General features: G+C 32.1%; 4 protein-coding genes and 2 long non-coding RNA genes across 12 annotated transcripts; 3 read left to right on the top strand and 3 right to left on the bottom strand.

Annotated features, from left to right (window-relative positions):
* Positions 1-10238: 10238 nt before the first annotated feature.
* LOC143069452 (putative lipid scramblase CLPTM1) lies at positions 10239-24694 on the bottom strand. Its single transcript, XM_076244094.1, has 14 exons — positions 24549-24694; positions 22753-22914; positions 21813-21971; positions 20708-20825; positions 18413-18498; positions 17789-17906; positions 17221-17323; positions 16607-16751; positions 16037-16130; positions 14771-14961; positions 13930-14025; positions 13029-13164; positions 11223-11390; positions 10239-10645 (listed from the first exon to the last, which is right to left on the bottom strand). The coding sequence occupies exons 1-14, from the start codon at positions 24639-24641 to the stop codon at positions 10368-10370; spliced, it is 1947 nt and encodes a 648-aa protein (XP_076100209.1). The 5' UTR covers positions 24642-24694; the 3' UTR covers positions 10239-10367.
* A 123-nt stretch (positions 24695-24817) lies between these two features.
* LOC143069451 (menin-like) lies at positions 24818-35249 on the top strand. Its single transcript, XM_076244093.1, has 6 exons — positions 24818-25250; positions 29474-29626; positions 30052-30236; positions 32167-32207; positions 33276-33500; positions 34021-35249. The coding sequence occupies exons 1-6, from the start codon at positions 24842-24844 to the stop codon at positions 35111-35113; spliced, it is 2106 nt and encodes a 701-aa protein (XP_076100208.1). The 5' UTR covers positions 24818-24841; the 3' UTR covers positions 35114-35249.
* Positions 35250-44963: 9714 nt separating this feature from the next.
* On the top strand, positions 44964-61083 carry LOC143069453 (protein angel homolog 2-like). 2 transcript variants are annotated; one of them, XM_076244096.1, is made up of 4 exons: positions 44964-45102; positions 53607-53833; positions 55597-55666; positions 59925-61083. In XM_076244096.1, exons 1-4 carry the CDS (start codon positions 45000-45002, stop codon positions 60854-60856), a joined length of 1332 nt encoding a protein of 443 aa, XP_076100211.1. In that variant the 5' UTR covers positions 44964-44999; the 3' UTR covers positions 60857-61083. The 2 variants fall into 2 exon arrangements, with proteins under 2 accessions (XP_076100211.1, XP_076100210.1); XM_076244095.1 differs by lacking the exon at positions 44964-45102 and adding an exon at positions 49152-49832.
* A 998-nt stretch (positions 61084-62081) lies between these two features.
* On the bottom strand, positions 62082-62548 carry LOC143069454 (uncharacterized). Its single transcript, XR_012976405.1, has 2 exons — positions 62286-62548; positions 62082-62157 (listed from the first exon to the last, which is right to left on the bottom strand). It is a non-coding gene; the product is annotated as an uncharacterized LOC143069454 (long non-coding RNA).
* A 4450-nt stretch (positions 62549-66998) lies between these two features.
* Positions 66999-81093, bottom strand: LOC143069450 (tubulinyl-Tyr carboxypeptidase 2-like). Of its 3 annotated transcripts, none has more exons than XM_076244089.1 (11): positions 80540-81093; positions 79466-79557; positions 78861-78917; positions 77444-77518; positions 75976-76147; positions 75189-75234; positions 73969-74048; positions 73030-73113; positions 72241-72291; positions 68792-68913; positions 66999-67392 (listed from the first exon to the last, which is right to left on the bottom strand). In XM_076244089.1, exons 1-11 carry the CDS (start codon positions 80819-80821, stop codon positions 67314-67316), a joined length of 1140 nt encoding a protein of 379 aa, XP_076100204.1. In that variant the 5' UTR covers positions 80822-81093; the 3' UTR covers positions 66999-67313. The 3 variants fall into 3 exon arrangements, with proteins under 3 accessions (XP_076100204.1, XP_076100207.1, XP_076100205.1); XM_076244092.1 differs by having other exon boundaries at positions 80666-81093; XM_076244090.1 differs by lacking the exon at positions 72241-72291.
* Positions 81094-89617: 8524 nt separating this feature from the next.
* Positions 89618-100939, top strand: LOC143069449 (uncharacterized). Of its 4 annotated transcripts, none has more exons than XR_012976402.1 (5): positions 89618-89755; positions 94061-94169; positions 95696-95759; positions 96635-96835; positions 100470-100939. It is a non-coding gene; the product is annotated as an uncharacterized LOC143069449 (long non-coding RNA). The 4 variants fall into 4 exon arrangements; XR_012976404.1 differs by having other exon boundaries at positions 96635-96839; XR_012976401.1 differs by lacking the exon at positions 100470-100939 and adding an exon at positions 98982-99191.
* The last annotated feature ends 43240 nt before the right edge of the window (positions 100940-144179 follow it).

Genomic DNA, 144179 nt, shown 5'->3' with positions numbered 1-144179 from the left:
GTTTTTTTAACGGTTCCCAAAAACTGATGTTAGAGTAATCATTTTTCTATAGATATTAATTGATTGTCAGTTTACATAAGCAACACGACGGGTACACATGTGGAGCAGGATCTGCTTAACCTTCCGGAGCACCTGAGATCACCCCTAGTTTTTTGGTGGGGTTCGTGTTGTTTATTCTTTAGTTTTCTATGTTGTGTCATGCGTACTGTTGTTTGTCTGTTTGTCTTTTTCATTTTTAGCCATGGCGTTGTCAGTTTATTTTAGATTTATGAGTTTGACTGTCCCTTTGGTATCTTTCGTCCCTCTTTTACATAATTAGTACATTGAGTAAATAGGTTATTAATTATAATATAAAATTTCTTGGACTATTATCTAGTCCTAGGTAATAATGTTGAGGGCTTTAAATTCATAAGACAACGACCATCAATACATAAAATGGGAAAAATTCTGTGCTTCCATTTAATCAATGTTTCACCGAGCGAGTATTTCCAGATGTCAAATCATTTGAAAGTATCAATATCAATACCACTGCTTCTACTCCACAAATAAAGCCTGGAAGAAAAGATCAAGCACAGCACTTTGTTATAAAGGTTTTTGGAATAGTATAAATTACAATTCCCGAAAATATGAGGTCTTTTGGTATATGGGTCTTTTTCTGTATTGAAAAAGGAAAGTATGCTAGATACACTTTATGGAAATGCGAAGAAATGATTGAAGCTTTACTTTATCTCCTGGACAACAAATGTGTACGTTTAGTCGATAAAGTGTATCCACAAGTAGAAATATTCCTTAGGGCATTTGCTACACCCCTGCAATTATAGCAGATTTATCACTGTATTGTCATGAATCTCGGTTTATGACCAAACTCAGTAAAGACACATCATTGTTACATTTGGTTGATACATTCAACAATACCTACCATTATCTTGATGATGTTTTTTTCATTGTTCAGAAATTTACCCAAAGGATTAACTTTAACTAAATCTAACATAAACAGCAGTAGTAGTCATTTTTTAGTTTTAGACATTTTAATTTCTAAAGGGAAAATCTTAACTAAGATTTAAGACAAAAGAGAAGATTTTTCGTTCGCTATTGTTAATTTTTTTAGACAGTGATGTTCCTTTGGTTCCATCAAACGGTTCGTTATGCCCGTGTGTGTAGTGATGTCATTAATTTTAACGAATGTAATCAATGCATCACTGGTAAATTATTATGTCAGGGATTTCGAAACAATAAATTACTTAAAACTTTTACAAAATTCTTTTATAGCTACACTCCTGTATTGCTGGTTATTTAGTCTGTTTAGATGCAACTAATAAACCATGTTCTCTCTGTCATCTTCATTTTGCATATACTTATAGAATTTGTCTTTTTTCAATAGAAAATTATGCCATTCTTCAAAGATCTTAATTCATTTCACCGGTTGAAGTTAGTCTATGTATCTACAATCATGTTTAACGCCGCCACGGTCTATATGTGTCTGTCCAAAGTCAGGAACCTGTTCGGTGGTTAGCGTTGGTTCATGTCTGTCATATTCGTGTTCGTAAATTATTTGTTATTTATTAGACGTTATTTTTCTGATTTACTTTGTTTTGTTTTTGTTTTGTTTTAGTTCGGGACCTTTTATAGCCGTATTCAGTAAAGGTGTTGCTTTCATCGTTGAAGACCGTACGGTTGCCTGTTGTTGATATATTTGACTTATTGGCAATCGCACCAACTGTACTTATTTCTATATAGATCTACATTAATCTCCTTGAGTTTACGCTAAGTTAACGTGACGCTTCGGAAATTTTTGTCAACAGTTAAAACTAGGCATTTAAATTTTAATCAATAACTCCAGGTAAAGTATACACAGATATATTGATATTTGACTTCCATATGCAAATTCCTTCCTGTCAAAATGGCTAGGTAAGAATGTTGAAGTAATTTATTTTATTTACCCCATTCAATTCTGATCAAATATTACCTTGGCGACAATACCATGAAATTATAAACCTTCGTTCTTAACTTTAAACAAGAAATCAGAAAAATGATTAAATTCACAGTTGTTGCAAAAAAACACATTTGTGTAATCAGTACGAATTACACATTGAGATATAACATTAACACAGAGTTTAAAATACGTCCAAAAATATACACTGACAAAATAAAAATATATACACACGAGAGAAAAAAACAAAAAAACAAAAAAATGATTATTAAAAAACAGATTTGTGCACACCAGTTAAGTGGATATACCTTCTGATCATACTTAGGTGCGTTTCTGTATGTATCTAATGTTAACTTGGTTAAGCGTAGATATATTAAGATATTAGAGAACAGTCATTATTTATCAGCTGAGGGCTCGGTGCATTTTAGGGGGGGGGAGGGTCATTGCCAAAAATATCATACCACTGGGGGTTACCATAAAAAACTATTTTAACTAGGGGGGGGTCACACAATAAAGGTTTTTATGTCTGACTTGTATATAAATTGTTGACAAAATTGAAGTGAGTGTGCGATCTGTGAAATAATGTCTGTTTATTAAATCTTTGATAGTGTAAACTGTAAAGCACCATGCAGCAGGATATGCCTAATTTCTCAAGGGCAGTGAATCTGATCACTCCTTATCACAGTTGTGTAAATTTACAATCAATAGATTAACAACTGTATGAAACATTTCTCCCTAGTTTTGACCACAGGAAACAGTGAGTTGGAAAGGTTTCTGGACATGCATAACTAACTTTCTATAGTCATGATAGTGTTTAAATCATTTTCATGTGATTTTTTAGATGAAATGGGTGTGTATATATATAATTATTTTGATGAAAGCAAGGATGCATGTTAGTTATATGTCCGTCACGTGGTAATAGGTATACTTATTTTATGAAATTATTACAAAGATATCGAATAAGAATAAAAGATGATCTTGATATTATAGGTATTTCCCTTCTGTATTCTTTAATTTTTAAGGTAATATTTTTATATTCGTTAGTATTTTTTGCCCTTTTCTCCTTTTATTCATATTTGAACACCAGTGTTCTCTGTTCTTAAAAAAAAAAAAAAATTGGGTCCATTTTTCTGTAAATTTTACCCATTCTCCGTTATTCTTTCCTATCCAGATTTCAGACCTTAATAAAAAAAAAATACTTGATGGGCACCATGGTATTCACAGTGACACTAAACAATACACTATATGATTTGGAAAAAGAACAAATATATTCAGCTGGGGCCCCTAAACAAAAATGTGTACTTGTTCAGAGAAAATTGATAACACACTAAACTCTTAAAACATACATCTGTACATACCAAAGAAAGGCCAGAGGTTCCTAGCTTGGTTGTATATTTCTTTATTTCAAATAAATAATGTACATATTTAATTAAGAAAGGACAAGAACCATTTAATCGGTGTTATTTTATTTCGGCACTTCCTAAATCATTTGTACATTGGAATCCTGACCCCCCCCCCCCCGCCCCCATTCATAACTAGATATTTTAAGGTTCAAAGGTTAAATAAAAATAAGATACAAGGGCCTGTGATTGGGATTAAAATAACAGTCATTATTGAAAGTTTATCTAACAGTATATTGATAACATTTGTAGAATTATAGGTTGCAGAAAAATAAATTAATAAATTGGAACATACAATTTTCTGTATATTTTTTTCTATTTTTCTACATACACGTGTCAGATATTCCTTTTTTGAGAAAAAAAACAAGAAGAAAAGCTGTTTGTTATACTCAGAGTTTCTCAAAGCCGGTTACTATGTAGCTGGTCATCATCTCCTCAACACAACTGGGTTTTTGTTGGGGGGGGGGTCAAACTTTTGAAATTATGTTTTATGGGGGGGGGGGTCATTATGTGATTTTATAAAATAATGGAGGGGGGTTCCCAACATAAAATTTTATATCAAAAAATTGAACCGACCCCCTCAGCTGATAAATAATGACCATTCCCTAAAGATCGTGGACAATTGGGGAAAGAAAATCTGAATTGGTAACATTTTGCTACCATAGTTAATAGCGTTGCTATTTATTCAATGTCTACATCCACATGTATAAATTCAAATCCATGCTCAACTTTTTAACCTGGATGTGTTTTTGGTAGGGGTGTGCCATTTTTGCCTTAAAAACGTGCCCATTTGATATAACAGTCACTGAAATTAAGTACTTATAGTTATATAAATATTTAAGAAAGAATGACCAATACTTATATATAAATCAGGAGTCAAATTCCGAGGGGTTCATTTGATTTTGAAACTTATTTGAAACGTGAACTTTCAAATGATATGGTTTAATTTGACATAACGTAGATGCAGTGTGCACCACATTTTTAATGTTATTTCGAATAGACAGAAAAAATATTACAGACATTTCTTATAATTTAATTCTAAATTCCATTTTAAACCGTAAAAAAACATGCAAAAAAGTTGATGCCGTCTCGGTCACATGACTCAATTGTGTCTATGGGCTGATAACAAAATAACGTCAGCCAATCAGAAGACACGTTACATCAAAAATTAAATTATTACAGAATGTTATAAAAAGGAAGATAATTTCTAAATAAAATCTCACAAATTATGACCGAATTTGTTTGGCACATCCCCATGCACCTATAAATCAATGGAAGTCATCCTCCATGCTTTTGAAAACTATAACTGATTGATAGTAATGTATCGTTGGCATTGTATTATACATGGACATACTTAACAAGGCTATTAACGTTGAAATGTTCACCAAAAGGAAACCATCACAGAGATATGTTCAAAAGCTAAAAAATATTTAGTTAAATCTATCTGTTCATAAGCGTCAATTTTAAAAAATGTCGTTATCATTCACATTTGTCAATTTTTATGCAAATAGAACGCACACGGTTACATATTTATTTGCATGATTGAAAAGTAAATATACAAAAATACCAAACTAGGAAAATTCTAAATGGAAAGTCCCTAAGCAAATGGCAAAATCAGAAGCTCAAACACATCAAAAGAATGTATAACAACTGTAATGTACCTGATTTTGGTAAAAGCATTTTCAAAAGTAGAAAATGCTGAATTACACCGGATTTATAGTTCGCTAAACCTCTCACTTGTATGACAGTCGAACACAATTCCATTATATTAACAACGATATATGAAAAAAACTAACATACATATTATAGGTAAAATTGTCAAAAATAGGGTTACAGCAGTCAACATTGCTTTAAAATTGTAATCAAATTGATACGGAATATGTATCAAAATTGTATTGGTACCCTACTTATGTTATGCGACAAACCCCTGGTTCATCAACTTTCTGCTCAGACACCGGTTACATTTACAAAGTCTGAGTAGCATCTGCAAGCTCTTATTGGTACAGTTATAATTGAGGGCTAACCATTTTATATTACTGAAAATTGATTTATTTTAGATTGTGAAAAAACTCAAGGGAATTCCATATGTGAAAGAACCATAAACCCATTAGCTCAATATCACTAAAAGATACATATATCATGGAAGAAATATGCAGTCCACCCAATGACCAGCAATGTGTTCCAAATGTTTGTGAAATTGAACAGATTAAGCCATCATTATTGAGACGACTTACTATTCCAAAAGATATCAAGTCTTTAGGAATAATATGGTCCTGTCTGGTATTACCCGATGGTAAATTTATAATAATTCATCACGACAAAAAACGTCTGCATCTGTTCAGTAATGAGGGAACATATATCAGAAAGATTATAACATTCAAAGAATATCCAAATACTGCTTGCTTTGTCAGCAATAATACAGTTGCTGTCACATTAGAAGCTAACCAGATAGTACTTGTTGATGTAGACAAAAACAAAATAATGAATACAACAAAACTTTCTCATCGATGTTATGGAGTAGCGAGCGATGGTAAAACTTTGGTCATCAGCAGTGATGACAAGTGCACTAGAGTCAATCTGATTGACATGTCTCAAACAAATTTAGAAGGCGTGGTTAAACTGAAAAGTATTTCATTATTCCAAGGAAATATATATGGTAGCGTTTTCTATGAAGACCAAGTGAGGTGCTATAAAAGCACCGGAGAACTACTCTGGACATTTCAGAGCCATGATATAGACTATTCAGGGGGACTTGCAATAGACCAAAATGGCTTTGTCTTTATATCTTCTTATGAAAAGAACAAAATAGTGGTAGTATCACCAGATGGTAAAACCAGTAAGACAGTCATATCAGAAGCTGATGGAATTAAATCTCCTGTAGCAATAGACATTAACAGAGAAACAGGATTGATGCTAGTGTCAAGTGATATAAGTGATGACAATTGTGATCAAACCGGTTTCGTTTATAAAATCTAAACAATGCAATGTTTTACCCTTTTATAAAAAAAAAGTATAGCTGTCTATTTTAATTTTATCAAATATGCACTATGTTTCTTATTAGACATATTCGTCCTACTATCCGAATAAACATTTGTTCATTTTGTACATGATATAAAAAATTCCAAAATTACTTTACACCAATTTAAAAATAGAATAAAAGTAGTTTAAAATTGAAATAACGCTTTATTACGTTTACGAATCTGAAACACTTCCCTGGATTACAAGGTAATATGAATGCTCCAACAATTTGAAGGTCAATGATGTATGAAAATTTGAGCAGAATTATACAGTGTTCTCCCTAGATATTTCATTAAGCATCCTGGTAAACAGGGAAAATTGAAATACCATCTTGTTTCTAAAAAATATAGCATCACATTCATAACATAATCTATAAGAAAACCACTTCAGACAGCATCACATTTAACATTATAGCATCAAATTAGCATGATGCTAAAAGGCCCTGCGGAGAACACTGATGAATAGATTAATGAACAAAAATAAACAGATTATGATGAAGTCAAATGATAACCGGTATGTCAATGCTGTTATTGTGTGTTTCTGTCTGAAAAGAAGAAATTGGTTATATCAAAATGACTGTAAAATAAAGAGGGTTGATACATTTTACTAATATTTCTGCAAATTTGCATGAAACAATTTTCATCGTTGGTTTATGTTTCAATGTTTTGAGAACTCTTACATTTATGAATTTTCGCAATGCTAATGTTAAAACGTCACAGTTAAGAGTTGATTGTTCAACGATGTCTTTTAAAAGTTGGTTATCAGTTTACATACACTAAATTCTTATTTTAACACAGTTGTATAGTTACAGCATATTAAGAATGTCATGTTAGAATCAAATTTTAACAATTTTTTTTAACAAATTATCTGAAAATTGTTTTCATTATGTTTGCATGCGTTCACGGAACTAAGAAATGTGGCAAAACTCTATGTTTAATAAAGCAATATGGAGGCATCAGGAGGAAAGCTCATAAAAAAGAAAACATGTTATTAATTTTATGCGTCCGAAGAGCTTTTCTGGATTTACCTCATCAGTCACGCTCAAAGTCCAATATTTGAAAGTCAAGGATGTATAATAACCTAAACAGTAGAAGGGCTATATGACCATAATAGTTATCAAAGGTACCAGGCTTATAATTTGATGTGCCAGAGGCGCGTTTCGTCTGCTTAAGGCTCATCAGTGACGCTCAGATCAAAATTGTTAGAAAGTCAAACATGTAAAAGTTGAAGAGCATTGAGAACCCAAAATTCCAAAAAGTTGTGCCAAATACAGCTAAGGTAATCTATGCCTGGGATAAGAAAATCCTTAGTATTTCGATTAATTCACACTTTTGCAAACAGTAAATTTATACAAATGACCATATAATTGATATTCATGTCAACACAAAAGTGCTGACTACTGGGCTGGTGATACCCTACAGGTCGAAACGTCCACCAGCAGTGGCATCGACCCAGTGGTGTAAATAGTTATCAAAGGTACCAGGTTAATAATTTGATACGCCAGACACGCCACCAGCAGTGGCATCGACCAATTAAAATTGATGGACAACTGAATACAATAATATGTGGGTAATTTATCATCTATGCACAGTCATATACGTTTTAGAATCAGGACCAAAATAACAGCACTGTGGCCACTGACAGTATCATATAATGAATCAATCATTTTGATTTATAAAGTTTCACGATATCAGATATCAATATAAGGGAGATGTGGTTTGATTTATCGACCAGAGTTCAGGACATGGGTATAGGCATCTTTGTTAAAAGATCAGACAAAACTTAACCAAATTTTCATACGGACACCCTAAGGAAAACTTGTCAATGGTTTCTGAGGAATTGTGAGTTATTTAAGTTAAACAGATGGAAGATACTCAGCTTTAACAAACAGTATATATATATGTATGACTCCAATTTATGGTGCGTTCAAGATATATGGCAAATATTTCGTCACAAACACCATATAAATCATAAATCTATGGCAGGTTTTGTTTTCTCCAAATCTATGGCAAATTTTGATTATGGAGTTATTTTTCAGGGAAAATTTTGGAAACTATAACGTCGCAAATAACTAAAGTCAAATTACATCATTGCCGTCCCTAAAGACCTGCCATAGATTAAGAAACTAGAAATATGCCATTGATTTGGATTCTAATAAATAAAGGCAACAGTAGTATCTGCTGTTCAAAAGTCATAAATCGATTGAGACAAAAACAAATCCGGGGTTACAAACTAAAACCGAGTAAACACATCAACTATCAAGAGCAAAACAACGAAACAACAGAAACACTGAAGTGAACAAAAAAAAAACAATGCAACACACACAGAAACGAAAAATTTACCTTCGATTAGGGATGGCAGGTCTATATATATACCATAGATTTGGAATCTGCCATAGATTTGGAACCCACCATGGATGCCAGTCCTACATATATACAGGTACCTTATTTATAAATTAACTGTTTACAAAATTTAGAATTTTTTGAAAGACTAAGGTTTTTCTACCTCAGGCATAGATTACCTTAGCTGTATTTGGCAACACTTTTAGGAATTTTGGATCTCAATGCTCTTCAACTTCGTACTTTATTTGGCCCTTTATTTTTAACTTTTTTTGATTCGAGCGTCATTGATGAGTCGTTTGTAGACGAAACGCACCTCGGTATATGTATAAAATTTAGTCCTGGTATCTGTGATGAGTTTATTTTCATGATGTGTTCTATAATCATGATAATTAATAGCATGAAAAAGTATTTGCAGCATCTAAACATGATGACCAAATCTTTCAACCAAATATGAAAAGTACCAGTCAGAGCATCTTGAAGGAATGTGTTCACATAAAATTAAGTTCAGAATTCTTTAAAAAAAATGTGCCCTTACTTATTGATCATCTGACAATTATATTGTATCACCATATATAATCAGGGTTTTCCCTAAGTCAATTATTTTTTTTGCCACCTCTTTCGCCAAAACAATATATTTTTCGCCACTTTATTATTTTTTTCGACAAGTAACATAAATATATTTTTCCTTTAAATTTTACTTTTTTTCTACCCACCCCTCCCCCCTTTAATGAGATGATTTTGCCCCATTGTGTCTGATTATTCTCTCAAACTTATTTTAGAGTCTACATTTTAATGAATAAACACTAATCATTTACTTTAAAACAACAGATTTTTTTTTAACTTAAAAGGGAAAAATATTCATTGTATTTTAAACAACTTTTCTAAATGATGGGACCACTATACTTTTAATAATAAAGAAGATATAAGTCCTGGAATATAACAAAATTAATGGACATGTTTTGATCATATAATACCAGTATAGTTCGTAGGGAAAGTTTCTTTAAAAGAAAAATACTGATGTCATGATAAAACTATATACATGTACCAATTATCAAAACAATATCTTCAAGAATGACAATGACAAAAAAAAAAGTGTGGAAAATCATTATTTTAGTGAATTTTCTAGGTCAAAGGACCATAACTCTGCACAAGATCATCAGACCTAAACAAAATTTTAAATTGATCTGTAACTTGTCATGATAAAACAATACACCAAACATCAAATCAATATCATCAGGCATGAAGAAAAAAGTGTGGAAAACTGACGGATGGACAGACGGACGGATTGCAAACCTAAAGACCCCTTTCGACTTCGTTGATAGGGAACTAATAATGCCAGTACAAATTCAGGAATATAACAGTTGTTTTCAATTCGTTCTGTGTAGTTGATTGAGTTGAGCATTTAATTTTATAAGATTTTATAGACCTTCCCCTTTTTTGTATCTATCTTGGATTTCTGTATTTTTGCTGATTCTTTGATTTCTATGTTTTTGAACCAATGAAAGAGACAATAAGAATTCTTATGTAATGCAACAAATAAGACCCAAATATTTAAAGCATCTTTACTCTACAAAAGGTATAATATCACAACATCACATATTGCAACAATCCATTCTTGTGTCCTTTTGTTCTGAGGATTTCTGACTACAGTATTTAAATGTTAAAATATAAAATTATTCAATCATTTTTCTTATCGTCTGCTGATTTTGGAGGGTGTGCTTCCCCATTACTGTCCTTCTGTTCTGTTTTCTCTTCTTCTGTTTGGCTTGGCTCTTTGACTTCTGATTGGCTGGATTCTATGGCTTCTGATGGACTTGATTCTATGGCTTCTGATTGTTCAGGCATGATGTCACCGTTCGGGTCTAACATGTCCTGACTGGTACCAAATTCGTTCACTCTTTTAGGGTCTATACGATAAATGTAACGCTGATACAGGAAAATGAAAAATACAATGTCTGAAAAAGATAAATACTTATACTGAAGGTTTTGTCCAACTACATGTAGAGCATAAACCTGAACTAGAAAACTCACAAGCCAGCAAGGATCTTCAGGCATAGAAACAAATAACTAATAATGTTACAAACAAAGCATTGCATTTTCATATAGTGTAAATGTTTGTTAACTTAAAGAATCAATTTGAAATAGCATAGTACACCTCTTTTAAATCCTAGAACTAAAAGATATTACATATTACTAAATTTACTATCCCAAAGCCTTCTCAGAAGGCCAATAACCATGAATTTCTGCTCATTATATGTTAGGAATATTTAAAAGCCGTCAAAACCAAGATACCAGTGATATATGTTAAAGATTCAAAGGTACCAGAAGAAAGCAAGATGGAGCAATTTATAGAAAATGAAACTCAAAAACTATTTTTGGTACATAAAATACAGATTTGAGGAAAGACTGCATTCATAATACATGTAATAACTACCCTAATTTTTTATATGTGAGATCTAATTCATACAATACTTGGAAAAAACCATTAAAAAAATCAGAAACTTCAGTATGAAATATAAGAAACAAACTTACCATCTCTAAAACAACCTATACGATAAAGCATTGGCATCTTTATCACAAAAGCAAATATATCATCTATAAATGTGTTGAGAGCTTTGTATGTCATCATTCTCCATGGAAGATGGGCTACTGATTTCAACTTGTAGTTTATAAATAACTGTGGAGTCATCATTATAAAACCTGAAGAAAAACAATCACCAATGTGAAAATATATATATCTGTTATCATATTTTGGTCAGATTACATATTTTCATAAAGCCAATATCAACATTCTGGACCCCTAAATATCATTGACATAGTCTGAGGAACAGTTTTATAGCCAAGTAACTTGAGCGTGTAGGTCAAACAAAATCTCAGGTTACCTTTCTTAATACATGTAGTTGAACCATGAAGTCATCATTGGTTCTCTGTCAGACTAATCTACTCTTAAAGGAGGGTGGTATACCTAACCTTATAATGACTTCATGGTTCAACAAGGCTAACCAAAATTTGAACCTACACACTCAAGTTTTTTGGCTGCAGCATAATTTCTCATTATAAGTTCATACACCAAGTTAGTATCTGTATTAGCATTGAAAATTAAAGCATCATGATAGCATGAGCAGAGTTGCAATATATTAGTAGAAGAAATTTTGTATTTGTGTATGGCACTGTTGTTTTCTGTTTTCGATAAAAAGAATAATAATATATATGTTTATTATATGTAAATTGAACATATATATGTGAACTTTATTTTGTCTATTCTTAATATGTTTATTTATTGGAATTAGGAAGTAACATATGAATATCTCAATGTGTATGTAGAACAACAATGATGATGTTATAGGATTAAACACCTTTTTAAAGGAATTTATTGGTGTATTAACTGGACCAAGTCACTCACAAACAAATCATAAAAGTCCCAAGGACTTTTATTTGTTTGTGAGTGAATTGGTCGAGTTTATACACCAATAAATTCCTATAAAAAGGCGTATAATCCTTATAATTCTTTAAAATTTGAAATATAGCATGTATTTTTCCACACTTGCTACCTTTATCACACGTAAATTGTATATTTATGTCATTGAACAGGCCTGGCGCATAAGTCATGTAAATGTATTTGTTGGTTAACGCAAAAATATGTAATCAATGAAATTTGCTATCTCATAATTTGAAGATAAACTGCAAAAACTCTTATTATAATTCAAATGAATGTTTTTGTGTTTACTATTTCATTTAACGATTACGTGCACTGAAAATTCATTTTGTTTACATCGGTATTATCAACGCCGTCATCTTGTTTACATTAGTTATGAAAAGAAGTTTGGTCGTCTATCAAAAAATACCAGAAGTCTTCTCGACCAATCATATCAACATATTCCATAATATGCATGTCATATAAGAATTATTTCTTAATACTTATTATCTAGTGGCAAATAATTAATGCATAATCAGCTTAAGGCATTTAAGAATCAGGGTATCCTGACAGATGATGCAAATTTTAAATTTCTATCCTACCAGCAAGGAATAGTGGTAGTGAATTTCAGCATGCAGATGCTTTATTTTTTAGTAATAACAATCTAATTTGAAAATGTTCTTTTATCATAGCATGCCGTTTTAATTGTCTAGAGAGAACACTGCATTGTAAGAACTAAGTTTTAAATAACACCAATCCCGTGATAACTATTAGATTTAAAATAAAACTTAAAAAATATAAAATCTATATAAATTACTGACTTGTTTTATCTGAGCTCCATTTGTTTAAACAAAACAGATAACAAACTTTCTTATTGTTTAGAATAGACCAATTTCATGTTCTTAATATATATATGTACTTACCAAATGTTAATAAAAATCCATATAACATATTGAGTACCCACGAGTACCAGCCTTTATGCTCTAAATATAATAAGGAATACACAGCATAACCACCTAACAATGGGAACAGGGCCCATGATAAGTATTTAAATGCCATCTGAAACAGAAATATAACCCATTAACTCAAAACATATGGCATTAATGGTGATAATGATAGATGCCTAACTGCAATTTGAATGCATATTCAAGATGAAAACATGTTACTATATTATGAAAATAAACCCTGCTTTGTACTAGATGGTCACGCTGAGTTGGATTTTTTAAATGCTAGTTCAGAAGATAGCAGTTAGATTAAAGACATTTCACCTGAAGCAGACAAATTATTTTATGACTTTGAATTAGCCAGTCTTTGCTAATGCTCCTTAATTCAGGATACTTCGCTGATAAGCAGTAAATATTAATTTTAAACATTGAAATTTGTAACATAACAAGTTGTTCTAGTGTGTAAACAAAACAGTTCTCTTCTAGCACAAAACGTGTTGCACTTATAGTTAAGGTTCATATGTACTTCATTTTTTCCTACTTCCTAGCCCTATAATTGTTTACTTTTCATAAATTGTGACTTGGATGGATGGTTGTCTCATTTTTTTTATTTACTGTTACCTTGAATGCATGCTTGAAACCAAAAATTTGCAATCCAAAATTGTCTGAATACTTTAGGATCTATATGACCAAAATTCATAAACAGATCATAAGGAAATGCTGTACTATACAAACAAAGGTCCACTTCGCCTGAAGAAGTTGAAACCGTAGTTATTTAATAATTTCTAAATTCATTATGGGAAAGCCGATCAGAAAATAGGGACTACCAATAATCTGAAATGATCTTAGGAATAATCTATAGTTATGACAGTTATCTTACCATATCATATTCTTTTGTATGAGATTGTGTATATGTAGATTTATCTTCAAAAGTGGGCCTTGGTATTATTCCAAATAATGGATTTTCACGATCAAGCTGAAAATAAAAAAAAACAATAAAAATACAGAATTTTTTTAAATGTTTATTAAGATGTTTAAACAGGAGACCATTTATCTTTTGGATCATAATGCACCTTATTGCTATTTGTCAGCCATTACTGGATATCACACAAGTTCCCGTAAAATTTTGACGTCATAAAATAAAATATCTGACGCCATAATGGAAAAGTGATTGTTGTATGCGCCAAAAGTTCAAGCGGCCAGGTCAGCGGGGATTAGCAATAAGGTGTATAGGAAAGAGAAAGTCGGTTTAAATAAGGAATGGGAACTATCCTACATAATTTGAAAGATTAAAAACAGCAAAATTGATCAAACACTATAATCACGTTAAATTAACATTAGAAGTAAAAGAGACAAAAATAGTTACGAAATTTATATAATCAAAGTATAAAGGAAATATCTTCGATTCATGATAGCTCTTTACTCAATCTTGAAATTCTGACTTTCAGGAAAAGTTGATGTGATTTCAAAAGAAGATTTTATATGTATCTTCTATACTTTCTAGTTTCTGGAAACACAAATTTTACAATGCTGAAATTGGTGCCAGGGATCAAACAGTTCTAATCTTTTACCCCAATAAATGACAGGCAGTTAGTTACTGAGAAAGAAGAATTGAATTTCATCAGCCTGATCAATAGTGGCATTGACTGTCCCTTTGCCCACCACGATTGACATATGAAAACAAAATGGAGACCTTCATGTTTGTTTCCATAGTAACATACCTTTATTGTTATAACTTTCTGTATTTTCCAGATTTCTATAATTAGACCTATGAAGATACTAATGCGAACCATCATATTGGTTTCATTATCCTGGACATATAATACAACAATGATTGATTGGAAGACATTGAAAAAGACAGATCTGACCGATAGACCCTCTAATGACTTTCTGTTCCTCCAAAACTGGATATCTGAAAAGGAAGAAAGATGTCTTTAAATTTTCAACCTTTTTTTGTTACAGTTCATTAAAAATAATTGCCCACATTCATTATTTCCATTTTTGGAAAATTGACAAAAATTTGAGACAAATTTTTAAGATTCAGGAAAATCTGTATACAAATTATGTTTCAGATACCTGATGTGAGTCACATTATCAAAACCTCACCATGCTCACAATAATTTCTAAATTTACAGTACTTTTCTTTTTGTTTTTGTAATTATATCTTAATATTAAGAAAAATTTGAAATGAAATTTTACAATAGGATTTTTAAAAATTATAAATGTATAGATGTTAAATAAAGGCCATATAAATCATATAATAACATTTAACATGCCAGCCATTCATAATCAATAACAACTATCAATACATTGTGCTAATCATTTTTTGTACATTGTGTTAATTTTTGTGTTGTTGATCACACCAACTTAACTGGTATTTATCACTTTTATTTTCAGTTTCACTGTTTAACATGTTTTCTGTTGTGATGAAAATGTTTTTAAATACTATTGTTCTAAGCTTTTGTGCTTGTAAATAATGGAAATATTTGACAGCAGACACAGATAGCAATGTACTCTCCTTGTTTTTATTTGTTTTCTCTTCCTTGTAACTATAATTTGTCAGCTCACCTTCTAGGTCAAAAATCCTCATGTTTTTTTTATTATGTGATTATTTTGCTGTTTTAATAGTAATTATTTGATTATCAGACCAAATTTTTGCATAAATATATGATAAATTAGGACTGTATTTTTTATATTTTGATTATCTTGTTTAAAAAATAATAAATGATTTATACCAGGTATGTGATTATATTAACAATTTCTGATTATGTGACACACCCTGAGAGGCTTCAAAGCAGACCTTGTTTCTATCCATCTAGAGCTAATTATCAATCGATTATTTGTCTTTGGTTATTATATTATTTTGTTTTCAATGACTATATCCTTGACAAGTTTTTTTATTGCCTATTGTTGACATAGCAACTTAACATGCAAAGTACCTTTCTAAATTCAAAGTACATTTAAAAAAGTAACAAATTGTTTCTTACCATTCTTAAAAGCCAGGAATTCAAACACACTGTGAACAATTGACACAATGATTGTCATAGCTAACAAATAAGGATTAGTCTCTATAATGGCAGTCTGGAAGAAAAAGTTAAATAATTATCCTCTGAAATCTAATAAGTAAAGCTGATAAAATAAGACAACATAAAATAGGTGTGTTTCCTGGCGAACTGTCCAAAAATTACAGTTGGGTAGGTTCCGATTTTTTATAAATATCTTTTTTTGCCCCATTGATTTTATCATAAAGTTCTTTGAACCTTTGTTCAAAAGTTTTCGAAAGTGAAAGCACCATTTAAGTTTGTATATAGGGTTTATGGTTGCATTACATCTACCCAAATGCCTCAAAACCATAGGTAAATAGCGTGCAATTTGTTTATTATAATTCCACTCACAAAAACAGCTATACAAATAGTAATTAGACACAGACAATATTTGCTATAGGAAGAATTTTTCTAGATTAACATTAAATTCAAATTAGTAGCATCAGAAAAACAGTACCAATGTTACTATGTTAAGTATCAAATAAAATCTATCCATTGATAGCTAACTCTCACCTTTAAGGAGTCTTGATCATTATCAGAGTCTTCCATGAAATCTGCTCCTAACATGGAGTACCACTTACTCCTCATATTCTGTGCAGCATACATCTGCCATCTTAGCAGAGAGATTGGAGAATAAGTCAAGGTCAAATTCAACTTTCTAAAATGACAAAAAAATACTTACAATAAATAATTGAACTCTCAAAAATGTTCATCAACATTTGATAATAGATTCATGCCTGTTCCATAAAATCATGTATTAAACAAGAGAAATATATTTTGGGTGGGTGTCAAACACTTTTTTTGAACAGTGAAAAAAGTATAGAAGAATTCAAAAATTATTGCTAAAGGTGGTTTAGGTATTCCATTTTCAAGATTTCTTCCCTGGGTACAATCAATGCATGTATAAATGGTAAACAAATTCAATTTCTAATCAATTATTCATTTCAAACTCCTTTTTTAATATATCTTTCTGCACAACAGGAGACCTGGAAAGAATACTATCATTCAAAATGAATTGTATTTGCTATGCCACATATTAATCAGTCAATCTGTGGTTTAATTTCAATGATGATAGAAATGGATGACAAGATAAATTAAAGAGGGGGATAACTCATTCAATGACTTACTTGACTGTATCATTCAATGGTTGGTACTCTGTGTTTAAATTCCAGTAGTCATTGAAATATATGACAGGATAATAGAATTCTCCACCGGGAACAAATTCAACGTCTGTTAAATAAAAATAAAAACAATAATGAATAAGCAATGAATAACTATTCCTTGATTCAATAATTTTAAATTTGTTTATTAACTGAATTTTAATACTTTTTGACAAGTGTTACAATGTTAAATTGCAATTTATAACAAAGATTAGCATAGATTTTGAACAATCGTTTGTGTTTAAAATAAGGAGCCTGTAATTCAGTGGTCATCATTTGTTGCTGTATATCATATTTGTTTTTGGTACATTGTTCTGTATATAAAACCAGCTGTTAGTTTTCTTGTTTGTATTGTTTTAAATTTGTCATTTTAACCCTTAAATAGCTGACTATGCAGTGTGTGCTTTGCTTGTTTTTGAAGGCTGGATGGTGATCATTATTAGTTTAAAATTCTTTTCATTTTGTCACTGGTGGAGAGTTGTCTCATTGGTAAAAAAGACTTCCTTTAGTTGAGGGTCTTGTGGAGACAACTTACATTCATCCAGAGGTGCTGGTAGACTTCCTCTTGCCCACGGTGTGTGATCATCCATCATGTTTATAGTTAAGTTAGGGTGCCAGTGGGATAAAATCTCAAAGGAAGACATATTCTCTTTCTAAAATGCAAAGAAAAAGAATGAACACTTTTGGTGGCCTTTGGCTGTTTTTTGCTCTTTGGTTGGGTTGTTGTCTATTTTACACATACCCCATTTCCATTCTAAATTTTAGTTGAAACATATATAATATGCCAATGATGATGATGATGATGATGGATGGATGTTCAGTACCCACCCAATGAAAATACTGCAAACATAAAAAGACTATAAATTATGAATGTAATATGTGTACACCTTGCTTTACGCTATACCTGCATTCGGAGCTCAATTTTTAGTGTGCTAGTAAACAAGAAAATCTCATTACACATACTTTCCAACCACAATACAATCAGTTCTGGAACATTCCTTCAAAGAAATCTATTTTGCCATGAAAAAAAAAACAAAAAAACTTTCCAATCTCAATATGTCTGAAACAAATCTTAAAAAAAGTGCTGTCAAATTCAAACATCATTGTCAAAGTTTTTTTTATTTCTTGGATAAATTTATAAACTGCAGTTTGTGTTTACCTTTATAAGATCAGGGTGAACATCTGTTTCACCTGTCAACAGGTTTACAGTATTCTGAAATTTTCTCTTTTTGAACTTGTTTAATCCTAAAATAATAAATATAAACATATTATTTGGGAAACATATACTTTTGCTGTGACATACATGTATCTACAAATTATATGGGGACAAAGTCCCCTATTACAGTAACAAAATCAATAAAAAAAAACCGGGAAAATTTCCTGAATTTTTCATTGTACTAATGAACTCAAAATCATTCAAAATTTTTTTGTCACGTTTTTTTAATTACCAGATCAGCGCAGAAATCTACTTCCCTTTCCGGTCTTGTTTGCATGAGACTTTGAATTAGAGGTATATTTAGGCCAGATTTTTTTTATTATCTGTTTAACGAGATCCGCCAACTCCACATTTTCCGATTTCAGAATAAAAATAAAAGTAGTGCTTCCTACTTTTATTTTTATTTTTTCCGTCGACTGTTACGAAATCCTCAAAAAAAAAAAAAAAAGTATAAGTACGGGTCTGCGATTTCTAATTTATCTCTTGTCGCATGGTCAAACAAAATAGCGACTTCCGGGAAGGGACCGTTTTTTTCATTAAACTTGAAGTGCGATCACTAGAGAAAAGTTCGTGTTCACTCAAATTTGTTAAGTGTAATAGAGATGAGACAATCAGGGTCATGTTGTCCAAGGAGTTACCGGAAGATGTTGGCATCAGCCGCATTATAACCAACGAGGCAGATGTGGAACTCGACATGCCGGTCAACGTTTTGGAAGAGTTTGGGTTTGTATTTTTCCTTTGAAGTAGTATCGTAGTATGCATATTAAAATAGTATCAAGGATATCAATTAAAATCAATAATGCTTTTTGAATTTTGTGTATGGATGGGACCAAATCATTTGAAAAACCACTTTTTTGATTCACGTTCACCCCCTTTCACTGTCGCACCCTACAGTACACGTTTGCACCCTACACAGGGATAAAACTTGGGAAACTCAAGCTGGTAGCCCAGACCAAATTATTCCTATTATGAATAATAAAATCCATCTCTTGATATTTTGTTAATTTTACATTTATAAATAATAAGAAAAAATAATGTTGTATGATTGCCAATGTCACAACTCTCCATCCAAGACTGTTTTGTTGTCTTAAGCAATTATTGTTATTGTATGGCCTTCAACATAGAACTTGGCTCTCACCATATTAAAAGTAGGCTATAAAGGGCACCAAAGTTGACCAGTGTAAAACAATTCAGACTTTATTCATACAAACAGCCTGATTAATATATATAAAACAAATATCATATACAGTATAAACATTTATTAAACATACACTAAGAGGTTCCTGACTGGGTGACAGGTATATACATGTATATAGTGTATACGCAGCCAAGTTGATATATTTGCCTGGTGCCATGGATCTATATTAGAGTAAATACATAAAAAAAACATAGTTTTTTTATGTTCAAATTAATAGAAGGGTTAATATACTGGTCTGTTTTCATTCCATTGTACTTGTATTTTGATAAATTCTTAAAAAAAAAAAAAAAAAAAAAAAAAAAAAAAAAAAAAGGTCACTTAGATTGGTTTTATTTTTATTTTTAGTGTCGACTGGACCAATTTTGCACTTTTTTTTTTTATTTCGTCCCCTCGACCCTTTTTTTTTACAAATTTTCTCGTTAAACAGATAATAAAAAAAGTCTGGCCTTATCAGTCAAAAAAAGGAACTTAAAACTAATTCATTTTTAAAAATTGTTTGTTATAAAAAAAAAAACGTTACCTGATGACAGCGGTTCTTTGTTTACATTGAATATGACATCATAACTTAAATAACGTCACAACTAAAATCCCTAACAACAGAACCAAAATCGGAAACTTTACAGTATTTCCGTTCTCTTTTGAACATATTTGATTTAAAAAAACAAAAAACCATACAGACTTTGTCCCCATTCACAGATAATGCCTGCCTCATGTTATGGAATTTCTGGTAGAATGATGTGTGTGTAAATTGACTATGTGGAAAAAAATATGAAATGAAAGAAAAATCTCAATAATTTTGACGAATATTTAGTAAAACATTGACTATCTTTCAGTATTATGTACTGCAAATGATTTACTGTCAGATCTTTACTGTTTTGTTTTTGTATTTCCTTTGACTCAAGAGTTCTCAAAACCTTTTTTCCTTAGTGGTCCTTCCTTGCAAAAAGTAGTTCAAAACCTTCTGCCCACCATTTTCACCAACTCTGTTGACTTACTTTCTGTATTATTTTGACTAAATTTTTAGTATTTCATTGACTTACTTTTTGTATTATACACTGTATACCTCTTCAGATATTTTAATTTATCTTTAGGATTTGGAGATTTCCCTTCTTTTACAAAATATACATGAAGGTATATAGAACCATTGTTCTGGACGCTCTGAAATAAAATAATTCAGTCAAAAGATAAAATTTCCATAAGTATTACAACATTGTTAAAATGCATCTTCAAATCGGCTCATCAATATGTTTTCTTCAAAGTTAGGTCTGCAAGTACACTGTGTGTCCATTATCCTTTTAAGTATAGATTGGAGTACATGGAGTATTTTCACGGAACTTTGATGTGGTTTTGTAAATTGTAACTTATTTGTCTGTGTTTGGTCTTGTTGGTTTGTTGGTTGGAACCCTGTCAACAAAACACCACTAAAATAGTTGACACAGATCAATATGTTGCCTGTCAGCAAAACTTTATTTTAAAGTCACTCATCACCTAGGAAATAGAGCCTTAAAATAGGTGTCAAACTGTAAGGTATTGATCTATCATATAAGCTCTTATCAAACTGACTTAAGCAGAGAACTTAACAATTGTTAACCATTTACAATAGCTAGAAAAGCAACACCAATGTCTTAGGCCAAATAAAAATATATGTGTGGTTCCAGTTACATACTTTTAAAAAATAGGGTCGGTAGGTCGGCAAATTTTTTTTTTTTTTTTAATTTTTATTTTTGAATGTCAAAATCCGGAAAAAAATCGTGTGTTTACCGAAATTGTTTCCGGTATTATACATGCCCCAACCGGAAGTCCACCATTTTTACATGTGTTTGGTTGTAAATTAAACAGTCATGATACGTTTTTAGTTAATTTTGTTGCATTCTGTTATGAATTGCTGCATTTTAGCCATAACAGATAACAGATACTTGTGATGGAAATTCAGATGACAGAAATCTATGAATTTAATTATTTTAATTCACAATCCTCAAAATTTGATCGTTTGAAAATTAATTTTTCAGAAATGAAAAAAAAAGTTCTAGGGTCGGGGGGTTTTAACTAGGGTCGGTCGGGTTACTGGAACCACACATATATTTTTATTTGGCCTTACTTTCTGCAACTTTCGCCCCAGGCCTCACAAAAGTTATCTTTGTTTACCTCTGGTGTATCTATCTCCATAGATTTTTCATAAGATCCATCTCCATTTGGTCCACTGGTCCAATCACCATACATCAGACCTGTTTTTTTCCAAACTAGTGCATTTTCATTGTCAAAGTCTGAGAAGGCTTCTTGTTCAGATAAGTACATATATAAGTCCTGGAATGATTAGATATCTAATTATATGTTTGTGTCTTTTAAATTATTATTAATATAGAATGCTAACAAAGAGACAACATGGGTACCTGTTCATTGTAACGGTTTTAATTTGTCAAAATGATAAAGGACGATGCTTGTACAATTTTTTAATATATATATATATATATATATATATATATATATCTTTTTTTTTATTCCAAAGTTTTCAGTTTAAATGTATTAATGTAGTGTTTCATTTCTTTCCATTACTGTAAAGCCAATAAGAACACATCATTGTCAATATAATACATTGTAATGGCAGTTTATGTGACTGTCATACAAGTGAGGGGTTTAGCTAGCTAGAAACAAGGTTTAATTCACCATTTTCTACATAAGAAAATGCTTGTACCAAGTCAGGAATATGACAGAACTTTTTGTTATCCATTCGTTTGATGTGCTTGAGCTTTAGATTTTACCATTTTCTTAGGGACTTTCTGTTTAGATTTTTTTTTTAGATATTTGTTATTTTACTTTTGATTGATCTTTTTGGCAACTTACTTTTTCAAAGTTGAATTAAGTGAATTTTATTGCATTTTATGTACATGTAAAGCCTGTACATGTGCAAGCTAGTTACATTGCATTACTGATTTGCTCAAGATCTGTTTCCCAGAGTATTTTCTGGACAAGAATATTTTGAGATTTATATATAAAAATATTTTGTGATTTATATATATATATAAACACTTCAATGTGTATTTTTACATGTTTTTACATTATTTATGATATCAATACTTATATTTACCATCTGCAAGTTCTTTGGAAATAGATTCTGTGAGTATTGTTTCTCAGGTTGTCCTTCTGTTCCTGTTGTAGGGGTTGATGACCTTCGGAAAAAACTACTTATCATATAAATAAATAGCATTCGCACTACTAATGTCTTCAAGGTCCCAAAGAAACCAGGTCTCTGTTGAAAATATATAAAGATAATTAATCATCATTATTTTCATTTTATTATACACTTAACATAAAATCCAAATTTACAACAAATTAGAATGACTTGAAGTTTTAAGTATGACTAGCTTATAATTACATGAATTTTTAGCAAACATTTACTATTAACATAAATTTGCAAAAAGTAAATAAAAGTACATTTTCGTGCCATTCCAAGTCAGGAGCCTCTGGCCTTTGTAAGTCTTGTATTATTTTAATTTTAGTTTCTTATGTACAATTTGAGTTAAGTATAGCGTTCATTATCACTGAACTAGTATATATTTGTTTAGGGCCAGCTGAAGGACGCCTCCGGGTGCGGGAATTTCTTGCTACATTAAAGACCTGTTGCTGACCTTCTGCTGTTGTTTTTTCTATGGTCAGGTTATTGTCTCTTTGAAACATTCCCCATTTTAATATGTAGCCCTCACCTCATAAACTTTGGGAGTTTTATATGGATTGAATATTATTTTTTAATTTGAATCTGTTAGTACCAGTGCTTATTTTTTTTGCTTTGCCATACATGTTTATCTACCTCTGTACATAATTGTTTCTTGCATTTTGAGAGTAGTATATTCATTTTCATCCTATCTTAAAGTTCATCACCACAAATGGACAAAATTGATGTTTGTACACATCAACTCATACTCTTTTGAGTACAGAAAAACATGTGCAGTTGGAAAAGTTGTAAGGTCACACTAGATAGTAGATACATAAATGCATTTTGTTTTTCATAAAAGTTAAATCCCTTTCGGATTATAAAGGGTAATTTTTATCATACAAATGTAACTGAAGATGATGCTAAAATCAACAAACACCCGACACATACCTGAGTAGATATCTATATAGATATAAATCCATAAAATACAACAATTATAACTAATACCTTTAACCTAGATATCTTCATGTAATGTTCTTCTATTCACAACTATTATATATATAGATCATATATCAATAATTGACAGTACAATATTGTCAATAATAATAAATCTGAAAAACTTAATTTGACTTATTTAATTTTTACACCAACCACCTTCTGCAGAAACAAAAAAATCGCCCTTCAAATTAAATAAAAATTGATCTTTAAAGACTTTAAGAAACACAAAATGTAATGTATAAACTGCATGTGTATATAATTTTCTGTAATCAAAAGAAAGTTTGGGGGTGTAATAACAAAACTGTACTTCAATTTGTTGTGATACACTTTTAACAAGAGTATTTCTTTTCAGCTCTTGTAAGGTCAGTATATCTTTCTCAGACCCGCCCCCCTTTTTTCACCAAAAAATGAAAAACTACAGTTTTTTTAAATCTTTAATCTAGTATGCTGACCATCCTGTCTTTAAAAAAGAAATTATGCTATCCCTTCAGAAAAAAAGAAGGACCAATCAACTAGTTAGAAAAAATACTTAGTTCAAGTAAAAATAAATAATTTCTGGAAAGGTCGAAAGGGAAGCTTGACGAATCAGACGTCGACATTATTATTATCAGATTTCTCAACTGTGTGTTCTTGTGTCTTTCGATCAGAATCATCGTTATTTACACAAATTCAAAACATAAAGTAATATTGGGGGGAAATAAATTAACATATAGATTTATTTCAAAGTTAATTACCGCCTGGTCAGCCCCTGGTGCGGCATTTTGGACTTCATTGCTGTTGGCTGCTGATGCGACAGGCACGTTGTCGGCCATTTTCTCTAAAAACATAATAAATAATCTCTAAACCTATTACGAAACAGAAAATTTCTTTAAAAACAAAGCAATGACAACCTAAAATACAATTAAATTAAGATAATAAAAATATTAAAGCATGAATATTTTCGTCAATGTTTTAATAAAACTCCTTAAATATGTAATTATGTAAAAATGCAGATTTAAAGGCTAAAATATTATTTTCCTAATGCAAGATGGCGGGATTACGAGAAATCGAAAAACAATTCTTTCCCCTTCAAAAAATACAAGATGTCATTGACTTATTTAAACATGAACTGAAAGATGATGAACCTAACTTAACATTAATGTCAATTGTGCTTGGAGTAATTGAAAATATTCTGACTGTCAACCGAGCGGTATCTAGTGATGCTGACAAATCCAACACGCTGGAGCCCATTTTCCCCGTTATTGAATTATCGACCATTGAAGCACTGTACACTAAATTTGTGACGCATATTAAAAGATCCGTTGACAAAACAAAATTTCCTGACAAATTTGCTACCAGAGAACTTGTGAAAATTGTCTCTGATGTTGTTTGGTGTTGTTTATCAAAGAGTTTCAAAGACCGAGCACATCTCCAATCACTTTACAGTTTCTTAACTGGTATACTTATTAACAAGTTTACACATCTCTACATGAGGTTTTATTTATCTAAGTCCAAAGAAATTTGAAATAGGACTGTCAGTGACTAATCCTTTTGTTATGGTCATAATTTACAGCTTCTATATTAAAACATCCCTGTCGTCAATCTTCAATCACAAATACAGAATAAATCCAACTATATATTCTGTTCATATATATGACATCCTTTATAAAATATTTGATATTGTTGTTTAATACCCATATTTCTAAGAATCAGATTCTAATGAGGAAGTAAAACATTTAAATATGGAGACATGGTATGATTGCCAATGACAAAATGAATGAGTCAACTATCCACCAAAAACCGAAGGAAGAGGTAGTTTATATCAGTTATACAATGCCATCGACTTATGTGACCAGCCTAAGACTTTTAAGTAATCTGTATGGAGTAACATAGAATCCCAAGACTCCTAATGTTTTCAGTGTAAAATCAGAACATGTTTATATAAATAAATCTACTTATTATAAAAAAATTAATCTTGAACATGTTAAAGGCTGCTTGTACCCCTCATTATTCTAGGTCATGCTCAATTTAGGTACACATTCCACTAACATCAACCAGTAACCAATTAATTGTACCAGATGTGCATTTTGCCAATTATGTTTCAATCAACGTATGCATTTACTCAGTGCAATTAACACACACATGTACACACATGTGGCATTAATTCATTATCACTGAACTAGTATATGTGTAGGACTCTAAAGTGCGATGGGGACGCTAAAGTACGATGGTCACGCTAAAGTGCGATGGTCTACGCTAAAGTACGATGCCTACACACGCTAAAGTGCGATGGTCCGCGAAAGTATAGACGTAATAAACGTACTATGGATTATGACGTGAACAGTCTTTTATACAAACAAAAAATGAACATGCCGAAAGATTAATGTAGAATATTTGATTAACAACTTTAAAGCAAATGTCCATGACTTACTCAGTTTAAACATGATAACTGTGTTTTGTCGGCTGAAGCAAATGTGGGTTTTTTCGGTGCTAGAAGACGGACTTTTGTCCTGCAGTCGACCATCTTACTATACAGATACAAAAGTATATGCATTAGTTATAAATATCCTTTATCCTGTTTCTATTTGAAGCTAACGGATACATTGAAATCATTGTTTATGTTGCAGTTTACTTTGCCGTCCCCGTTCAAATATTGATTTTAATAAAAAAGTAAAGTCGGTAAAATAAAGGTACGTCATGTTTCCATGCGTAAATCATAAATTGTCTGCTAAAAAAATAGAAAGAATTTTGTATTAATAATTTACAATGACGACTTTGAGAGGAGATGTTCACATTAGTGATAGACTGTGTGAACGGCAAGCTACACCAATTATCCAAATATGTGATACCGGCCTGAATTAAAAAAAACATATACAGGATACATGTATATATATTTTGTCACACCTAAAATTGAAAATGGAAATGGGGAATGTGCCAAAGAGACAACAGCCTGACCATAGAAAAAAACAACAGCAAAAGGTCACCAACAGGTCTTCAATGTAGCGAGAAATTCCCGCACCCTAAATTACCATTTTAGCAATTATTACGTGGTCATTTTTCTTAATTTAAAACAATGATCACTTAAGACTACTGGTTATCATAAAGCCTATCAAATATGTCATAAAACCTTGTACTAGCTTTCGCAAGAAGACTATTTTTTAAATCTGTGTTTTTTAATACTTTAAGCCCTTTTTTAACATTACACTTTTAGTCCATCGCACTTTAGCGTGATTAACCATCGTATTTTAGCGAACAAACAGCCATCGCACTTTAGCGTGATACACCATCGTACTTTAGCGTAGACCATCGCACTTTAGAGTACCATCGCACTTTAGAGTCCTACATATATATATTTGTTTAGGGGCCAGCTGAAGGACACCTCCGTGTGCATGAATTTCTCGCTGCAAATCGGCTGCATTGAAGACCTGTTGGTGACCTGCTGTTGTCTGTTCTATGGTCGGGTTGTTGTCTCTTTGACACATTCCCCATTTCCATTCTCAATTTTATGGTATATATAGAGTAGAATAATAATAGAATGTATATATGTAGTCTCCTTTTCTTATGATTAAGGTGATCAATCTCTTTCAGTGTTCTCCCCAGGCCGTTTTAGCGCCGCGATTTTCAGCGCTATTTCAATTTCCCGCTGTCCTATTGCACTGACCGCGTCGCTATCCCGTTCAACCGCGTCGCGATATTTTTTTCGTATTTTTTAAAATTTCCCGCTTATTTTTCTTTTCGGATCACGTGATTGACTGGTTAACGATTTTTTAAAGAATTATTTCCGTTGTATTAAAGTAACTCCGCGGGACCAGTCTAATAAATTTTACAAAATGGCGTCGTTGAGAGATCAAAATAAACAAAGATTTCAAAATTGACATCTATTTAATGAATATATAGAGGCATATATGAATGAAATGAGAAGAAAGAAATTGACCGCATTTCCCAACGACAATCACAAACTTGTTTAGCGAACTTTGAACAAACAGATTTTAACAACGATCAAATTGGCTTCAATGAGCTAGTCTTTGAAGTATTAATTATCACCCAATCGAACTAATACCTGTTTAATCAGCAATTCTACAGTAATGAATTTTACCCTTTGAAAACAATTAAGAGGATATGATTAGAAAAACAAACCCCAAGCTGATACTAGACTTGAGAAATTCACTTTCTCGATGTCCAGCTTGGGTGAAGCCAAGTTAAACGTCGTAAGGTTAACAGAACACTGCTACATTTCTTCGCTTTATAAAGATGCCAAAACGTTTGAAAGGAATGGACAGTGCTAACAGAGACATATAATACATGTCTCGGGTGCTGAAAAGTTCATTTCTAAATTATATAAGGGAAGTTTTACCCCCTTCTCTGACAACGTTGTCTCGACCATTTTTTGAACCATCTACGATTATATCATTACTTTTTTTGCGTTTACAACCGAACTGTCGAACCTGTATTGCTTGAAAGAAGCACCCCTGTTATCAAGGGATTCATTATAAGCCCGTATTTTACGATTACTTGACCATACATGGCTCTTTTTCAAATGGATAAGGGAATAAAACAAAACGAAAATTTTGTATAAATATATATAAAATATCGATATTTGTCAACCAATCATCAATATATCTTAATTAAATATTGCTTTAAATTTAATGTAAACAGAGGATGGCTTGGATAAGGAATCAACTAAGTATTTAATGCTAAAAAAAGTCACAGGTGTAAACAGGAAATTATGTCAGCCAGTAAGGGAGATAATTTGGGAGGGGAAGACCTAAAAGAAGTATTGTCAAATCTTGACAAACTTATCTGGTGGCATGTATTCAAATGTTTATAAAATTATCAAACAAAACCTTTAAAGGTGGTAGTTGTTTCAATTGGCATACATAATGTATTTGATTGGTAATTCACCTTTGAAATAAAAAAATCTCTTTAAAATATTTTTTAAGGATTTCTTACATATTCATAATTGGAATATTTTAGCCTTTTTTTTAAGCAAGTCTTTGATAAGATTTGAATATTATTAAAAGGGCAATTTCATTTCTTCCTTTGAAATACTATACTCATTTTTATTGAAAAGTTGTACTTTGCTAGAAAGGTTAATAAAAGTAAATGTAAAAAATACCAATCTTGTCATTGAAAACTTTCTCACAGAAGCTGACAATGACTTTATTGTTGGTCCTACATGTTCTGCAACATCACCTGTTAGTGATAAGAAATCTTCACATCTAGGCAGTCTGGTATAGACCCACCATGGAAAAGACTTCTCCTTGGGTTTTATAGACAGATGATATGAGGATTATATGTATTTACAATGGAGACAAAAAGACTTTTCTTCTATCATGTCTATATCCAGACAATAACATTAGCAAACAAAGGGGTAACTTCCATGAGCATGATGAGGACATCATTACAAGAGAAAACATCAATAGCATTATATAAGAAAAACACATAACAAATCAATTACAAACCAACCGCGCGCCGCAACAAAGTTACTGAGAATTGTCGAAAATCACGCGCTTACAACAGCGCTATCCAAAAATCCTGGGGAGAACACTGTCTTTATAGGTAGTGATGCAAATATATAAAACATTAAAACAGGTTATTAATAAAATATATTTTTTTTTAAGAATGGTTGACATTTGGTGTCTGAATGTTTTATAAACTGTATGCACTTTTTCTCTTTCAGGGAACAAGCTTGACTGTTTTGGTGTGGCTTTTGCAGTAGTTGCTGCCTTCCAGATATTAGAATACAATGACGTACATTTATCTTTATCAGAAGACCATGCTTGGGTTGTGTTTGGTGAAGATTTAAAGGAAACTGCTGAAGTCACATGGCATGGTAATAGGTCAAGTTTTAACTCATGATTTTGCTGCATCTTTTGCAAAATTTGATATGAATTCTTTGTTGAGCCTGCTCTCAAAAGGATTGACAACTCCACTAGCAAAATACCATGGTATTATAGATTTATCAATATATTTAAGATTAACCTTGTTACTTGTATATGGTGTTTCTAACAACATAAATAAACTGCCCCTTTCGAAAACATACATGTAGATAATAGAAATACCTGATCCTATTCTGTATTAACTAGAAAAGGCTTTAACCAACATTATTTTAGTTTGCAGGTTTGTCAATAAAAACTTTAGCACAGCAACTTCTTTTACTTTTCAACCTGTCATTGAATTGTATTTTTCATTGGTTCATTGTGCTGGAATCATGTGCTGATGTGGAATGATAAATTATTAAGACATTTCTATTTTAAGGGAAAGGAAATGAAGACAAAAGAGGCCAGCCAATCACAGCTAGTGTTGTAGAAAAGAGTTGGTTGTATTTAAATGGACAGCCAGTTATATGTAACAGACACATGGAAGTGGCAGCCATTGTTAGTGGAATTAATCCATCCATAAATTTGACTGTGGATAGTGTTGAGATGGGATCATTACAACAGGTACTGTGGATTCATCATTAGATACCATATTAAAGTGGATTTCATGTGTATATAAACTCATCATAGATACTAGGACTAAATTTTGTATATACGCCATACACGCGTTTCGTCTACAAAAGACTCATCAGTGACGCTGGAATCCAAAAAAGTTAAAAAAGCCAAATAAAGTACAAAGTTAAAGAGCATTAAGGACCAAAATTCCTAAAAGTTATGCCAAATACAGCTAAGATAATCTTTGCCTGAGGTAGAAAAGCCTTAGTTTTTCAAAAATTCAATATTTTGTTAACAGTTAATGTATAAATATAGCCGTATCAATGATAATTCATGTCAGCACAAAAAGTGCCGACTACTGGACTGGTGATACCCTCTGGGAATTAAAACTCCACCAGCAGTAGCATCGACCCAGTGGTTGTAAAAAAACTCATCATAGATACCAGGACAAAATTTTGTATATAAGCGAGACGCGGGTTTCGTCTTCAAAAGACTCATCAGTGACGCTTGAATCCAAAAAAGTTAAAAGGCCAAATAAAGTACGAAGTTGATGTGAACCACAAAATGAAATATTCAACAAGTGACAAATTTTCTATATGCTTGAATTCAGACTTCAGCAAAACAATGAGTTTCAAATATCCAAGTTTTCCATAATTCACAAAAATTGGTACACACGCCAAATAAATAATCCACAGTATAACAGATAGCAATTTAAACAACAACAAATAACTTATGCCTGTGGATTCATTTATTCTCATGGGTAAAAATTTTCTGGACTAACGAAAACTTGCATTTTCATGCATGTTTAATTTCATGGTTTTATACAAGTTTGCATAAAATCTTATTCATAATTTATAATTCTTTGAACATTTCAATTTGAGGTTCACCACAACCAACAAAATTAATGAAACCCACGAAAATTGGTATCAAATAATAATGAAATGGGGGATATGTCCAAAAGCCAACACCCGACCAAAGAGCAGAAAACAGCAGAAGGCCACCATCAAACAAATAATAATGAAATGGGGGATATGTCTAAAAGCCAACAACCTAATCAAAGAACAGAAAACAGCAGAAGGCCACCATCAAACAAATAATAATGAAATGTAGAATATGTCCAAAAGACAACAACCCGACCAAAGAACAGAAAACAGCAGAAGGCCACCATCAAACAAATTATAATGAAATGGGGAATATGTCCAAAAGACAACAACCCGACCAAAGAACAGAAAACAGCAGAAGGCCACCATCGAACAAATTATAATGAAATGGGGAATATGTCCAAAAGACAACAACCCAACCAAGGAACAGAAAACAGCAGAAGGCCACCATCAAACAAATTATAATGAAATGGGGAATATGTCCAAAAGACAACAACCCGACCAAAGAACAGAAAACAGCAGAAGGCCACCATCAAAAAAATTATAATGAAATGGGGAATATGTCCAAAAGACAACAACCCGACCAAAGAACAGAAAACAGCAGAAGGCCATCATCAAACAAATTATAATGAAATGGGGAATATGTCCAAAAGCCAACAACCCGACCAAAGAGCAGAAAACAGCATAAGGCCACCATCAAACAAATAATAATGAGTGTATAGTTTCATATCTGAATATATATTATCTTTTACCAACTGGGCTGAATTCTCTTTATCTTTATTGGAAAATGAAAGCATTAAAACTTTATATGCTTGTCCCTTTTATTACACAGGACAGAAAAATTATTGATTTCCTTTGATTTAAAAGGGGGATATTTGCCAATACCATTGTTATTTTAACCGAAGTATGACAAAGTCGTGCAATAACTGTGAACACACAATTTTTTTTGCCCCTATATAATTCCTGGATAGAACCAACTTTTATAACCAGGACTATTGCTGAACTTTACTGTACTTCATTAATATTTAATAAAAAAAAAAATGGTTGTATCATTCCAGGAACTTCTGTGGCTGTTGTATGATTTGGGCCATTTATCAAAGTAAGTTTACTCTTCAATATGTGTCGTAAAATGATACTTCAAATAAAAAATGGAATAAGGGTGATCATCAGTGGAACAGCAACCAAACAAGAGATAAAAATCTATGATTCTTGAACAATGAGTAAACTCTTCTTCAAAAAAATAAACTCTTCATTTCCAAAGAAAGGAAAAGAGGAATATAACAACTTGATGAAAGACCAAAAATCTAAAAGCAAAAAGGAAACATTTTAATATCAGAATGAAAATCAAGCACACATTCAATTTTTCTTTAATGTAACTTTTGTAAATAATGTGTATTTTTTTTTTTGGAAAAACCATTTCATTATGAACATGCCAAATCAAATAGAAGGCAAAAATTGACATTTTCATTATAAAAGGAAACTGAAATCTGATCTGTTGTTACATGGATTTTGCAAAAGATTATAGATATTAAATTAGATGTAAAAAAAATACCCTAAAAAAAGACATTAACCTTTGGTACTAAGTACTTTTATTCATGTAAAAAATACTGTCAATTTTTTGAATTATTTTCACTATATTCTATTCAATTTTATTCTAAATGTAGATAGAATGAAACCAAAAAGAACTTGCCTACAAGTTTTATCGTAAAATTCATGAGAAAATTAAATGTTTCAAAAAATTATGAAAAAACAACTTTGAATGTCTGTAACCATCTTTCATGCTTCTGAAGGACTATAGATAGCAACAGATATTGCAACAATTTTTATGAAAAGAAGAAGATCTGGTAGGATTGCCTATGAGACACCAGTGACCAAATAAGGAAGAAGTTAACAACTATAGGGCACTGTATATTATTCAACAGTCAGTGAAACTCATACTGCATAGCAAGCTATAAAAGGACCCAAAATGACAAATTTGGAAAAAAAATAACCATCAACTACCTTCCACAGGTACCAAGTGGCTTTTATACATGTAATTTTGGAGACTTAAAAAAATATTTGCAACTATAGGTCACTGTACAATATTCAACAATGAAGAAACCCATTCTGCACACCAATAAAAAATAAAAATGTAAAGCAATTCAAACCTGTCAATTTTTTTGCACAGATACCCAATGGCTTTAGGTAATCTGGGCGACTTAGAAGAGATCTCACCAACACCTGGGAGGCCGCCTCCTGTGGACATTTTTGAGGAATCAATCCAGTCATCTAAAGTTCATTACCATAATCAACACGTTTATCCATATACCTATCTTGGTGGCTACCATTACAGAAATCACAATTATAAAAAAGCATTAAAAGCATGGGCAGAAGCAACTAATGCAGTGAAAAAGTAAGTATTTTGTTAAGAAGCAGGTGACTCACTGTGGATATTGTTGTTTACTCAGTGTTATGCTCAGGGCGGAATATTATTGTAGATGTTTTTATTACTGCAAAAATTATGGCAGGACAGGTTTTGCAAAAATGAAAAGTCGCATTTTAAATTTTGATATCATTTTTTGTATTCACAATACCTTAACTCGCATTTTTGTTGATCGTTTAACAATCTCGATATTGAGTGCACACAAAAAAAAAACTATAATCCTGAATATGCATGAAATAATTAACATTTAGAATAATATATGGATTGTTATTGTGGTATTGCATGTATTATTAAAAACAAATATGGGGCAAATTTTTACGAGTTTTCAATTCAATTTCACAAGTTTATAAAAAAAATAACATCTACATATGTAGTTGTTTACATCCCAAGTTTTTATTCTAGGGTAATGGATGTCTCATAAGTCGTCATACCTCATCTCCTTATTGCTATATCTTATGGTCACCCTATTAATATATAATATTTTTTACAGTTTTAATTACAATAGAGAAGATGAAGAAATTTACAAAGAATTTCTAGAAGTTGGCAATGATTTAATACCAACAATGATGAAGCATGTAGCCAGTGAAAATGCTTCCCGTATTCACCAAACATCAATATCGTATGATCCTGATTGCTACGCAGACTTTCTTAGATTCTACGATGGAATATGTGAATGGGAAGAGGACAGCAAAACACCTGTTCTTCACATAACATGGGCCAAACAGCTGGTGAATTCGCTAGCTAAATTTGATCCAACAGTTAGAAAACTGATTCATCTGATAAGTGAGGATGGGGAGGAATCATCCTCTTCATCTGAATCGGACGAGGAATCGGAAGAAGAGAGAGAAATCATCCAAGATGAAAATAGAAATCAAAAGAAAAAAGTTAAAGCAAAGAAAGGTAAAACTCATGACAAAGACAAATCAGACAAAATAAATGGGCAAGCAGAAGATTCTCAAATCAAATCTATGTCTGACATTGAAGCCATGGTCTCTAAGGTTGATGATGATTTGCACACAGAACCTAATCCTAATATCGAGGCATTAGCTCAAGCATGCGGTGATTCAATACTTAATCCTGAGTATCTCCTGGGAAATGGTGAACCTTTTACAGCTGTTAGTACAACATCTGTTGTAACAGCGTCGTCAGACACAAGGGTCGATTTACAGGAATTCTTGAGCACCAAGTCCAACGGATCTCCTTTCATGGGTATGTCAGTTGATGCCATGCTTAAGGCAGAAAGTCCATCAGATATGATGATGTATAAAAAAGAACAGCAGTTTACTAACGGAGTTATTACCCCTGTCTCACCGAATAGTCCCATACCTGTCAGTTCTCATGAAAGTCCCATTCCTGAGCCTGAACCAGAGCCCATGGAAGAAAAAGTTATTTTTGAACCAGTAACTTTATGTCTGAAAAGTCATAAAATGTTGGCATTGCGTAAAATTTTCTCCTCGGAAAAGTGTAACTACAGTGCAATACAACTTCAACTTACAGCACAATCACAAGTACATTTCAAAAATCATAAAAGGAGCACAGAAGGTGACCTAGCAATGGCAAGGAAACGTCAACGACGAGAATAAATGGTCCAATTAGTTATTATTGTTAATGTTTATTTTGTTTTGAGATTGTAGCTTTAGTTAGTTAGGAACCATTTCAAAATATGACAGTTTTTTTCAAAATGGACATAAGGGTGTTTTCGCTAACCATGTCTACTCTTTCCAATGGAAAGTGTATAAATGCAAAGATGTTGATGTAAACATCATGAACATATTAAATATCTGAATTTTCTCTAAACTAAACAACTGAAAATTAGAAATATCCCTACTTCATGATAATAAGAAAAACTGTCAGTTTTTGAAATGATCCCTGAGATTATTTTTTGTTGTAAATATTTTTAATTTAAATTCCATGGCCGTCTTTCTTTATTTTTTACTGCCTGTTTAAGTTGATGTATAGATTGCATTCCAAGATAATTTATTTATGACTGAATCAAATTTGATCAAACGATATTTTTTTACACAAAATAGCTATTGTAGCCATTTTTAATTGCTTTTTTTTTAAGTTATTTGTTTGTTTTTTTATAGTAATAATTCTTGTTTTTCTAAAATTTCTTAGAATTTTCCTGTTTGTTGTAAACTTTATTAACTTAACCTTTTTCACGTTTCTAATTTACTATTTACAGGTAGTGATAAGATCAAAGTTATGTTTTCGTATGTTTTTCGTCTGTTCACTGTTAGGTATTTGATGGTCCAAGGTCAAACACAAGAATTATTTCAGAAAAATCTCATGAAAATCAAGATAATAGGAGTTTTAAGAGGGACTTGAACGAGAGTCATTGTATCACTAAAAAAAAAATATTTGCAATGAAATAAAGTTTTTGAACAACAAAAAAATGGATTTGGATCTTGAAAATAAAATAAATGACTTATTTAAGTTTATATAGGATTTTTTACATTTTTCTGCAGAGGCCTCAGTGGCATGCAAGTTGTTCATCTACTTTATAACTACCTTGTCAATACTGTGATTGTGAATTTGAGCCCTGCATGTTAAAGGTGTGTTCAACTCCAACCTTTCTCACCTTTGCTAAGAAAGGTTGGTGGTTATCTTCAGACACACTAGCTTTATCATCCAAAAAAAAAACTGGCTGCCATGAAATAGCCAATATTCCTCAAAGTGGCATTAAACAAGAAAAATCAATCCATCAATATATTTTGTGCATCTTTTTTTTACCTGGTCTGTCTGGTAATTTTTAAGAATTTAACTTGCAATACAAATAAAATCATAGACTGTTAAATAGAATGATTTCAATACTTAAAGTAACATAAATAGGGCATTTGATACTTGAGTGACAGTTTATTACTCGATTTATTTCACTTGACTGGGCGGAGTTTAATAAACCAGTCCATCTATAGATAGGTGTTTTAGGATAAACTCATCAATGAAGTGTCCAGTCATTGTTTTGTAAATTCCTTTGATGACACTGATAGGTAATTATAAATCAGTAATAATTATAACGGCAATCGTCCTTATCACACACATCTTCAAATAGGCTGTCCTTATGCAAATTAAAACATAAGATCCGCCCGATCAGTTGAAATAACATTGGTAATACCTTAGATGATTGTATATCTTTGTGACAGGCAAAAGTTTTTCCTTACAAGATAGTATTCTGAATATTTAGGGCAAATATCATTTTATTGTTTTGAGTGGCCAATAAAAACAAATGAATGTGTTTCAACAATGTTTAAGAAATTTGTTTTGAAAAAATAAAAAATGTGAGGATTTTTTTCCCCCTGAGTTCACAATAAAAGAAAAAATAGAATGAGGATAAAATTTCAGATCTTCAAACCACATAGTTTTGAGGCTGAAAGGAGGAAGATCACACTTCTAATTTTTTGGGATAAAAAAAACAAACATATACCTTCATCAGTTATTAGATAATCAAATTTAAAAGGAAATCATAGTTAATTTTGAAATCAGAATCATATGAGTGGCAACAATTAGTAAGTGACCTTATGCAAGTGCACATATACATATACATGTATAAGCCTATGATTGAAAATACAAAATAATAGATGAATTATGGTCAGCTTTGTAGGATTTTTATAACAAGTCAGTTTTCAAACAGTTACATGATTTTTTCAACACGAAATAGGTTAACTGATATTCATTTGCCTCTATCACAGAACCAACCTTTTGTAATTAATGACAAATTGTTCTCGTCCAGAATGTGCATGAAATATTTGCATCTGGGTGTTAGGCAACCAACTATCAATCAATCAATCATCTTTCATTATATGAATACATTTAGAAAATAAGAAAATTGGGGAAAAGAAATTGGTGTAAAGTTGTCTAGAAAGGGCTTAACGTGAAATAAAGTTGCGGTAAAATTCAGTTTACAGTATTATTTGATAGTCACGTTGAGCTTCTCCAGATTTCTGTTATCCTTTTATAGAAGTATTAAATTTAAAATAGGAATGCATAAGTTGAACAAGTATAAAAATAAAAAAATGTGATATAATTGCTTATGAGACAACACCCCACCAAAAGAGTTGTTTCGGAAATGGTTTTTATGGGAACTGGGAGATACTTATGATTAATAAGTATGCTGTTGTATTTTAAGGAGTTTTAAGAATCATCAAATTTTTATATTGTGCTTGGTTGGGGTTATAAACCCCCCATTAATTAATGGAAGAGCCCTATTAAGAATTTAGAATTTTTATGATGTACATTTTTATTGAAGAACAAAAGTGTTATTTATATTTAATTTAGCATAACTTCAAGTTGTAATTTTAATCCTTGAAAGCATCGTATAGTGCTATATTTTTGTTTTAATGAAATTTTTAATGGCAATGTGTTTATATCTATGTTTTATAGTCATCCACAATGTGTTCTTACTTAAATGCAATTGTGTTAGATCTCTTTTGTGTAAAAGTTAACATTGTATATAAAATCACTCATAATTGTACATATGTAAATATTATTGTGACATCATTGAATAGTGTTTTGAATAAGTGATTTATCTGGAATGAAAGCGGTTTCTTTTTTGTATGAAAGTTTCTTTCGGAACCTTCCACTGTGTCAATGAAGTAGAAAAATCATACTCATTTTATCATCTAACTGTTATCGATACCGGTATTGTCACACTTTATCATACTGTATTTTACATGTAAATTCAGAAATTTCTCTGAATTTATTATTGCTATTGTTAAACAATAACAAAAATGTATTGATCATTACAATTTGCTGCGTAGAAATAGCACTTTCAAAATTTTAAATGTAAATTTTAGTTTTGAAAAATCTAACCCATTTCAATTTTTTCGCAAATATTTCATAATTTTTAGTAGGTATACATATATTTTCGGTTTTATCTGTTACTTAAAATTGAGAAATTAATGCAACATTTTTATTCATGCAATGAATGTGATTGAGTAACAATCACTGTAATAAAAACTTGTATTCTGATATCTAATACATTTCCTGTAATCTCAATAATTAATCACATATTTGTCCATTCTTCAAAATCGTAATAATAAATGTAGACAATAATTTCTAAATTTACAGTATTGTATTGTATGTCCTGCCTATGTGTGTGTGGCATTTAAGTTTATCTTGTGTGTACATTCTGAATTCGTTTAAGTTTTACATTACTATAAAAGTCTCGTTTCCCTGTTATTGGTAAACATTAGACTCAGTCTCCTCTTACAGAACAATAACAATAAAATAAAATGTGTGTGACTGTTACCTATATTTAGAAGTGACTTGTGAATTTTTCTCTAAGGCCAATTAACAGAAGAATAAAGCAAAAAAATGTGTATTTATTAATGTTAATACTTTACTTCAATCAAGACTGTTATTAAAACTTGGCTTTTTCTTACAGTGGAACTCGTCTTTAGAGACCCCCCTTTCTGTCATGAAAAAAGAGGTCTTTATTAACAAGTTTTCTTAGGCCACGGGTTTTTAATTTGTTGGTTTACGGATTTTCCCCATGAAAAAGTCTGGTCGGTCGGTCGGGAAAAAAAAGAAAAAAAATCATCTTTGATGACAGAAAAATATGCAAAATCAATATATATTTCACCTTTCTAACAATATGTTTGTTAGGCTATTTTATCATCATTTCTTAAATTTTAGTTCGATGAAATATTATTGCTCAGCTGTTATAAACATCGCATGACATTGTCTAATAATTTACAGTAAAAAAAAGGGGGGTGCACGGACAAAGACGAAATTAAATTGTCATTTCAGAAACAAGAAAAATAGATTCGCGTAGCTCTTAATTCCAGAAAACTTGGTGAATAATGATCTTCAAGCACGAAAACTGATAAAGAAAAAAACGTAAAAACGTCGTACGAAAATAAGTTTTAACACACGTGTCAAAAACCTAATAGACTCGTCCACTGGAAAAACGAGATTATTGGGTTAATCTGTTGTCTCGCATTCCCGTTTTTTATCCAAATGGACGATATAATTTTTTTTATTATCTATGAAACAAGAAAATTCGTAATGATTTGTTAATATCAGTACTTCAACTTGATGCCTTCACCCTGTCCACATTTGGAAAAGTCTATTTCTATGAGATGATGCATCTTACGGACTGATGACAAATAAAGGAAACAAACTTATTGTGTAAGTTTTAAACACAAGTTTCGTTCCGCAAAATTATTTGCGCAAACGACATTTCAAGGTCAGTTATGATTGATTTGTCTATTTTTAGAAACGTTAACTGGAAGTTTTTTTTTCACAACAGAAAGTGTTATCAATTTTGTTAGTGATTAAAGCATTTCATTTCATAAAAAAAATTATTTTAATTATAATTAGGGTCGGCGGGAATAAAAAAGCATGAAAAGTCAATTTTATTTTTATTCTGGAAGTCCGCAAAATCGGGTCGGCGGATCCGTAAACCAACAAATTAAAAAATCCTGGCCTTACAAATGATGTTAAGTTTATAAAATGAAAATGAAATGTGACAGAAGAATGGTGTTCTTTACCTATATTTTCTGTCACAAGCACAGATGTCATTTAAATGATACAAAATATTACATTTAGCAGTGATTCTCTCGTTTCCCTTAGGAGGCAGATAACAGTGTTCTATTTTAAGATTTTGGGGCATAAATATTTTAATTTGATCCCATTTCATGTTACTGACTACAAATGTGTTTCCAGTAAACTCCATTTGGGAAAAATTGTCAATTTATGCCTGTAAATCTTCAAAAACAAAACTTAACTCCAAATCTATAATTTTCTCCAAATCTATAATTTTCTCCAAATCTATAATTTTCTCAAAAACAATGTTCTGTATTCTGTTTTGGATTTGATTGAAGCTTGGGCATCTGACAGACCCGTCATCTTCACATTTACTTTTTATAGTTAAGAAAATATAGGTTAAAGGTTATTCAGATTTTCAGATTTGACTCTATATTGTAAATATGATATGGTCATTTTATTTTTCCCAAGCAAAACAAATTTGTGCTTGTTCTACTGTATATTACTTTTTAGGAAAATTATTTTAATAAAAAAAATGTTATTATGTACTTGTAAAAATAAGTGTGTGTTAAATCATGTTCTTTTTAATAATAATTGTATTTTAGCTGTTAATGTTCTTGTTCTGTTATTGGATTGTACATTTTCTTTGTTAGCTTATTCTTAAATAATTGTTATCATTGGTGCATCATTGTTTGTTTTTTAAACTGATTGTACATGTTCATCCCTTAGATGCACATTTTATATTCATATCTTTTTTGCATATATCCACAGGCTAGTGAATTTTTATCCACATTAAATGTTTTAAAAGAAATGTACATAGTATACCATTACAAAAATCCTTTATGGATAGAAATTAAAGTGACTGATATATCTGATTTGAAATCAAAGCTTGGACAGAGGGTTTGTATTTTAATTGGATTGGAAAAAAAAGTGGTTTAATCGAACATTGTAATCATTTGGTTTTTGCCACTAAAACAACTGTGTGGTGCATCTGTTAATTTTAGGGATAGATTGAGAGTAAATTTATTGCTTTGGGGGGAGGGGGGGTATTTGAGGTGTTCAATAAAAAAAATACTTGAATAAAAAGAAGATTCCGGGTAAATTACCAATTGCCATTTAATTTTTTTTTTATTTTTTAGATAAAAAAGGGAAAATTATTGTGGCAAAGTTTCTAATTGATAAAAAAAACTCGTATAACAACAAAAGAAAAATTTCAAAGTTTGTTTAATTGCAGAGAGATAAGAATCATTGAAATTTCTTTAAAAAAAATATCAGAGTAAACAGAGAGATACTATAAATTGAGATACACACCTGATAATGATAAAATATTTTCCTTGTTATGTTTCTGAAAATTGTAAATTCTTTTCATTGTCTGTTATATAATTATGAATCTTATTTTAGGTACACACCTTAAAATGATAAATTTCTTTGTTATGTATGAAATTTAAGTAAACAGTTGAAAATGATAAATTTTTTTCTTTGTGATGTATATTATTTAGGTACACACCTGAAAAATTATAAATTCTTTTTCTTTGTTATCTGTGTAATTTTTGGTACACAGCTAAAATAATAAATTCTTTTCTTTTTCAGTTATGTATGTAATTTAAGTTACACATCTGAAAATGGTTTATTTCTTTGTGATGTCTATTATGTATGTAAATTTAGGTACACACCTGAACTGCACTTCCGTCAGGCTTGATGCACGTCTGATAAAGTTTTTTATATAAATTCTGTGATTTAGATGATATTTTCTTACTTTCATTCAGTAACAAGTGCTAAGAATTGTAAATATTTGTGCATTGTTATTTTATTGTTAATTCGCACATGTTGGTGCCGTCCCAATTGTTGTTATTGTTACGACATGCAATAGCTTTGATGAGTGATTAAAGGGGAGGTAACTTCTTCAGGCAGCTAGTACAAGCAGTTGTATGTAAATATTGTTATTAGCCATTTTGTTGTCATGTGATTTTTGTCTTAGTGCAAGATAAAGTGTGATGGTATCAACTTAATATTTTGTTATTTATTTGCCTTATATTTCACCAGAACCACCTCAGTGGTCTTGTTGTAATGTGTCTGTTTCCTGTTCAAGAGATTGTGGTTTCTAAACCAGGCCAGATGAAAAGAAATACTTAAATAAGTATTTCTGCTCCCTTTACGCAGGTGTCATTCTGGAGTAAGAGCAGACACTGGTCAGATCTGTGTCAGAGTGTACCAATAGGTTGTTATTTCTTCCTGTAAACTGTTTCTAAATGAAGAAGCTTGTTTAAAATCTGGTACAAAGCATTATCATGTTCTCATCCTGGATATTCATTTGATTTGCCACTGGACATCAAACAGCCATCCATCAATCATATCCACCATTGGTTAACATACTAGAAAATGTAGGAAGACCTAGGTTATAATTTACCTTATTTATTGTCTGATCAGTGATGATCTAAGCAAAGTTCATAAACTGTTGTAAATGAGAAGGGAAAAAAAATATAACAAAATGATTTATGAAAACAAATATGACAGACATGAACCAAAAACAAAACATGTTTTCTAAACATAGAAGCTGCTGAGAAACATAGGATTACTGCTGTCTCCTTGCATGGTCATCTTTGTCACCTACATCTAGTATGCAATTACCTCAGATTACAAAGTTTCCATCTGTCAAATGTCCATTGTCCTTGACTTCATTTTCATGGTTTAGCCATTGCTTGAAAAAAGATTTAGTTTATTTGTCATGTGAATTTCTCACATATAAATATTACGAGTGAGAGGATAACCATATTTGGTATATGGTTTATTTGTGATACCTGCATGTCTGTCAGACAGAGTTCACCTGACCTTGACCTCATTTCATGGATCAATGATAAAGGTTCAGGTTACATGATTAGGTCTGTTTCTTGAATGCTATATATACTAGTAAGCAGTAAGCCAACAAGTTATATATGTGGTCTATGGAATGACATGTCAGTCTGAAAGGTTTCATATGACCTTGGAACTCTTATTTCATGGTTAGCCAAGTTTTTGTGGTTGAGTCTGTTTTAGTCTAGTTCTATAAGCAATAGGGCAACTATATTTGGTATATGGAATAGTTGAAAGGAGTACATGTCTGTCTTGCAGGTCTATTCTGACATTTACCTAATTTTCATGGTTCATTTGTCAAGGTCAAGTTTTTTGTGGTTTAGTTTGTATTTCAAGTACTTTAAGCAATAGGTCAATTATATAATGGAACCATTGTAAGGTGTACATGTCTGTCTGGCATGTATCAACTGACCTTGACATAATTGTCATGGTTCATTGGTAAAGTTGGTTAAGATTTTCTTGTTCTTGTCTTTTTTTCAATAACCAGAAGCTATAGCTCTACTATATTTTGTGTATACAAAATTTTTTAAGATCTAAATGTCTGCCTGACAGCATTTATCATACCTTAGTTTCTTTTATGCTTTTAGATAAACCATTATCTTTAAGACTTTCAACAGTAAACAAGTGAGACATTCAGTGTGTGCACTCTTGTTTAATTTATTATCTGAATGAATTTTAGGGTTTGCCATAATAAACCATGGACAATTTCTGCTTGCAATATTTGGAGACAAGTCTTCTTGGAAGACTCACAGTGGGTTTTTACACGCCCACAAACATTTAAAATGTTTTTGGTCGTATATTGGTAATACTTCGTCGTCAGCATTGTCTGAAATGGATGGTTTCTGCATAATAACTTTAGTATCAGTGAATAGAAATCAATAAAATTTTAACACAAGGTTGAGAACCACTACAGGATGGTTGGGATTGATTTTTGTTTAGGAATTACGGGCCAAAAAAGAGGCCCAAATAAGCATTTTTGTAGTTTTCAGACAATAACTTGTGTTAAAGTGTATGAATCTCTGAAATTATTCCAGTTTCCATACAACAGAGGGATGGTAAGGATTGACTATGGGGGTTATGGTTCCAACCATTTAGGAATTAGAGGCAAAAAAGGGGGCAAAACGAATTTTTTTCTGGTTAAAGGACAATTACTACAATTTAAAAGCAGTCTAAGGGAGGTAATCCGATCCCAATTGAAAACAACAATGTTTAATTACCTCCCGTACAATGCTTGTAAATTATGTATTTAGAATTAATGATTGTCTGGACTACAGGAGGTGATTAGCTGTCAATTTATTTTTAATTTCTCTCGGTTTGGAGTTTCTTTTTTTCTTCTGTTTCTTTCTAATGATATATCAGTCAACATGCACTTTATCAATGGATACAATTCATCAAGAACTATTCAACATTGCATGATGAGCCGATGGGTATTTCGATTTCATGAAAAGATAGGCGAAAGATACCAAATGGACATTCAAACTCATAAGTCAAAAATAAACTGACAAAGCTGAGAAAAGGACCAACAAATAAACAACCGATAGTACGCAAAAAAAATCATAAATACTAAAGACTGAACAACACGAGCCCCCATTGGCTTTGTAAACTGGGGGTGATGTCCAGCCAGGTCACAGCTCTGGAAGGATAAGCAGAATCTGCTCCATATACATTATTGGGGCGCCTGTCGCGTTGCTCATTTCGTCAGTACAAACTCGGTTTTAATTTAATATGGTTATGTTACATTTGGGGAAAGGGAACATATTTGCTATATCATCTGTGAAACGGAGAAATATGCCATACCGGTCAACCAACTCGTGATGGTGATTGTAACATTGTCACCCGCGGTTAACAGTGATTCTGTTGGCTGAGTAGACTGGTTCGCCTGCCTAGATACATGTGCATATTACATATTTCATATATCAATATTTATAGAACAAGATGATTATGTATAGCGGGATCACAGTCTATTGGCTGGGACCATGTTCAAAGATTCTCTTGGAAAACTTTAGCTAAACCATCACATGCTGTTCCGTGCCCTTATGGCGCATCGAACGTAAATATGTATACACGTCACAGGCGTTGTTAAGGTATTAGCAACGAAAGGGGATGGGGGGTCTTCTATAAATGAAATGATTAATGTTACGATTCCTTTATAAACGATGTACACAGAATATATTGACCAATAAGATATACATAAGGTATATATTCATGTCTGGGAGACAAAGACACATGTATACAGGTAAGTTAGTACATATGTCGTTTGACCTTTTTTATGTAAAATTATTTGTATTTTTGAGTTGCTATCTCGTAAAGGGACATAAAAAAGTTCACTGTTCCTGTAATATAGCACATAATCGGCATAGTAGGTCCGCGGGGACTAGTAATAAAACTGAAATAAATAAAATACCCATGCAGTGGCCATAGGATCCCCCAAAAAATACAAGGGGGAGGGGTTGACTGTCCTGTAAGGGTGGCTCGATACAGTCATGCTTCAACGATTGCCTATATTATCAATATTTTATATGTCAATGTCCCCTTTATAACTTTTTAAGAAAAGCCTTTTATGATCATATTCTAATATGTTGTAAAATTTGAAAGTTAAGCACAAGTGCCAAATTTAATTGGCTTTTTATTCAAGAAAACCTAGCGGGACTGAAAAGTATTGCAATTTATATTAATATATGTTTTGAACTGAGAAAGCTATCAATATAGTACAGATATTATTTTTGTGAACATTTGCCTGTTAATATTAGATATAATTGTTATGCCTTTTTTTCTTTTAATATGTGTGTGACTCTGATCTGGCTGTGGTTTAACATCTTAGAATTGATATGATTATATCCATATCTGTTTATGATGTGAATTCAGTCGATGCACTAGGAGTTGGTTATACCAAAAAAAAAAACACTTACAACTAAGATTGGTCATAAGTACATTGAATTATTCGTGACTTACGATCAGTCTAAGTCGTAAGATTTTTTTTGTGACACCAAATACAGGACTGATGTGCCTTCGATCGAAAATCGGAGTTTTTTGTAATAACTGGTGATCGTTGAATCAAGGTTTCTGTCTAATAAATGAAAGATTTGTAGAAACTATTTATTTAGAAGTTATTTGACCACGTGGATTTGACATTTTAGTAGTGTCTATTGTTGAAGACAGTATGTTACTCTATATATATATTATGTGTGACTGTTTATTATCTCTTTTAGTTTATTGTGTCATTAGATTAATGTCTCATTGATGTACATTCAACACATTTCTTTAGTGGTGAACCGAAATTCTAGCCATGGTCACTTTATAGTCTACACGCACAGGCACTTGTCTCAAAAAAAAAAATCCTATATACCTTAATATAACACAAGGTACTTAACTAATTTTTTTGAAAAATGACACCCAGTCCCGAATTCCCGTTATTTTTTTATTTCTCGGTTGTCAAACCTACTTAAACTTAATATGCCGTAAATCTAAATTGATTTATCTACACAATGGTATATGACACGACTATCATTATTGTCGGGATCATTAGTAGCAGGCCTCAGAAGTCGGTCAACGGTATGTTTTTTTGCATTCGTCTCAAACTTTGGCAACACCCAGTCCGCATGTAATTTTATACTTGTTTCTCATTGGTCAATCGTCTGGCTAAAAATAAATGTGGGAAATTTTGGTCAATTTATAACTCTACATTAGTGTCGTTGTGTACACGTGGGTTTCATAACAAACTTATTTGGGTTTGTTTCATATAATCTGTAAAGAATTTACAATAAAGATAATAATTCATAGTCAGAGGGAAGCTGACAGTTTTTATTTTAATAATATTTTATAATAATTCAATCACTGCGGGCTGGGTGTTGCCAAAGTTTGAGACGAATGCAAAAAAACATCCCGTTGACCGACTTCTGAGGCCTGCTGCTAATGATCCCGACAACAATGATAATCGTGTCATATACCAATATGTAGATAAATCAATTTAGATTTACGGCATATTAAGTTTAAGTAGGTTTGACAACCGAGAAATAAAAAAATAACGGGAATTCGGGACAGGGTGTCATTTTTCAAAAAATTTAGTTAAGTACCTTGTGTTATATTAAGGTATAAAGGAATTTTTTTTGAGACAAGTGCCTGTGTCTACACGTTATTAAAATAATGATAGATAGTCATACAATGGCTTTGGCTTTGGCAAATTGTGCAATGCAAGACATAACAGAATTACAATACATCCATCAAAAAAATAAATCTGCTGGTTTTAAAAGGGGAAAACCGTTCAGAAAAAAAAGTGGGATTATATATATAACACCAGGCCTTTTCCTTGTATGCAATGTACCTCCCAAGAATACACGACTTGTTAATTTTTTGATACATTTCAATAAATATGCGCCTGGAATATATTAAAAATAGTTATAAACCAGAGTTAGATTACGTGTCCGGGTAGCGTAATATTTGTTTTCGCTTTATCCTGCTTTATGACTCTTTACGCAAGATATCTCACTTAAATTAAGGGAAAATTTTGCAAAGACTAAAAATTTAAGCCCCCTGAAGTTGGTCATTTTTTGCGGTTTATCCGGCTTATTTGGCTGTCCAAATCGAATTAATTTTGACTTCGTTTCAAAGACACAATTTTCAAACCTTAAAATAAAAATGCATACTCAATAACTCATAATTTTATCTATCAAGTTCAAATTATTAAAACGTAACAATGTTTGTATACACCAAAAAGTTTTATTCTGGTTTTGTCAAATGCTAAGGTGATTTTTTCTGACTGGACAAATCCCATCTTTTTAGCACTTCTATGCATTCAATATTGCCAACATTGTTACTTCTATGTATGCAGATCTACATGCAATAGTATTTGGTGGGAAAATTTTATGTGTGCGAAGGAGTTGAGTTGGGTACCGAACATTCAGATCCAAATATTGAACACACCTGCATGAAATTATGATTTAACCACCTTGTTGTTTTAACTAACAGCCAGTGCTATAAAAATTATGCATGATCTTAACCATTTTCCATTCTTAAATAGCGTTTTTTTCTCCATTTATTATTTTTTTTGTTGTCAGTGAGTCCGCAATAGGAGGCAACTGCCTACATGCATCTATGTAGTTTACGGCCCTGACATCATAGTATATATGATGATATATCTGATTTTTCCAAATAGGCCGCTAGCTAGGAAATAATTGTGCAAAGATGTTGGAACCATAGCGGCATATAAAGTTAACCAGAGATATAAATAAAGTAGCATATGTCTCTGCTATATAATTATAAACCCTTTTCCATTCAATATAACTATAGAACCTTCTTTCCCCCCCACAACGGGTAGATGTAAAACATCGCTCCTGTTTACAAGTGGATATAGAATCTTTCACTTTGTACAAACAGCATATACGTACAAAATATTTAATTGGTGTTCTTATTCTTGTTACAAATCCTTGTGTGTTTATGATTGAAATTTAAGCCGGTGGTTCTATGCTGAGGTTAATGACATCAGGGGCGGATGCAGGAATTTTCGAAAGGGGGGGTGCTAACCCAGGGCACCCAGGGCAAAAAGGGGGGGGGGTGCAAAACATATGTCCCGATACAAATGCATTGATCGGCAAAAATAAAGGGGGGTGCGCACCCCCGGAACCCCCCCCCCCCCTGGATCCGCCACTGGACATTATTCGGTAATAAAATTAACGGTACCAATTGTCTTGCACCAGATGCGCATTTCCACAATACATGTCTCTTCAGTGATGCTCGTGGCCAAAATATTTTAAATCCTTTAAATAGCTTATATAAAAAATGAAGAGCTATAATCCAAAAGTTCCAAAACGTATACCCAAATCCGTGTAATGAATCGGAGCTTTGCATTCATGAGGGAGATACATTCCTTAATTTATAATAATTTATTAAACACGGAATTTAAGACCCGTAGTCGACTCGTGTGTTATTATAATCAAGGACGAAAACCCAGTACATGCATGACAAAGGAGTGATTGATAAGTGGTTGCTTTGTTTATAAAACTTTTCGGCACACTGCCAATGTTTTCAAAATAAGAACATTTTAGATTGAATGTGAAAGAAAACTAAAAAAAACATGACAAAGGGCCGAAGTCTACGAAAATATATAACCATGCGATAAAACTTGTTTTAAAGTGAAACTAACATTTGAACAAGTTACATTTATTCATTTTTTTTCGGAACAAAACATTTTTTTTAAATAAGCACGTGTCAAAGAATTTTGCAATATAAGGCAGCCCAATAGTGAAACACTACATGTACATGTATGATGTAATATTGCCAGTATTGGTGAAGTTATCCTATTTTTAATCTTAAAGGTCAAGGTTAAAGCTTATTGGGTTTTTTAAACCTTAGTAGTATCATGATAAGTATTTTTAGAATGGATGTCAAGCTTAAGTCACAAGTGGTATTGACTTTGTATGAGAAAGATGTTTTCGAAAATGCAGTGCAGGCTTTGTATATTGGGGAGACTTGTGAATCAAAGAACTGTTAGTACCATATCATTAAATACATGTACTAGTTCAAGTGTAAGTAATTCCTGTGAAATGGAAAAAGATAATTTGTTAGATAAACACAAATGTTATAATCAAAGACAAACAGTGGAAGGCAGAAAATCTAACATTGAAAATTTGGACTTGTGTGGATCAGAGGAAAAAGGAATGCAGAAAAAGTGTAGCCAAAAAAACGTTAATGTATTAGACGACCCAGCTGTTATTCAAGTTGGATGTACTATGAAACCTTGTACAAATGAAGTACAAGAGGAAATATTTCAGTATAAAAAGGATCGTTATAATCGAAGATCAATTCCATTTTCCTCAGGGTTATTGGAAAACAGCTTTCATGAAACTGTAACTCAAAAAAGAAAAGTACATTTGTCTGGAGAATCTAATTATAAAGTAGCTCGAACCAAAACTGAAGAAACTCTTGAACTTGCTGAGGAGATAAAATGTCCAAACAAGGTTAAACAAATAGGTACATGTTTATTTTCATTTTATTACATGTGGAGAGTGTGAATGCATTTTATTTAACATGTTTAACTGTAAAATGAAAAGGTTTTTCTATTAAAAGACATGAATATTATATTTAAAAAAATGTATTTCGTTAGGTTAATTATGCAAAGTCACAGGCATTCATACATGTCAATGTACCATTTTCTTTAAACAGAAATTTTAAACGAATTCCATGTAAATCATGATCATCATGATATCAGACGTTAAAACACCTTTAACCCTTTCACCGATTGCTGCCCAGACAGAAGCTACTCTGAGACGATGGCGTCCCTGGCTACTATTACTCGAGTTGGAAATATTCATAATAAATGTCAATAAAAACTTGTTTATAGTTATTTGTGTATTTATTTTATTCACTAAGACCCTGTTCACAGTTTTGTTCATGTTTTGACAATTTTTTCTTCATAAAATATCAAAATTTTCAAATTTTCGTCATTATCAAGGTGAAATTCTCAAAATTCGACTCTTTCACCCCAAATCGTAATTTTTTAACCCAAAACGGCAAAATTTTGAAAAATTTTATGAGGCTGTACAAATTCCTCACACTGATCGATGTCCATTCCAACTGTTTTGTACATAAAACGACATTTTATGTCAAAAAAGTATACTAGTTTGGCTTCAATTCTTCCATATTCTTTCAAAAAAAAATGTTCCCTCATTTCAAATTCTCGCAAATTCCGTAAATTTCCTCTGATTTTGACACGGTTTTCAACAAAAGGAACCGGCATGTTTACACTTTCATCCGGGTTATCCATCAAAGAAAGATAACCCACGTTTGCACTGTTTGAGCGGGAAACATAAAAGAGGTATTCCGATCCCGGTAAAACGGGACTCATCGTCAGCTGTCTGAAGCGTGAATCCCGGTAAACCGGGACTCGTCGGCGAAAGGGTTAAGGTGGCTCGGGACTATTCGACTGCGCATAATTTCACGCATGAATTACAAAAGTATTTGTCGTAAATTCGATATAATTTTTTTTAATATTTTGATTGATTAGAAATGTCAAATCATTGTAGTTATGTAACTAATAGAATATTTTCGTTATTATCGGTATTTTTTAAAGGGTCAAAATGACAATTCACCCATTTTCACCATTTTCCCGCCAAAATTTGGGTTTTAAGGTAAAATATTTTTTTTTCCTTATCGGTGACCTATGTTTTTTATTGGCTCATTCTTTGAAGCTATATTCCAGCTTTTCATATAACAGTTTTGGACCAATTGTCATAGAACGTTTTTTGATATTCCGAAAAAAATATGTCAACAACTCTATTTCCCCTATCATTTCATTGAAAAATGGTCCCTTTTACATACCTGTTTAAAAGTAAAATTTTGAGCTTAAATGGTCCGTGACCCCCTATTTTTTTTTGACCAATTTGAATCATTTTCTTTAAAGAATAAAATAACCAAAAATACGGCACTTCTGATAGAAACTTCGAATACGCCCGAGCCACCTTAAGATGTAAAACCACCAAACAGTGCATGTACATCACATCCAGTTTCACCTGGTCCGAGACCACAATTATTTCGTAGTGCATTTCTTTTAGAACATAAATGAAAATAAGAAAATCCCACCTGCGTTTTTTCAAAGAACATTTTACAGTGTGTTGTACTACTTTTGGGACAAATTATATCAAAATTATAGAAAACTTCATCGTCTCTAACTCAAAATATGGACAATTTTATGTTTAGGGCGTCTTGAAATCTTTTGACAGCTTCCGAAGTGCTAATTTTAAACCTTTTTCAGCTGGACCAAATCACTACTTTCCTTTAAAATTCTGGACCCAAATTTTTTTACAGTGTAATTTCACCCCCTACTTGCAATTTGAGGCATTAAATATGGAGAAATAAATTTGGAAGGGGTATAAAAATTAATGGCAAGTGACCCACTGTCAACACTAGGGACTATATTTGTGAACAACGAAAATCAAGGGATGACAATGGTGGTCTCGGACCACCTTTTAAAAATAGGAGAAAAAAATGAAAAAGACAACTCAGAAGTATTTATTAAAAGCAATTCTCTCAGTTACAAATTTAAATGTAATGGGTTTGAGTGCTAATGAGACAACTCTCCATCCAAGTCACAATTTATAAAAGTAAACCATTAAAGGTTAAGGTACGACCTTCAACATGTCAACATGGAGCCTTGGCTAACACAGAACAGCAAGCTATAAAGGGCTCCAAAAACTACTAGTGTAAAACCATTCAAATGGGAAGACCAATGGTCTGTATGCCAAGCAATACAAATTTCGATATATCATGTGTATATCATTTATATGAATTTTATCCTTCTCTGTGAGTATAACTTTATCAGGATACTGATCCAGTAATGGCACAAAAGCTTTAAATCTCTGCTTAAAGCTTTATATATTTCAAAAGGTGAAACAATTTTGTGTTCCTTGTAAACAAATTGTTTTCATTTTTATGTTTCAGCAAATGTTTATATTTGATAATTAAAATCTATGTTTTTAAAATTGTGTACCATCTATTGTGTTTATCTCACTTGACTCTTTAACTTTGGGCTCCATTCAAGGTTAACAGTCTGTCAGACAGGGTTCACCTGACCATGACCCCATTCCATGGACCAGTGATCAGCATTTAGATTTCCTGGTCAAGTCTATATTTCCAATACACTACATGCCATTAGATTTGCATTTTGCACTCAGTCATTATGCCCATAGTAGGGTAAGGCAAAACTTTTTTATGTCCCCTATAGATTCATGTTATTTGTCAACATGAAAGTAACCCAACAACTATAATAATCAAAAGATATTCAAATGGCAACACACAGCCTGAAACAACAGACTGGCGTCCACACAAGCCCAAAAGAGCACTAGTCTACAAAAGCTTGAAATAATTATAGAGTAAAATAAAAAAATATACAGAAATAAGAACAAATGTGAATAACATGTACAGTCAGAGCTCAGACATAAACAAGTCGATTTTTGTTTTTGACTTACAGAAGTCAAAACATGTATTTATTATAAAAATGTGTTTTCAATTTTAGACTTATCTAAGTCAGAAAATGACAGACTTGTTTAGGTCTATTTATGTTGATGAAAAAACTTAATTTGACTTGGTGGCCAAAGTGCACCTCCTATGACAGCAAAAACCTATCTGAGAGTTCACAAGGACTTGAGCTATCTATATTTAATTACCTAATTGAACATCCTTACTAAACACAGAGGTTTTATCTCATTAACTGTGGCTCCAGGTGGTTGCATTGTAAGGTTAATTAACATTATCTCCGATTTTTTAGACTCTCATTCATATTTTTCTCTAGAAGACAAAGCATTGTTTTTCAATGTTGTCATTATTTGATTTAGATGCGTGACCTTTTTATAAATATGCGTGGGTCTTGAAGTTTACCAATTTTGGTAACTTATCGACTTGTAGGAGTCGATATTTGCAACTTTTTGATTCTGGTCAATTATTTCTTGCTTAACAATATTTGACTTATTAAAGTCGTAGTTTGTCTTGCATTAAAGGGAGACAAATCCTAAAACTTACAAATTTAGACCTCTATGAGTCAAAAGCAGATTCAGACCTATTTATGTCTGAGCTCTGACTGATGTACACAATAAGCTACACATTTTCTGTACTTCTTGTGAAACTGAATGTATAAATATATATATATACATGTAGCTATCACTATCAGATACACATATAGGTGTTAGAGGTACATGTAAGTCTTATTGAAATAACCCACGTGACCCATGTCTTTTACATTGTATATTACAGATAAAGAGTATGGTGTGAATAGACAGTGGGAACTGACCAGATTAGGTATAGAACAGCTACAAAGACCCAGACCTGGATTTGAATTTACCATAATGTCATACAATATCCTGGCTCAGAACTTATTGGAGGACAATAAATATCTATACAGAGAATCCCCACAACAGGTTCTAGACTGGAAGTACAGATCTGAAAAATTGCTGCAAGAGATTCAAGCTCTAAATGCTGAGGTATTGATGATAAATCTTATGGTGCGAAATGAGTACAGATACATGTATCATATCCAGAAATCAACGCCACTTTGCTCATTTGAATATTATACTAATGAAATCGGATACGGGTCACGGAAATTATATTGAAATGATAGGGATTTTTGAAAAAATGTCTATTTTAACTTTAATTTAAGTGATAGACAGGTTGCCGGGGCAGAAAATAAATATACACAACAATATACACCATTTAAACGAAACATTATGACTGTCGTTGCAAAAACCAAGGTTCCTGAGCTATTTTGAAAATCGAAGCGAGAGGCTTTTAACATTGCAGTATAAAATACAGGCTAAAATGGCTGAAACGTCAAATTTGCAAACTTCGTGCTGAAAAATGGCTAACAAGGTCATTAGAAAAACAAGTTGCCGGGGTGTAACTTGAAACTTGGATGTCCAAAGAATAAGCAAGTCCAAACCTTGTATGTGTAGTCGTTGAACTCTAGGTCCCCACGTAAAGTTAAAATGCCAATATTTCAAGAAGAATAAACTCACGAGAACACGAAAAATTCACTTAATTCGCGATCATTGTTTTGATTTTGACCGCCTGACAACTTTACGGAAATATCAGAGTGATTATAAACAAGGACTCTGTGAAGGGCGACTTATAATATCCGTGTTTTAAAGATTTTAATGTATCAATCTAGTCTAGTTCAAACTATAATCACGTGATACAATTCTCATTTACATATTATGAATATTAATTAGCAAAAGCACTACTAATTTCTGGATATGTATCAATGCATGAGTTGGAATCCTGGCCTGGGAAAAACAAAAACTTGCTTCCACAAATTTACAGATCTAACATTGTTGGGCTATTAGTAAGACAATGTAAGAGGAACTAAAACATGTATAAAACATATATATGCCTTGTCAAGTAAAATATTTAAATATATTATAGGGACACCAGGCACTGTTCATTATGTGTATTGGCATACTATAATTTGACTCTTTCATATTTCCCCCCACTGCTACATATTGCTATTTTTTTTTTATAAGTTCAGTTATTGTCACAATGAATGACAGTCATTAAAGCAAAATCAAATGCAATAGAATTCTAGAAGTATTATGGACTAGATAGATATAAATGTGTACCACTTAAGTAAATTTCCTTAATATTATAACAAAAGGAAGACCTTGCTCTATTTTTTGGCTCATTGAACTAAAGACAAGTATTTGTCTGAAGACTTCCTCATTTGAACAAAAGAGTTATTTTGTTTAAGGATGACAACTTTTTACTAGTCTATTCATTTATCTTAAATTAAATATATCCTGTAATTTTAAAGTAATTATATCATTAGATAAAAGAAAAGAAGAAATTTCTGATAATATTATACGTGTTATTATACATGAATGTATGAGCATTTGTAAAATAACAATTACCGGTATATCCTATTTACAACTTTAATAATCTGTTTTAATTTTGCTAAATAAGAGTTTTTATATATTATGTGTAGGATACATAAAGCATATTACAAATCAAATAATCCTCTTATATATACATTGTATGATTACATGACATGTACAACAATTATTTTAAGTATCGGGGATGGGGCGGGGGGTTAGGGAGTTCTAAAGACTGGAAAGTCATTTAAAAATTTGTAGAAAGAATTAAAAAAAAGTGCTATCTACTTCATTTAACTAGATTTTATACATGTACATTATATGGATAAAAGGGTATTTGGGGTACTGAAGTATACAATACTTTACTTTTAATTTACTTTCAGATATTATGTTTACAAGAAGTAAACAAACAGCATTACACAGTATTCCTGGAACCTAAACTGAAACAGCTGGGTAAGACATTGAGATAGACATGAAATTCAGGGGCGGATCCAGCCATTTTAAAAAGGGGGGGTTCCCAACACAGGATAAAGGAGGGGGTTCCAACTATGTCCCCATTCAAATGCCTTGATCGGCCAAAAAAAAACAAGGAGTTCAAACCCCACCCCTGTATCCACCAATGAAATTATTGCTTGGAGACAATAAATACCTTAAATAAATTGAGGTCCCTTGGCTGTCATATTCTTATTAAAACGGAACAAGTGGTTTGAATAGTAAAATATACTGATAGTTGTAAGACTTTTTTTTAGTGCAACTAGCATTACTAGGTAAGAAAGAAATGTTTTGGATTCATTATTATTTACTGGATACCAATTTTTGTGGGTTTCATGGATATAGGCTGGGTGGACCCTATTCAAATTGTCGACAAATTACAATTTTTCTCTAGGCTTTGTATGCAGTGATTGGCAAATATCCACAAAAATACTAGAGTTCCTCAATCCACCAACAACAACAACATCAATACTTTATTTTAAGAGGGTTACACAGTTAGCTATATAACTAATCTTCCCTGAGGCCCTCATCATGAGAAATCAAACAAAATGCAAACATATACATTGCATACAGTCATGACAGTAGTATAAAAAGTCAAGTATGATAATAATGTCTGGCGTACTAAATTATAATCCTGGTACCTTACGGCCTAGCCAAGATCAGATGTGCATTTTGTGTTTCACATGAAGTCAAAAATGAGTATCACCTCAGGGAAAAACTCTTTTGATATTTTGGTTCAAAAATGGTTTAAATTATGAAAAATTGCTATCGTTAGGCTAACACTGGAAGCATTTATATAATTACATGCAGTTTTTGGAAGAAATATTTAATATTTTTATTAAATAAATGGTGTTTAAAAACTGTATAATTTTCTTTAATGGTTGGCTTCAAGACATGGTCACCAGTGTCAGATTTTTGGTCAATGACAAAGACAACAAAATATGTTTAGAATTATTGAATATCAAACATTTTAATTGAAAAAAAAATTACAAGAACACGTTTAACTCACAGTTATTTCAAACAACAGTAGCTTTCTTTGATCATTAATCTTATCTGATAAAACTGTATCTAAAATTATCTATAAATAACAAAACTTCCAAAAAAACCCTTTCTTTTGGTGTATAGAACATTAAAATAACTTGATGCATATTCTTACAATAAACAATCAAACTTAGCAATACAATTTATATGTTTTGTCTACGGACAAGACATTGTATTCATATTTAATGAAATGCATTATTAAAACCTAATTTTGATACAGCTGAAAGTGTTCTCTTAAAAAAAAACCATACATTTTATCAGGTTTATCTATCAAATGATGCTTAACTTCGAGGAAAATGGAAACAAATACATTTTGATAATGTCTACGGACAAGACATTTTATTGATATTCAATTAAATGCTTTCAAAGATGATTGTTAAAGTTAAGATTAAAAGTTACTATTTAAATTTTAAGCTGTGTTTTTTAAATTTTGGAAAATACAAAAATGTACCCATAATTCTTTACATATCTCAATAATTTATTGATTAAGCCAAACTGAAGACACATTCTTTTAACTGAAATACATATATCTGTCTGTTTAAAACAATCAAACTATTATTAAAACTCAATTTTGACATAGTTGAATGTGTTCTCTTAAAAGAATAACATACATTTTACCTATCAAATTAGGCTGAAATCAAGGAAATTGGATACAAATATATTGTGGTAATGTCTACGGACAAGACAATTTCAGTTAAAAAAAAAATCTGTTAGAATTAATTGTGACTATATTCATGTTGAAAATACTGAGTTTTAATTTGAATAGATAACTTTCATCACCTATAAATAAGATTTAAGTTCCATAGCAGACAAATAATTGAATTTAATACTTGTTATGTACAAGTGTCTTGTCCGTAGACACTTCCTCATCTGCTGTTAATACTGAAATGCAAAAGATAAAGTTAGAGAGAGAGAAATACTTTTTCTTCATTTGATTTAGTTAATCTTTTAAGGTATGCATCAACTGGAATAAACAATATTGAAGTAAAATAAGGTATGCTTTTTATGACTGATAATCTGACACTTTTTAAAATCCACTCCCGTAAAGTCATTTTACAAAAATTGAGAACACTTAAATTACCATTCATTTATAAAAAATAAGATATTTCTAAGTTTAAACAACACATAGGACTAATTAAGACCCATAAAGCCAAGCAATATTGATAAAAAGACATGTCTACGGACAAGACATGTGTCTACGGACAAGACATTCTGACATATTTTTGAATTTTTTCCTCTATTAATAGATGGAAGAAAAAAATGTTAGTAGTGTTTTCATATCTACAAAAGAACAGGAACTTAGCAATGCAACATAAATGTAATTATGCTTCCAGTTTACTAGGGAATGCATGTCTACGGACAAGACATTTTTTCACTTTATTTGTATATCCAACTTTGATGGCATATATCTCCAGCTAGGGTACTGCAATTTTGATAAATGAGGTAGTTTCTGATAATGTATATACTAGAAGAGAAAATAAAAGACATAATAGCATAAATTTAATTTATTTTTCTCTTTTATCACTACACTGAGCAAGCTAAAAACAAAAGTACAAAATTGCATAACGAGCGCATAGTATTCAACTTTTTATCATAACTTTGTAACCACTGAAGATTTTTTGTTGCAACAACCAGTAAAAGAAAGAAGAATAAATTGTCTATAACAGTGAACCAATAATGTAGTTCAAATTAAGTTCAATTATTAACTATCAATTGATAAAAAAAGGTAAATTTTAAATGAAACAACATAACGTGTAATTTTGCCCATTTTCAGCGTGTATTTTAGTGTTTTTTTTCAAAACGGTAACACCTATACATGATATTTGATATTCATTGTGAAACCCTACATCCTCTTCTTCAGTTCAAAGATGTATTACTTATGTAAAGTTTATCTTCTTGTCTTTACAAGCCTATAACATAGACCCAATATGAAATGCACATCTGATCTTGGCTAGGCCGTTTGATAACTATTTACACCACTGGGTCGATGCCACTGCTGGTGGACGTTTCGTCCCCGAGGGTATCACCAGCTCAGTAGTCAGCACTTCGGTGTTGACATGAATATCAATTATGTGGTCATTTTTATAAATTTCCTGTATACAAAACTTTGAATTTATCGTAAAACTAAGGATTTTCTTATCCCAGGAATAGATTACCTTAGCCGTATTTGGCACAACTTTTTGGAATTTTGGATCCTCAATGCTCTTCAACTTTGTACCTGTTTGGCTTTATAACTATTTTGATATGAGCGTCACTGATGAGTCTTATGTAGACGAAACGCGCGTCTGGCGTACTAAATTATAATCCTGGTACCTTTGATAACTATTCAATACAACTTGATAAAATGTGATGAAAAAAGAAACATGCTGACAGTTTTCAATATTATTGATACAGCTAGGTTGATTTCAATAAATGATCTGTTATTTTGTATTTGAAAGAATTAACATTTGTAATATATTTCTTAATGGTATTGACAAATTATTCCACAAGAATGGTCCAGAATACATAAAAGATTTTTTGAACAATTCTTTTTTTGGTTTAGGGAGTATGAGGTTTCCTTGAACAGCATTTCTCAAGGGGTATGGATTTCTGTCTGAAACATAATGAAACTTGTTAGTAAGATATGATGGGGCATCATTTTTAATGCACTTAAATGTCATCACTAACTTATGATATTTTATTCTCTGTTCAACTGTCATCCAGTTTAAGTGTTTGAATAAAGGTGCAGAAGGATTAATCTAGCAGTCCTCACCAAAAAATGATAACCACAAAAATTAATGAATCCACAGTAATAAGCAGAAAGGAATTGATCAGAGCAAAATACAAGCAGAATCTATACATGTACAAGGCATCAGAGGACCAGATTATCCAGTTTTAAAGCATGTTAAATTTGAAAATGAACTTTTTGGTTTTTAGTACTTTCTTTGAGAAAGGATACACCAAAGTAGAAAACATGAAATCATAAAACATATGCTGAACATAATGCAATTCTTTCAATTTAGTACATGCCTAAATCATGGTGGACAGGAATAGAGACATAATACGTTTCGTTGTAATTTTTCTGTTTTTGTTAACATTTGTAAATTTAGTAATGTTTGAATTTTTGCCGAGATTCAATATTTTCACTACATGCACTATAATAAAAATCCATGGATTAAAATAACCTTTTTTTTTTCAGGTTACAATGGTGTGTACGTCAAGAGAACTGGTGACAAATTAGACGGTTGTGCAACATTTTACAAAAGAGAAAAATTTACGCTGGAACAGAGTGTTTCTGTGCCTTACTATAAATCTAACTATAGTCTGTTGGACAGAGACAATGTTGGTCTTGTTGTTAAGCTTCGACCCCATAAACATCCATATTCTGAAGAAGATTCTATTTGTGTAGCTAATACTCATTTATTATTTAATCCAAGGAGAGGGGACATTAAACTAGGTCAGGCCATGTGTCTTCTGGCAGAAATAGATAAAGTAGCGAAAACCAATAGAAATCATCGTTGCCAGGTTCTCATGTGTGGGGATTTCAATGCCACACCATTTAGTGACTTATATAAGTTCATGGTTCAAGGGTTCTTGAGGTATGAAGGATTACTAACGAGGACTATATCTGGCCAGAGAGAAGGGCAATATGGCAAAGACAATTATTTATCAAGAGATTTTTTCCCGTCAGATGTAAACATTTCAGACCAGTGTCAACATATAGAAAGTGAAAATAAACATGCTGCTAGGAGATCTCATCATCAGGAGAACTATGAACATAGGAGCAATCCAGCTGTGTCACAGTCTTCAGGGTGTATATGGCACAAGTTGAATTTAGTATCAACATATCGCCACACTATAGAAAGACTGGGACATTATGAACGTGAAGTCACCACACAACACAGTGCTGATGCTTGCACAGTGGACTATATATTTTACAGCGTCCAACACAGGAACGTGCATACCCGACGAAACAAGCACACTACTAGCAATGTTATGGAAGATAAACTCAGATTATTAGGTCGCTGGGGCCTCATGTCATCCAGAGAAATTCAAGAACTTGGAAATTTGCCAAATCAATATAATCCTTCTGACCATTTACCTTTATTGGTTAAAATGATGCTGATTTGATTATGAAAAGGGTGCTTGTGATTTCATTTAGATTTGAATCTTTGATATTCCTTATTGGAGAATCCTGCTTCTACTTTCATTTAGTGCTAATTAACAGTGCATTTTCTTACTATTTTGACTTAGAAGTTTTTTATACTTTCAAAATATGTGGTGCTGTGTACATGTATGCAGTGTATGTAAATTTAGATTTATCATGGTCAATAAAGATGTATAACTGTACAAATGTATACTGTAAGTAATTTTGTAAGTGGGACGATAAGAAGAGTGAAAATTTTAATGCATTTTCAATTTTCATTGATGCCTAACAAACATCAAAATCAGGGGCGGATCCAGGCTTTTTAAGGGGGGGGGGGGGGGGGGGGGTCCCAACCCAGGACAAAAGGGGGGGGGGGTTCCAGCTATATGTCCCCATTCAAATGCATTGATCGGCCAAAAAAAAAGGAGGGGTTCCAACCCCCGGAAACCCCCCCCTGGATCCGCCAATGAAAATTGCAAATAAATCAGCTATATAATCATGATAATTGTTTTCTTATCTGGATACACATAAATCATGTACATGTATATATAGGTATTCATTAATTTAAAGACACATATTATTTCTCAAATATGTCATGTGTAGTATTATTTTAGGGCAGCATTAATACTCCATAAACATACATTTTTTTTTATTTCTCAATACATGCATGCAGTATTATCCATATAAAAAGCAGTATTAAAGGAGAATTTAAATGCTTATATAATTATAAATCCTAAGTATGTTGCAGTTAAAAATGCATTTAAACTCTTATTACATGTCTGAAGTTAATAATGATGAAATAATAACAGTCACTTATAATCATGCTGTTTACCATGTTTACAAATTAGGAATATTTAGATACATGCAATATATGTATTTTCTAATTTTGGTATTGAATCTAAAGGTTATATATTTTTGTACTTTAAATAATCAAAATCCTTTCACAACTAGTCTAGACTAAATGGATTAAAACTCAGCTTAGAAAAAGATGGTGATCACAGGATTAAGGTGGTACCTAACACTACAGGGAGATTTATATAACTCTGTAAAATCAGCTAAACCTTTTAATTACGTTATGTTGTTAGGGAAATCTTAAGCTTCTAAATGATCAAAATTAGTATTTGTCAAACTGCTATATAACCAGTGTATTTTTTCTGAAAAAACGGTTGGTTCAAATTATTTGAAATTTTTATATTTTTGCCAAAGGGACAAAGTATATACTTTGTCAAAATTTTATGAAATTTAAACGAGCCAAATTAATTTCAGTGAAAGTGTTGGGTACCACCTTGTCAAAATTTTATGAAATTTAAACGAGCCAAATTAATTTCAGTGAAAGTGTTGGGTACCACCTTGTCAAAATTTTATGAAATTTAAACGAGCCAAATTAATTTCAGTGAAAGTGTTGGGTACCACCTTAAGACCGTAGTGTGACCATCAATGTTATGTTTGTGTATGTGTTTGTTAGTGTGATTGATTTGTACCAGAATTGACTTTTATTTGTTTTTCAAAATGAATAGGTACCAACAAACAATAAGGTGAAAGACCTTTACTGAATATCTTTTTACTTTCTGATATATGGTAATGAATTATCTCCCCTTTTAAAGGAAACAGCAGTGCTTTTAAGCGTTTAGTTGAATTGTCTCTAACTGTCTTGGAATAGACTTATGACATCATGCATTGTACAATAATCAACTTTCAAATACATTATATTGCTGATGTGTAAATATATATCTATTTTGCAGTCTTTAGTACTTCTACAAAGAGTGGTAGCAGAACCAATGTTTTGAAATGGTGTTTTTTTAACATCAACCAACTGCCGAAAGAGAGATTTTCTTTTCTGTTGTTTTGAAATTGTTTTCTTTCAACCTTGATTCTTTTTTATGCCCCATTTATGTGCATTATGTTTTCTGGTCTGTGCGTCCCTTCGTTTGTTCGTCCTTCAGTCTGTCCTGCTTCAGGTTAAAGTTTTTGGTTGAGGTAGTTTTTGATAAGTTGAAGTCCATTCAACCTTAAACTTGGTACACATGTTCCCTATGATATAATCTTTCCAATTTTAATGCCAAATTAGAGATTCCCCCTATTTTCACGGTCCACTGAACATAGAAATGGTAGTGCAGAACGGGCATCCATGTACTTGGGACACATTCTTGTTTTAATCATTCTTTTGTTTTTGAAATTTTTTTTTTTCAAATATGATTCTTTTTATGCCCCACCTACGATAGTAGAGGTGCATTATGTTTTCTGGTCTGTGTGTCCGTCCGTCTGTGTTCATTAGTCTGTCCTTCTGTCTGTCCGTTCGTCTGTCTGTTGTTCCACTTCAGGTTAAAGTTTTTGGTCAAGGTAGTTTTTGATGAAGCTGAAGTCCAGTCAACTTGAAACTTAGTACACTTGTTGCTTATGATAAGATCTTTCTAATTTTAAAGCCAAATTAGACTTTTGACCCCAATTTCATGGTCCACTGAACATAGAAAATGAAAGTGGGAGTTTCAAATTCAAGTTTTTGATGAAGTTGAAGTCCAATCAACTTGAAACTTGGTACATATGTTCCCTATGATATGATCTTTCAAATTTTAATGCCAAATTATTTTTTTTTTTACCCAACATGGAAAATGATAGTGCGAGTGGGGCATCCATGTACTTTGGACACATTCTTGTTTTAGAAATATATTATCATGTATGTCATGCATACGTAAATGGTATGAAAATTCCAATATTATAGAAAATTATTTTTGTAAGAACTTTTGAGAAAATGATGTACAGATTATATTTTTTTAAGGGATGTATATTGATATATATCAGTCATGTTAGTATTACTGAAAACAAATCATGGGCATTATAGACTGACTTCATTTTTACACCCAAATCATGTTTTTAAAGTATTATTTAATTTTCTTGCAAATGGTTATTCAATTTATTTTTAAGTTAAATTACATTTTTGAGGTATTAAAACCAATATTGACAACATGAAACAGCTGACTTTGTGTGATTTTTACTTTAATACCGTAAATTCAGAGGTATATTTCTTTGAATAATGCAACTAGGTGATTATCTAAATTATAAAAAAACTTGGATTCTGAAATCTGATAAATACAGCTGTACATATACAGATTTTTTCTAAGGGCTATTCCAGTAAAAAATGTATGGGGGTGTTGGAAGGCAGTTTTTGTCAGCACCCGCCACCCAGACAATTGTATTTGATAATTATAGTGCATTATAGTGTGAAAAGTTGCTCTGATACCCATCACCCATGTATTATTAATATGTGCCTTCCAACCCCCCCATACATTTTTTTCTGGAATAGCCCTAATAACAAATCTCACATTTTTGACAATTCTTCAAAACTGTCAATAATGAATGCACACAATACTTTCTGAATTTACAGTATATGGGTTGATTAAAAAATGAAAGAATTCATGGTACGTTTATTAGGTTATCAATATAATAAATTCTTTTTTTTGTTCCATTATTAATCATGTTAATTGTTATTTTCAATGTAAATAACATATTTTTCAATTCATGCAATTGTTGGCAGCAGTTTGAATAAATTTTCATGTTTAATTTTGGTGTTTTTTTTTTATATAAGAGTCAGCAAAATAGTAGCCATTTACATAGCCTTCCAAAGGCATGAAAGTGATACAGAATATATGTTCCAGTCAGGAATTTCTGAGGGAAATGCAGTGATTGTCCATGTTTGTTGGTGGACCCTGCCATATATGTCCATTTTTTTTTATCAAAAAATCAAGTAGCTGAATTTTTCTTTGGAGTTGTTTAAAATTTTATCATGTTAGAGCCTTTGGAAGCTCACTATAAACTTAATTGTTGCTCGAATGTTGAAGGCTGTAAAGGGATAAATATATGTTAACATGCTTGTCCTGTTGTAGAGGCAGATTTAGAGGGAGCCCATGGGGCAAAAATTTGGTTAATTATATAATCACTGAAGCATGACAAGAGCCGCCCCTTCTTAGGTTGTCAATGGGCCCCCACTTATGAAAATTTCTGGTTCTGCCACTGTGTTGTCTTTAGGGTAGCTGTCTCCTTGGAAATAATTTTAGATCTGCTTATATCATAAAATTGAGAGTGGAAATGGAGAGTGTGTCAAAGAGACAACCTGACCATAGAGTAGAAAACAGCTGAAGGCCACCAATGGGTCTTCAACATGTATGTTTAAAACTAAGGGTGATAAAAAATTATCAAGATAATCGCTATGATTTATGATTACATAAAGAACGTTGTGGATAAACAAGTTTGTGAGCACTTAAACCTCGCCTCACCTCGGATATTGGTACTTTGGGTGTTTTGTATTTATCTTGTTTTTTATGTCCCACCTAATATAGTAGAGGTGCATTATGTTTTCTGGTCTGTGTGTACTTTCATTCGTTCATCTGTCATGCATCAGGTTAAAGTTTTTGGTCAAGATAGTTTTTGATGTAGTTGGAAGTCCAAACAACTTGTAACTTAGTACACATGTTCCCTATGTTATGATTTTACTAATTTTAATGCCAAATTAGAGTTATTACCACAATTTCACAGTCCACAGAACACAGAAAAGTTATAGTGTGAGTGGGGCATCTGTGTACTATGGACACATTCTTGTTTATTAAGTTTTATGGCAACATGAAGAATCAATCCATTTCAAACTGATTTTTACAGTTTGTTCATATGTTAATAAATATTTTCATCATAGATACCAGGATTGAAATTTTATATTTACGCCAGACACATGCTTTATCTACAAAAGACTCATCAGTGACGCTCAAAAAATGTTAAAAAGACCAAATAAAGTTGAAGAGCATTGAGGACCAAAAATTCCTAACAGTTTTGCCAAATACAGCTAAGGTAATCTATTCCTGCAGTAGAAACCTTGGTATTTCAAAAATTCAAAGTTTTGTTAACAGTTAATTTTTAATTATGAACTCAAGTCAAATTTTTACACCTCTGTCCAAGGTGAGGTTGAGGTTTCAGTGCTCACAAAATTGTTTATCCACCACATTCTTTATGTACATATGTCTGTACAAAGTCAGGAGCTTGTAATTAAGTGGTTGTCATTGGTTGTTGTCTATACAAAGTCAGGAGCTTGTAACTAATCGGTTGTCATTGGTTGTTGTCTGTACAAAGTCAGGAGCTTGTAACTAAGTGGTTGTCATTGGTTGTTGTCTGTACAAAGTCTGGAGCTTGTAACTAAGCAGTTGTCATTGGTTGTTGTCTGTACAAAGTCAGGAGCTTGTAACTAAGTGGTTGTCATTGGTTGTTGTCTGTACAAAGGCAGGAGCTTGTAACTAAGTGGTTGTCATTGGTTGTTGTCTGTACAAAGTCAGGAGCTTGTAACTAAGTGGTTGTCATTGGTTGTTGTCTGTACAAAGTCAGGAGCTTGTAACTAAGTGGTTGTCATTGGTTGTTGTCTGTACAAAGGCAGGAGCTTGTAACTAAGTGGTTGTCATTGGTTGTTGTCTGTTATACTTGTAATTTAGTTTACTGCTTTGTCATAAATCAGGTCCTTGGTTTTCTCATTTGAACTGTTTCATATTTTGTTTTGTAATAATTAGGATAATAGTTCCCTTATATGAATTGTTTCACATTTTCTATGAAAGGCCTTTGCAGCTGACTACATAGTTTCATTGGTATGGGTTTTGCTCATTGTTTAAGAACAGTTAGTTGCTTACATCAACATTATTTGGACTCAAGTGGTCATCTTGAGTGGTCATCTTGAGTGGTCATCTTAGTTTCCTCCTTGACAATCATAACACATGTCCTTATGCTTACAAAAGATAACGAATTTGTTGGCTTTGTGGTGCACATAGTAATATAAAGGTGGTACGAAACACCTTCAATAAAATTAATTTGGTTCGTTTAATTTTCATAAAATTTTAACAAAGTACATGTATTACTTTGACCATATGACAAAAATAAATATAAAAATTTCCAAAAAACTTGAACCACACACTCGTAACATTTCGTTGGACAAATAACAGTTTGACTAACACCAATTTTAATCATTGAGAAGCTCAAAATATTTCTTGAACAGTAGAACGTAATTAAAATGTTCAGTTTTAGAGTTATCTCCCTGTAGTGTTATGTACCAACTTAATAGCACAACAAAAAAACAAAGTCAACAAATATTCATTCAAATAAACTGCTAAAAATCAAACAATTTAATTGTATTAAAAAAAAAAATCAAAAAATATACAAGATAAATAAATAAATAAATGGTTTTGACAATACACATGTATGTGAAAAGTACAAAAAAAATATCACTGATCTGATACATTTTATGAATTATTAAAAATAAAATACAAATTAAATACAAATATCACAGTTTTAGCCTTTTGACATGTACAAATTTGACAAACAGTCTTTACTTATTAATAAAAAGTTTTGAAGATAAAAATGTCTGATATCTTGGCAAGAATTTAAAACATTAACAATCTTTTTCTTCATCTAATGTTAAATCCTAAGCTGGTAGTCAGCTGATTCATTTGTACTGGTAAACTTCTTTAGAGATTCTGCATTGATTGAAGTTTGGCTGAAAAATAAATACATCTATGTATGTATAATGAATCAAAACAAAATGGTTCAGTTCAATTACTATTTATTGATATGACAACTTTTTTGCTGGAAGATCAGACAAAGTTTTACGTAAAAATCATTATGCAGAGATAAGCAATTTGGAATTATCCTGGAACTTTCCATCGATCTTTTTCTATAATTTTTCATAACAAACTGCATCATTCACCTGAGAAATGTTTTTTACTTAGATAAGAATAATATGAGGACCTTATTAATGTTGCCTAGGTAAATAGGCATGAATAGGTTATATGAAGGCGTACTTTAACCTTTAATGGTTTACTTTTATAAATTGTGACTTGGATCGAGAGTTGTCTCATTGGCACTCATACCACATCTTCTATATCTATTTTAACTGGAGAAAGGTTCTTGGCTACATGTCATCTCAAAGTTTTTGCCCTTCAATTTGTTATTAACCATAAATATGTGATAACAAGGTCAAATGCCAATGTAACAGCCCCAACTATAAATAGACTGGAATTTTATACGCTAAACAATTGTTTAATTAGTTATCATCTTTCAAGACTTGAACAAAACTGTCATTCATTTTAGAGTCACCTCGTTTATAAAAAATAAATTCTGGACAGGATATTTCTCTAATTTTTGTGCTATTTTCACATTTCCTGACCGGTGTGAGAAAAATATTTCTCCTCACTAGTGAAAAATCTGTTCTCGGCAAATGATTAGTCGAAATTTGATTATGACGTCTAAATGTTTTGTTTTCTTCTGAATTTTCCTATTGTGACGTCATGAAAAAAGGCGACCATGCCTGATGACGTCGCATATAAAGAACACAAGTTTCTGAAAATCTTTGAAAAAGAAGGATAAAAATCATTAGAGAAACAGATTCCTACACTATAACTCGTGTATTACGATATTTCTCCACTCTCGACAGTTAAATTTTAGTTATTTAAAGAGCTCGGCAAGCCTCGCGCTTTAAATAATAAAATTTAACTGTCTCGAGTGGAGAAATATCGTAATACACTTGTTGCAGTGTAGGAATCTATATATAATAAATATGCAGCTATCTAAAATTTCTGATAAGGACTTTTCCCTTCATAGCTATACATTATAAGTTAACCATGTGATGGCAATTTCAAAATTGGACACAACGTATAGAGGTATGATTTTCACGTTTCTTGACTCCCACCCATAGTTCAGTTTTCAAGGTACCTTCCCTGGATCCCATTTAGGTGTTTATAAAACATTCCCTTAATCCAAAAATGGAATTTAATTGCAAAAACTTAATACTACCATTATATGTTGTACTAATAATAAAATTATGATACATGTATACATTGATTTTGTTTGGAAATTTTTTATTATAAAAAATAACATTTGTTACTGAAAATACTTACGACCTATAGACCTTGGTTGCCTCCCTTATACTTCTCTGAGTATTGCTTTCATGATATGGAAATTCTGCTGTAGAATAGGTTTTTCTTGGAGACTGGCACTGGTGGGTACTGTACGATTTTGCCTAATTAGATACAATAGTAATTTTAAATAATGTCTCATTCAATCAATGCAAGTTTATATCAATTATGACCATGGTTTTTTAAAGTTTTTAAATTCAAATGTGAAAATTAGTGATATAATTCATGTTACATGTAGTACAAATTTTGCATTAAAAAAAATCAATGTTATCAATTTTCTTTTGTACTTTGCATGGCATGAGATCATGTGCTATATATTATTTCATATTAATATACAATATAGGTTGCACTTTTGTAAATATAGACAATGCAATTTCCCATAGAAACTCCCTTTGTGGCTAAAACAGTGCCATTTTAAATTTCTGTTAAAAATGATATCCTTGTCTTTTCTAGAACAGAAAGTTGATATGCAATACTTTTTTTATTTCACAAACATCTCACAGTTTAAACTTATAATAAAATTCTGAGCTACCCCTACCTTTAATTTGGACCTTCCTCAGATTTCAATATTCGCTGGTACCATATATTGTTATACTGGTAATATTCCCAAGTTATGTCTCTATTAGATGAATTATAGAGATCATATCTGGGAACCAGTAGGTAAACAAAGCAAAATAAATATCTATGCATCTTATATATCTCCCCAAGAAAAGGTGTGGCTTGTGAAACATTTGTATTTACAAAGTGCAACCATGTGTTGATGGACATTAAATGTATTATTATTTGAAAAAGAAATAAAAAATTAGCATTAAACCATGTATGGTAAACAAAAATACTTAGAGAAAACTATAAAGTTTCAAACAAGGACTAACATTCTTTGCAACTGTGATCCATACAACTTCACAAACATGTCAGATGTCATTAATGTTTTACATGAGATTAAAATCTTTTTTTCTATGTTAAAATTATATTTTTTTTTCATTAATATGTTTATATTTTTCATAAGATTATGTATGAGAATGGAGCAACCATTAAAAGCTAATCTTAGTTAAACAAAGACTCGACAATTTTACTATGGGATTACCACATTTCAAACATACATAATATAACAACATGCAGTTCAGACAGGGTGTGGCTTGCTTGGGCCTCCACTAAAAGATGCAAAGCATGGGCTGTCTTCAGCTTATAAAGAATATTTTGATAATTTTACCAAAGGCAATATTTAAATTTGCACCCCTCACCTGAAATCCTGGATCCACCCCTGGGAATGATATGCCTGGTAACAGTAGAACACAATCCAACAGACCATTAAATTGTAAGCTAGTACTAGCATAGACATTCGATTATTTCATTACCTATCATTTCAAATTAATATTACAACATCTTTGACCCAATAAAAACATTTAAAAAGAATAATACAATTCAACATTATTATCTTATCTCAACTGTCATTTGACCTATATCTGAAACAACTCAACAGAAACAAGTTTTCTCAATGACAGCAAAGTTTTAGTATAAAACCCTGCATAAACGGTTCTTTTTGAGCTTTAATAACAAAGGCAATCATTGACTAATAAATCCATACAAGAAACTATAAGGTGATTTCAATGCTATTGCATTAATTAAGGAATTTTCTAAAATAAGGAGAACAATGACTTGAACATTTTACATATTTGTTATGACAAAAGAGCATATTATTAAAAACTTCTATGTACAGAGATTTAAACAAACATTCTACCTTACGAGAAGAATACAGTATGATGCCAGGTGTAGGTTCTGAATTATGGTAAGCCTAAGATAGATATATGCAAATTCAATACTTTAGTCCATCAATCAGCTTACATTTTGAATACAATATGTTTTTCTTATAAATATTTAAGGTGGTACCCAACACCGTGACTAAAATTAATTTGGCTCGTTTAATTTTCATAAAATTTTGACAAAGTACTTACTTTGACCCTATGACAAACATATAAAAATTTCAAAACATTTGAACCAATCATTTAATCAGAAAAATTACACTGGTTATATAGCAGTTTGACAGACAATACTTTTGATCATTGAGAAGTTTAATATTCCCTTAACAGCACAAGGTGATTAAAACGTCTAGCTGATTTTTAAAGAGTTATCTCCCTGTAGTGTTAGGTACCGCCTTAAAATACATTCAAAAAGGTCATTCAAATTTAAAGATTAAAAAGATCAACTACTTAGATTAATTTATTTTCATGGCTATCAGGGTCAGAGTTGGGCTTCATTAATTTTGAAAAGTTGAATTTTTTATTTTCATTATGAAAAGTTACCTATTTTAGGATTGAGGTTGATACTTGATTTCTACTTTGAACAAACTTCATATAATTCTACAAGTATTATGTTCTTTTGGTTTTAAAACACTTTAAGTCATTTGTCACCTCTATACATTGAAATGAGAAACCTTTGTTATTACAAATATGCGGTAGAATATGGTCATGAAAAAACTTTCTGCTGATTGTTTCTGGTGAAGCACATTAAAATTCTGTTACAGCATGTAGGCTGGGTTCATATTCAAAGCAAAGACTTAAAAGTTGGTATTTTCATCCAGCACGTGACAAAGAGTGAAGGACTGATGGTCTCAAAATTAAATTAAGATGTCTGGAGAGGGTGAAAAGTCAACCTTAAGGAAAAGGGTTGTACTTAGGCCTTACTTTTTCAATGGATTAAAAATACATAAATGAGAAAAAACAAACATCATTTTACAAAAAAAAAATCATAATAAATAATGACCAATACCTTATTTAGAAGTGTATAGTATGCAGTTGTGTATTACAAGGCCTTTTCAGTCTCAAAAACTGGTGATTTTTTTTTCTTTCAAATACTGAAAACCATCTACTTTTTGGGGATTGAAAAATGTGTACTGTATACACACTTAAAGACGGTAATTCATAATAAATAAATGAATATTAATTCATATGCACCAGAATTTATTTAATGACTTTTTACAATGACAAATAAATATTGACTGCAAATTAAAACAAGTTTTGCAATGTGATGCTTCCTTTATTTCCAGTTACAGCAATACTCATACATGTCTCATCCAACTTTTTGAAAATTAGTTTAATTTCAATTTTATCATGCACTGTTTTAAAAATTGATATTGCTCTGGTGAAATGCTTTACAAGTCTAATGATTTAGGTCATATTACCACAGCACCATTTACAGAGATAGATTTCCATTTATTTAGCAATTTCAGTTTAACAGATACATTGTCTTTTTATAAACAGCTCTTAATAAATTAAAACAGAACTTGCAAAAAAATGTGGTCAACATGAGTATGGTTTTTGTTGTAATTCATATTCTTAGCCTCATCCAGTGTATCTGATGACATAAACTCAAGTGCAAGTAATTTTCTGCTTTTATCAATAGTGTATCAATTTGTGTTCCCTGTACCATAATACCTTCATTGACGGGAAGAACATCTCTGTCTGACATATTACATTCAATCTAGCCTAAAATATAGCTTTTTGTAAGTACACATCTTTATACATGTCTAAGTCTGATTCCCTCCCTTGTACCATTTTCACCCCCAGGGATGGGAAGAACATCTCTGTCTAACAAAGAACATTCAATCTAGCCTACAATGCAACTTTGTGTTAATGAACTCTTCATATATTTAGTCTGGTTCCCATCTGTCATTTCTGGTAACTTTAGGCCACAATTAAAAATAATTTGGTTTGCCCAAACCCTACCCAAAAGTTGAGACAGTGGGTAGGTAGGTAGGCATTTTCTTTTTTTTTTTTTTCAAAATGAGAAATTGAAGTATCGGGTGTTTATTAGTCTTCATGCCTATCTGATTAAAAAAAAAACTTCTTCAAATCAGGATAATAAAAGAATTTGAGTAGGCAGCTTTTTTCTGGGTAGGTAGCGTTTGGGCAAACAAACCTATTTTTTTTATGGCCTTACTACCCATGATGACCAAGATTTGGTTTTTAGTGCCTTCTGAAACAGCCCATTTGGTCATCCATTCAGTACATGTATTTCCTAGAAGGTTATATCACCCTAAACTTTGCTGAACAGCAAATATTTTTAAGTGGTTAAATTTCATTGTTATATTACAGAAGACATCATTGGTATTTATTGTCATAGGTCTCTGAAAAAAATGGAACTATATATAAAAAAAAATAAGGACGGATTACCTATTTTTATTCCAGCATTGTATATTAAATTTTGGTTAAAAGACTAAATACCTTGAGTCTTATTTCTTTAGCCATATGTTCTAGGTCTTTAGTCATTTCCTTTTTATTCTGTTTACCAGGTGTTAATGTTAAGGTCTGAAAACAAAATGTATAGAAAATAGTATAAAGGGAGATAATTTAATTTTTTTGTCATGGGAATAATATAGGAAAACAAAGACAGAAAAATGCAGAAAAATGATGATGCTTGAAAGTCTTTTTAAATATTAACTGACTTTTTGAAGTTCAGGGGTCTCTGTGGCTAAGTGGTCTAAGTAGTTCAACTACTGAGAGAGGTGTTAAACACCAATTAATTTTGAAGTGTATCTGGTAATAGAATTTTCCAAGTTTTTTTTTCGCAAGGAACGAGGAAGCTACACATTATTTTTTTTTTACCTGATCAGTTATTCTTATTTCTTTTTCAATTTAACATAACTTAAAAGCTTAGGTCAGTTTGCTGTGGTTTTCAGTATGACCTTATATACAGGCAACTTTGATTGAATAATGTGAACTATACCTTCTAGTTGGTAAATTCATGTGAACTATACCTTCTAGTTGGTAAATTCATGTGAACTATACCTTCTAGTTGGTAAATTCATGTTAACTATACCTTCTAGTTGGTAAATTCATGTGAACTATACCTTCTAGTTGGTAAATTCATGTGAACTATACCTTCTAGTTGGTAAATTCATAACTATGATTGATTGATTGCTAGTTGGTGTTTTAACGTAGAACTACTTAGACCACTTGGCCACAGGCATTGGCGGATCCAGGGGGGGGGGGGGGGGGGGTCAGGGGGTTGGAACCCCCCTTTTTTTGGCCGATCAATGCATTTGAATGGGGACATATAATTGGACCCCCCCCCCCCTTTTTAAAATGGCTGGATCCGCCACTGACAGGGACCCTCATAACTATGAGGATTTTGTGGGGCTGTATATATAATGTAAACTATACCTTCCAGTTGATAAATTCATAACTATGAGGATCATGTGGAGCTGGTAGTCCTATTTTCATTTTCTTTACTTCATGATAAACTGTAATTAAAAAATAACCAACTAGTGCAAATGTTCATATCCATCATGTCCATATTTAAAAAAAACTCAGAACTGCTAGCTTTATTTCTATTACAAAAAAAAATAGATAAAATTATGACAACAGTGTTCTCTAATGTTTGTGCTATTTTCACATTTCCTGACCGGTGTGAGAAAAATATTTCTCCTCACTAGTGAAAAATCTGTTCTCGGCAAATGATTAGTCGAAATTTGATTATGACGTCTAAATGTTTTGTTTTCTTCTGTATTTTCCTATTGTGACGTCATGAAAAAAGGCAACAATGCCTGATGACGTCGCATATAAAGAACACAAGTTTCTGAAAATCTTTGAAAAAGAAGGATAAAAATCATTAGAGAAACAGATTCCTACACTATAACTCGTGTATTACGATATTTCTCCACTCTCGACAGTTAAATTTTAGTTATTTAAAGAGCTCGGCAACCTCACGCTTTAAATAATAAAATTTAACCGTCTCGAGTGGAGAAATATCGTAATACACTTGTTGCAGTGTAGGAATCTATATATATCATATGACAGTACATGTAGTATATCTAGGTAAAAAGACAGAAAGAAACAAATTTGATAGAACAAAAAGTCAATGAATAAAACTCACAAATAATTTGTTTATTATTGTTTGGATATATGATATACATGATAAAAAAAAAAGTTCTTGAAGTAATTTATTTTTACATATATTCATTTTAAGGTTGAGGAAATTGTTTATAAGCCTTTAATGATGTCAACTTTTAACATGCATAAGATATATTTTGTGGCACCATTGAGCCAATTATGAACCAAGTCACTTTGACAAGTTGTTTTCAATTATTGAATTTTTTTTATCATTATTGATTTTTAATTAGAATACATTTTGATTACAAATTTGCTTTTTATATTATAGTCAAGAAAAACACAAAATTTGTGTTGAAAATAAGAGTTTCTGTACATCACAGAAAATCATCTCAAAACTAAATTGTGACTTTTTGTCTAGATATTTGTCCTGTAATTTGCTGTCATACATTCTTAATCTATAGTTAAAATAAATATGAATAGAAAGGAGATATGAGGAATATAAGTTTGTTTTTATTAGCACACTCATATATATTAAATATACATATACTTACAGAGGTTGTAGGACTTTTCATAATCAAACATCAAATCTGCCAAACTCTGAAATTATAATTCTTACAGAGATGTAGAGGGTGTGGTGTGTTTGATTGTGTGGTAAAGTGGTATTTTAAGATATTTTGTATTTGATATTCCCATATTTTAAATTTAACTTTATTATTTCAGAAGATATGATTGTCACTCCTGTAGTATGCATGCAATTGTAAAAAAAAATCCCCTTGCTCTGCTTGAACAAAAATTAATTTATCAGCAATTACACCCCCTTCAAAAAATCCTGGATATGCCTGTGTATATCATAATAGATCCTGGTCAACATTTCAACTTACTGTGGATTCATTATTATTCGTTGGATACCAATTTTCGTGGGTACAAGTGAACCACGAATTCAAATGTTCAACGAATTACAAATTTTCTATGGCTTTGTGTGCACAGATTGACAAAACCAAGAAGCTAGTTTTCCTTAATCCACGAAAATTGATACCCATGAAAATAAATGAATCCACAGTATTTTCTACAGTACATTATTCATTCTCCCTGACAATGGGTGTATCTTTTGAGTCAACTCTCTTAACAATAAGAGGTCAAAGGGAAATAACTTAAATTATGTCAAAGCAAAACTATCTGTCAAAATCAGTAAACTCAATGAAGATGGCCAGCAATCGTCTTTTATAGCTATGTAAAATAAACATTTAAATACAAAATTATGAAATAAAGTGTGTAGATGAAAAAAAACGCTATTAATGTCTAAAGCTTGTAGGTTTATTATTAACTGTTTAGATTTACCTTGAAAACTAGTGGTTTGTACATAAGTTCCTCTCGTCGACTCATCCCTATGGTACCCCATCTCCCACTGTAATATATTCCTAATACAACATGACGGTGAACATTTCCATTAAATACACTTTTGAAACTGATAGGAAATCTCTCAACTCCCAGCATACCATTGGTAAGAAAACTAGTACAGATAAGGAATCTATTATAATATCAGAGATTGTTTTAAAATACTGAGGCTTGTAAAGGTTCTATAAACTATTTTTTAAGTGGTGGAATCATGAAGAAACACTCATGGTACAATCATTCAACCAGTGAAAGCTACATCATAAATGTGTCACTGCCAATTTATATAATAATAATAATAAAAATCTTCCTTTGTTAACAAAAGCTTTAGTATTTTCTATTTTCAAAACAAAAATAAGAATACCGGTATGTGGTATGACAGATTTCTCGCTAAGGATTTTTGAAGGCAAGTCCAGGGACTCGTCATTTTTGGCCATGATGAGTCCAACAGCTAGAAGAAAATAATTTATTGCAATATAATGTAATATTATCATTGATTATAGTCTCCATATCCCAATAGAGTAATGAAATGACATTAAATTCACATCACTTTTAAACTTTTGCTATAAAATGATGATATTTGTGTTTAACTGTGTTCAGTTTATATACAATATTTCAATCTTGATGCATCTGTGGACTCATCAGTTTTGAAAATGGTGAGTCCAGACAGATTTTGATGAGTTCAGGACTCATGGACTCACCTTAGTGAGAACCCTGGTACGATTGCCAATAAAGCAACTATCAAAAGACCATGCAAAAGCCAAAGATGTGAACAAGTCTTAAATTATCAATTTAATGTTCATCACATGAGTATTTAGCTTTCCAGTACATATTTTTTGTAATTATAGTATTCAAATTAAATAAGTTATTTGATTTGGTATTTATTCTTTCCCCAGACATGTCAAAATTACTGGGTATGGTTTTTTTTCATCTTGATCAGGTTTTATTGATAAAGACATTTCTGTGTAATTTAAATTTCATCATCCACTTTTCTTTTTTCAGCTAACAAATCATCTGCAAATCCAGATTGGTTTACAGAACCCAAGTTATTATTTTTTTAAACAGTTACTGTTAATTCATGCAGGTTTTGATATGTGACTACATGTATTATTAACTCAATTTATATTTCATGTTTTTTGTCAAACATTTTTCTATTTTTATTTTTGTTTATTGTCTATTGCAATTGGGTGATAAAAAAATCAATGTACTGATTATGCCCATAACGGGTCCACTATTGGAAATAAAATATATCTTATCTTAAATGCATGCATTAAGTGATGTCTGAATTTCTAAATTTTGAATGTAATAAAAAATACTTCTATCATGTCTATAGAATTTAAATTTGTCATCCCAATTTTCTTGAACAATGTGTGGTCTTCATTCCAATATAAAGAGATATTTTAAATAAGGATACATTCCAAGAATAATTGCTTCCAAACATTTAATTGGTAAGGATTCTTTAATCATTTCTCTGGCTAAATCCATTAATCTACAAATAAAAATTAAGATTTTGTGTGCAATTACACTAATCCATAAATTAATAATATAATATTAAAAGTATTTTAGTCTCAATTTTTTTTGGAATTGTTAATTTTTTCCCCATTATTTTTATCTGTACTGAAGCAGTTTTAAAATTTGTAATTATTGCATCATTCAAAAACACAATAGCTTTGTTCAGCTGACTTTACCTCAATAATTTTGGTTCCAACTTCAACATTTTATTTTAGTTTTTCAGTATGGTGTTTTGTTTTGTGTTTTTTTTTGTGTTTTTTTTTTGGCATGGTTGATCTCTCTTCATTTATGTATCTTCTATCTTTTTAAGTTTGCTTTTTATTAAATAACTAGAGGCTCTAAAGAGCCTGTGTCGCTCACCTTGGTCTATGTGCATATAAACAAAGGATACCGATCACCATGGATTCTTGACAAAAAAAAATTGTGTTTTGGTAATGGTTATGTGTTTGCAGATCTTACTTTACTGAACATTCTTGCTGCTCACAATTATCTCTATCTACAATGAACTTGCCCCAGTAGTTACAGTGGAAAATATTTTATAAAAATTTACAAAAAATTGTTAAAAATTGACTATAAAGGGCAATAACTCCTTAAGGATCAATTGACCATTTTGGTCATGTTGACTTATTTGTAGATCTTACTTTGCTGAACATTATTGCTGTTTACAGTTTATCTCTATCTATAATAATATTAAAGATAATAACCAAAAATGGCAAAATTTCCTTGAAATTACCAATTCAGGGGCAGCAACCAAACAACGGGTTGTCAGAATCATCTAAAAATTTCAGGACAGATAGATCTAGACCCCCCTGGTCAGATTTGCTCTAAATGCTTTGGTTTCAGAGATATAAGCCAAATCTACATTTTACCCAATATGTTCTATTTTTAGCCATAGCGGCCATCTTAATTGGTTGGTCAGGTCACCGGACACATTTTTTGAACTAGATACTCCAATGATGATTGTGGTCAAGTTTGCTTAAATTTGGCCCAATAGTTTCAGAGGAGAAGATTTTTGTAAAAGTTAACGACGACGGACGACAAGTGATGAGAAAAGCTCACTTGGCCCTATGGGACAGGTGAGCTAAAACTAGAATTAAATACTTACAATAAAAGCAGTTAACACTTGTGCAGATAGGCAATGTCTCTTACGTTTATTTGGTTGCTATATGTAAGTAAGGAGTTTGAGGTTCTGCTCTGGATTATTTTCTAGTTGTAGAAAGTTTTCTAACGAATATTTTTTGTGCCTATTTGAATAAATCATAATTCATTTAATATCGATTCAGTGCTCATTTGAATAAAGTTTTCTGTTGCTTACTTACCCAGATATTGGTCTGTTTTTTCTGACTTCATAAAACTGAGTTCCAGTGTGATTATACCTTTTAGTTAAGAAAAAACAATAACATTTATTGATTGTTAAAGGATCGAGGTATGTGAATATGAGGGCTATCACAGGAGACAAAAATGAGTGACAATTTAGGTTCTTGATGGAAACAGGGGGCTATGTTTTAGCTCATTTTTCTCTTCACTTAATTTTTTGGCCCTTTTATCTCTACATGTATCCCCCCGGCCATTATTCTCTATTACACACATTATTAATGTGTGTAAAACTCTATACAGAAGGTAGCTAGTGACCTGCATAATTGGTTTATCCATTAAACACAAACGAATCTACAAACTCTTCTCTTAAATAAATATTTTATAGAATAAAGCCAGATTAATATATGACTTAAAGAAAATACCCCTCTTTCCATCATTTTCAAATATAACTGGGAAGTTGTTGTCAAACCAGCAAATTTTACTGTCGTTACTTTTACTATTCAATATTGATATTTCTCATGGTTAAATTGCCTTTCTTTCTTAAAATATATAACTGAACATATTAGATCATAATTAATTATATAAGAATAATTTGATCAAAAGATACTGTAGATTCCTCATGTAATTCTGTACTTTTTCAATTCTCTCTGACACTGGTGTTGAAGATTGAAAATTAATTGGCGGTGCTTGAAATGGAACCTAAAATATACGCATATAAAGTTATAAACACTATAATATACCTGAAATACAATGTAGATCCAAGAGTATCACAATCATTGAATGACAAAGAGAACAAACGTACATGTATATTAAGAAGCTGTCACTTGTACATGTTGTATTTACAGCAAGAAAAAATGTGACAAGACAAACGATCAAAGATTATATTTTTTTTAACAATATATTTAATTTGTTTATTTTTTAAACTATATATACACAATGATACATGTATTAAACTACTGTTGCTAACAAAAAAATAACATGGCAATACTCAAAAAATATGAGTGCAAGTTAAACTACATTTGTATTTCAGATGTGAAATGTCAGTTTGCAATCTTTTTCTTTGGACGCATGACATTTACAAAGTGTTGTTTTAATTTTTTTAGCACTGGGTCAACATGTGTGAGCAAAAGAATCACATAAAAAACAGATATTATTCTCGGTCAGTGTCAAGGGAACTACATGTATTCTAATAGAAATCTGGTCCTAGCAAGGAAGACCAAGAAGATGTGCATACATTTCTAAAATTTCTAGTCTACAAAAAAAAGTTCTTGATAAATTCATCTACATATTACATGTGCATACATGTATATATATTTGGGTACACAAAAATTATTTACAGAATTCCAGAAAGCAGATAAGTTCATAAAGCTCATTTTAAATTTAGTTTGTACATGTACATGAACATTGTGATTTCCGTGGTCACCATATTGGATGTTCACACTAAATTTAAAAAAGTTTTTTATGAACTTATCAATATCTGCTTTCTGCAAATCATTTATAAGTTATAAAATACATCAATAATATACCATTATTTAATAATCAATGTTTAAAAGTCACCAATATGTGTAATAGTAAAATTTCAAGTGTTATTTGATCATTACAAGTGTTATTCAGATATTAAGTGTTATTCGGTCATTAGAGGTACAAATTAAATGTATCGTATTATATATTTAACACATACTTGTGGTAAATCTCCGCTGTTTCTGACCTTTCGTACCATGTCAAAACTATCTGGGTGGATTTTGGCAACATGGTCCCACATGCGTTCCCATGTTTTATTGTCAATTGGAAATCCACTCTTATTTACCCAAAACAAAACTCCATTTTCTTCTTGAACATCCTCTTCTCCATTTCGTGACTTTGAACTTTTCACTGTTTTTACCCTTATACATTCATCATCATCCTTGTCTTTTTTAACTGTCGAATCTGAATGAGACATTCTCTCTTTACTCTTAGTTGACATGAGATTAAAACCCCTTTTTCTTCACACAAGATCTAAATGTTTGCTCCATAAAGATACAAATAACAGACAGATGCAAGGGTGAACAATATCTTACTCTCTCCGCCTGTCATAATTTAGTACGGTTAAAAAACATGTAATACATCTTTTTCTAATACAAATCTTGCAATTTTTATGTGTATTTTCTATTTTGTCCAAGTTATTAAGACTGAAGGAACTCAAAAACTGAAATGCTGCCGACTTTTTGTTTACATTGTTGTCAATGGTCAACGTCAATAAACTCTTAAATTAATATTTTAAAAATAAGTAATGTAAAGCGTTTTTGTGACCTACAAGATAAAATAAAATTTTACTAAATACACGTGAAACAGTTATTAATGACAACGCACCAAGATGTTCTCATAAAGTCTTAACAACTCGTAGCATATTTACCTGACGATATCGGGATATAGGTATTAAGTCGGATCTTAACATGTACTTGGGATTTCTTTAAACCGGTTTTGATAAAAATAAACAAATATGTCTCGAAATGTTCAGGACTTAATTAAATCTGTATTTGGTTAAGATGATGCAAGCATACTATTTGTATTGCGTCTTACACTTTGAGAATAATCTTTAACTACTTTATTAAAATATTGTGTAAAAACGTTAATTATGAGCTATGAAAGCCAAGTGTCTCGAGCATTATTCTGAGTAAGTTTAAAAAAATTTCAAAGAAATATTTTTTACAGTGGGTTAGCTTTCATTAGTCTTCACTATCCTATAGATTAACAACTTTTGGTTATATTTATAATCGAGAATCTTCATTGAAGGTGGAGCACGAATACACAGTTAATTAATTATATTGATGTGCCATTTGTATGCAAGAGTGACATTCCTTTGTATTATGTGCCAATTCGAAAAAAGGTTATGCGAGTATTGTCTCCCTTTAACAGGTTCATTATTTTATAATTAAGTATAGGTTTCTGGTTTAATTTTGAATAATTACAAAATGTATCAATTCAATATATTTCAGTTTTTGTTATTGGTGTATCAAAGACATTGGTGTACGAATATAATTTCATAAATTTGAAACGATTAAAATAATTACATAGCAATATAAAGAATCATTGTTATCTAATATTAATCACAGAGCGGGACTACTAAGGCTTAATTTTTTTTTATTTTTTTTTATATAAACAAAATTATTTTTATATTATTTTATTATATTTATTTTTATATTCTTTTCTTTTATTTAATTATTTACTTATTCATAATTTTTTTTTTATCCATTTATTTATTAAAATTTTTGCTCTTTTATTTTTTTTTTTTATTAAACTTTATTTACCATTCTAAATTATGTCAATTACCACATGGTAAAAATTAAATTATTTAATACACAAAAAGGCGCAAACCAGGGCCGACCGTGCAAGGGCTGTATAGCCAGTCAAGGTCGTTAAAAACTTCCATTTGTTTGCAGGGCTGTATAGCCAGTCAATGTCGTTAAATACTTCCATTTGTTGTAGCAAGGAATATTTAATTGTAGCTTATTTAACCTTAAAACAATCTACTATAAACGAATGTTACTTTATACAAATATAAGGACTTTGTTAGATAAATCTACACATTTTATTAGATATATTATATATCCATATCCAAACTCTTACAAAATTATGTTATGGTGATACCATCGAGGGAGGAAACCTCCAACAGCAGTACGTGGCATAAACCTATAGTTGAACCGTTGTAAAACAACTCATTAAAGACCCCCTGCCCGGAATAAAATTGTGTACTCCAAAAGCGCGTTTCGTCTACAAAATAATTCATCGGTGAGACTTGAATAAAAAAAGTTAAACTGAAGGCCATAGAAAATACGAAGATAAAGCCAGAGACATGTAATACAATGATAAAGCTAAGGTTATCTTTCCTATGGTGCCGGGAAAGCCTTTAATTAGTACTCTGAAAAAAATCAAAGTTCAGTAAACATTTGATTAATAATTATGACCATATCAATGATTATTTATATCAACACAGAAGTTCTGAGTCATTGACTCGTGATAGTTATATCCATGGGAAGCAAACTTGTCAAAGCATTTGCATCGACCCAATGAAGGGAATAAACTCATCATAGATATATAACAGGATAAAAGCTTAGTACACCGGTCATGCGTGTTTGTCTACATAATACCAATCAGCTGGAACTATTATACTAAGTTAGTATAATAGTCCCATCAAAAGGTAAAAATAAAAAAAAGATAAAAAGGCAATATAAAAAAACCAACTCAAATTTTGAATAAGACGATATTAAACACTTTCCATTGCTATGTTATCATCTTATATATCTTTTGACGCATGAAATTATTAAACGTGTTATTTAATTTTTTTTATCAGCGTCCCCCCCCCTTGTTTATGCCATGTTACATAAAAAAATGACGGTTTATGGTAAATAATGATCATAGAGGAATACAAAAAAAAAGGATATTTGGAACATAAGGAGTGTTTTATATATCTATTCTAAACTGCACTTCAACTAATTTTGCTGCATCGATTGCTCTATCTCTTTGTCGCTCTGTTGCACGCGGTTTCGTCGCGATAATTTAATATTTTGATGCACAGAAAGACACCCGTTTGAATAAGAGATTCATTACACTTCATGATGATCATAGATAACCAGGTTTTTCCCCAAAAAATCCCATGAATTTCGAATAAAAGAGGGACGAAAGATACCAGAGGGACAGTCAAACTCATAAATCGAAAATAAACTGACAACGCCATGGCTAAAAACGAAAAGGACAAACAGACAAACAATATTATTTTATTGTATAGTGTGATGATATGTTTTGCATCTAGTAGGAACAAAGTAAGGAAGTTTTGTAGAATGCACACGTACCGCACAACATTAATGCTAAGTTGCTAATAAATAAACTTATCATAGATACCAGGATAAAATTTTGTATTTCCGCCAGACGCACGTTTCGTCCTTCGGGTCTCGAGGCCAATACAGCTAACCTGGAATCTATACAAGTGCCAATACAGAAACAGTCAGTTTTAAAATAACACTATATTACAATGGATTTACATACATGAGGCAAATACGGATATTATTGAAAAGTATGTGTTCATAAACACACTGTCATTTTTTCATTTTTCATTTGTCTCTTTTGATTTTCGACTGAGTAGTACCTGATCCGTATTTAAATTAAAAAGTAGAAATTACATGTGCTTTCATCATTACAGATGGTTTTGAATTTTTATAAATCATGCAGATTGTATGAATGACCAAATATTGCATCTCAGTCACATTGAAGAAAAATAAAGATTTGAGAGGGATTCAGTAACTTGTTTGAGTGTAAATTCACATTGCGATAAGACGTGTCACGGTACTTGTCTATCCCTAATTCATGTATTTGATTTTGATGTTATATTTGTTATTCTCGTGGGATTTTGTCTGATGCTTGGTCCGTTTCTGTGTGTGTTACATTGTAGTGTTGTGTCGTTGTTCTCCTCTTATATTTATGCGTTTCCCTCAGTTTTAGTTTGTTACCCCGATTTTGTTTTTTGTCCATGGATTTATGAGTTTGAACAGCGGTATACTACTGTTGCCTTTATTTAGCACAATAAACCCTAATGTTACTATCAATATGTGTTTAATAAAGGCAACAGTAGCTAGTATACCGCTGTTCAAAAGTCATAAATCAATTGAAAGAAAACAAATCCGGGTTCAACTATAAGAGGAAAACAACAAAACATCAGACAGAAACACTGAAGTGCAACAAAAACAAGCGACAATGCAACATACATTAAGCGAAAATAAATCATCCGGGCTACAAACTTAAAACGAGGAAAACACATCAACTACAAGAAGAAAAAAAGCGAACAAAATGATACCCATAAAATTTTAAAAGTTTATTCAGATACAAAGAAAATGTTCTCCCCATGATGACATTACAATGTACATCGATCTACAGGATAAAAAAAATCAGTTTGGATTTTAAAAGCACAAGAAATATTCATCAAAGTTATTTTACATTCTCGGAAAAAAAAATTCACAAATTTCCAGGAATGCATTTATACGTCAGTTGGTGCACTGCAAATGGTAGCTTTGTATAGTATTTTACTTACATATACATTCGCGGATGTAAATAATGATTTACCGTGACATTAACATGCAAACGACCTTAAATACATATTTCATGTATCATCAAAACATGTCAAGTATGCGGTGTATTAAACAAAAGGACATGAAGTATGATGTTCATTATTCATTGGTCAATATAGAATAAAAAACCAAATAAACAATTTACACGTTTAAAGTTTCAATCTGCATTGAAGATAAGGAAGCACAGAGTTGAAAAATGAACAAAGAAATTGAAGAAAAGGATGTAATGTCTGTCGACAGTGGTAAGTATAGTTAAATAATAGGTATAAAAACGAATTATGATATATATTAACGATCGATATTGTTAGTAAAGAGACGAAGTATATTTCACATTCGCAATACCCTTACTAAAGTATCTGTTAGTACGAACGTCATGACTTTTTGTCCGTAAATAGTATATGGATTTCAACGAAACTTTCAGGGAATCTTTTAGAGTATCTTAATTACCTAATTGAAATTGATATTTTCAACCTCAAATGATGGTTAGTCATTAAAGGGGCACTACGAGATATATGAAAAATATAAGATATGATTTTTTTTTGTTCAATCATTAATGAAAGTGAAATAATAATTCGCTTTTAGCAGCCAGTATGCTCAATTTTGTCAAAATAAGCTAAAAACCATTGAAGATGAATTATTCACTTGCAAGTGAATAATTCGACCTCATTGAAGCCGTTTTCATATGAACTTCAATTTAACTAAAGATGGATAACGCACGAATTGTGTGCGTGTTGATTATGTTAAGGTAAAGAATGTCAACATTGAAAGTAAAACAAAGATAAATCATTTGATTGACTGATTCGATCCTTCAAAACAGCATTCTTATACAGGTAAAAACGATGATTTACATATGTTTTTGATCTTTTGATTTAGTCAAATAGACCTAGAAGAATCCAATTGCACGATTTCCGCTATCTATTTATATCTATATTTATGTTTATATCATTTATATAGGCATCGGTGGTCTTCGTGAGGTCAACTCGATAGTTAATTATATGTCGTCTAGACAAAAATACACACGAAAGAAGCTACATTTTATCGAGCCTATGACCAGTTAATTGCTTATTTTAAGACTTTTTTTCTAATTTGAATAACTGTTTTACATTACTATAGATATGAGAATTTGAGTCAAATCGGTGAACATGAATTTGACAGCTAGTGCCCATTTAAACAATAGCACCAGGACTTTGCAATATCACAAAAAGGACTTACAATAATTAAACATTTTTAACAAAACAAAATGACTGCATTACAAAGGGAAATTCACAAAAACGGATATTTGTGGACTATGAGCATGAAAAATATTTGTTGTAACATGTTGGTTGGTTTTTATCTTAGAAAATGGCTGCCTTTTAGTTTCCTCAAACAGTTAGTTACAAAAGTAATATTGTTAATAGCTTACCTCGACATAGCGACTTCTTGAAAAGAGAATGGACTTTAATGGTGTCAAGAGGCATTTCTACATGTCTGATAATTATTGATTTGCTTCATGTTTTCGTATTTTCTCGTTATATTATAAAAACTTTAAAATCAAATTGTCATTATTATTGATCTTACGATTTTCCAGCCGCAAAGAAGTTGCACATTCATATTTCCCAAATAACTTTTGTAGACCTAGTCCCGATGATATCACCAATAGCTAGTAGTTCGGTACTAATATAACCAAACTTTTTGATGATATTTGCATAAAATGTTGATATTTGTTCAATAAAAGAGTTGATCTCCACAATTTTGACGCTTTTTCCTTAGCTTGGACCTTTTCATTTTGTAATTTTATGTTTCACAATCTTGTAACAGTTTGTGTTAATGTTATTGATCTTCAAATATTTTGAATTTGAGCATCATTTAGGAGATATTAATAGTCAAAATGCGCATCTGGTGCAGTATTATTAGTACAGTAACTCGCCATTTCACAATTAAATTAATTTAACAGATCATGGGTATTTCATTGTTCGTATTCTTAAATGAAAACACCCCTGTGTCTTTTGACCTTGACACTATTAAGTTCATTTGGCCAAAAAGAAAAAAAAATGACACAAATATGTATAACTTTAATTCAGGCAAACACAAGTGCACGTCTAGTTCTACAGAGAGTGAAACATTCAAATGTATGCAGGATACGGACCACGCTGTAAAGCATACTTCGAGTTCAATGAATAAAACAACACAAGGCCCATTTGACGAGGTATTTTAAATCTAACATAGGTAAAACAAAAGAAACATTCCTTGTTGCATTTGATTTGTATGACAATATTATAATACAGGTTAAGCATTTAGTGTAAATTTTGTATCCGTTCTATACGTAAAACGTTTCCCCCTTTTTTATCGACGTTTGTCGAAAAGGGATTTCAGAGTTGAAGACAGAAACTGAAATAAGATTTTGAATGTTCCCTCCCCCCTTTTCTGCTGAATGTATAGCCAGTAAATAATCACATTTAATTCGTATGGCACAAACGAGATAACAGTTTATTGATGTTCAATTATATTAAATCAAATTTGATTATAAGACTAAAGCCTGATTATAAATGCCGACATGGTACTTTTTCCAAAGAACACTCCGCAGTAAGTTCTCGAATTCATCTCGGCAAAAAAAAAATGCTCGGTCTTCTTTAAAAAAATTTTGGATGGTCCATAATTATTAAATTGTCTCTTTATCTGAGAGAACCATTACTATCTAGTGTGAGAAATAGATTTATAAATGAATTTACTTATACTTTTTAGGTCTCATTTGGTCATATTAACCTCTAACCTGTTTTTATATTTATCATCATTCTTTTTGGTAGAAAGTACTTGATAAAGAGAAATCCATTGTTCAGATGTGAGGTTGCTCTCAGTTAAATTTTACCTACATGTTATACATTTAGGAGTTCCACCCTAAAAGAGGTAGGGACAATTTGTCGGCAATTTGTTTCATTCGATAAGATAGGTAAATAATGTTTTAAATAGCCCGATAGATGCTATTTATAGTACATAAAAATACGTCACATCATTTATTTTCATACCTTGAACAGGTATTCCTACAAAAACAAGGCCATGACTATTGATATTTTAATATTGATTTTATTTTATTATTAACATCCTTTATGCAAGGTGCCATACCATGTAACTTCTCAAGGAGCCAAATGATATCGAACTAATTCAAATCGTGATTTTCTCATTCTGAATATGTATATCTGTTACACAGTATTTGTCCTGGTCTTTTAAGGTTTTATCGTCTATAAGATTAGACAAGAAAATACATGTGCATGTATATATTTTAACCGCAGAACATCTTACATCAGTTGGTCATAGATCACCCTGTGTTACTACTTCATGTTGTATTGCCTTTTCTGTAATTTTAACAAATCGGCCCTTCGTTGTGATACAGATGCAACAGCTTCTTGATGTTTTACCTACAATCACGATTTGTAGTGTAATTGATTTGTTCTGTTATGTTGTTTTATTTTTCTGATGAGTTATGTACCCGTGTATAGACGGTGGTAAAAATTTCAGTACTAGTATCTTTACAGTTTGTGATTTGGCGACAAAATTGTTGTTGACTGCATTTGTTACATATAATACCATGTTCAAAAAAGGTTTCGACGAAATGTGTTTTGTTGTTATGAAAATTGTATACAATGGCCTTATTTTAAGTTATGTGTATATTACACCCGCAACATGTAGGCTTAATTTCTATAGAATTAATTCTCGTGTTATTGGTTATGTACAGGCACCTACATCAGTTTGACGGCAGTTGTCCCTTGGATATATGTAATAACGTAAACACATGAATAGAAAGTAATTCAAGAGTATGGACAGTCATAGGATTGCACACAATAAGCGATACATTGTTTTTTCTTTGATACACGTAAAATTATTTACTAGTACACAAACTGAATAGTCAAAATGAACCAAAATGACTCTATGAATCAAGCAAACAACCGAAAAAATATGATAGAAACTTTAAAATTTAATATAACAACACAAAAAAAATGCAAAAGTTCTGAGCGAGGTTCGAACCCTTTCTTCAAAACCGTCATTTATTAGTAGTTCTGTGCTCTACTGGTGGAGCTACGGCGATTCTTATCATTATAACTCTTATTTAGAAAGTATATTGGTACAATTTATCGATGTTACAATTTTTTCTTTAAAAAGTTGTTTTTTTATGTAATAAGGACACACTAAACCAATTTCATTTTTGAAGTAAAAAATAGTATGAATAACAAGTCATAAAAAGCATAACTTTTCTTTGGTTTGAAATGTCCTTCTTGGGGGATTCCCTGTTTTTTCCACATAAAAACACCCGAAAATCCGGATATTGGACTTTCATCCTTTTTTTAGGGTTAAATTAACTATTGATCACACATATCATACTATATGTAAATCGAGATATTGATCAAAAAGCATTTTTATTTTTGGTTTTTATAGGAAATTTTACTCTGTTGGCACTTTTTGAAATTGGCCCTTCTGTGAAAAAAATCCTCGGCATATTGGCCCTACCTCAAATTTTAGATTTAGGAATGCATAGGCGGATTTAGGGGGGGGCCCGGGGGGCCCGGGCCCCCCCTTTTTGGGAAAAAATTTGGTTGCTTATATAGGGAATCACTGAAGCGTGACTGGAGCGGGCCCCCTCTTAGGTCAGTCAGTGGGCCCCCACTTATGAAAATTTCTGGATCCGCAACTGGAATGGAACAATCAGAAGTGAAGACAGTTCAGTGGCTTCATGGACAAATAGAAACCAGGTACATAGTAAATCAAGGCTTCCAACACACATTTGTACCAGATTCTACAAGGACAACTCCTTCGACACTGAAACTAAGGTATTGTGTTTACGAATAATTGCATTATGTTTAGTTAGGAATGGTAATTCTGAATAAGATTATTTAAACAACGAATATTTTACCTAATATCAGGTAAAAAATACCGTGTCGCGTACATTAGGGATGATCGCTGCTCAGTTTCAAAATAAATAACTTTCCATAAAAAGAGTATAGATTGATAGAGAATTGATTGAGGAATCAAAAAAGCAAAAAAAAAAAAAAAAAAAAAAAAAAAATATAGGGGTCAATGTGCTTGTTTTCGAGATATTAGCCATTGGAATTTTGGCGGGAAAATGTTCTCTCTTGATTTTTCATAGCTTTATCATTTAACAGTTAAAGTTCTCAAAAACTATTAAAATATAAATAAGATTTTATAAGACTTTTACAAATGACTTATAATTATACATGTAAAAGATTTATAAAAAGAAAAATGGGGGTTCATGGGCATTTTTTAAAGGCATTCAAATGGATAAAACCAGAGGATTTCGAAAATCTGACAAACATTCCAAAACATGACAAGCCGCCAACATCCTTAAACGTTTATTGTTTCAAGCTATGATTAACGTACACGAAGGATACAAATAAATATAAAAACCCAAGGTAGCTGTGCAGTAAAAAAAAAAAGACGCATACAGTCATAATAAGGGTAGTAAGACTTGTTTAAGATCAGAATGGAAACAGATGCAGTTTGCATCAACTATTCATGCACCAATCGCCTGCGAAACCTCTCTGTCAAATACTAAATATCATCATACATCATAGAAAAAGCACTATCATCAAGTTTACAGATCATGAAAACATGTATCTTGTGATTAGAGTAAAATAAATGTGTTGACTGTAAAATTTTTCCAGTCTCTATTTCAATCGTACTTATTTTACTAACACATTGAAGTCTTAACGTTAGATCAATTATAAATGTGATCTGGTCTGATTATGCACGGGCGGAGCGAATGAGTTGAAATACACGAAACGCCGTACGATGGAACAGTGCTGCTTAGAAATGGCCCAACTGAAATCATCACTTCTGTTATACAGATCAAATCCAAGTCGGCTCCAGCAGGAAATTTTTTTTTTATACAGCAACTGTTTATATATATATACTCTCTATTTAATAACATTAAAATAAACTATGATCTTCAATACCGCTGTCAAAAGTTTTGCAATAAGCTTTTGAAAATCCTTTGCCTATCCATCGGTTTATCGTTTCTTAATGGAAATATATTTTACCGTTTCACACGAAAACCTTAATATAGGTACTAAATAAGCAGCTGTACAAATTTCGGGATGAAAATATCCCAAACAAATGAAGATTCTGTTTCTAGGTTAACATTATAAGAGACTTTTGGGTACTGTTGCGGATGTCCTGAGGAGTACTTTCTATAAATTTCGTTCATTATTAACAGTTTGTTTTCTTCATTTCATCCTCTTAAAATCTTGTTATGTTGGAATTATTCGAAACTCTAAGTTTTTTTTAACACTATGTATAAATGGATATAGTTTAATACGTCAGTCGCGCGTTTCGTCTACAGAAGACTAACCTTTTCTTGTTTTTAAATATGATAACTGCCTCTCTACGGCTTATTATTTTATAAATTTTGTATCGTTTACATAAATATGATCAAAAGCGAAATTCTGCCAAATTTATATTCTTGTCAAACTATTTAAATTAGATATAAAAAAGTTCTTATGTATCCAATGATGGTTTGAAATCTGATTGAGTGATTGCTTTTAATTTTTAGAGTGGAATTCCTAAGGCAAAAGGTCATCAGAGCAATAGTTTAGGTGGTATTATTATATTTTACTTGATGGAATGTGAATGACAATTTCTTAATTCTAATGCAATTCGTTTGGAACGACAATATTGAACGTTGACAAATATTTTGAAGGGGTAGATTCCATGTTCTACCAGTCCGTAACATTTTGAATTCCGAATTTGTTTTGGTATGCAATTTCTAAACTAGAGGCTCTAAAGAGCCTGTGTCGCTCACCTTGGTCTATGTGAATATTAAAGGAAGCAGATGGATTCATGACAAAATTGTGTTTTGGTGATGGTGATGTGTTTGTACATCTTACTTTACTAAACATTCTTGCTGCTTAAAATTATCTCTATCTATAATGAACTTGGCCCATTAGTTTCAGTGGAAAATGTTAGTAAAAATTTACAAATTTTATGAAAATTGTTAAAAATTGACTATAAAGAACAATAACTCCTAAGGGGGTCAATTGACCATTTCGGTCATGTTGACTTATTTGTAAATCTTACTTTGCTGAACATTATTGTTGTTTACAGTTTATCTTTATCAATAATAATATTCAAGATAATGACCAAAAACAGCAAAATTTCCTTAAAACTAACAATTCAGGGTCAGCAACCCAACAACGGGTCGTCCGATTCATCTAAAAATTTCAGAGCAGATAAATGTTGACCTGATAAACAATTTTACCCCATGTCAGATTTGCTCTAAATGCTTTGGGTTTTGAGTTATAAGCCAAAAACTGCATTTTACCCCATGTTCTATTTTTAGCCATGGCGGCCATCTTGGTTGGATGGCCGGGTCACCGGACACATTTTTCAAACTACTAACCCAAAAGATAATTGTGGCCAAGTTTGGATTAATTTGGCCAAGTAGTTTCAGAGGAGAAGATTTTTGTAAAAGATTACTAAGATTTACGAAAAATGGTTAAAAATTGACTATAAAGGGCAATAACTCCTAAAGGGGTCAACTGACCATTTCAGTCATGTTGACTTATTTGTAAATCTTACTTTGGTGAACATTATTGCTGTTTATAGTTTATCTCTATCTATAATAATATTCAAGACAATAACCAAAAAGAGCAAAATTTCCTAAAAATTACTAATTCAGGGCCAGCAACCCAACAACGGGTTGTCCGATTCATCTGAAAATTTCAGGGCAGATAGATCTTGAACTGATAAACAATTTTACACCGTCAGATTTGCTCTAAATGCTTTGGGTTTTGAGTTATAAGCCAAAAACTGCATTTTACCCCATGTTCTATTTTTAGCCATGGCGGCCATCTTGGTTTGATGGCCGGGTCACCGGACACATTTTTCAAACTACTAACCCAAAAGATGATTGTGGCCAAGTTTGGATTAATTTGGCCAAGTAGTTTCAGAGGAGAAGATTTTTGTAAAATATTACTAAGATTTACGAAAAATGGTTAAAAATTGACTATAAAGGGCAATAACTCCTAAAGGGGTCAACTGACCATTTCAGTTATGTTGGCTTATTTGTAAATATTACTTTGCTGAACATTATTGCTGTTTATAATTTATCTCTATCTATAATAATATTCAAGATAATAACCAAAAACAGCAAAATTTCCTTAAAATTACTAATTCAGGGGCAGCAACCCAACAACGGGTTGTCCGATTCATCTGAAAATTTCAGGGCAGATAGATCTTCACCTGTTTAACAATTCTACCTCTGTCAGATTTACTCTTAATGCTTTGGTTTTTGAGTTATAAGCCAAAAACTGCATTTTACCCCTATGTTCTATTTTTAGCCATGGCGGCCATCTTGTATGGTTGGCCGGGTCGGCCAAGTTTGGTTTAATTTGGCCCAGTAGTAGTTTCAGAGGAGAAGATTTTTGTAAAAGTTAACGACGACGACGGACGACGGACGATGGACGACGACGGACGCCGGACGCCAAGTGATGAGAAAAGCTCACTTGGCCTTTTAGGCCAGGTGAGCTAAAAAATAAACAAAAAGTCACACTTTGTAACTATTCACAAGCGAACGAACATTATACAGACGCCTAGAGTCGTTATGTTAACACAACTTGCGACAGTAAAATCTACGTTTTATGAAGGTTAATCCTCTTGCTGTCGACCGTTTTTCAAGGTTGCATTTCATATGCCGCAAAATACGACAGCTGGACGTCTGTGACGTAACATGCAAAATAAAACGACGTCATTCGATATATGACGTCAAGACAAAATGACCGTTACATTTTGGACCCATTTGAGAAAAACATAACACTGTTTAATCTTCGGTCTTTTATTTGAAAAAGATACAGCATTGATGAAAAGCTTTCATAAATATAACCATGGACATATGTGACCCTCCGGCACTGCCGGTGTGGGCATATGTGTCCCTCCGGCAGCAAAAGGTTGTAAGCTTAAAATATTGTGCAATTATCTCATGAGTTTGATCATCGCAAAAAAAAGATTTATGTCTGTAATTCATCATGTCTGCATGTAATATAAAAATAATTAAAACAACTCATGCTCGTACAAGTTCTTTCAATAACCGAGGAAATTAGTGTTAATATTTTCTATTGCAGAAACGGTGATCAGTTTCTTTATATATACAATGAAGATGTTACACTAATGCCTCATAATGAAGTCATGGAGCTCTTAGAAAAAATACCTTTAAATGAAAATATACCGATGGTATGTATATTGTTTTTACTATTATATACAAGTTACATAACAAACATTTATTTTTGTGTGTTATAAATCTGTTACTGAAGCCAATAAATCAACTCTTCACTAGAGAACAAATGACATAGACGTTAAAAACTATACGGCACTGTACGACCTTCAACAATCAGCAAAACCCATACGGAATAGTCAGCTATAATGACAATGCAAACAATTCAATCGACAAAACTAACTTCCTGATTTATGAAAAAACAATGACCGAAAAACAAATATAATATACAGCAACAAACGACAACCACTGAATTACAATTTGAGTAGCTCTTTTGTATCTTTCGCTATTATTGCTTAACAGTAGTTCATCGGATGGAATTTGCTGAATACAATCATGCATCTTTTAAAGAGTGTTTCATACGTTTATCTGTACTGTATTTGTGACGGATGGGTTAACTAAAAGTAATAGATAGGCAGTAATACAACGTCTGTTTCGTTTGATCGTATAATATTAACTCATCATAGATACCAGGACTATACGCCAGACGCGCGTTTCGTCTACAAAAGACTCATCAGTGACGCTCAAATCCAAGAAAGTTAAAAAGGCCAAAAAAAGTACGAAGTTGAAGAGCATTGAGGACCAAAATTCTTAAAAGTTTTGCCAAATACAGCTAAGATAATCTCAATTCAATATAGTAACATGATACATACTATTCTAATGCAACAACGTTTGTAACGTTCATTTTGATTGGATAACGTCACTTTCTTACGTGGCATCAATTAACAACTGATGCTATGGGACGTACGCGCAAGCGCAGACGGCATATGACAGATTTTAAATACATGTTTTAACGTTGTTTTCTGTCAGTTTCATTAGAATGGAGATAACAATATTGTATTTTAAGCTCCGACGGCATCAATTTCGGATTTGATGGTCGCAAATACCCGTTAACTGTCTCCGCTAACGCGTCGCCAGTAAACTTAATTTGCGACCATCAAATCCCCAACTGATGACTTCGGAGCTTAAAATACAATACAGTTATCTCTTAAACAGAACAACGTTAACAAAGGATATGATGACGTTAAAAATGTAAAAAGTAAAATAACGTTAAAAGTAGTGTTAATGTTTGACGCGTAAGTTATACTGTCTCTAAATCACCGACATACTCGGTTTCACATAGGCTTTCTATTTCGTCGCGTTGTGTTGTTTTTTTTCTCTAATTCCTCTTCAATCTTTGAAATTAATGTCCTTGCGGCTCCTCGATGGCCCACTCTAATGACTTTCTTGTCAAAACGTCATGTACCAAGTCAGGAATATGGTAGTTGTTATCAAAACCCGTTTCGATGTATGTTGGCGTATGTTTTTGTTGCAGTTTGTGTTTCTGATGCTCCGTTGTTCCCTCTAATAGTTGATGTGATTCCCTCGGTTTTTGGTTTGTTATTCGGTTTGTTTTCGCTTAAATGATTATTGAACAGCAGTATACTACTGTTGCCTTTATTGAATATTATTGACTACCATTTATATATATTTGTGTTATGTATAGATTTACTGGAGACCCTCGTCAAACACTGTTACAGATGTGCTCTTTTATTTGTGTTTATCTGAAGGTGAGTTTCAACAAAAACATATAACATTCGTTTAGTTATCAATAGAAATTACAATTAAACTAATGCAAATAAGAATATTTGTCTTGAAATAACATTTTAATTAACTTTTTTTAATTAGAATGCTTTCAAAATATACTACAAGTATCATCGAACGACGTCACATTTATTCTCATCCACGTATACGTCATCTTTGTATACATTATGAATGATAGTATTTTAACGATGTTTAAATCTCATCAATAAATTAAGAAGATACATTTCAAAGTGAAAAAAAAAATAAATAACTAGGGATCGCATGAACTCAAAGAGGAGCAAATTCGGGTGTAAAAATAGGTTAGTCTTTTCTTCCCTACATGCATAACTCTCCATTTGAATTTATACTCAGGCACACATTTTTTCAATGGAGAATTGGACACAATTATTTGCAGAAAACAATCATTTGAGGTGTAAATCAATAAGGAAACCACTTCTTGTCAATATCAATAATTTCAAAAAATGATCGCCGCGATATAGCCTTTTTGTGCTCATGCGGCGTAAAGCAATCAACAATCAATCAATCAAAAAATGAAGTGTTATGTGCAGGTATATATAAAAAGTAAAATACCAAAAATATTGAACTCCGACGAAAGTTCATAAAGGAAAGTCCCTAATCAAACGACAAAATCAAAATCCAAAACACAATCAAACGAATTTTTAACAAATGTCATATTCCTGACTTGGTACAGGCATTTTCTTATGTAGAAAATGGTGGATTAAAACTGTTTAAACAAAAAACTCACACGAAAAGAAGAATATATTACTTTGAGTAAACCATAAAATAGAGCAATACCTATGAAGACTCATTAGATGCATCTTTCAATTAATTTCAATTTCAGAAACTCGTGCTGTACGTTTAGTAAGTGACTCTTCATATTTGGCGGGAACTGATTGGACCAGGAATTTGGAGCGCACGGTTGTTTTAAATAAATCTGGGACAGATAAGTTTATGCAGTACTTGATGAAACCTAGTAATACAATCGTTTTTGCAAGACTCGAATCCGGTCAACCACACAAAAAGGCCTGCGAATTTCTAAAATGTAGGTAAATACCAATAAAAATCAGATAACAAATGCGTGCATCAGTGACTTAATCATTTCAACTTAAACATTCAGGTTATATAATTTACGTATAAAATATTGCGAGTGTACATCTATGGTAAAATAGCGCGTTTGCACATATGGTCAAACGTTGCGTATCGCTTACATATGCGACCTAGAAATGATTACAATTTTCTATCTTAAAGATACACTTAAAATATTAAGGATGAACAAAACGACTACGTCTCATAATTTTAGAATAAAAAAATTAATCTGAATGATTACTTTTAAATGTAATAATAGTTGCTACGGTTAAGTATTCTATTGTTTCAACTTTTATTTTCTTAATGTATATACTAGTAATCATTATTTTAGTGGTAAGTAAAATATCAAAAATACCCAACTCCAAGGAGAATTTAAAACAGAAAGTCCCTTATCAAATGGAAAAATCAAAAGCTCAAACACTTCACATGAATGAAAAACAACTGTCATATTCCTGAAAGTGGGGGAATTGGTGCAAATAATCTTCATACATAATCAAACTAAATGTCATTTTAAAAAAGTGGGATACATGTACTCCTTTCTATGCTAATGATTAAAATCAGTCGATTAATACATCTGCTCCCGATATGTCACAGATTGACGTCGCGAAACTGAATAACATTTTACTTTGGAACGTCATAATCTCCCCTGTAACAAGGGTATACGATACAGTTTCGATCCCATGGTGATTTGGTTACGAAAATTTGCATACAAGCTATTTTTCACCTGGTCAATTCAAATATGTAATAAAAAGTATACATTCATGTGCTTAATTTAGAAATAAATGGGGACGAAATTTTAGACATTTACCTAAACTTTCGGTTTCTTGTAATTTCTATCCTTTGAATAGACATATTAAGCTTTTTTGTTTCAAAAGTTAAACACATGCGGATTTTTGTAAATCGATTTCAATATCGTATTTACAAAAGTATTTTCTTAATTTGTGAAACAATTCTTTGAAAATAATTCTTTTTTATTACATTTTCAAAATTAAAAAAAAAAGCATTTTTTGTTGTTTATTTATCTAATTTAAAAAACAATCATCGGTGATTTCTTCATAAACCTTAGAATAAATAATCTTCATACAGTATCAAGTCAAATATCATTTTAAAAAGGAGGGCTCCATGCACTCGTTATTTCATTCTAATGATTAAAATCAGTCGAAAAATGCGGTTGTTCCCAATAAGTCATAGTTTGACGTTGCTAAACTGAATAACATTTTACGTTAGTAACGTCATTATTTCCCCTGTTACTGTGTCGTATGCCCTTTAGATATTCCTCTGATCCATATATAAATGCCTGTCCTAGGTCAGAACCCTCGTCATTGGTTATCTTATTGTTTTTGTTATTTGGATAACTTGTTGTTGATAGCAGAACTTTGACATTTTGTTTATATTTTATTCACAATGTTTGTATACTAGGGACGGTTTTGGGCGTAATTTATCATATAACATATTTGCACTTGTCTGTTAATGATTTCTAGATTTCCTTTGTTTACTTTGATTGTTGGATTGCATCCCATAAACGAATTCGAATACATTTGCAGTAAATTTGAAAATTGAAATGAATTAAGTATATATTTTTTTATTATTCTGACAAAAATTGCAGTCGTTTATAGTCAGTCGAAGAGATATGAATAATTCATTACATGATTGGCCGTTATGGAATATCTGTTTCACATGTTTTTCTCTTGTCGTACCGCAAGCTCATCCTTTCACCTTCTATAGTGAAATCGTCGTATTTAACTTACCACGAGGCCGCTAGTAGGAAACGTCCAATTTATTTTCTGTAGTGTCTTCTTTAATGTTGTTTTTTGCGTCGTTTTTGTATAGTTTTTGTAATTTTTTTGGGGGGAGAGGAGGTTGTCATAGTGTTATCCGTTTTTACTTAACCCAATATATAGATTGTTTTTCTCCAGTTTGTTTGTAAAAGTGCCAAATACAAAAGGTTTTGCCCTAACAACCATGTGAAATGTGCACCAATTGTATATATTTCAAAATAACGAAACTATTATGAAATAGAACTAAACCACCATTCACGGAAAATTACGTTCAACTTTGTGTCTTGAAATCGATTTAATAAACTTCTCTATTAATTGTTTTAGGTCGTTTCCTGGAGAACAGAAGAATTGAAAGTACGAAAACGTTCGCCTTTATCATCAGGCGATATTTAACAGCATCTAAAAACGGCGAAAAGAAATATCTTCACGTCACAGATGACGGCGACCTTAACCTTCTTAATTTAATTATATATGGGTTCCACTCAGATGGAGCTTTCTATAATAAATGTTCCTGATTTCTATTCTTTTAATGTTTAGGTGTTCGTTGTCGTTGTTTGTCTTTCCTGTAGATCCATTGAGTTTATAGACCATTTGATAAAAAACATAATTAGAGACATTATTTGGTCCGTGACATTAAAAATTTACCATGGACACTTCATCGCAGAACAGTTCGTAATATTTTGGCAGCTTAGAATTCAATACAAGTATTTAAAGCCCAAATTATAATACCGATATCAGACCAGACTAATATCTTGTGAACATCTGAAACACGTTTTTTTTTACAAATTTAAGAACGTTTTTTTGACTTTTCAGGCGTTGAAAATTATCTATTTATACCGTTTGCTTTAAAACATTCATCGTCGCTGGGACAAGTAAGGGAAATGTAAATACAGTTTTCTTCAATGTATGGTATATTTGACACTTTTATCATGCTTTCAGCGCTGAAGTGTACATATAGTAAAACTGTGTTTCATGTTTGGATCAGCACTTTCTGATAAATATTAAACTTTCCACATATAACTATCGTAAATTGTAAGTCGCGAGTAACAATATCAAGTTTTCTAATCCAAAACATGTTTGTGTTCTTTTTTTGTAAGGCTTTCTATGATTACAAACCGTTAAACTTGATATCGTAGCGTCAAAACGTTTTGTATGTCGTCGTTAATAGATAGTTCCAGATCGAACTAGATATTCTGCATTTAATGAAATAGTATGTCGTGGATAGCGTGTTCAAACTTGGCATAGTAGGATCGAATCGTTTACAAAGTCCAAGAAAGGGATTTTGCAAAATGTTGAACAGAAATTTATACTTAATGATTAAATCTTATAAAACTTCCGGCAAGTGTTACCTCTGATGCAGTAGATGCTACCCTGAATTATTTTCTTTCTCTGTTTGATGTTCTTGCTATTTCTATTGCGTTCAATTGCATGTCAATTCAGTTTATACCTGGGCTCAAAATATTTGTAGATTTTCTATCTCTCAATCTTAATGTAACCCCTGTCAAGCCTTAAATATCATCCGAAAGCATGCAGCTCAATCCAAAATCTATCAACAAAGCAGAATAAACGTATGTTTCTATGTATGTTGGCTTGATTTTTATTTGAGTTCTGTGTTTCTGTTGTTCTGTTGTTTTCCTCTTATAGTTTCCCTCGGTTTAAGTTTGTAGCCCGGCTTTGTTTTCGCTTAATCGATTTATGACTATTGGACAGCGGTACTCTACTGTTGCCTGTATTTTAGCAGTTACACTGATTTAAACAATATTTAGATATTAAGCTATAATTGCCGATAAACATACATATATTTTCTTTCAGGAATTCAGCAAATCATCAGACTTCAAATTGATTCCTGATAGCCACTACGCATTTATTGTTCTGAATGAAAATTTAACGAATCGATGTTTGAAAGGGAGGAGACAAAGGTCAATTTGTAGGTGTAAACTACGAATCTATTGACAAAGTTGGGGATGATTTTAGATTTCAATTATCTAAATGTGGAAACAAATGCAACTTCAAACGTTCGTGTAAACATTGTGTGATTATCTGAAATTAAATATGCAGAAAGTTCATTCATCTCTGGTTCCCGTACGTGCGTTTATTACGGTCACAGATTCTGATATTTTAACAACCGACAGGAGTTATAAAGAGTAACCTGCTCTAACTTATAATGTTCATTAAACTTTTAAATCTTTAAAGTATTATTAAGTTTATTTGCATTTCAAATATATCTTTATTTACACAACTTCAATAAACATGTAGAGTTCCAATAAAAATGCGTAAAAGTGCGTTGACTGGAATTTACTTTTGTTTTATGAAAGTCATTTCCCCTGGCACTTATTAATACATTTTCAGAAAATTATAGAAGAGGGGCGAAAGATACCAGAGGGACAGTCAAACTCATAGATCGAAAATAAACTGACAACGCCATGGCTAACAAAGAAAAAACAAACAGACAAATAATAGTACACAAGAAACAACATAGAAGACTAAAGACTAAGCAACACGAACCCCACCAAAAACTGGGGGTGATCTCAGGTGCTCCGGAAGGGTAAGCAGATCCTGCTCCAAATGACTACATAGATTTCAACTAAAATTATTCAAGGGAAAATAAAGTTACTTTTTGTCAAGAGAGAAATGGTCAGAAATTGACAAAAAAGGGTGGTTAAGGACAAACCAGCCGACAAATTCAACATTGCAACAACTTTAACACTTGAAACTTGCATTTTATAAACTTCTTTTCACAAATGCAACTTCACTTGACGAAATCTGGTTAGGAAATCACTGATTCCCATTGTCAGAAATAATGTATATAGTTTTAATGTATGAGGATAGGAAGCACTGCTAATTGAATTTTATTAGCGAAGTGTCATAATGTTTCAATAACGTAGATAATTGAACATTTAGACACCAAAGACTTTTATTAGGCCGGTGACCAAAGTAGGAATTATGAAATTTTAATCGTCAAAAAAACAGCTATATCATATATCATTGGATTTGGAAATATGTGTACCTTGAGATTCTTCTGGTCGTCAACGAAAACATGGTGCAGTTTTTCAGAAATCTAGGTCAAAGGTCACATGTCGTTTTCAATGAAAAACAAAATTGAATATCTGACCCCAATTTAAATTCCCTTTTCATAGTAGAATGATAAAAAACTTGAATCTATTTTCTTCCTTATTCAATTTTTCATCTAAAAAGTGGAACCCCATCATTAAATGAGATTTCCGAACACACGTATGCGATTTTACAAAAAGTGGGGTAGTTTTCAGTTTTAAATGATGTATTTTTTTTTTCAAGTTATAAGAACAACGTCCGTCAAAACTTAAATCTTTTTTATAAAAATTATGAAAAAATATGTATTTATTAATATAATCATCTATTATGAATTTTTCGAAAACTAAGGATTTTCTTATCCCAGGCATAGATTACCTTATCCGTATTTGGCACAACTTTTGGTAATTTTGGATCCTCAATGCTCTTCAACTTTGTACTTGTTTGGCTTTATAAATAATTTGAAATAAGCGTCACTGATGAGTCTTATGTAGACGAAACGCGCGTCTGGCGTACTTAATTATAATCCTGGTACTTTTGATAACTATATAGCTCAATGAAAGTTAATACTTAAGTTTTGGCCATATACGTTGAATTCGGTACATGAAAAACAGACAACGAAAATTAGTTCATAACATACTTATAATTGCGTATTTACATTGTCATGACGATTTCTATGAAATCAATTTGTACTAATAGGAATATTAATCATTTTAAGATAAACTAACAACTTAAAAAAAAGTTTTATGATAGAAAAGCCTTTTATTCGTTTGAAAATTGAGTCAGTTTCGGTTATTTCATCCCAAACCTATAGGTGACGCAAGATAATATTTTTTTTTCAATGTAGGATAGTTTAACATAACACTAAATAAACGTAATTTCAATCAGTAGTTCACACCTCAAATGACTTTTGTAATGTGGGAACGTTATTACGATATTATGGCCCTTGGCTGGAATGGATATGTTCGTAAGTGGAAAGTTTAGCAAATCTAGAATGTCAGTATTGGTCCATAGTGTTTAAAGAACACCACAAAATTCTTACGCCACGAATCCTATAATAATATTGTGAATATGAATGTTGAACGTCGTATATTTAACGTGTTGTGCATTGCAATAGAGTGGTGGTCAAATGCTTGTGTACCACATAAAGCGAGCTTTTATCTATAGCTACATTAAAGATCAATTTCAAAACATTACGTCATTGCAAAATACACTTTGCCATATCAATCTATAAATGAGGGACATAAAACAAGTAAAACATCAGTGACCTCTATGACAAAGTCAAAAGAACCCTGTATTAAAAGAAACGTCTTGTCCTGCTGCTTGCAACTCAAAATATCTCTAAAACGAAAGTTAAGAAAAAAACCCATCTCTGATCGACAGTATACACTTGCAATGATCACATGACTGTAGTCTGCGGTATGTTTCCGATTGTCGTGGTCGTTATGCCCTAAAGTCTGGTCTGTATAATTGATATGACATCTGAATCAGGGTAAGCATTTATATCGCACCGCTGATGGTAAATAACTTTCATCTGTGAAATTCAGAATACAGTTTAACACCAAGATTTGGTTTATAGTGGCTGTATGACAAGTTAGCATTAAACAGCCTTTACTTAAATGTTCTGATTTAGAGAATGAAACTCTTTGTCCTGGTTGTATTTTTTTTTTACAATAGATGGAAGCATATAAAAGAGAGACGAAAGATACCAGAGGGACATTTAAAGTTCTAAGTCGAAAAAAAAACTGACAACGCCATGGCAAAAAGAAAGGAAAACACCAACAGACAAACCATAGTACACATAGCACAACCTTTGATAGCCGTGATTTCAATTTCTTGACTTGAGTCGGCGGCTATTTTATCTTCATGTCTTAAAATACATAAGAGGCACCATTTGTTTACCGGTGTTTAAGTTTTTAAACAAACGCTATAGGGGAATTCCTAAAATTTCACAAATAGTTCAGTTCGGTTGTGTCCAATATGTAACCCGTGTCATGCGAATCAATAGTATAAATATGTTACAAACAGGAATGGAACAAATTAATTGCAAATTTTCAGATCTGATCTGATACTTAGTATCTAAAAATCTTAAACTGCAAAAAGATGTTGCTAGTGAGTTGGGTCACAACAGAGCTTAAATATAACATTCTTCGTGATATGGTGATATAAAAACTCATTTAATGTCTATTTCAGTCGCCAGTTCTTCTTCATAATTAAGCAGATGTCACCAAATTTGAATATCTACGTTCGACACTCAGGTGTCACAATTGAAACAGAATCTGCTAAACCTTCCTTCGGAACACGAGGTAACCCTGGTTTTCAGTTTGTTTCGTGTTGAACTTTGGTGGATCTATGTAGAGTTTTGTAGAGTTTTGTTTGTCATTTACGTCGTTCTTCCACTTTTACCATGCCGTTTTCATATTATCGTTACTAATATGTTTGAATATGCCTTTGGAATCTGCGGCCTGTTTTAAGTAGTCATGGGTAAACCCCTGTTCAAGAAGTCTTTATTGACTCGTCATACAAGAGCCTAAGGTATCATTTGCGATATGTGCATATGATACGATGAGCAGAACAGTGTAGCACATTGAGACATTGGGAGATTGACAATGGGAAAGTTAAAATCGCCCTCCAAAGTTTGTCATAGATATTTGTTTTAGTCGTCAACCTGTCTCAATATCAAAGAAAAGGTCAAGATAAGACGCAAACCTTCTAGTTTCGGAAATATCCTTTATCTAAGCTAATCGGGAAATGTAAGTACTGACTGACTGTTGTGTGGGTAAAAGAAAGACAGGAAATCTTCAATATATCTGAATTTGAAATCAAAGAACTAAGCAAAAGGGTTTTCTTTAGGTCTTTGAAAAGGTTTTACATTTCAAATTGCAGTGCGAACTGTAAATACCACTATGTTATGTAAACTTGTGCATCATTCGTATCTCCTTTTATTATTGACAAGTTCCAAGCAAATAGAATGGACCATATATGTACATCTATGAATGAACTAAAGTCACGGCAATCATCCGCGCAATTTCGGGTAAATTTCATCATAAATTATACACAAATCTACTGTGTCAAATTCCCTCGATTAACTGTAACTGGTAAAAAAAAACAATTATCCCACTTCAGCATTTTATAAAATAACACTATTTAAGGGATTAAACTGAATGTTTGCCTCTTTGAAATATTTAAGCTGAGTTTCAACGGACTTTTTACTTTTGTTATCTTTTGGGGATTTTGTCGGATTCCTATTTCCTAAATAAATGACAGAAAACTTATTTTGCCTCTTATATAAATAAAGACATATTAACACAACCTTAAAAAAAGAATAACGGGCACCCAAATAATTCAACGAAACAATAAAACTTCAACAAAAACAAGTAATATCAAGTCCGAAATATTACAGGAAAGCTATGTATTCAGCCCAATCATGGACGGAAGACAACTATCAGGAATTTTTAAAAGTTAATGATCGATTAGTAGAGATTTTTGAAAGTTAAAAAAAACATCGTTTTAAACAATCTTACCTCATAAAAACATGTTTAAATGAAATGAAATGAAAAATAGCAGTTTTATTACTTTTTAGTAGTTCATCAGCGCCTTATTGTATTATGTTGGAATCAGGTAAAACACAAAATGTCCCCGTTAAAAGTAGTTTTTACCTTCATAATTTGTCATCAAAAGGCTTTTGGGATTATCTTTTTCGCCTAATGCATAGAGCATTATGTCTGATGTTTGAATAAAACAAAATAGAAAGATACTCGACGGCAACTTTTGAATACAAAGCCAAACTGCATGCCACTAATGATCTGCATTTGAAGTCGAATTTGCTGACTAAAGGCTTAAACAAAAAAAAAAAACTGCACTATACGAATTTTTGACGACCAATCTTAAATTCAAGTAAAATCATTTGTCTAGGACTGTGCCAATTGTTAGCCGTATACCATGAAGAGAAATTAAACTCCTTTAATAATCGACTTTTTCCTATTCTGTGACCGCACTATATATAGTAGTGAGATATTTCTATGCGTGTACAATTTTATAAATAGTAAGGTCGTTTTTAAACTCAATACCTAAGCCATTTGAATGAATAGTTAAAATTTCCACATAAGTAAAATGTATTGTACCGTTTAAGAATAGTCTTTGTATACGACGTTTCTATTTATGTATTCACAGTTAGCTCAATTTCAAGTTAATAATTGGTTAAAAACCAGTTTTGAAAGGTTTATCATTACAATATCTATTTATATGTATTTAGTCATTCTACATCTTACGGTTATATAACGAACACAGATTTGGAGTATAAAATATTCACATACAGTATTTTCAAATAGAAAATTATCTGTTTGATATGTAAACTATCGAAATATGGATAACGTTGCCACTATAGCATCAAATTTTCGTTTCGATATATCGAAATAAGAAAAAAGTAAGTTATCTTTATTTATTGTAAATATGTAAAACTAGTATTTCCCTTTACTGTGGTGTTCCCTCGAATTGTGTTTTTATTTTGACATGGCTTCACAAATAATTCTATTTTACACATTTCACATTCTTTATAAACAATTGACTTGAAAAGTTGAAACAACATTTTTGGCTATGCTGATTCACCTGACATGCATCTCTTGGTTTATCCAAACAAACAAAAAGTAACACTTTGAAAGAAAAAGTGTGGAAAGCTGAACAATATTCGGGTTTATAATAACATGAGCAACACGACGGGTGCCAAATGGAGATCAGGATCTACTTACCCTTCCGGAGCACCTGAGATAACCTTTCTGTTTTTATACATCGTTGTCTTATTAATATTCGGGTTTTGGCGGTTCTGACGAAGACATAACTTAAGAAAAGGGCTTCGAACTTTAGCAATGCATTCATTTTAAATTACATTCAAGTTACATTAGCGTAAGTAAACCACAAATAAGCAACAAATATTGAAACTCGTTTGTAAATACTATAAAATTAAAAAAAAACACTATTTGGAACACAAACCCTTCTCAATCGAGAGGCTAGGCTATCGAAGATCCTCCAAAAGGGCAAACAGATCCTGCTCGTTTTGTTGGAGCCGTCATATTGCTCATACAGTTTCGAATTCGGATCTCACATTTGAGGAAATTTGGACGGGCCTTTGGTTATGTTCCGGACCATATGAGTATTTGGACAATACGCGTATGGTCATGACCATATGCGTATACTCATATGGTCGGACCATATGAGTATATACTCGTTTGGTTATTATCAGGCCGGACCATTTGAGTATTTGGACCATATAGGTATTTTTTCAATAATATGCATTAGAAAACTTTATAAAAAAACAATGATTGCTACATACAATTGTATTATTTACAATTCAAATAACATTAAATGATGCCAAAGTTATTTTTCTTCGCTAATTGTATTCTTGCATGCATGCGTAGGGTGACATTTATTCACACGGTACCATAGCTTTTCTTGGGTCCTGGGTCATTCCGATTTGTCTACGGTGTTTTTAGGAAGCTCTAGATCTCTAATATCGTAACACGACGAAATACATCGTATCATCAGACAACTTTAAAAATCAAACTAGGGTCCTTGCCGGTGACGTCATTCATTTTTTAAAACCAAAAAAGTATAAGTATAAAAATTCTAAATATTGCACTGCTAATGCTAACTATGTAAAATTTCAAAAGTAGACAAATTATCCTGTCGACTTTTATGTCAGTTTATAGTAAAACAGTTGACTTCTTGTGTAACACTTCATTAATTAGTTATCAAAGGTACCAGGATTATAATTTAGTACGCCAGACGCGCGTTTCGTCTACATAAGACTCATCAGTGACGCTCAAATCAAAAATATTTATAAACCCAAATTAGTACAAAGTTGAAGAGCATTGAGGATCCAAAATTCCAAAAAGTTGTGCCAAATACGGCTAAGGTAATCTATGCTTGGGATAAGAAAATCCTTAGTTTTTCAAAAAGTTCAAAGTTTTTTATACGGGAAATATATAAAAATTACCACATTATTGATATTCATGTCAACACCGAGTTGTTGACTACTGGGCTGGTGATACCCTCGGGGACGAAACGTCCACCAGCAGTGGCATCGACCCAGTGGTGTAATTAGTTATCAAAGGTACCAGGATTATAATTTAGTACGCCAGACGCGCGTTTCGTCTACATAAGACTCATCAGTGACACTCAAATCAAAAATATTTATAAACCCAAACTAGTACAAAGTTGAAGAGCATTGAGGATCCAAAATTCCAAAAAGTTGTGCCAAATACGGCTAAGGTAATCTATGCCTGGGATAAGAAAATCCTTAGTTTTTCAAAAAGTTCAAAGTTTTTTATACGGGAAATATATAAAAATTACCACATTATTGATATTCATGTCAACACCGAGTTGTTGACTACTGGGCTGGTGATACCCTCGGGGACGAAACGTCCACCAGCAGTGGCATCGACCCAGTGGTGTAAATAGTTATCAAAGGTACCAGGATTATAATTTAGTACGCCAGACGCGCGTTTCGTCTACATAAGACTCATCAGTGACGCTCAAATCAAAAATATTTATAAACCCAAACTAGTACAAAGTTGAATAGCATTGAGGATCCAAAATTCCAAAAAGTTGTGCCAAATACGGCTAAGGTAATCTATGCCTGGGATAAAAAAAATCCTTAGTTTTTCAAAAAGTTCAAAGTTTTTTATACGGGAAATTTATAAAGATTACCACATTATTGATATTCATGTCAATACCGGAGTGTTGACTACTGGGCTGGTGATACCCTCGGGGACGAAACGTCCACCAGCAGTGGCATCGACCCAGTGGTGTAAATAGTTATCAAAGGTACCAGGATTATAATTTAGTACGCCAGACGCGCGTTTCGTCTACATAAGACTCATCAGTGACGCTCAAATCAAAGATATTTATAAACCCAAACTAGTACAATTAAGATATTTTTCGAATTTATCTTCCGAGGTAGACATTTTGCCATTCACTCGTGACAGAAATTTACTGTGTGAAACTGCTTATCTTATTTTGATAATCTTGTTATTATTAAATTTAATAGATCTATTTTGGTAGTGTCTTTTTAATGACGTAACAACTAGAAGGGTTATTTGAAGAGTTAAGTATGATAAAAGTAAACCTGTTAATTATACCCGACCATACGCGTAGGTTCCGATCATACGCGTAGGGTCGGACCATATGAGTATATACCCAGACGGTCATGACCATACGCGTATAGTCCAAATACTCATATGGTCCGGAACAGTTGTATATGACACTTTTAACAAAATACACGATCTTCTGTGACACAGATATTTCATGACGGTCAGTCAACTCGTGATGCGTTTTTTAAAAACATAACACCAACTTTACCCTTTAAACCCTTGCTTCAATATCTTCTTTGTAGAATTTAACTTGACGACACCTTGTTTTCCGATTAACTATTTTCCATTGTACAAATAAAATGGATAGTTTTAAATGACGAGTGTTTGAATAGTAAGCACAGATAATTTGAATTTAGGGGGGAACATTCATTATAATGCTTGAATTACATATATAAACCATTGAAAATTTGACAATGAAGTCCTTTTAGTAGTGATACATTTCTATGCCTGCATACCTAAATTAAAACAAAAGTCGTATCTAAACTATATATCTTAGCCATTTAAACAAATAGCTCTGTTCACAACATGAGATATATGTTAATTCATTTCAATCGGTAAATACTGTTATTTGATACGTCTTTGTATTAACGTATCCTCGTTAAGCATCATTACACGTCAATAATTGGTTTAAAACTTGTTTTGAAAAGCTTTTCAATACAATTTCTATTTTTATGTATTTACTTGTTCTCGTTTAATTGTTATTTAACAAACAAATACCTATTTTTATGTATTTACTTGTTCTCGTTTATTTGTTATTAAACAAAACAAAAACAAAAAACAGATTTGGAATATCATACACAGTACAGAAAATTATTGAAAATTACACACATGTTAGAAACTTGGCTGATGTTACCATTATAGCATCAAATAGAGTTTTGGTACATCAAAATAAGAATAATTGTGTACTAATTGATATTTTAGTCTCAGTTTCATGATCTTTTTATAAGTTGTTATCGGCATCTAACTATTTGTCAGTAGAAACGACTACTCTCAGATCTATATCTAGCGTGTTGTGGAGAAAAAGTACCTTGCCATGTCCGCTTTGCGTTTACGTTAGATGTATTTATGCTTATTATCAATCTGAAGATGTAGAGGGTATGTCTTTTTAGACCAACAAGAGGCCTTTGATAGGGTTAAATGGGGATGGCTAGACTTCGTTATGAAGGAATTTAGTTTTGGGAACAATTTTCGTAGTAGGGTTCAAATGTTATTAAAACGTGCAAAAACGTGTATAAAAAAAAATGGCTACGTCTCAAAATATTTTTCAATTTCTACATCAGCCAGGTAGGGGGTGTCATATTGCCCCTTTACATATATATATGTAGGACTCGGAGGTGCGATGGGGACGCTGAAGTGCGATGGTCACGCTGAAGTGCGATGGTCACGCTGAAGTGCGATGGTCTACGCCGAAGTGCGATGGTCTGTTCGTTGAAGTGCGATGGTCTATTTGACGCATGATCGCGAGTTAACCCTCCTTTCTACAGACGTTCACTTATCATTATAAGTAGATTTTTTCATATTTTTTTTTAATTTACAATCATTATTGTCTGTGGCTGTCCTTAATTCAATTATATACTAGAATTAATTTCATAACAGTGTGGTCGACAGTAAAACGTTTGTAGGTTGTAACTTGTTTGTCAACGGCTATGATTTTATGCTCACCCAGTCTGTCAGAGGCCTTCCAGTGGGGATTGAAATATTCACTTGTTACACATTCCGATACATAAAATGAAACTTTCTTTTTACAAAGCTTAAAAGGAATTTGTTTTAAATATTTGTTATATCATCACATACAACCGTGTCATTTATAAGAATAATAAGGTTCAGAGATGATATCATTTAATAATAATAATAAAAAAAGGTTTATCCAAGGATTTGTATAGTCTAACTATACAAATCCTTGGTTTATCCATTGTAAAAAAAACTATTCAGTTGATGGGGTTAATTCACAAAATATCTCATTGATTAAGAACACAACTACTTCTACGGTGTGATCATTTAAGAATGGCCTACTATTTATTCAATGCATATACATGTGGGTTTTGTTTGTGAAGAGTTCTGGATAATTATAAAAATAATTTGATTTCTTTGTTTAATACCATAAAACGATTCATTCTTTCAGATATTTGTCACTTTGCCTTATCTTCAAGTCCAACACAATTTCTCACGTTTCTTACAAAACTTATATTCTTGTGATGTATTCTTTTGTTGAAGAAAAAATGTTGCACCTTTTTTTAATTTATTTTCATTTTTTTTGTGTGTCTCGTTGCGTATAGGACAAACTGACTATCTCTTTATTCATAATATTAAAAAAAACATACGAGATGGCGTCAATACAAATTCATGACACAAAAATAACAAAATGATTTCAAGTTTCCTATATACAATTACCAATACATTAACGTAAATTCAAATTTCACAAGATTTAATCCAAATAGATTTTTGACTGTCCAATAACTTGCAAGGACGCAGATAGGGCAGAAGTATATTCTGTCTATATTTTTTATTTGCACAACTTTTGAAGGTGGATTATGCACTCGGTTTTGAATAAAACTAAGACCAGATAAAAATTTAAAGATGACCTAATTCGACAACCGCAGTTGTTAAATCGCTTTGACGTCCGCAAAAAGATGATCAATCCACACATAGATATAGGAAGATGTGGTACGAGTGCCAATGAGACAACTCTCCTTCCAAGTAATAATTCATAAAAGTAAACCCTTATAGGTCAAGGTACGACCTGCAACACGGAGCCTATGCTCACACCGAACAGCAAGCTATAAAGGGCCCCAAAACTACTAGTGTAAAACCATTCAAACGGGAAAACCAGCGAGAAACGAAAAACACATATGAACTACATAAACAGACGACAACATGCATTGTAACTTTTAAAGCCAATTAAGTAAAAAAAAATAATCTGAAAGAACGTGCGATATCATATTAGGAAAATTGATGGTCAAACCATAACAAAAAAATCAAGTAAAGAATTTTAAGTATTCAACCTTTATAGCTTGCTGTGTCGGAAAATACGCGAAGTACAAACATTACGTTACGGTAACGTTGTTACCATACCGCTTTACTCTGTGACGTTATTATATGCATTAGCTATCACGACGATTAAACGTATAGAAAACACAACGCATGATTCATTAAGATTCTTCAACATGCTGTTCGGTGTGAGCCAAGACTCCGTGTTGAAGACCATTTTTATTTATATTCAAATCACAAAGGTTATTGCTGATTAGTATTTTTAATTATTTCATTTAGGCGTTGAGAACCTTTGGTGACCTCACAGTTTAAATGTCTATTATAAGTACGTTGTGAGCAGTGGGCATTACAGACGTTCATTCACCTAATTTGTCCCAGTCAATGAATGCTCGTAGCTACACTGTTATGAATCTCGTTCTAAATGAGAGCTCGTACTCTTCGATTTCCTACATGTGGACATAATTCTAGATTATCATTTTATTTAGGCCTACTAGTATACGTTAATTGTTTCTCTCATGAGTGCCTCGTGTATAATCATCTTAATGAAAAAAGTTCGTCTGCAGACCCGAATGTATTGAGTAAATGTCACGCACCATCGTACGTTAAACAGAACCTTTTGTAGATTTCCCCTATCCACCAAAAAAAAATTCCCCGTTTCGCGTAGTATTAAAATGTTCTAAGACCCGTATCATGTAACTGCTAGTAGTCCTTTTTTATTTAGTTTATTATTGTCATTTTGCGTATACAATTAGTTAATATTGTTACCTATTCTGACATCGGACACTAACTTCTTTTAAACTGGAATTACTGTGTGTTTTAATGTTTTTTTTTGTTTTTGTTTAATCTACATTGGCTAGAGGTATAGGGGAACGGGGTTGATTTTTTTACTAATCATGTTTAACCCGTCGCACTTTTGCGCCCGTGCAAAGTCAGGAGCCTCTGGCCTTTGTTGGTCTTGGATGTTTTTAAAGAGCCAAAGCCAATTATTAGGCAATTATATAGGTACAATTTCATGATGTTCAACTTATTTATTAAAAAAGTTGTGTTTTAGGTATTAAGGACACACCAAACGAATTTCTATTTTGAGTGAAAAAGTTGTATAAATAACAACAACAGAAAACATCACTTTGTTTTGGTTTGAAATGTCCTTATCGGAGGATTCCCTGTTTTCTCAACCTAAAAACACAGTAAATTCCGCATATTTGACTTTCATCTGTTTTGGGGGGTTAAATAAACTATTTTTCAGACAAATCATTATATATAAAAATCGAGATATGGAATAAAAAACATTTTTATTTCTTATTTTAATCGTAAATTTCAATCTTTCAGCACTTTTTGAAATTGGCCCTTCTGTGAAAAAATTACAAGGAAAATTGGCCCATGCTCTTTTAGTTCATTTTTATGATTAGAAGTTTAGTATGACGTTCATTTTCATTGAACTAGTACACTTTTTAGTTTATTGACCAGCTGAAGTACGTCTACAGGTGAGGACTTTTTTACGCTGTGTTGAAGACCCACCCTTTGGTGGCCTTTGGTTGTTTTTTTACTCTTTTGGCGAGTTGTTGTCTCTTTGACACATTCCCCATTTCAGTCTCTTTTTTACATTGACTTATACATCAACAAGAAAAGCTTAGCAAATGAGGTTTGTGTAGACCATCGCCCTTCAGCGTTACCACCATCGCAATTCGGCGTAGCTATCAACAAGATAGCGTCACAATGACACCATCGCACTTCGGCGTGATCAAAAACGCACTTCAGCGTCAAACCATCGCATCTCAGCGTGACCATCGCGGTTCGATGTACCATCGCGGTTCAGAGTCCTACATATATATAAAAATATACAATATATTACAGACAGAGCCGTTGACCTTTGCAATAAGGGCAGAAAAGACATTCAAGGCAGTATATTGCATTGGGAAGAAAATGGGGAGCTACTTTAATTTGTTTGCAGACGACACACAATTATTTAATCAAATTGAAATTTCTTTTAAAAAATCTATTAAATTATTAAAAGTCCTCGGGTTCTAAAATTAATTACGAAAAGACTAAGGGAAAAAATATTGTCGCAAATAAACGCAGACGACCTACTTTAAAAAAAAGATTAAATGGACAACAGATAACATAAAAACACTGGGTATTCATCATGGTTATCTATAGCAAAGTAGATGAAAACAGGTTTTAACAATACACAGACATGCCGGCGTAACCGCTTATATGGTTAATTGTTTTGGAATGTCAAATATATCAATGGAATGTAATTTTGCGGAGAGAACATAACAAAATGGGTGAAAATCTACATGTTAATGGGTCATAATAAACCTTAATCCAAAGTTGTCTGTAAAACCCTGTACTAATTGTTTTGTTTCATTGCATACATGATGAATTATCAATCTGGATTAAAATAAAAATGTAATAGATCTTATTTCTGATAGCTGGGAGTATATATATTACATTTTAAAGTCTTTTTACAGTATATATAAGCAAATGATTTATGATTGCTAACGAGACCAACTACTGTGGACTCCTACATTTAACGCATAATATATTCTAATATATTTATGTTAATCACGTATAACATGTATAAGCAGATATGCAAATTATGAAAGAATTGTGTACATTAAAACAAACTAAAACGTTAATATAATTTCTATCAATGAAATTATGTTAACTGCAAAAAAAAAAAAAAAAAAAAAATCGGTCAATTTCAAATAATGGATAAACTTAAAACTAATACTCAACTGTTCAAATGACAATTTTCAAATATTTTTAGTGTGTTTTTGGATTTTCTTTTGAAAAAGTGAATATATGTTCCAGACCGTATGAGTATTTGGACCGTACGCGTACGGTCTGGACCGTATGCGTACTTTTTCAAAATACTCATACGATCGGACCGTACACGTACGGTCTGATCAATATCATTCAGAAGTTGCTCAAGTTTATAAGTTACAAATGCATGTAACAGATCAACATAACTTAACTCTCAAATTAATATGGAAAAGTTCGATTGAAATTGAAATAAAAACTTTATTTTTTAACTATTTAAAAAATTCACGCTAATTAAATCTGTTAACATCTTGTTTTAGCATGTCGATCAGTAATACATTAATTGAATTATGATCATTGAAATTGACGATATCGGAAGGAAACATAATGTGGGAGGACAATTGTTTAAGAATATTAGAAACTTTACAAAAAAATGCAAATGCAAAGGAACATGAATGAACTGCAAACATGTAAATGTAAAACATATTACATTACTTGTGGTAGCAATCAAGTGTCACCTTGGGCGGCCGAGAGTACAAAAATAGGATTCAGATGTACAATTAAACAAATATTTAATTTCACTTGTTCATTTGTTCATTTTATCCATCTAATTGTAATGATAACAATTTATAAAACTAAAAATAAAGATTGTGATTAATGTTTGTTTAAATTTAACCCATATGATCCAATAACATGTATGGTCAGCTCGTATGGTCGTATACTCATACGGTCCGACCGTACGCGTATGGTCGGACCGTACGAGTATACGTATACGGTCCGGACCGTACGCGTACGGTCCAAATACTCATATGGTCTGGAACATATAGACTACAAACTGCTCAGAGTCTGAAAGACCATATTTTGTGCTCGACTGTCAAATCGAGCACAGATTTTACTCGATTAGTCTCAACATTATCTCGACAATACTTAACTGTACTTAACTGTACTCGACTTAAGTCCCGACTTGACTTTATAAGTCTGATTCAGTACTTTATGATCTCGATGAAGTCTGAAATGTTCTCAACCAATGCGCGACCGGTCTCGAACTGTCTTGAACAATCTCGACTCAGTCTCGATCTATCTCAAAAGACGAACAAAAGACACAAGAGGGAGATTCAAACTCATCAATCGAAAATAAACTGACAACGACATGGCTAAAAAAAGACAAACAGGCAAACAATAGTACACATGACACAACATATAAAACTAAAGAATTAGCAACACGAACCCCACTATAAAAACTAGGGGTGATCTCATGTCCTCCAGAAGGGTAAGCAGATCCTGCTCCACTTGTGTTTCTCATGTTATATCAAATCCGGTAAATAGTTGAATTCGGTAAGTTACATTCGTGAAAGGAAAGGATATTGTAGTTACGAAGTAAGGAACATATCCGATATCATCTGTGAAACGGTTATTCCATAACGGTCAACCAACTCGTGATGGCGTCCGTAAAATTTACGAAAGGATGCTTTCAACTTCACCATTTGGAACCCTTGGTTTAATACCTTCCTTGTTAGCAGCAACCCCTATCAAGAAAATCATGATAAGAAATGCAAGCATGGGAATATCGTAACAATTGGGAGATATATACCCCGTATGCAGGTGCTGCTGGAATGTTTCTCAACCTGTCTCGACTAGTCTTGGCTTTCAAATGTAGTCTTGACTGGTCTGAATCAGCCCATCTAATTAAATTAAAAAAGATAGATCTTACAAAATTCCAGCCTATTTAGCAATTTGGTTTGTTGCTGTTAAATTCAAGGCTTAAATTAATTTAGGTAAAAAAAAGCTAGAATTTGCAGTTCAAACTAAATTCAGATAGTACACTTTTATTATTTTCATAACTTTTTCAAATCCACTTGGAAATTTCATCAAACTAGAATTTTTAGTTCGCTCTTAATTCAGATAGCCATTTTAAATTGTTTGTATAACTATTTCAAAGCAACTTGGATTTTCATCAAAATGTTCAGCTCTATCCTCTATATATTTATCTTACAAAATACTAAGTTATTTAATAATTCGGTTTATTGCTGTCATATATAAATATTTAAATTATGGGTTTCTTATTGAATTTAGTCAAAACTGAAAAGTATAGCTTTTTTTTTATACCTTTTAACTCAGTCCTCAAAATTTGACAGCAGTACACATAAATACAAATCAACCTGGTATTTTGTAAGATAAATAAATATGTAATAAAGATAGCTAAATAATAGGAATACATTTGAAGGACAAGATGTGGTTAAGACAGGTCGACACTGGCCAAGACTGGTCGAAACTGAGTCGAAACTTGTCGATACAGGTCAAGACTGGTCGAGCCTTGGTCGAGATCATTTTAGACTTCACCGAGACCATCAAGTACTGAATCAGACTTATTAAGTAAAGTAAAGAACAACATTGAGTACAGTTAAATACTGTCGAGACAATGTCGAGTAAAATCTGTATTCGATTTTATTGGTCGAGCACAAAATATGGTCTTTTTAGACTCTGAGCAGTTTGTAGTTATACAAAATACACAAAACATTTGTATTGTAAACCTAACACACATTTCTTGCTGTCATGCCATCTATCTTATATAATTATATTTAGCAACCACTCCTTTACAGACCTTGATGTTTTGTTTATCGTTTTGATGTGTCAAATATAAATATGAATAAATATTCATTGTTATAGCCCTTGAAATGACATTGGTCAAATAATTGTAATGTGATGTTGGTTTTTTGTGCATTTGTTATATACAAAATGCTCAAAAGAGAGATAACAAAATATGCACAAGAAATGCACCAACAAGTATTCAAATCACCTGTTCAAACATTTAAATTCATTTATGTCCTTTGCAGTAAATATTCCAGATTTCATTGTGGTGTTCGTCATGAGAGAGAAAAGAACCAAGATATATGCCAACTTGAAAAAGTTACATTCTGTCTAGATTTAGAAAAGAAATAAAGAAGCGATTCGTATTATGCTTATAATTAGCTAAGTTATAGAGGACACTTTGCTATCCGTATATAATTTGCAAGCAAAGAAAGAGAATATCTGACTATTATAAGCATAGGAATATAAAAGGTCTTTGCAGTTCGTCTATAATTATCAAAAGAATAAAGAAGGCATATTTTTTTTTATAATACTGTTTGTCTGTAATTATCAAAGAAATAAAGAAGAATTAACTATCTGCTTTCATAAGCAAAGAAATCTAGAAGAATTTACTGTATGGCTTTATGATCAGTTCGCAAAAGAGGAAAAAAGACTATAAATTTACTACATGTGTATATAGGGATTTAAGAAGACATTACTATATGTGTATACTAAGGAAATGAATAAAGAAGACTTTACTCTCCATCTATAATTTGCAAAGGAATAAAGAAGACTTTACCGTCTGTCTTGAATAAGCAAAGGAATAATAAAAAAAGACTTTATAATCTGTCTTTAATTAGCAAAGGAAAAAAAAATCTTACTATGGCCTCTCTTTCTGTAGAGGAAGAAAACTATGTTCGAATGAGCTTGTTATTAACAGGAATATCTCCTCGTGCAGCTAGAACTTTCTTTGATATTGAATTTGCTCCACCATGTTTAGATGCGTCAATAAAAAAAGAGTATAACAAATTGCTTGACTTGAAAAAGAAACATAGAATCGACCAATCACAGTGGATCCTTCTATTTCCAAGATGTCCTGGTAAGTGCAGATTTTTTTAACCGCTTCTGAGATTTGCGAAATATATACATACAAACCTTCTGTTTCGAAGATATTCTAGTGCATACCATATGATACAATTATAGTTCTAGTATCAAAACTATGAAAAACATGAAATCACAAAAATACTGCACTCCGAGGAAAACCCAAAAATGAAACAGAGGTAACCATTCTTTTAGGGAGAAGGGACGCCCCAACATTTAATTTTAATTTATATAATGACTTCGAAGAAGTTATTTTCTTGTTTTAACTGAAAGAGTTAAAAAATATTACTTAAACGTGTGTTAAAATTATCAATATTAATATAAAAAATAACCGAAGACTACAGCACCTTTAAAAAAATCAATCCAGATGTTAACATGGTTTAAAAGCTTCATTAAAAGGAATTTTAAAAAATGTGACCGTTTTTACATCCCACAATCTACTATGAGTACAGACACACTGATGCATCTAGGAAAGTTTTAAGGTATTGCCAGACCTGGGGGAAATTAAAAACTTACCTGATATTTGATGTGCATTTTATACTAGTCTGCAGAAGATAAAACAAAATAATATTATTATATTTAGCTTTAAAAAAAAACCTTTCCCAGCTAAAAATATTTTAGCACAATCTGCAGGAATGCAGAAAAATTAAAATTTAAATGTTTTCTGAAACAGAAAATGCATTTAAGATTTAATTATTTAGTTCCAGCCATCTCTTTAAACATGTCCATGTGTAAAAGTTTTTCTGTACTCCGAGTTACATTTGTGGTGTAATGACAACCATTTTAGCCAAAAGGTAATGATTCCCCTTAATAAATTTTGAAATATCTTGAATTCAGTTTCAACCTCCTTCATTGCCAAGTTCATTGTGCATTAATTTTTGGTATGATTATGGTTTGTCATCTTCTCTCCGACGAGCAATTATTCAAGGACTTGTGCAGATCCTCTACACTAGTGCACAGTAGATGTCTGTTTATAATTCTTAATTAAAATAGTTGAACTATAAAATATAAGCGCACCAGAGGAAAAAATTGTAGGCATTTGTTTGCCCCCAAAAAAGTTAAGAATTTTTAAAAGTGTTGGAAAAATAAATTTGCTTATCAGGAGATTGTTATTTTGAACAGAAAATTATAATTTTTCAAATTTACTTCTACGAGTAAACAATATTTTAACAACATTATATGTCTATTCTTCAAATCGTGCTTGTTTCGAAAACCATCAAGATTTCAATCTTTTCTCGATATTTCTTGTTACACTCCACTGATAACCAAAGGAATAATGGGCTGATTAGAAATTTTGATATTTGCATTTTTTCTCGCTTATTGTAATTAATAAGATAACTATATTTGGTGTAAGTCTTTCTTACAACTTCTCCATATCCATCAGAAAGGGCTCATCTGACATGGACCTCATTTCAACAATAAGTGATCAAGGGATAAATAACCTGGTTAGGTCCGTTTCTCAAATACTATAAGAAAGAGGTCAAATATTTGTTCATTATGGAATTATTGTTTTAGGGGATTATGTTGGTCTGGCAGGTTTCTTCTGACCTTGATCTCATCTTCATGACTCATGGTTCCATAATAAGTTTTTGTATTTATTTCTGTTTTTCAAGTACTAAAAGCAAAAGGTCAACTATACTGAGCCAAAAAATTTAGCAACAAAAGTGTGAGATTTTATTTTATTACAAATTCATAAAAACATATAACTTTGCTAATAACAAAATGGAATAATGCCATATTCATGATATGAGAAGCAACAAGAATGTTTATCACTCACATTCATTAGGATTTTCTTTGTATGGGGCGCGGGAGGGTCAAAATGTGGAAATGAGTATAGTGTTATTCAAAATCAATTTCTCAGCCATGCCCTCAGTGCACAAATGAAGATAGGCAGGCACACCAGCAGCTGCCCTTAGTCAATGCAACACTTTTGTGGCCGGAAATAACTTGTCACGTGTTGACCGTAAAGCGAAGGTAGCGCTCCTCCCTTGACGATAGTTGTTTTTGGTCTAAGAGATATCGACCTATCCTGTGCAGTTGCAATTTGTCGATATCTGTTTGTTATTCTCTAAACTGTTGCCTTATGAACAATAAATCGAGCCACGATGTCAGCAACACTCATTCCGGCATCAATCATTCCAAGAGCTTTCTGACGGTCATTTTCCTGGAGGCCTGGTTAACGTCCCATGCGATTTTTTCAAAGGTGTATGTGTTTTTCTTACCAATGGTGTGTTTCTGACCGTTAGTGAAAAGAAATGTTTAATATCGTTTTAAAAGTATAGGTACAGAAGGTAAAATATGAATTACACGTGCAAAGCTGAAATGGCGCGAAATCAATCACCAGGAAAAAAGTACGACTGTTCCTAATTACAAGTAAAACTACGGATTATATCAATGATGTTTAATTAATTTTTTTCCAGAAACTACACAAAAAAAAAAGTGTTGCTAAACTTTTTTGGCTCTGTATATAAATGTTGTATTTAATGATTGCAAGGCGTATGTGTCTGTCTGCCAGCTATCATCTGACCTTGACCTCATAATTATTGTTCATTTGTCAATAAATAAGTTTGGTGTATTTACTATCTTCTGATTGGTTAAAAGTATTAGTTTTATTTTCAATGTTGTCAATTTTTATGGCGACACGCCCACTCTGACGTTGTGTATTCATACACCAACATGTGTGTACGTTGTTATTGTTAATATAAATAATATAAAAAGTTCTTTGAGTCTTATTTTTGATAGAAATTTATTTATAATGAATGGCAATAATTTATTTTGAATTTATTGACCCATAAAATTAATTTTTGACTTCACATTTTACATAATCCGCTTCGCGGATTATTCAATGTGAAGAGTCAAAAATTAATTTTATGGTTCAATAAATTCAAAATAAATAATAGCCATTCATTAAATGTTCAAGGAAGAAAACCGGGCGAACAGGGCCAAAAAAAAAAAGAATTTTTTTCTTGTTTCCGAACACCAACTTTAGTATAAGTCTGTGGATCTCTATGATATTGTACTTAAGGTTCCAAAACAATTAAGAAAGGTTGAAGTTAAAGCTCTAACCATTATGGAAAAGGGCCGAAAAAAATATATTTCCTACACTTTGCATAAACTGCTAATATCTTTACAAATTTCAATCGGGTTTTAAATCAAAGTCTGAATTCTTGGGTCTTTTTTATATGCAGTATTTAAGTGCATTTAGAATTTTCATTTTTGGCCCGTTTTTATATTGGTCAAAAATCAGGTCCTAAGGGTTCAGATATAAACTTTGTTTTCATCAAATCCTTAAAAGCTGAAATAGGCCCCCATCTCCCAAATCAATTTCAACAATTTAATATTATACATGATTTTATTCCCGATCTATTTTCCTTCATCTTTTTCTATTTATCAATTAATCTGTATGCGAACAATATATTTTACATAGTTCTGTGACTTTTTCTTTAGTTAAGCAGTGATTCTTTTCTTATTCTTTGTTATTTCACATTTAGAGAGCTATAATATAATTAGCTAAAACAAACAATAAAGTCTGTTCAAATAGATGCCACGATGGCCGAGTGGTCTAAGTAGTCGAACTACTATATCACTAGCAATAATACTGTGAGTGCGAGTCCTGCACGGTACAGGTGCACTTGACCCTAATTTTAATTGACCAGTATTATCAGTTCTCTAAACGATGGTCGCTGCTGCTCTCCGATAACTAAGGCTACCTCAAGCAATAAACACAGCCACCACAAAATAGCAAAGTAGTGTTGAAATTGGCGTTAAACACCAATCAATAAATCCATCTGTGTCAATAGTTTCAAATCATTTTATTGAATTGTTTATTTAAACCGAAATGTTTCAAATCTTGAAGTATAAAATACCATTCTTACGATTAAATGCTTTTGTAAAAGATGTAAAACAATTGCACCTTCAATTTTTGTATGTTTCTGAATAGTCTAGTCAACATTACTGACCAATAACTTACATCTTCAAGTAAATATAAAAGACGTTTATAAGTATAACCCATGATTCTACATTTTACATCTGCAACTTCCCCCCAAAACCCGCATTAAGGCTTTTGAAACTTTTCCCTAACCTTTACCTTGTCAAAGCATGGATATTGCAAGGAGCTTTGCTCACACATAATACAGTGTCTTTAGTTACTTTTATTATCTTTTTTTCAGATTTTCCAGATTCGAAAACTTTTGATTTGACTTTGATGATAACATTACTGAGGAACTTGACTCAAATGACCCCTCCCCTAGCTGGATTTGACAGTTTACCTTCTGCGATTGAAACAACACCAGCTGCAGATTTAGCCAGGATAAAATACTACAGAAATTATCTGGCTCATCGGGATGAAGGCAAAATAGAGACTACTTTCCTCAACAGGGCATGGACTGACATAACTAGTGTAAGTATGCACATTCATTTTCTTTTTGACTGATTTTAAGTCACGTGGTGGAAGAAATTTAACAAAATTACAAGAAACCAACATCAAAATTGATGACCTTAAACCATATATGATAAATAATTTTTTATTGTTTCGCCTGCTATGAAAGTCGCAGAATGCAATGCATAACGATACAAAACTGGTAAAGGTCTTCTAAATTCCTATATTATTATAAATTATAAAGAAAACTATATTTGATATATTGAATCCTTCAAAGATCTACATGTCCCTCACCTGCTTTCGGCCTCGTATAATAAGGGATCAAATTTAAAGATTTGTTGGCTAAGGCTCTTATTTCATATACTAAAAGCAATTGGCCAACTATTGTATAAAAAATGATTGTATTTCTAAGTTGTACATGTTAGACTGGTAGCTTTTTAATTAGCTTGACCTAACATATAAGGTTTATTGGTTAAATGTAAAAGTGTCAGACCACTAATTTTAAATCTTTTTGGTGCGGTGACAGAAGTGTAAAAAGTCGTCTATATTTCGAGTTTAATTCTCCCCAAATTACACACAACTAGAATTGATTTTAACTTAAGGAACTTAGGTGATCTAAGGTAAATTCAAAATTGATACTCTAAGCTGGAAGAGTATTAGTTAAGGATCAAATAAGCTAAAATATTGATAGGTCATGGAGCTTCTTTTTCGAGATATTTGATTTATAAGATATGGCGGATAAAGGCTGACTCTGACTTTTACCTTATAATTGCATTAATATTATTTGGGTCTCAAATCAAAAGTAATAAAATCAAGAATCTGCTAAAATTTTATCACATGAACTTTTATGAGCTATTTAAAAGTCTTATGTTAAAAGATAAATAGGTCTTATGGGGCAAAACATTTTACATTGTATTGTATAGAAAAACATCAAGGAGTCCGAACATTTGACATTTATTCAAAAACCTAACCTATAAGTAAATCCTTACAGACAAACATATCTTCATTATTTTCTGCCCTGTCGTAAGTATTTCGTATGGTCAATTTTTTCTAAAAAGTCGTTTCAATGATTAGTAGCATGCTGAAAACTGTTCAACCCCTCTTTTTCAATATGAAAATTTGAACATATTAGCTTACATTTAATTAATATATTTTTTTCCTTAGCTATTTCCACATATCAAAATAATCTATTCAACATCCTTTTTTCTTTTAATTAATAAAAGGTTTGACTGGTTAAAAGTGAGGTATTTTTATGCAAATTCAGAAACAAACTTCAGTTTCTTCTTCAGAGTAGTAGTAAAAACTATCCCATAATATTTTAAATATTTAGTACTACTTTAAATTAGTTACTGATAAAAATTTCAGAAAATATGAAAAATTTACCAAAGCACAAAAACACAATCAATTGACGTATAAGTCCAGAGCTACGTCATATGTATCAAAGACTCACAAAAGCTATATAGACAAAGCACATAAGCAAAAAAGAAAGACAAGAAGACAATAATTATGATAGAACAATAACAGAATGACAGGATGTATATAAACTCATCATAGATATCAAAACAAAATTTTGAATATACGCCAAACGCGCGTTTCGTCTACATAAGACTCATCAGTGACGCTCGAATCCAAAAAAAAGTTAAAAAGGCCAAATAAGTCCGAAGTTGAAGAGCATTGACGATCAAAATTCCTAAAAATTTGCCAAATACAGCTAAGGTAATCCATGTCTGAGGTAGAAAAGCCTTAGAATTTCAAAAATTCAAATTCATGTCAGCACAAAAAGTGCTGACTACTGGGCTGGTGATACTTTGGGGAAATAAATCTCCAAAAGCAGTGGCATCGACCCAGTGGTTGTAAATAAACTCATCATAGATATCAGGACAAAATTTTGTATATATCGTCGCTGGGCTTCTAAAATGTCGTATATGACTTTTTTGGCTAAAAATACTTCTTGACATCAATGGTCGAGGCGGGAGGAAATCTTTGGTATACCAAAATAGCATACAGTTAGATTAATCAAAATGTGTGAAATAAGACATATTACAAAATTGCCAATGTCATTTGTTTGTAAAGTTTGCTTCCAAAATGTTGTATGAAAACTTGAAAATCGTTGTAGAATGGCTTTGGGAAAAATAATTGTACATTTCTTTATTTCTGTGAAAATAGTTTAAGTTTTTGGATAATCCAGAAATGTCAAAGTTTTTATTTCACTGCTATTTACAAAAATGTTCAAGTTCACATACGACATTTTGGAAGCATGCATTTTACCAAAATTTTGAAAGCCTGTTTGTGAGATGTTTTTTTATTGAAAAATTTGTAATTTACAACATTTTAGAAGCCCAGCGACGATATGCCAAACGCGCGTTTCGTCTACATAAGACTCATCAGTGACACTCGAATCCAAAAAAAGTTAAAAAGGCCAAATAAGTCTGAAGTTGAAGAGCATTGGCGATAAAATTTTTAGAGTTTCGCCAAATACAGCTAAGGAAATCCATGCCTGAGGTAGAAAAGCCTTAGAATTTAAGTACAGAATCAATTAAACAAATGGATAGCAACTGTCACATTCCTGGCTTTCTACAAACATGTTTGGATATTAACCAACCTATGTTTAACTGTTTAAAATCACAGAAACAACTTACAGAGTATCGATCACAATTTTCGGCTTTTTTTCTATATCAATGGATATTGCAATATTAGTGGGGAAAGCCCTAAAAAAATTTAAAACGTGACTACCTGCTTTTCAGATGATCAATTCATAAATATAATGATTATTTTATTTTTTTCTTCCGTTTCATTGCAATTTTAACTTAAAATTATCAGACCACCTATTGAAAATCCATATATCTTTATTTCAATTTTTACAGCTTTCTTAATATTTTACATTAATACTTCACACACACCAGGTATATGCTGTGTCACATTTCTACATGTCATTTTCAACCTATGTTGAAAGCCTTGAAGTGAAACGTCAACTACTACTAAAAATGGGTTACAAATGTGATAACTTCAGTTATTAAAAAAAGGAAAACAATGTCAATATTGAAAAGCAAAATAAAAGTGCGACTATTAGAACCACTTTGTTGACGAATTATACCCACAAACAACCAGTATTATACAGGACAAAAAAATAATTTACATATGTTTTTAATCAACGAATAAATATATTAATAATGCGGCACAAGGTTTTATTAGTTTCCTTACTTAGGATTCTTTAAGTAAATTATCAAGACCTTGTCGTGATCTTAAACATATAATGCTATAGTGCACTTTCTTAAGTCTCTAAGTGAAGAGGGCATCAAATGTTACCCTGGACCGTTCGTCTTTTCTTCTGTCCCATTTTCGTTTCCGCATTATAACTTAAATATCACTCGTCTTAATATTAAAACTCATACATAATGCTCAGAATAAAAACTAGTAGAGTACGAATTTTGGCAGCGAAACATCTTACCGTTCTAGATTTATACCCCTTTATACCTTTGAAAATTGCAATCTTCATTTTTTTGTCAATCTGACTTTAGTTTGCATCATATACATTTTACAACATTCATATGAATCAAACTCGCCGACAGAGTTGGCATTTGGGCAGTGAGTCATTACTGTTCAAGAGTTATGCTTCTTAATAACCTCGAACATTGCACTCTACCTTACATTTTCCTCAATTAGATTTGCTGAATATGCGTTTCCACACTATAACTTCATTTTGCACCAATCAAATGTTTTGAAACTGACTCACGTGTATGAAGTGTTAACTTCATAGTTCTCAAGTTATGTCACTATCTTTTTTAGTGTAATAATTGCTGATTTAAAAGAGGGACGAAAGATACCAAAGGGACAGTCAAACTCATAAATCTAAAACAAACTGACAACACCATGGCTAAAAATGAAAAAGACAAACAGAAAAACAATAGTACACATGACACAACATAGAAAACTAAAGAATAAACAACACGAACCCCACCAAAAACTAGGGGTGATCTCAGGTAGTTCGGAAGGGTAAGCAGATCCTGCTCCACACGTTGCACCCGTCGTGTTGCTTATGTGATTACAAATCCGGTAAATAGTCTAATTCGGTAGGTCACATTCATGAAAGGGAAGTAGATTGTAGTTACGACGTAAAGAACATATCCGACACATTTGTGAAACGGTTATTCCATTAAGCGTTAGAGAGTTTGAATTAATACATTTACTATTGCATATCTACAAGCCTTTTGTCATTAACTGTGGTTTTAGAAACAATGTTTTAGATTTTAACGAGAGAAATTTTTGTATTACTGAAAAATTATTACACCAGGGATTTCTATATCACAAACTAGTCAAAACATTTACTAAATTTTATCATCGGTATAAGGACATCATTCGTAAATATAGCTCAACATGCAGACTTCTTATACGTTCAGGTATTTCACATCGATTTTTTATGGAAATATTCTTTATAAAGCACAAAGGTGTCAGTATTCACCTCAAAAACTTACAAAACCTTTGAATAGACTTATTAAGAAGGGATATAGTTACGATACTGTTGTCAGGTCATTAAAGATTGCATATTTTGGCGTTAATATTGATTCTATTATAGGGTCTTTGCATCTAAACTAAACACATTTATTTAATAACCAGTTGTTGGCATGACACGGGTTATGTTCTTTTCATATATGTTATGATGGTATGATAATAAACCCCTAACGGGAAGGATTGTGCCTGATATTCATATGATGAAATCATAATCTTTCAGTCAGTTTAATTAAAGTCTGGAGCTGGCATGTCAGTTAACTGCTAGTAGTCTGTTGTTATTTGTGTATTATTGTCATTTTGTTTATTTTCTTTGGTTACATCTTCTGACATCAGACTCGGACTTCTCTTGGACTGAATTTAAATTTGCGTATTGTTATGCGTTTACTTTTCTACATTGGCTAGAGGTATAGGGGGAGAATTGAGATCTCACAAACGTGTTTAACCCCGACGCATTTTTTTACGCCTGTCCCAAGTCAGGAGCCTCTGGCCTTTGTTAGTGTTGTGTTATTTAAATTTTAGTTTCTTGTGTACAATTTGGAAATTAGTATGGCGTTCATTATCACTGAACTAGTATATATTTGTTTAGGGGCCAGCTGAAGGACGCCTGCGGTGTGGGAATTTCTCGCTACATTGAAGACCTGTTGGTGACCTTCTGCTGTTGTTTTTTTCTATGGTCGGGTTGTTTTCTTTTTGACACATTCCCCATTTCCATTCTTAATTTTATTCTTTACAAAATACAGGAACAAAGCTGATATTAATGGGTTTCAATATGTTATAATAAGAGTACACAAAACATGACAAAATCAATTTGCCAAAACAACACTGTATTTTCTTTTTAAGACATATAGCTTCAATTATTTCTTCATATTCCAGTATATTGGACCTTCAAAATTGCAAAGGAGGCCTTCAGCTGAAGTCAGATAATGACATGCGTGTTAACCATTTGACACTCTATGGAACACAAATTACACTTAAATGTATAATAATCAATATTTCATTCGTTAGAACTTCCGTGTAGTATCAATGTCTCACCAACACTACATTGTGTGCTACTTTGTAAGCTGGTACCTTTACTAGCCATTTAAGAGTAAATTGAAGTTTTGGTCCTTTTTCAAAACGATTGTTACACGAGAATTGGGGAAAAAAACCGACAAAAATTACGGAACTCCGAGTGAAGTTCATAACCGAAAGTCCCCCAATAAATGGCAAAATCAAAAGCTCGAACATATCACACGAATGGAAACCAACTGTCATATCCCTGACTTGGTACAGTAATTTTCTGATGGTGGAATAAACCTGGTTTCATAGCTATCTCAACCGTTTACTTGTATAATTGAAGCAGACAAATTAAATTCTATTGACAAAAATGTGTGATCAAAACAAACGGGGAATTTTTTTTTAATAGGTATAAATGTTAGAATTAAGGGTATAGCAGTCAACATTGTCTCATAATCTTAATCTATAATGATTGGTGCTTAACTCGGCCACATAAGCCCTGGATATAAAATGAACAAGTGATTAAACAGTGTGGTATTTGAATTAAAATATAATTCATTTATTTCTGTTGGTATCAAATTTCATTTTGGTTAGAGTAGATTTTGCAATTATTAAGATATCGAATTTCTAAATTTCATATTTTTTTGTGTCAAAGTAACAAACACTTTTAACTATGCCATGTAGGTATTTCAGTATGTGGTTTCCTTCTGTTTAAGGATAAAAAAAAATATCCATGTACTTTACAAAGCAATCTCTCGACAACAGGCCCACCAGCCCAGGCTTGTACAATTGATGCCGTGTCTGATAAAAATCATCTCCAAAGGCCAATATAATCTATAAAATTTGCTTAAAATTCAGCTTCGGGCTTTTAGCTCAGAAAAGCCTTGCAAAGACTGGCTAAAAGCTACAAATGTCCAGCCTACCAGAGTCGTGTTAGCTGTTAGCCATAGCTTATTGAGGCAAATTATTGCAATAGTTTTACAGACTTTCTTTGTAAAGCTGATATTTCATTCAAGTAATCAATCGAGAATCACAAAAGGGAAATGACTCTTAAAATAACTGCAAAGTAAATATTGTATATTTTACAGGCCTTAGTTAGATTGGGTGGGCGGAAAATGAAGCAGGAGTGTGATCATCTGAAAATCAAACCCCTAGATCAAACCAACCAAGAAATAATGATGGACATCAAATATTCCATTAATGAAATCCGGGAACTAAAAGAATCATTGAAAAATCTGAAGCTGTCACATACTGAAATGATAAAATCACATGAATTACTACAAGAACAACATGCCGAAGTAAAGAAATCCCATAAATTATTACAGGAAGACCATGCAGAAGTAAAAAAATCCCACGAGATATTACAGGACAACCACAAAAAAGTTTCAAACGAATTGGAAACATTGAAGACTTCTCAGAAGGATACTGTGCCTTGGAATATAAGAGGTAAATAATTTGAATGGATAAGGACTACGTCAACCTAAATCTTAAGAGATCAGATTAAATAGATTCCTAGAAATGTAATGCCCCATCTTTTTATTGCTGATAAATTTGTTTTGTTGCAACGTGATTTTCGTCTTTTCATTGTTGATTGCTAAGCTTAAGTTTATGAAGGGAGCTCATGTTGATAATTTGTTATGCAAAAGGTTATAAACATAAAATGTCAGGTTAGAAGTTTGGGATGCTATAGGGCAAAAATGAAGGCTACCTTAATATATTTAGATGACAGAGGACACTAGAGAGGTAATGCTGATAGCTTTGAAAGACAAAAGGTTAACACAGTGGGGTCAGATTTATTATTGTAGATTAATAATTGATAGAATCTTGGTTTGTAAGAGTGAGAGTCGTTCAGATCATATGTTTCACAGGAACGTACACTACATGTAGTTGAAACGTTTTTTTTTTTTTTTTTTTTATAGATTAATGAAAATGTCAAAACTGGCAATATTGTTATCTAGAAAATAAATTGCTTCATCAAGGCAGTATATACATATGTGGGATTGCACAGCAATATTTCAAGTAACTGTTATTCCTGCAGATGCTTGTTTTGTAACTTCTAATTGATAACGTAGAAATCTGAAAGAACAAGTTCAGATTTGTCCTTGCAGGTGTACATTGCTAAAATGATATGTCTCTGATTATAATATGATTTGTAGAAATATCAAGATAAACGAGTAGAAGGTATTAGAAAGAGTTGCCCCCAATAGTTTACTATAAATATAATGCAAAAAACTGGTAGCAGTGTTAATTCTTGAGAAAAAAAACCCAGTTGGAACTACAAAATGAAATGCTCGAAAAGAGACGGACAAAGACATTTTGTGGTTTAAGTACATATTTATAAATTTTGGTTCTAGGTTCATTTATAGATAGTATACATGTTCTTGTTTTCGGTAGTTTGGTGTATTTTATCACTTTAAAGTGCATATCAAATGATATCATGTATAGAGTGAAAACAAAATTTTGTACAATAACGGAGTGCTAGAATGGATGTCTTTTAATAAAACTAGACGTTGACCCTGCTACCAAATAGAGTTAAAGATGTTATCTATATCTTCCTGGCCATATGAGTGTATTCTTCTTTGTATTTCAATGAGGCGGACTATAAAAGTGTGTGAAGAGATCTTTTTATTCAACTGCAAAATTCAGGCTGTATAGGCTGTATAATGATATATCATCATCAGCGTCAGCGTTGTCCAAAGATATTGGATTACTAAACATTAATTTGACTATAAGTGTATTTATCTACATACAATTGTGCCATAAGGTTTCGAATTCAATACCACAAAAGGAAGATTTTATGTTGATTTTGGGATTATTGCACAAACCGTTTAGGTAAAACAGGTCAAAACAATACCTTGTGAATACTGTGCCAGTTCTAAGTCAGAACAGTCAGGAACCTACTTCGTCAGAATTATCTCCCCATTACGCCAGTTTATTTTCACAATCGTAGAAATGGAAGCCATTGTAGGGATGACGCGCTACCAATTTTGCTCTTGGGAACCGATAAATTTATCCACATTGCACCAGTACGATCCTTATATGTCAGTTGCATTTATAAGAGAAATGTATCAACTCGCTAATGAGCATCAGTTAATGATCTTGTCTGCATTGATTCAACTTAAAAATATTTTCTGATCGGTTGTCAGGTGGAATTTTCGAAAATTGATAAACATTTAAAAAAATTCGAATTAAATATTTCGTGGAAGGGCAGACTAGATTTTTTTAGTGGTTGAAGACTATAAACCCTAGTTATCACACACAAAAAATTATAATTTTTCGAAGATATGCATTTTCATCATCCAACTTGAAAGACTGTCGTCAAGTACTTTTAGTAAAATAATAGCTATTCGAACACACCTACTCTGTTTTTGTGATTCATTAGATAGATATTTCACTTGACCCATATATTTCATCTTTTAGTACAGTGATTTTTATAAGTTATAAAGTCAACTTGTAGCTTTGATATATAAAAATGATAGAATCTGAAGCGAGACGGTGTATGACATATTCTTGCTATGTACAATATCAAGACAAAATATTCAACTCAAACACGCCCTAACATAAAAAGGTGCACTCGATTTTCTCTTTTTGATACTGTTGTTACCCATTTTTTGGATTTTTTTCTTGAGTCAAATAATAGAAGGGCATACACGAAAATTACTGAACTAATAGATTGATATGTTTTCCGTCCGTGGTAATTTTTTAAACGAAATCAGAGGATATGCATTTTCTACATCCAACTTGAAAGATACCCATGTCGTCGACCTGATATCTAATTGTTCTGCTTAACTATGTACTAGATAAATTGAAAACTTATGCAAATGGTGTTTTTTTAAATATAACACTTCGGTATTGAGAAGAAAATTGTAATTTTGTTTGTTTCTATTAACTTTTAAATTTTTTGTCACTACAGTAAACATTACAGTACACATTTATCGCCTTCTCTAACAAAGAGCTTCGATTCTTTTGTTCTATTTCAACCGGGTTTCCGACTGAGAATAATCACAGTTGTTTACATTCGTATGTTGGGTTTGAGCTTTTGATTTTGCCATTCGTTATATAATTGATCTTCTTGTTTAAACTTTGCTAGGAGTTCGGTATTTTTATACTGAAAGTTGGGAGGCAAATTGATTTGCCCCTGTCCGTCCGTCCACCCCTCTGACCTTTTGTCATCCATCCGTCCGTTCGTCTAACTATATAATAATTCCAGATATCTCCTCTGTGTGTTTGTGGGAAGGGTTTTGATTTGTAATATTTGCTCTTTTGAGAAATAGTTTGAAATTGTTTGTAGTATTTACTTGCAGAAGAGGTGCATAGCGTTTCCGGATAACTCCTCTTATATATCGAATGCTAGGACGTTTTCATTATACATGCAGTTTGTACCTTTTGAAGGTGTGCATGTTGTCTTGACTTTAATTGGCACTTCAAGGGGCAATATGTTACATAATGACTGTATTAGTTTTACCATTGTGTAAGGGACATAACCCCCATTGATGTTTTATACAAAGACATTATCAGGCAAAACTCTTAAACAAAAGGTCCTAGACCCATACGGACTTTTGCAATGATATTGTGGACCAATGACCTTGACCAAAGTCACAAGGTCAAACGTCATGTCATGTACTAAGAGGCAAATTATTCGTTTTTGGCAGTATTTAAAAAGTTTTATTTGTGTTTATATTCTTTTGTGGGTTGGCATTGACCTTTGACCTTACTTATTGTTTAAGGATATCTCAAAGGCTAAATCCCATGTGTTTAGATAATATCTAGCCTGGGGCCATTACATTGCAATGTAATGCCTTACATTACAATTACTTTGTGATTATTCCATTACAATTACAATTACATTTTTCCTCACATGTAATGCATTACATTACAATTACTTTGCCTGTGTAATGCATTACATTACACATTACTTTTTCAATATAAAAACAAAAAGCATTTCAAAAACAGAGGTATATGTACATATGTATACAGTGTTACGGACATATACTTCAAATACTGGTTAATTAATATGTCCGTTGCACTTTATCATCATAAATGGTTTAAATGTGATGCCATTAAGAGAACAGCGATCAGTTCTGTACACCTTTCCGGCAATACTTAAAAGCCTTTCTACAGGAGCTTATGTGTGGGAAATGGCTAAATACTTGATAGCTGTATTAGCCAAAGAAGAAAGGCACACTGAATTTGACTTCCATTATTCCAGTGCATCATGTGCATTGATTGAAAGGAGTAGGTCCGGTAAGGACTCATTTTGGCCTCAAATTTCAGTTTCATCTGAAGAAAGATTTTGACCACTTTTTAAACACTTAAGTGTCTATTTAACTTGATTCAATTACTTTATGTGAAAGATTTTAACTGATGAAGTAAGTCATTAAAAACGATCCGATTGAAGCTCAAATATGAAAAATCTCTCAACTATGCCAAAAAACGTCACTTTTCAGATTGTTTTTGTCAAAAATGAAAGTCGCCGCATCCGTGTTTATCCACAACTTTTATATATGTTATGTATTATCATAAAATACAACTTACATTGCAATATTAAGGATGAACACGAATGCGGCCACTTTCGTTTTAAACGGAAACGGTCTAAAATTTAACTAAAATGATAGAATTTTGAAGATTTCAGTAATTTAGCATGACTTAATGGTGCTACAACCCGATATATGTGCATTGTATTGTCAAAACCAGCCCATATTTATGTAGCAGAAGCATTCAACTGTCCAATAAATAACTAAGAGTTTACATTGTAACAATTTTGTAAAACTGTTATATTTTTGGGCCAAAAATGGGCCTTACCGGACCTACTCCTTTCTTCACATGGCTCAGACAAGTAGATGTCAACATCATTTACTGCACCATACCTGTGTCTATACCCTTTGATTGAGTAGTAGGAGGCAAGAAACTGAAAAAGTCACTTTTAAGTTTCTTAGGTGGTGGTAAAAAGTAAATAAATTATCATATAATTTTGTTTCTAACATTGATCACATAATCATTAAGGATTTCAAAGGGATATAATAAATGTGTCATTAAAGGATTATCTTGTGAAATGCCTAAGGGTTCTGTGAGGACAAACATAAGTTGAGAAGATTTGATTGCAATAAAAACATTGTGATATTAATTAGGTGAAATATCAACAGACAGGACCCAAACCACAGTTTGGTTTAAAAATGTTGTTTGATATATTCAATATTTCATTGAAATACATGTAAGGTGTGCATAGAATTTTGAGATTTTCATCTTCATATTTTTTTTCATTGATCTATATAGTTTTGTTTGATAATTTTGTTTATAGGATTTTTCATAGACCACCAAACACCAACATATTCCCATATCATATTAAACATAATTAATATCAGAAACCAAGATCAAAGACTTGATATTTTTTACTATTTCATATTTCTTACCTTAATGTGTGTTTTAAAGATTGATGAAATTTATTTAATACAGTAATTAACTGTGAAATGTTTTTATTCCATACTTTCTTTTGTTTTTGTTAATATTTTATTTTTATTATACAATATTCTTCAATTTTATCTATTTTACCAATTTGTAATGAAAAGTAATGTACTGTAATGGAGGCATTACATCAATTTTTAACTAAAGTAATCATTACATTTCATGTAATTGTAATGCAGAAAATGTACATTACAAATTACTTTGCATTACATCCAAAAAATGTAATATTACAATGAATTACAATTACAAATTACCATTACCCCAGGCCTGTTAGATATAATATCTAGGCTTTCAATTCCGTTTTTGCTTGATCATAGCGGCTTGGTTCCATGTCTTTAATCAATCATTCAACCAACCAACAATCAATAATCGAATTAATCAATCATTGCATGAATGTTTCCGTCTTATGTGTTAAACATGGGGTTCAAGATCTCATTTGTTTCTTTTTTGCTTGTTTCAAGAGACCCTATCCCACGTGTTTAGTTAATCAATCAATAAACCAACTTACCAACCAATCAATAAATTGATCAAGCATTGCATGGATGTTTCCGTCTCATGTGTTTAATATGGGGTCCAAGATCTCCTTTGTTTCTTTTTCGCTTGTTACAAGAGATCCTATCTAATGTGTTAATCAACCAACCAAGTTGTTGGCATGACACGGGTTATGTTCTTCTCTTAAATATTTTATGATTGAATATTACCGAACCCCTAACAGGAGTTGCTTGGTATTCCTATAATGAAGACGTAATCTTTCAATCAGTTTAATTGAAGTCTAGAGCTGGCATGTCAGTAACTGCTAGTAGTCTGTTGTTATTTATATATTATTGTCATTAGGTCTTTCCACCTTTCCGTGGAAAGACCTATTGAATTTGTTCTGATTATTATTATTTTTTTTTTTTTTTTTTTTCTTCCGCCTAATTTTTTTCTTGCGTAGTATTGATGTTTCAAAAGATGTCGCTTAGATATTTGGAATATGATATCGTAAAGTGTATGCGCTTTTAAAACTGACAACTGCGTAACCAAATACTTTGCGTTGTAAGAGTTATCTCCCCAAACACTGTTTTTCTTGTGGCCACTACTCCTTCGCAACCGTAAAAGATTACGACAAATTTATTTTACCAAATTGCTCGTTACATCTTCAGGATTAGGCAATTCATTAGGACCGAAGCTTTCCAGAGACTCCATATGAGAGTTATTTCCCCTTATGTAAATGATATAAGTAATATGCATTTCTAACTAGTAAACCATAAGTGATAGAGACCTAGGATCTTCAGATTTGAGGTCCTTGGTCCAAAAAAATGAAAATGAGGTCAAGGTCAAAGGTCAAGGTCATGTTCTAAATTTTGATTTTTGCTTATTTTCACTGATTTTCAAATACCGTATGACATATCGACAAATAATTTTTCATAAATTGTTATTTGTGACATGTCCTTACTTGTATATTTTGGTTGAAAGGGTGCGCAAATATTAAATGGGAGTTTTTGCCCATCTGATATTTAGGTTTACCCGTAAAGTGATATTACTCTTTAACCAAACATATTAAAGACCTAGTGTCTTTTGATTTAAGATCCTTGGTTTGTGACCTTGAAATTGAGGTCAAGGTCATAGGTTAATAGGACGTTCTAGATTTTGACCTTTGCTTTAAATTGATATTAATACATCATAAAGCCATAGGAACTAACATTTTAAACTGATTTTTCATATTTCCATATCAAAATAGATCTTTACTAGTGGAAAGACCTTCAATTGTTCTCTGAACAATTGGTTTTTAATTTTGTTTATTTTCTTTTGTTACCTCTTCTGACATCGGACTCGGACTTTACCTGAACTGAATTTCACTGTGTGTATGGTTATGAGTTTACTTTTCTACATTGGTCAGAGGTATAGAGGGGGGGAGGGGGTTTAACCCCACCACATTTTTGCGCCTGTCCCAAGTCAGGAGTCTCTCGCCTTTGTTAGTCTTGTATTATTTTAGTGTTTTTGTGTTTAATTTGTTTGGTATGACGTCCATTATCACTGAACTAGTATATAATATATATTTGTATAGGGGCAAGCTGAAGGAAGCCTACGGTGCGGGAGTTTCTCGCTGCATTGAAGACCTATTGGTGACCTTCTGCTGTTGTCTGTTCCATGGTCTGGTAGTTGTCTCTTTGACACATTCCCCATATCCATTCTCATTGTAGAAAAGGGTATTGTCTATTTAAAAAAAGTAGAAGGTACACACTTATTATGTCTGAAGCTGTCAGGAAGTATTATAAAACCCTTGACATAAAATTATCCATATTTTGAGTCAGAGATGGGAGATCTTCCCATAATGCTCTCCCCCTGCCAAAAAAAGTAAACAACACTAAATTCTTATTCCGACATTACAGACGGAATTCTATTTCATTCACGTGAATGAGGTCGGAGTGACTCGGTGTGCGCCTTTTCCTAAATTTCTCTTTTTTTGGTTCTCCAGATCCCACCTTTGTTGTCCCCACGATTTCATTACCCCAATTTTTATAATCCTAATATATCCAACATCCCCTTTTTTTAACCTCAACATCACCCCCTCTCTATATCCCACTTCGAGGGCTACTTGCAAGATTCATTTTGATCAAGATGGATTTTATACCCAAAATTATCAGCCTGATATGGAACAAGATTAAAGTTTCGTGATCCCTTTAAAAAAACAAAACAGTTGTGACTTTCTGTTTACATAACGAATATAAAATGGGAGCGGACGAGCTACAAAAAAATATAATAGTATCAACAAAGAGGCAATATCGGTGAATGTTTAAATCAAATTATTTAAAGTTTCTCAAATTACGACAAGAGTGCACACGCTGAAATGTCCCGCCTTCTTTACTAATCATTGATATTATGTTGAGAGGGGTCGGAGGGGTCCTGGTTCCAAAATCCCGGGCTTAAAAACATGAAATCCAGAGGTCCCGAATTAAAAAACAATTAAATCCCGACATCCAGGAATTTGAAAAAAAGAAATCCCGGATCCCGAAAGGGTCAATTCCGAAATCTCGAGCTTAAAAATACCCGATCCCGACGTCCCGAAAAAGGTCCTGTCCACCCTCTATGTTGATAGTCCTAGATATAAAGCTTTACTACAACTATCACACAAACTTAACATGGTCCAAGAAAATTAGGTCAAGGTCATATAAACACAACAAGAAATACATGTACCCCTTACAATAAATCACTAAGTATAATTGACCTATTGCTAATAGTTTCTAAGAAAACAGAATTAACCGAGTAAACTAAACACATGAACCATGAAATTAAGGTCAAGGATCTGAACCATGGCAGGCTAGATAGATAGATAGTTTATTCTCATAAAACCATGCAAGTACAAAGGTTACAGAGAAGTTAAAAAATAATATACATAAAAATAAAAAATGCATTAAAAAGGGCAGAAGTGTACAGCTTACATTTCTTCCATACAGCAAATATAGATAATATATTGCTTATACTTTAAGAAAATTAGACCAAAACTAAAAAACTGAAAACTGAGCAATGAACAGTGAAAATAAGGTCAAGGCCAAATAAAACCTGCCAGACTGACATGCTCGTCATTAAATATTTCCATACACCAAATAAAGATAACATATTGCATATAATGTTAGAAAAAAAGACCAGATATCAAAAACTTAACTTTGACCACTGAACCATGAAATATTTGGTCAAGGTCTGATAAGCACAACCATGCTTGACACATCTATATCATTTCCTCTATTATTCAATACAATATCGACATTTGATCTCGATGGATCAGCAACACGTTGTGACTTAGGTTGGATTGGTTGATCCGACATGTCCACTGGATCAGAATTCGTATCACAGGCTCCTCGGATTCTACCTGTATCCCTACTATCACGCCCACTAGTTCTGGTATATTTTTGTGGTATGCCTGTGTTGTTTTCGAGAATTCTACGTTTTTTAAATGACAATTAGAAGGAATTAAATGGAACAGTATTTATAAACAGTATTTATATGGAATATGATGTTGACGATATTGACGAGAGCGTAGTTAGATCACGGTATGAAAGTGGAAAGGTCGTAGACTGATCGATGTAAGAGCAGTGTGTAATCGCAGAAGTAGCGTGTTTAGATCGTGTTGCAATCGAATAAATCGTGCATGTATTGTCGTTATGAAAACGTGATTAGCGTAATAAGATCGTAATTATCGTATTGAAGTCGCACAAAAGGCGTGATGAGAACGTGACCTGTAGCGAGATCATTGTAGAAGCATAATGAGGATGTAGTAGCATCATGAAAACAATGAAAATCCAAACTTTCATCCTGATCGTACCGTTACCTCACCTTTTAGATCGCGGTGAGCGTGGTGCAATAGTGGTCTAGTGTGACTTGGGCATAACACATGCTCCTTGTTTCTCTACCTTTCTTACTGATTAAAATGAGCAACTGGTTCTCGTCTTGAATTTTTGGTACCGTACATTTCCTGCTTTCAACATGTCAGAATACATTTAATTTTTTCTGTCTATGAAGAAATAACATAAAAAATTTGGTGCACACTGAATAACGCGCGTAGCGGGTTATTTAACAGTGTGCACCACATTTTTTTAAATGTTATTTCGAATAGACAGAAAAAAATATTACAGTAATTTCTCATAATTTAATTCTAAATTCCATTTAAACCGTAGAAAACGATGAAAAAACGTTGATGACGTCACGGTCACATGACTAAATTATGTCTATGGGCTGATAACAAAATAACGTCAGCCAATCAGAAGACGCGTTACATCCAAAATTAAATTATTTTTTAATAATCGTGAAATATATATCACTTATTGTTCAGTAATTTCATCTGTTGTTATTATTGTTATTTATCGTAATGCAACCAAGAAACATAATCAATACCAAAGAAACGTTGCTATCTTATTTTTTCTTAGTTTCCCCTATAGCAAGTACAAAAAGCATCACCAATTGATACATATACATTTATAAAAATGCATATATGTATAGCATGTATGGCACATGAAAATATATAACGCTGTCGCGCGCTCTCCGTGTATTCATTTACTCAATTCGTGAATGGCGGGCTTTGTAACTGAACTGACGAAATACTAGTGTTTGTTTTATTCCCTATTTTATAAAAAAAGATGTGGCATGATTGCCAGAGAAACATTCCTTTTCCACCAGATAATAAATGATGATGAAGTAAGCAAGTATAATTCATAGTACAGTCTTCAACATTGAGGAAAGCAAGTATCACCCAGCAAGCATCAAAAGATTCCAAAATGAAAAATTTAAAACAATTCATTGTCAATTCATTCTAGAAAAATTCCGACATTTTTTCAGAAGAAAAATTCCACAACAGTTTACTGTACACCATCAAATCAGAAATTATATAAACAAACAAAAGGGTACGTAGTTTAATAGATATTAACTAGTCACCATAGTTTCATCATTAAATGCTGAAAGCATTTTGATTTATTATTCGAAAAACTGGAAAAAATGCATTTTTTTTTATGAATAAGACTGTTTAACTCCTAAATATGTAAATGTTTCATAAAAGTTGGTAAAAGTGTTTATGAGTTATTGTCCAAAAACTGGAAAAAATTCCCTTTTTTCAATATAAAAATTCATAACTGAAAAACGTAAAATCCGAAATTTATAAAAATTGAAAGGTTACATTCCCTAGCTTAAGTCAACAGATATTATAAACAATTCACTGAAGTTTCATAAAATTTTGTGAAAGTGTTTATGAGTGATTCACTTATTGTCCGAAAACCAGGAAATCCCCCCTTTTTAAGCATAAAAATTCACACGGAAACGTAAAATCTGAAATTTATAAAAATCGAAAGGAAGAATACGTCAATAGATATAAACAATTCATCAAAGTCTTGGACGACAAACGGACGGACAACGGTATACCATAATATGTCCCGTTTAAGACGGGCGAATAAAAACCAAGAAACAAGTTATAAAAAGGCTAAACACATAGTACAGATACAAGCGTGTTCGAAGTTTGTGATAGTTAATTCAAAGCGAATAACAACCTATAAACCATCATGTGTCTGAGCCTACAAAATCAGTCAGTACAATCGCAATGGATTTTGACCCCCAAAAAATACTTTGATTTGATAATCGACACCTGTTAGTATTATAAATCAATTATGACCAGACTCAAGCTAGCGAACAATAAGCCAGCGAACAATAAGAAAACGCGCCAACATGATCATGTCTAAAAACCGAAGACTTGCAATAACACCAAACGTACTTTGAAATCTAAAGACAATTATTTCCAGTAGGAAGACAAAATGCGATACCATTTTAACACAAACAAAATTATTAAGTTATTCTTGTATTTAAAACATTTGTTTAGCTTATCCTTTCTCTTTTTAGTATTCTCTGATTAGAGATGGGTTTGTTGTCTTTATGTTTGAACAATGAATAACAATTATAGTTCACACTTAACTAGTGTAACGAAACAATTCAACCTTCTGGCTTATATATGTGTTTGAAAAGAAAAGAAAGAAAGAAAAAAAAACCAGACAGAATTCGGAACGTCAAGTATTTTTTGTTGTTGTAAGATTTTCTGTAGTAGTAAAAGCTTACAACTATATTACACGCAGTTTTCTTCTTTAGGCAGAAGTAATAAAAGCTTACAACTATATTACACGCAGTTTTCTTCTTTAGGCAGTAGAAATAAAAGCTTACAACTATATTACACGTAGTTTTCTTCTTTAGGCAGTAGTAATAAAAGCTTATAATAAATTGTTCAAATAAGGCCTTCGAAAACAGTGGAATAAATTACTTTTGGAGTGTCAAGAACTCGTTGGAAGTACTTGATAAATTGCATGCTTATATTGGTAATTTTGAATCTGTTCAAAGTTTTGATTTTTCTACCCTGTATACCACATTGCCTCACATTCTCATTAAGAAAAAATTCACACACCTAATTAAATGGGCATTCAAAAAATCAGAATGTGAATATATATGTTCAAACTCTTTTAGGTCATTTTTTAGTAGCAATAAACAAAAAAACTATGTTAATTGGACATGCTTTGATACTATATATGCCCTTGAATTTTTACTAGATAACATTTTTGTTCGCTTTGGGGATTCCGTATATCAGATTATCGGAATTCCAATGGGGACTAACTGTGCACCACTTATTGCGGACCTGTTTTTGTATTGTTATGAGTTACAATTTATTACAAAAATAAGCAAAGACCCATCGAAACAACATCTGATAAACAAATTTAATAATACTTTTAGATATTTGGATGATATTTTGGCTCTCAATAATGACGACTTCAGTATGTATATTAATGAAATTTATCCTGTTGAACTTACTTTAAATAAAGCTAATACTAACAATGACCACAGCCCTTTTCTCGATCTTGATATCTATATCACGAATGGAAAGCTGAATACTAAAATTTATGATAAAAGGGATGATTTTTCATTTCCTATCGTTAATTATCCGTTTTTAGATGGTGACGTTCCCTTGTCACCATCTTACGGTGTTTATATATCTCAACTTGTACGATTCGCTCGTGTATGTAACAATGTTTTAGATTTTAATGAGAGAAATTTATGTATTACTGAAAAATTATTACACCAGGGTTTTCGATATCACAAACTAGTCAAAACATTTACTAAATTTTATCATCGGTATAAAGACATCATTCGTAAATATAGCTCAACATGCAGACTTCTAATACGTTCAGGTATTTCACATCCAATTTTTTATGGTAATATTCTTTATAAAGCACAAAGGTGTCAGTATTCACCTCAGAAACTTACAAAACCTTTGAATAGACTTATTAAGAAGGGATATAATTACGATACTGTTGTCAAGTCATTAAAGATTGCATATGTTGGCGTTAATATTGAGTCACTGATAAGGTCTTTGCATCGGAACTAAACACATTTATTCTAAAAACAGTTGTTGGCATGACACGGGTTATGTTCTTCTCATATATGTTATGATGGTATGATACTAAACCCCTAACGGGAAGGATTGTGCCTGATGTTCATATGATGAAATCATAATCTTTCAGTCAGTTTAATTAAAGTCTGGAGCTGGCATGTCAGTTAACTGCTAGTAGTCTGTTGTTATTTATGTATTATTGTCATTTTGTTTATTTTCTGTGGTAAAATCTTCTGACATCAGACTCGGACTTCTCTTGAACTGAATTTTAATGTGCGTATTTTTACACGTTTACTTTTCTACATTGGTTAGAGGTATAGGGGGAGGGTTGAGATCTCACAAACATGTTTAACCCCGCCGCATTTTTGCGCCTGTCCCAAGTCAGGAGCCTCTGGCCTGTGTTAGTCTTGTATTATTTTAATTTTAGTTTCTTGTGTACAATTTGGAAATTAGTATGGCGTTCATTATCACTGGACTAGTATATATTTGTTTAGCGGCCAGCTGAAGGACACCTCCGGGTGCGGGAATTTCTCGCTACATTGAAGACCTGTTGGTGACCCTCTGCTGTTGTTTTTTATTTGGTCGGGTTGTTGTCTCTTTGACACATTCCCCATTTCCATTCTCAATTTTATTACAACTATATTACACGTAGTTTTCTTCTTCAGGCAGTAGTAATAAAGGCTTACAACTATATTACACGCAGTTTTCTTCTTTAGGCACTTGCCTAAGGTTACCTGGACCCAAATACCCAGGTGGGTAAAGTTACGGAACTTTTTTTTGAGGTCCAAAGTTCGAGTAAGATGAAAAACAAAGTTGTGCACCCTACATTGATACATAATATAGTTCTCAGTCATTTAACTAAAAAGGAGGTTAAAATCTGCTTTTACGACACAAGTAAGTTTTCGCAATCGCTTTTGTTTTGAAAGGTTATCGTCTAAATAGTTTATACATTGTCTATACGTTTAATCTACAGAAAATGTTATTTTAGGAACTATTTGACATGCCGAAAGTAAGGAAAGCCATGTCATACAACGCATAATTTCTAGTTGAAAAGTTTATAAAATTATAGAAACACTGTTTACACTATTATAATAGATGATCTAACATAACACAGAAATGTATCAACACAATATAAACAGTCAACTGACGACAATGAATACTAAGTAGATCTTAATGAGCGATTCATTTTTGAGGAAAGTCTTTTGTAAAAGTAAACAAATGTCGACGGCGGACGACTACGGATTACAAACGACAGACATCAATTTTTGTGAAAAGCTCACACTGACCCTGTAGGGCAGGTTAGATATGATAGTGAATGTGTATTTATTAATACACAATATAACTTTTAACTTTTATTTTCCATTAAGGTAGCCTAATAACCCCGAATATTTGATTAAGCATTCTTGTTACTGAAAAAAAAACATGTTGTTATTGAAGCTGATAATAATAATTTGTTTTTCTTTTCTAGTATGGAACAGTTAATGCATGTGACATAAATTGTTGGGTTTTTTTTTTTAAATAAAGTAGTAGGGGACAACAACAAAACATGTTTTAAAACTTTCCATTTATGTTCTACTGGTAAAATTAATATGAGGCAGGCATTACCTGTGAATGGGGACGAAGTCTGTATGATTTTTTTTTGTAACTTTTTAAAATATTTGTGAAAA

This window comes from Mytilus galloprovincialis, chromosome 3 (genome assembly GCF_965363235.1).
Source record: "Mytilus galloprovincialis chromosome 3, xbMytGall1.hap1.1, whole genome shotgun sequence".
Classification (NCBI taxonomy): domain Eukaryota; kingdom Metazoa; phylum Mollusca; class Bivalvia; order Mytilida; family Mytilidae; genus Mytilus; species Mytilus galloprovincialis.
The sequence above is the reverse complement of the archived record's forward strand: the minus strand, read 5'-3'. Positions and strand labels throughout refer to the sequence as shown.

Coding starts and splice junctions, on each gene's coding strand:
- LOC143069452 (XM_076244094.1), bottom strand. CDS start 24,641: ATGTTTTTAGAGAAAATGGCCGACAACGTGCCTGTCGCATCAGCAGCC. Junction 13,165..13,929: donor ATACAAAAGAATATGATATG/GTAAGATAACTG, acceptor TTTCTGTTTCAG/ATGGCATTTAAATACTTATC. Junction 10,646..11,222: donor TATAGGTTGTTTTAGAGATG/GTAAGTTTGTTT, acceptor TATCTTTTTCAG/ACATTGTATTTTTCATTTTC.
- LOC143069453 (XM_076244095.1), top strand. CDS start 49,280: ATGAGAAAGATGTTTTCGAAAATGCAGTGCAGGCTTTGTATATTGGGG. Junction 49,833..53,606: donor AAACAAGGTTAAACAAATAG/GTACATGTTTAT, acceptor TGTATATTACAG/ATAAAGAGTATGGTGTGAAT. Junction 55,667..59,924: donor ACCTAAACTGAAACAGCTGG/GTAAGACATTGA, acceptor TTTTTTTTTCAG/GTTACAATGGTGTGTACGTC.
- LOC143069450 (XM_076244089.1), bottom strand. CDS start 80,821: ATGTCAACTAAGAGTAAAGAGAGAATGTCTCATTCAGATTCGACAGTT. Junction 77,519..78,860: donor AAAAACAGACCAATATCTGG/GTAAGTAAGCAA, acceptor TTTTATTTGTAG/ATTAATGGATTTAGCCAGAG. Junction 76,148..77,443: donor GAAGCAATTATTCTTGGAAT/GTATCCTTATTT, acceptor TATCTGTACTAG/TTTTCTTACCAATGGTATGC.
- LOC143069451 (XM_076244093.1), top strand. CDS start 24,842: ATGGCGGGATTACGAGAAATCGAAAAACAATTCTTTCCCCTTCAAAAA. Junction 29,627..30,051: donor TGCTGAAGTCACATGGCATG/GTAATAGGTCAA, acceptor TTCTATTTTAAG/GGAAAGGAAATGAAGACAAA. Junction 30,237..32,166: donor AGATGGGATCATTACAACAG/GTACTGTGGATT, acceptor GTATCATTCCAG/GAACTTCTGTGGCTGTTGTA.